Raw genomic sequence first — 144179 nt, 5'->3', positions numbered from 1 at the left:
CTGCGCTGCTGGTCCGCCTACGCTTCGGATGGTTTCCTGCTGGCTCCGCTGTGAACGGGACTCTCGCTGCTGTGTCTTGGATCCTCTTTGGACTGGACTCTCGCGACTGTGTTGTATCCATTGTGGATTGAACTTTCACAGTATCATGTTAGACCCGCTCGACATCCATTGCTTTCCTCCTCTCTAAGGTTCTCATAGTCATCATTGTCACCGACGTCCCACTGGGTCATCATTGTCACCGATGTCCCACTGGGTGTGAGTTTTCCTTGCCCTTATGTGGGCCTACCGAGGATGTCGTGGTGGTTTGTGCAGCCCTTTGAGACACTAGTGATTTAGGGCTATATAAGTAAACATTGATTGATTGATTGAAACTAAACATGTATTTAATATTCATACACTAAACGTGTATTTAATATTCATACACTAAACACGTATTTAATATTAATACAAACACATGTATTTAAGTTTAATAAACTAAACATTATTTAATATTAATACACTAAACATGTATTTAATATTTATACACTAAACATGTATTTAATATTAATACAAAAACGTGTATTTAATTTTAATAAACTAAACATATTTAATATTAATACACTAATAATGTATTTAATATTTATACACTAAACATGTATTTAACTTTTATACACTAAACATGTTTTTAATATTAATACACTAAACATGTATTTAATATTAATACACTAAACATGTATTTAATATTAATACAAAAACATGTATTTAATAATAATACAAAAACATGTATTTAATTTTAATAAACTAAACATATATTTATAATGAATACACTAAACATGTATTTAATATTCATACACTAAACATGTATTTAACATTAATACACTAAACATGTATTTAATATTAATACACTAAACATGTATTTAATATTAATACAAAAACATGTATTTAATTGTAATAAACTAAACATATATTTAATATTAATACACTAAACATGTATTTGATATATTAATACACTAAACATGTATTTAATATTCATACACTAAACATGTATTTAATATGTATACAATAAACATGTATTTAATATTCATACATGAAACATGTATTTAATATTTATACACTAAACATGCATTTAATATTCATACATTAAACATGTATTTAATATTCATACACTAAACATGTATTTAATATTTATACACTAAACATGTATTTAATATTCATACACTAAACATGTATTTAATATTTATACACTAAACATGTATTTAATATTCATACACTAAACATGTATTTAATATTCATACACTAAACATTGATTTAATATTAATACACTAAACATGTATTTAATATTAATACACTAAACATGTATTTAATATTAATACAAAAATATGTATTTAATTTTAATAAACTAAACATATATTTGATATTAATACACTAAACATGTATTAAATATTTATACACTAAACATGTATTTAATATTCATTCAATAAACATGTCGTTATTATTCTTACACTTAATATGTATTTAATGTTAATACAAAAACATGTATTTAATTTTAATAAACTAAACATATATTTAATATTAATACACTAAACATGTATTTAATGTTTTTAAACTAAACGTGTATTTAATATCATACAAAAACATGTATTTAATTTTAATAAACTAAATATATATTCAATATTCATACACTAAACGTGTATTTAATATTCATACACTAAACATATATTTAATATTCATAAACTAAACATGTATTTAATATTCATACACTAAACGTGTATTTAATATTCATGCACTAAACATGTATTTAATATTAATACAAAAACATGTATTTAATTTTAATAAACCAAACATATATTTAATATTAATACACTAAACATGTATTTAATATTCATACACTAAACATATATTTAACATTTATACACTAAACATGTTTTTAATATTAATACACTAAATATGTATTTAATATTAATACAAAAACATGTATTTAATTTTAATAAACTAAACATATATTTAATATTAATACACAAAACATGTATTTAATATTTATACACTAAACATGTATTTAACATTTATACACTAAACATGTTTTTAATATTTATACACTAAACATGTATTTAATATTAATACAAAAACATGTATTTAATTTTATTAAACTAAACATATTTAATATTAATACACTAACATTTATTTAATATTCATACACTAAACATGTATTCAACATTTATACACTAAACATGTATTTAATATTAATACACTAAACATGTATTTAATATTAATACAAAAACATGTATTTAATTTTAATAAACTAAACATATATTTAATATTAATACACTAAACATGTATTTAACATTTTTACACTAAACATGTATTTAATATTCATACACTAAACATGTATTTGATATTTACACACTAAACATGTATTTAATATTCACACACTAAACATTGATTTAATATTAATACACTAAACATGTATTTAATATTTATACACTAAACATGTATTTAATATTTATACACTAAACATGTATTTAATATTCATACACTAAACATGTATTTAATATTAATACACTGAACATGTATTTAATAATCATATACTAAACGTGTATGTAATTATATACTAATCATATATTTAATATTCATACAGTAAACATGTATTTATTATCCTCTAAATAAGGCACACTTGGAAATAATGAATTTCTTTTTATGTGCAGTTGCAGCAGAACTCCACAGGAGGGCGCACGTTCCCTCTTAATAAGTCCGGTCCTCTCCATCTCTCTCTCTCCCTCTTTTTCCTTTTTTTTGTTTCTTTTTTTTTTTTTTTTTACATAAGTTTGGTTTCTCATACACTTATATTTATACACTAAACATGTATTTAATATTAATACACTAAACATGTATGTAATATTAATACACTAAACATGTATTTAATATTAATACACTAAACATGTATTTAATATTTATACACTAAACATGTATTTAATATTAATACACTAAACATGTATTTAATATTTATACACTAAACATGTATTTAATATTCATACACTAAACATGTATTTAATATTAATACAAAAACATGTATTTAATTTTAATAAACTAAACATATTTAATATTAATACACTAAACATGTATCTAATATTTATACACTAAACATGTATTTAACATTTATACACTAAACATGTATTTAATATTAATACACTAAAAATGTATTTAATATCAATACAAAAACATGTATTTAATTTTAATAAACTAAACATATATTTAATATTAATACACTAAACATGTATTTAACATTTATACAATAAACATGTATTTAATATTAAGACAAAAACATGTATTTAATTTTAATAAACTAAACATATATTTAATATTAATACACTAAACACGTATTTAATGTGAATACACTAAACATGTATTTAATATTCATACACTAAACATGTAGTTATTATTTATACACCAAACATGTATTTAATATTAATACAAAAACATGTATTTAAGTTTAATAAACTAAACATATATTTAATATTAATACACTAAACATGTATTTAATATTTATACACTAAACATGTATTTAATATTTACACACTAAACATGTATTTAATATTCATGCACTAAACATGTATTTAAAATTAATACACTGAACATGTGTTTAATAATCATATACTAAAAGTATATGTAATTATACACTAATCATATATTTAATATTCATACACTAAACATGTATTTAATAATTATACACTAAACATGTATTTAATATTAATACACTAAACATGTATTTAATATTTATACACTAAACATGTATTTAATATTTTTACACTAAACTTGTATTTAATATTTATACACTAAACATGTATTTAATATTCATACACTAAACATGTATTTGATATTTATACACTAAACATGTATTTAATATTTATACACTAAACATTGATTTAATATTCATACACTAAACATGTATTTAATATTTATACACTAAACATGTATTTAATATTCATACACTAAATATGTATTTAATATTAATACACTGAACATATATTTAATAATCATATACTAAACGTATATGTAATTATACACTAAACATATATTTAATTTTCATACAGTAAACATGTATTTATTATCCTCTAAATAAGGCACACTTGGAAATAATGAATTTCTTTATGTGTGCAGTTGCGGCAGAACTCCACAGGAGGGCGCAGATTCCCACTTAAAATAAATCCGGTCCTCTCCGTCTCTCTCTTTTTCCCTTTTTTTTTGTTTCTTTTATTTTTTTTTTTACATAAGTTTGGTTTCTCATACATTTATATTTATACACTACACATGTATTTAATATTAATACACTAAACATGTATTTAATATTTATACACTAAACATGTATTTAATATTAATACAAAAACATCTATTCAATTTTAATAAACTAAACATATATTTAATATTAATACACTAAACACGTATTTAAAGTGAATACACTAAACATGTATTTAATATTCATACACTAAACATGTAGTTATTTATACACCAAACATGTATTTAATATTAATACAAAAACATGTATTTAAGTTTAATAAACTAAACATATATTTAATATTAATACACTGAACATGTATTTAATATTTATACACTAAACATGTATTTAATATTTACACAGTAAACATGTATTTAATATTCATGCACTAAACATGTATTTAGAATTAATACACTGAACATGTGTTTAATAATCATATACTAAAAGTATATGTAATTATACACTAATCATATATTTAATATTCATACACTAAACATGTATTTAATAATTATACACTAAACATGTATTTAATATTAATACACTAAACATGTATTTAATATTTATACACTAAACATGTATTTAATATTTTTACACTAAACTTGTATTTAATATTTATACACTAAACATGTATTTAATATTCATACACTAAACATGTATTTGATATTTATACACTAAACATGTATTTAATATTTATACACTAAACATTGATTTAATATTCATACACTAAACATGTATTTAATATTTATACACTAAACATGTATTTAATATTCATACACTAAATATGTATTTAATATTAATACACTGAACATGTATTTAATAATCATATACTAAACGTATATGTAATCATATACTAATCATATATTTAATATTCATTTAGGAAACATGTATTTATTATTCTCTAAATAAGGCACACTTGGAAATAATGAATTTCTTTATGTGTGCAGTTGCGGCAGAACTCCACAGGAGGGCGCAGATTCCCACTTAAAATAAATCCGGTCCTCTCCGTCTCTCTCTCTCTCTCTTTTTCCCTTTTTTTTTGTTTCTTTTATTTTTTTTTTACATAAGTTTGGTTTCTCATACATTTATATTTATACACTACACATGTATTTAATATTAATACACTAAACATGTATTTAATATTTATACACTAAACATGTATTTAATATTAATACAAAAACATCTATTCAATTTTAATAAACTAAACATATATTTAATATTTATACACTAAACATGTATTTAACATTTATACACTAAACACGTATTTAATATTAATACACTAATCATGTATTTAATATTAATACACTAATCATGTATTTAATATTCATACACTAAATATGTATTTAATATTTATACACTTAACATGTATTTAATATTCATACACAAAACATGTATTTAATATTCATACATTAAACATGTATTTAATATGTATACAGTAAACATGTATTTAATATTCATACACGAAACATGTATTTAATATTTATACACTAAACATGTATTTTATATTCATACATTAAACATGTATTTAATATTTATACACTAAACATGTATTTAATATTAATACACTAAACATGTATTTAATATTAATACACTAAACATGTATTTAATATTAATACAATAATATGTATTTAATTTTAATAAACTAAACATATATTTAATAGTAATACACTAAACATGTATTTAATATTCATTCAATAAACATGTAGTTATTATTCTTACACTTAATATGTATTTAATATTAATACAAAAACATGTATTTAATTTTAATAAACTAAACATATATTTAATATTTTTACACTAAACGTGTATGTAATATTTATACAGTAAAAGTGTATTTAATATTAATACACTAAACATGTATTTAATATTAATACACTAAACATGTATTTAATATGTATACACTAAACATGTATTTAATATTCATACACTAAACATTTATTTAATATTAATACACTAAACATGTATTTAATATTTATACACTAAACATGTATTTAATATTCATAAACTAAACATGTATTTAACATTTATACACTAAACTCGTATTTAATATTCATAAACTAAACATGTATTTAACATTTAGACACTAAACATGTATTTAATATTTATACAGTAAACAAGTATTTAATATTAATACAAAAACATGTATTTAATATTCATACACTAAACATGTATTTAATATTAATACACTAAACATGTATTTAATATTTATACACTAAACATGTATTTAATATTAATACAAAAACATATATTTAATTTTAATAAACTTAATATATATTTAATATTAATACACTAAAAATGTATTTAATATTCATAAACTAAACATGTATTTAACATTTATACACTAAACATGTATTTAATATTCATAAACTAAACATGTATTTAACATTTATACACTAAACATGTATTTAATATTAATACACTAAACCTGTATTTAATATTTATACACTAAACATGTATTTAATATTCATACACTAAACATGGATTTAATATTAATACACTAAATATGTATTTATTATTTATCCACTAAACATGTATTTAATATTCATAAACCAAACATGTATTTAATATTCATACACTAAACGTGTATTTAATATTCATACACTAAACATGTATTTAATATTTATACAAAAACATGTATTTAATTTTTAATAAACTAAACATATATTTAATATTAATACACTAAACATGTATTTAATATTCATACACGGAACATGTATTTAATATTCATACATTAAACATGTCTTTAATATTCATACACTAAACATGTATTTAATATTTATACACTAAACATGTATTTAATATTAATACAAAAACATGTATTTAAGTTTAATAAACTAAACATATATTTAATATTAATACACTAAACATGTATTTAATATAATACAAAAACATGTATTTAATTTTAATAAACAAAACATATATTTATTATTATACACTAAACATGTATTTAATATTCATACACTAAATATGTGGTTATTAATTATACACTAAACATGTATTTAATATTCATACACTAAACATGTATTTGATATTAATACACTAAACATTGATTTAATATTAATACACTAAACATGTATTTAATATTCATACACTAAACATTGATTTAATATTAATACACTAAACATGTATTTAATATTTATACACTAAACATGTATTTAATATTAATACACTAAATATGTATTTATTACTTATCCACTAAACATGTATTTAATATTCATAAACCAAACATGTATTTAATATTCATACACTAAACGTATATTTAATATTCATACACTAAACATGTATTTAATATTAATACAAACACATTTATTTAAGTTTAATAAACTAAACATATATTTAATATTAATACACTAAACATGTATTTAATATCTATACACTAAACATGTATTTAATATTAATACAAAAACATGTATTTAATTTCAATAAACTAAACATATTTAATATTAATACACTAAACATGTATTTAATATTTATACACTTAACATGTATTTAACATTTATACACTAAACATGTATTTAATATTAATACACTAAACATGTGTTTAATATTAATACACTAATCATGTATTTAATATTCATACACTATATATGTATTTAATGTTTATACACTTAACATGTATTTAATATTTATACACTAAACATGTATTTAATATTCATACATTAAACATGTATTTAATAATCATACACTAAACATGTATTTAATATTCATACATTAAACATGTATTTAATATTTATACACTAAACATGTATTTGATATTAATACACTAAACATGTATTTAATATTCATACACTAAACATGTATTTAATATTCATACACTAAACATGTATTTAATATTCATACACTAAACATGTATTTAATATTAATACACTAAACATGTATTTAATATTTATACACTAAACATGTATTTAATATTTATACACTAAACATGTATTTAATATTAATACAAAAACATGTATTTAATTTTAATAAACTAAATATATATTTAATATTAATACACTAAACATGTATTTAATATTAATACACTAAACCTGTATTTAATATTTATACACTAAACATGTATTTAATATTAATACACTAAACATGTATTTAATATTAATACACTAAATATGTATTTATTATTTATCCACTAAACATGTATTTAATATTCATAAACTAAACATGTATTTTATATTCATACAATAAACGTGTATTTAATATTCATACACTAAACATGTATTTAATATTAATACAAACACATGTATTTAAGTTTAATAAACTAAACATATATTTAATATTAATACACTAAACATGTATTTGATATATCAATACACTAAACATGTATTTAATATTCATACACTAAACATGTATTTAATATGTATACAATAAACATATTTAATATTCATACATGAAACATGTATTTAATATTTATACACTAAACATGCATTTAATATTCATACATTAAACATGTATTTAATATTCATACACTAAAGATGTATTTAATATTCATACACTAAACATGTATTTAATATTCATACACTAAACATGTATTTAATATTTATACACTAAACATGTATTTAATATTCATACACTAAACATGTATTTAATATTCATACACTAAACATTGATTTAATATTAATACACTAAACATGTATTTAATATTTATACACTAAACATGTATTTAATATTTATACACTAAACATGTATTCATGTATTTAATATTCATACACTAAACATGTATTTAATATTAATACACTGAACATGTATTTAATAATCATATACTAAACGTGTATGTAATTATATACTAATCATATATTTAATATTCATACAGTAAACATGTATTTATTATCCTCTAAATAAGGCACACTTGGAAATAATGAATTTCTTTATATGTGCAGTTGCGGCAGAACTCCACAGGAGGGCGCACGTTCCCTCTTAATAAGTCCGGTCCTCTCCGTCTCTCTCTCTCCCTCTTTTTCCTTTTTTTTGTTTCTTTTATTTTTTTTTTACATAAGTTTGGTTTCTCATACACTTATATTTATACACTAAACATGTATTTAATATTCATACACTAAACATGTATGTAATATTAATACGCTAAACATGTATTTAATATTAATACAAAAATATGTATTTAATTTTAATAAACTAAACATATCAATCAATCAATCAATGTTTACTTATATAGCCCTAAATCATATTTAATATTAATACACTAAACATGTATTAAATATTTATACACTAAACATGTATTTAATATTAATACACTAAACACGTATTTAATATTTATACACTAAACATGTATTTAATATTAATACAAAAACATGTATTTAATTTTAATAAACAAAATATATATTTAATATTCATACACTAAACGTGTATTTAATATTCATACACTAAACATGTATTTAATATTCATAAACTAAACATCTATTTAATATTCATACACTAAACGTGTATTTAATATTCATACACTAAACATGTATTTAATATTAATACAAACACATGTATTTAAGTTTAATAAACTAAACATATATGTAATATTTATACACTAAACATGTATTTAACATTTATACACTAAACATGTTTTTAATATTTATACACTAAACATGTATTTAATTTTAATACAAAAACATGTATTTAATTTTAATAAACTAAACATATTTAATATTAATACACTAAACATGTATTTAATATTTATACACTAAACATGTATTTAACATGTATACACTAAACATGTATTTAATATTAATACACTAAAGATGTATTTAATATTAATACAAAAACATGTTTATAATTTTAATAAACTAAACATATATTTAATATTAATACACTAAACATGTATTTAATATTTTTATAATAAACATGTATTTAATATTTATACACTAAACATTGATTTATTATTAATACACTAAACATGTATTCAATATTTATACACTAAACATGTATTTAATATTTATACACTAAACATGTATTTAATATTCATACACTAAACATGTATTTAATATTAATACACTGAACATGTATTTAATAATCATATACTAAACGTATATGTAATTATATACTAATCATATATTTAATATTCATACAGTAAACATGTATTTATTATCCTCTAAATAAGGCACACTTGGAAATAATGAATTTCTTTATGTGTGAAGTTGCGGCAGAACTCCACAGGAGGGCGCACGTTCCCTCTTTATAAGTCCGGTCCTCTCCGTCTCTCTCTCTCTCTTTTTCCTTTTTTTTTCTTTCTTTTTTTTTTTTTTACATAAGTTTGGTTTCTCATACACTTATATTTATACACTAAACATGTATTTAACATTTATACACTAAACATGTTTTTAATATTTATACACTAAACATGTATTTAATATTAATACAAAAACATGTATTTAATTTTAATAAACTAAACATATTTAATATTAATACACTAAACATGTATTTAATATTTATACACTAAACATGTATTTAACATGTATACACTAAACATGTATTTAATATTAATACACTAAAGATGTATTTAATATTAATACAAAAACATGTTTTTAATTTTAATAAACTAAACATATATTTAATATTAATACACTAAACATGTATTTAATATTTTTATAATAAACATGTATTTAATATTTATACACTAAACATTGATTTATTATTAATACACTAAACATGTATTCAATACTTATACACTAAACATGTATTTAATATTTATACACTAAACATGTATTTAATATTCATACACTAAACATGTATTTAATATTAATACACTGAACATGTATTTAATAATCATATACTAAACGTATATGTAATTATATACTAATCATATATTTAATATTCATACAGTAAACATGTATTTATTATCCTCTAAATAAGGCACACTTGGAAATAATGAATTTCTTTATGTGTGAAGTTGCGGCAGAACTCCACAGGAGGGCGCACGTTCCCTCTTTATAAGTCCGGTCCTCTCCGTCTCTCTCTCTCTCTTTTTCCTTTTTTTTTCTTTCTTTTATTTTTTTTTTACATAATTTTGGTTTCTCATACACTTATATTTATACACTAAACATGTATTTAATATTTATACACTAAACATGTATAAACAAGGGTGATCTCACCAGCTGCAACAACTACAGAGGAATAACCCTGCTTTCAGTCCCAGGAAAAATTCTCAACCGCATACTACTGGACAGGATGAGCAAAGCTGTGGACCCTTTCCTGAGAGACCAGCAAGCCGGATTCCGAAGCAACAGATCCTGCACAGACCAGATCTGCACTCTCCGCATCATTGTGGAACAATCTATTGAATGGAACTCTTCCCTATATGTAAATTTCGTAGACTATGAAAAAGCCTTCGACAGTGTGGACAGGGAGACACTGTGGAAACTACTGCGGCACTACGGGATTCCAGAGAAAATCATCAGCCTGATTCAGAAAACCTACCAAGGAATGACATGCAAGGTGCTACATGCAGGCCAAGTGTCTGATAGTTTTGAGGTCAGGACCGGAGTTCGGCAAGGATGCCTCCTATCACCCTTCATGTTCCTATTAGTTATTGACTGGATCATGAAGAACACAACATCAGGAAAGAAAAACTGTATTTAGTGGACCCTGTGGACGCAACTGGATGACTTAGACTTCGCAGACGACCTGGCGCTCCTCTCGCACAACCACAGGCAGATGCAGGAAAAGACCACCGAATTGGTCAAGACATCTCTAGGCGTAGGGCTAAGGATAAACAGGAAGAAGACCAACATAATGAAGTTTAATAACTTGACCAACAATCCAATAGTAATAGAAGAGGAAATTATCCAGGAAATAGACTCCTTCACCTACTTGGGCAGCATCGTGGATAAACAGGGTGGCACCGACAAAGATGTAACAGCAAGAATTGGAAAAGCAAGAGCAGCCTTCATCATCCTGAAGAGCATCTGGTCCTCCAAGGAGATATCTATGACAACCAAAGTCCGGATCTTCAATTCAAACATAAAATCCGTCCTTCTCTACGGCTCTGAAACGTGGAGGATGACAAAGAAGACCGTACAAAGGTTACAAACGTTTATTAACAGTTGTCTGAAGAGGATTTTCAGGATTTGGTGGCCAAACAAAATCAGCAACGAAGAACTCTGGAGGAAAGGGAATCAGGAGCCAGTGGAGAAACAAATACTAAGGAGAAAGTGGGGTTGGGTTGGGCACACCCTTAGGAAACCAGCAACTACCATCACACGGCAAGCCTTGACGTGGAACCCACAGGGAAAGAGGAAGAGGGGACGGCCTAAAAACACCTGGAGGCGGGACTCTGAGGCGGAGCTGAAGAGGTTGGGAACCAGCTGGGGTGAGGCGGAAAGGACAGCCCAAAACCGTGCTGCATGGAGAGGAGTCATTGATGGCCTATGCTCCATTGGGAGCGATGGGCCTAAGTAAGTAAGTAAGTAAACATGTATTTAATATTTATACACTAAACATGTATTTAATATTAATACAAAAACATGTATTTAATTTTAATAAACTAAACATATATTTAATATTTATACACTAAACATGTATTTAACATTCATACACTAAACATGTATTTAATATTCATACACTAAACATGTAGTTATTATTCATACACTAAACATGTATTTAATATTAATACACTAAACCTATATTTAATATGTATACACTAAACATGTATTTAATATTAATACAAAAACATTTATATAATTTTAATAAACTAAACACATATTTAATATTAATACACTAAATATGTATTTATTATTTATCCACTAAACATGTATTTGATATTCACACACTAAACATGTATTTATTATTAATACAAAAACATGTATTTAAGTTTAATAAACAAAACATGTATTTAATATTAATACACTGAACATGTATTTAATAATCATATACTAAACGCATATGTAATTATATACTAATCATATATTTAATATTCATACAGTAAACATGTATTTATTATCCCCTAAATAAGGCACACTTGGAAATAATGAATTCTTTTATGTGTGCAGTTGCGGCAGAAGTCCACAGGAGGGCGCACGTTCCCTCTTAATAAGTCTGGTCTTCTCCTTCTCTCTCTCTCTCTTTTTCCTTTTTTTTGGTTTCTGTTATTTTTTTTTTACATAAGTTTGGTTTCTCATACACTTATATTTATACACTAAACATGTATTTAATATTAATACACTAAACATGTATTTAATATTTATACACTAAACATGTATTTAATATTAATACACTAAACATGTATTTAATATTTATACACTAAACATGTATTTAATATTAATACACTGGACATGTATTTAATATTTATACACTAAACATGTATTTAATATTCATACACTAAACATGTATTTAATATTAATACAAAAACATGTATTTAATTTTAATAAACTAAACATATTTAATATTAATACACTAAACATGTATCTAATATTTATACACTAAACATGTATTTAACATTTAAACACTAAACATGTATTTAATATTAATACACTAAAAAAGTATTTAATATCAATACAAAAACATGTATTTAATTTTAATAAACTAAACATATATTTAATATTAATACACTAAACATGTATTTAACATTTATACACTAAACACGTATTTAATATGAATACACTAAACATGTATTTAATATTCATACACTAAACATGTAGTTATTATTTATACACTAAACATGTATTTAATATTCATACACTAAACATGTATTTAATATTAATACACTAAACATGTATTTTATATTAATACAAAAACATGTATTTAATTTTAATAAACTAAACATATATTTAATATTAATACACTAAACATGTATTTAATATTAATACACTAAACATGTATTTAATATTCATTGACTAAACATATATTTAATATTAATACAAAAACATGTATTTAAGTTTAATAAACTAAACATATATTTAATATTAATACACTAAACATGTATTTAATATTAATACACTAAACATGTATTTAATATTTACACACTAAACATGTATTTAATATTCATACACGAAACATGTATTTAATATTATACACTAAACATGTATTTAATATTAATACACTAAACATGTATTTAATATTAATACACTAAACATGTATTTAATATTAATACAAAAATATGTATTTAATTCAAAAAAACTAAACATATATTTAATATTAATACACTAAACATGTATTAAATGTTTATACACTAAACATGTATTTAATATTCATTCAATAAACATGTAGTTATTATTCTTACACTTAATATGTATTTAATATTAATAGAAAAACATGTATTTAATTTTAATAAACTAAACATATATTTAATATTTTTACACTAAACGTGTATTTAATATTTATACACTTAACATGTATTTAATATTCATACACTAAACATGTATTTAATATTCATACACGAAACATGTATTTCTTATTCATACACTAAACATGTATTTAATATTTATACACTAAACATGTATTTAATATTTATACACTAAACATGTATTTAATATTCATACACTAAACATATATTTGATATTTATACACTAAACATGTATTTAATATTTATACACTAAACATGTATTTAATATTCATACACTAAACATGTATTTAATATTAATACACTGAACATGTATTTAATAATCATATACTAAACGTATATGTAATCATACACTAATCATATATTTAATTTTCATACAGTAAACATGTATTTATTATCCTCTAAATAACGCACACTTGGAAATAATGAATTTCTTTATGTGTGCAGTTGCGGCAGAGCTCCACAGGAGGGCGCAGATTCCCTCTTAAAATAAATCCGGTCCTCTCCGTCTCCGTCTCTCTATCTCTCTTTTTCCCTTTTTTTTTGTTTCTTTTATTTTTTTTTACATAAGTTTGGTTTCTCATACATTTATATTTATACACTACACATGTATTTAATATTAATACACTAAACATGCATTTAATATTCATACACTAAACATGTATTTAATATTAATACACTAAACATGCATTTAATATTTATACACTAAACATGTATTTAATATTAATACAAAAACATGTATTCCATTTTAATAAACTAAACATATATTTAATATTTATACACTAAACATGTATTTAACATTTATACACTAAACATGTATTTAATATTAATACACTAAACATGTATTTAATATTTATACACTAAACATGTATTTAATATTAATACAAAAACATTAATTTAATTTTAATAAACTAAACATACATTTAATATTATTACACTAAACATGTATTTAATATTCATACACTAAACATGTATTTAATATTCATACACTAAACATGTAGTTTTTATTTATACACTAAACATGTATTTAATATTCATACACTAAACATGTATTTAATATTTATACACTAATCATGTATTTAATATTAATACACTAATCATGTATTTAATATTTATACACTAAATATGTATTTAATATTCATACACTTAACATGTATTTAATATTCATACACGAAAAATGTATTTAATATTTATACACTAAACATGTATTTAATATTCATACATTAAACATGTATTTAATATTCATACACTAAACATGTATTTAATATTCATACATTAAGCATGTATTTAATATGTATACAGTAAACATGTATTTAATATTCATACACGAAACATGTATTTAATATTATACACTAAACATGTATTTAATATTAATACACTAAACATGTATTTAATATTAATACACTAAACATGTATTTAATATTAATACAAAAATATGTATTTAATTCAAAAAAACTAAACATATATTTAATATTAATACACTAAACATGTATTAAATGTTTATACACTAAACATGTATTTAATATTCATTCAATAAACATGTAGTTATTATTCTTACACTTAATATGTATTTAATATTAATAGAAAAACATGTATTTAATTTTAATAAACTAAACATATATTTAATATTTTTACACTAAACGTGTATTCAATATTTATACACTTAACATGTATTTAATATTCATACACTAAACATGTATTTAATATTCATACACGAAACATGTATTTGTTATTCATACACTAAACATGTATTTAATATTTATACACTAAACATGTATTTAATATTTATACACTAAACATGTATTTAATATTTATACACTAAACATGTATTTAATATTCATACACTAAACATATATTTGATATTTATACACTAAACATGTATTTAATATTTATACACTAAACATTGATTTAATATTCATACACTAAACATGTATTTAATATTTATACACTAAACATGTATTTAATATTCATACACTAAACATGTATTTAATATTAATACACTGAACATATATTTAATAATCATATACTAAACGTATATGTAATCATACACTAATCATATATTTAATTTTCATACAGTAAACATGTATTTATTATCCTCTAAATAACGCACACTTGGAAATAATGAATTTCTTTATGTGTGCAGTTGCGGCAGAGCTCCACAGGAGGGCGCAGATTCCCTCTTAAAATAAATCCGGTCCTCTCCGTCTCCGTCTCTCTATCTCTCTTTTTCCCTTTTTTTTTTGTTTCTTTTATTTTTTTTTACATAAGTTTGGTTTCTCATACATTTATATTTATACACTACACATGTATTTAATATTAATACACTAAACATGCATTTAATATTTATACACTAAACATGTATTTAATATTAATACAAAAACATGTATTCAATTTTAATAAACTAAACATATATTTAATATTTATACACTAAACATGTATTTAACATTCATACACTAAACATGTATTTAATATTAATACACTAAACATGTATTTAATATTTATACACTAAACATGTATTTAATATTAATACAAAAACATTAATTTAATTTTAATAAACTAAACATACATTTAATATTATTACACTAAACATGTATTTAATATTCATACACTAAACATGTATTTAATATTCATACACTAAACATGTAGTTTTTATTTATACACTAAACATGTATTTAATATTCATACACTAAACATGTATTTAATATTTATACACTAATCATGTATTTAATATTAATACACTAATCATGTATTTAATATTTATACACTAAATATGTATTTAATATTCATACACTTAACATGTATTTAATATTCATACACGAAAAATGTATTTAATATTTATACACTAAACATGTATTTAATATTCATACATTAAACATGTATTTAATATTCATACACTAAACATGTATTTAATATTCATACATTAAGCATGTATTTAATATGTATACAGTAAACATGTATTTAATATTCATACACGAAACATGTATTTAATATTAGACACTAAACATGTATTTAATATTAATACACTAAACATGTATTTAATATTAATACACTAAACATGTATTTAATATTAATACAAAAATATGTATTTAATTCAAAAAAACTAAACATATATTTAATATTAATACACTAAACATGTATTAAATGTTTATACACTAAACATGTATTTAATATTCATTCAATAAACATGTAGTTATTATTCTTACACTTAATATGTATTTAATATTAATAGAAAAACATGTATTTAATTTTAATAAACTAAACATATATTTAATATTTTTACACTAAACGTGTATTTAATATTTATACACTAAAAGTGTATTTAATATTAATACACTAAGCATGTATTTAATATTAATACACTAAACATGTATTTAATATTTTTACACTAAACATGTATTTAATATTTATACACTAAAAGTGTATTTAATATTAATACACTAAACATGTATTTAATATTAATACACTAAACATGTATTTAATATTCATACACTAAACATGTATTTAATATTCATACACTAAACATGTATTTAATATTAATACACTAAACATGTATTTAATATTTATACACTAAACATGTATTTAATATTAATACAAAAACATGTATTTAATTTTAATAAACTTAATATATATTTAATATTGATACACTAAACATGTATTTAATATTCATAAACTAAACATGTATTTAACATTTATACACTAAACATGTATTTAATATTTATACACTAAACATGTATTTAATATTAATACACTAAATATGTATTTATTATTCATCCACTAAACATGTATTTAATATTCATAAACTAAACATGTATTTAATATTCATACACTAAACGTGTATTTAATATTCATACACTAAAGATGTATTTAATATTAATACAAACACATGTATTTAATATTTATACACTAAACCTGTATTTAATATTAATACACTAAACATGTATTTAATATTTGTACACTAAACATGTATTTAATATTAATACAAAAACATGTATTTAATTTTTAATAAACTAAACATATATTTAATATTAATACACTAAACATGTATTTAATATTCATACACGAAACATGTATTTAATATTTTTACACTAAACATGTATTTAATATTCATACATTAAACATGTATTTAATATTCATACACTAAACATGTATTTAATATTTATACACTAAACATGTATTTAATATTAATACAAAAACATGTATTTAAGTTTAATAAACTAAACATATATTTAATATTAATACACTAAACGTGTATTTAATATTAATACAAAAACATGTATTTAATTTTAATAAACTAAAAATATATTTAATATTATACACTAAACATGTATTTGATATATTAATACACTAAAAATTTATTTAATATTTATACACTAAATATGTAGTTATTAATTATACACTAAACATGTATTTAATATTAATACACTAAACATTGATTTAATATTAATACACTAAACTTGTATTTAATATTCATACACTAAACATTGATTTAATATTAATACACTAAACATGTATTTAATATTAATACACTAAATATGTATGTATTATTTATCCACTAAACATGTATTTAATATTCATAAACTAAACATGTATTTAATATTCATACACTAAACATGTATTTAATATTTATACACTAAACATGTATTTAATATTAATACAAAAACATGTATTTAATTTTAATAAACTAAACATGTATTTAATATTAATACACTAATCATGTATTTAATATTCATACACTAAATATGTATTTAATATTCATACACTTAACATGTATTTAATATTTATACACAAAACATGTATTTAATATTCATACACGAAACATGTATTTAATATTTTTACACTAAACATGTATTTAATATTCATACACTAAACATGTATTTAATATTTATACACTAAACATGTATTTAATATTAATACAAAAACATGTATTTAAGTTTAATAAACTAAACATATATTTAATATTAATACACTAAACATGTATTTAATATTAATACAAAAACATGTATTTAATTTTAATAAACTAAAAATATATTTAATATTATACACTAAACATGTATTTGATATATTAATACACTAAAAATGTATTTAATATTCATACACTAATTATGTAGTTATGAATTATACACTAAACATGTATTTAATATTAATACACTAAACATTGATTTAATATTAATACACTAAACTTGTATTTAATATTCATACACTAAACATTGATTTAATATTAATACACTAAACATGTATTTAATATGTATACACTAAACATGTATTTAATATTAATACACTAAATATGTATTTATTATTTATCCACTAAACATGTATTTAATATTCATAAACTAAACATGTATTTAATATTCATACACTAAACATGTATTTAATATTTATACACTAAACATGTATTTAATATTAATACAAAAACATGTATTTAATTTTAATAAACTAAACATATTTAATATTAATACACTAAACATGTATTTAATATTTATACACTAAACATGTATTTAACATTTATACACTAAACATGTATTTAATATTAATACACTAATCATGTATTTAATATTCATACACTAAATATGTATTTAATATTTATACACTTAACATGTATTTAATATTTATACACAAAACATGTATTTAATATTTATACACTAAACATGTATTTAATATTCATACACGAAACATGTATTTAATATTTATACACTAAACATGTATTTAATATTCATACATTAAACATTTATTTAATATTCATACACTAAACATGTATTTAATATTTATACACTAAACATGTATTTAACATTTATACACTAAACATGTATTTAATATTAATACACTAAACATGTATTTAATATTAATACACTAAACATGTATTTAATATTAATACAAAAATATGTATTTAATTTTATTAAACTAAACATATATTTAATATTAATACACTAAACATGTATTTGATATTAATACACTAAACATTGATTTAATATTAATACACTAAACATGTATTTAATATTCATACACGAAACATTGATTTAATATTAACACACTAAACATTTATTTAATATTTATACAGTAAACATGTATTTAATATTAATACACTAAACATGTATTTAATATTTATCCACTAAACATATATTTAATATTCATAAACTTAACATGTATTTAATATTCATACACTAAACATGTATTTAATATTAATACAAACACATTTATTTAAGTTTAATAAACTAAACATATATTTAATATTAATACACTAAACATGTATTTAATATTAATACACTAAACATGTATTTAATATTAATACACTAAACATGTATTTAATATTTTCACACTAAACGTGTATTTAATATTTATACACTAAAAGTGTACTTAATATTAATACACTAAACATGTATTTGATATTAATACACTAAACATGTATTTAATATTTATACACTAAACATGTATTTAATATTCATACACTAAACATGTATTTAATATTTATCCACTAAACATGTATTTAATATTCATAAACTAAACATGTATTTAATATTCATACACTAAACATGTATTTAATATTAATACAAACACATGTATTTAAGTTTAATAAACTAAACATATATTTAATATTAATACACTAAACATGTATTTAATATTTATACACTAAACATGTATTTAATATTAATAAAAAAACGTGTATTTAATTTTAATAAACTAAACATATTTAATATTAATACACTAATAATGTATTTAATATTTATACACTAAACATGTATTTAATTTTTATACACTAAACATGTATTTAATATTAATACACTAAACATGTATTTAATATTAATACAAAAACATGTATTTAATAATAATACAAAAACATGTATTTAATTTTAATAAACTAAACATATATTTAATATTAATACACTAAACATGTATTTATTATTAATATGAAAACATGTATTTAATTTTAATAAACTAAACATATATTTAATATTTATACACTAAACATGTAGTTATTATTTATACACTAAACATGTATTTAATATTCATACACTAAACATGTATTTAATATTTATACACTAATCATGTATTTAATATTAATACACTAATCATGTATTTAATATTTATACACTAAACATGTATTTAATATTTATACACTAATCATGTATTTAATATTAATACACTAATCATGTATTTAATATTTATACACTAAATATGTATTTAATATTTATACACTTAACATGTATTTAATATTCATACACGAAACATGTATTTAATATTCATACACTAAACATGTATTTAATATTCATACATTAAACATGTATTTAATATGTATACAGTAAACATGTATTTAATATTAATACACTAAATATGTATTTATTATATATCCACTAAACATGTATTTAACATTTATACACTAAACATGTATTTAATATTTATACACTAAACATGTATTTAATATTAATACACTAAACATTGATTTAATATTAATACACTAAACATGTATTTAATATTAATACACTGAACATGTATTTAATAATCATATACTAAACGTGTATGTAATTATATACTAATCATATATTTAATATTCATACAGTAAACATGTATTTATTATCCTCTAAATAAGGCACACTTGGAAATAATGAATTTCTTTATATGTGCAGTTGCGGCAGAAGTCCACAGGAGGGCGCACGTTCCCTCTTAATAAGTCCGGTCCTCTCCGTCTCTCTATCTCTATTTTTCCTTTTTTTTGTTTCTTTTATTTTTTTTTTACATAAGTTTGGTTCCTCATACACTTATATTTATACACTAAACATGTATTTAATATTAATACACTAAACATGTATGTAATATTCATACACTAAACATGTATTTAATATTAATACAAAAATATGTATTTAATTTTAATAAACTAAACATTTATTTAATATTAATACACTAAACATGTATTAAATAGTTATACACTAAACATGTATTTAATATTAATACACTAAACATGTGTTTAACATTTATACACTAAACATGTATTTAATATTAATACAAAAACATGTATTTAATTTTAATAAACTAAATATACATTTAATATTCATACACTAAACGTGTATTTAATATTCATACACTAAACATGTATTTAATATTCATAAACTAAACATCTATTTAATATTCATACACTAAACGTGTATTTAATATTCATACACTAAACATGTATTTAATATTAATACAAACACATGTATTTAAGTTCAATAAACTAAACATATATTTAATATTAATACACTAAACATGTATTTAATATTCATACACTAAACATGTATTTAATATTAATACAAAAACATGTATTTAATTTTAATAAACTAAACATATATTTAATATTAATACACTAAACATGTATTTAATATTCATACACTAAACATGTATTTAACATTTATACACTAAACATGTTTTTAATATTTATACACTAAACATGTATTTAATATTAATACAAAAACATGTATTTAATTTTAATAAACCAAACATATTTAATATTAATACACTAAACATGTATTTAATGTTCATACACTAAACATGTATTTAATATTTATACACTAAACATTTATTTAATATTCATACACTAAACATGTATTTAATATTAATACACTGAACATGTATTTAATAATCATATACTAAACGTATATGTAATTATATACTAATCATATATTTAATATTCATACAGTAAACATGTATTTATTATCCTCTAAATAAGGCACACTTGGAAATAATGAATTTCTTTATGTGTGAAGTTGCGGCAGAACTCCACAGGAGGGCGCACGTTCCCTCTTAATAAGTCCGGTCCTCTCCGTCTCTCTCTCTCTCTTTTTCCTTTTTTTTGTTTCTTTTATTTTTTTTTTACATAAGTTTGGTTTCTCATACACTTATATTTATACACTAAACATGTATTTAATATTTATACACTAAACATGTATTTAATATTTATACACTAAACATGTATTTAATATTAATACAAAAACATGTATTTAATTTTAATAAACTAAACATATATTTAATATTTATACACTAAACATGTATTTAACATTCATACACTAAACATGTAATTAATATTCATACACTAAACATGTAGTTATTATTCATACACTAAACATGTATTTAATATTAATACACTAAACCTATATTTAATATTTATACACTAAACATGTATTTAATATTAATACAAAAACATTTATATAATTTTAATAAACTAAACACATATTTAATATTAATACACTAAATATGTATTTATTATTTATCCACTAAACATGTATTTAATATTCATAAACTAAACATGTATTTATTATTAATACAAAAACATGTATTTAAGTTTAATAAACAAAACATGTATTTAAAATTAATACACTAAACATGTATTTAATATAATACAGAAACATGTATTTAATTTTAATAAACTAAACATGTATTTAATATAATACAGAAACATGTATTTAATTTTAATAAACTAAACATATATTTAATATTCATACACTAAACATGTATTTAACATTCATACACTAAACATGTATTTAATATTCATAAACTAAACATGTATTTAATATTCATACACTAAACGTGTATTTAATATTCATAAACTAAACATGTATTTAATATTAATACAAAAACATTTATATAATTTTAATAAACTAAACACATATTTAATATTAATACACTAAATATGTATTTATTATTTATCCACTAAACATGTATTTAATATTCATAAACTAAACACATATTTAATATTAATACACTAAATATGTATTTATTATTTATCCACTAAACATGTAGTTATTATTCATACACTAAACATGTATTTCATATTAATACACTAAACCTATATTTAACATTAATACACTAAACATGTATTTAATATTAATACACTAATCATATATTTAATATTCATACACGAAACATGTATTTAATATTTTTACACTAAACATGTATTTAATATTCATACATTAAACATGTATTTAATATTCATACACTAAACATGTATTTAATATTTATACACTAAACATGTATTTAATATTCATACTATAAACATGTATTTAATATTCATACACTAAACATGTATTTGATATTTATACACTAAACATGTATTTAATATTCATACACTAAACATTGATTTAATATTCATACATAAACATGTATTTAATATTTATACACTAAACATGTATTTAATATTCATACACTAAACATGTATTTAATATTGATACACTGAACATATATTTAATAATCATATACTAAAAGTATATGTAATCATACACTAATCATATATTTAATTTTCATACAGTAAACATGTATTTATTATCCTCTAAATAAGGCACACTTGGAAATAATGAATTTCTTTATGTGTGCAGTTGCGGCAGAAGTCCACAGGAGGGCGCACGTTCCCTCTTAATAAGTCCGGTCCTCTCCGCCTCTTTCTTTTTTTCCTTTTTTTTTGGTTTCTTTTATTTTTTTTTACATAAGTTTGGTTTCTCATACACTTATATTTATACACTAAACATGTATTTAATATTAATACACTAAACATGTATTTAATATTATACACTAAACATGTATTTAATGTAACAAACACGTTCAGGGTGTCCCTCCAGTGTTGCCGTAAGGCTGTGACGTAAGAGGTCTATATAAAGGCGGGTTGTTGAAGAAGGTGATAGATGGGTATGGAGATAGGTGTAAAGAAGGGAACAATAAAGTGGTGGAGACCGGACCTGCTCTCATGACTCCCTTTTATTATTTTATTTTATCAGTACCCAAATTATGCGAACCCAGGACACTCGGCTACATTAATATTAACACAAAAACATGTATTTAATTTTAATAAACTAAACATATATTTAATATTTATACACTAAACATGTATTTAACATTTATACACTAAACATGTATTTAATATTAATACACTAAACATGTATTTAATATTAATACAAAAACATGTATTTAATTTTAATAAACTAAACATGTATTTAATGTTAATACACTAAACATGTATTTAATATTTATACACTAAACATGTATTTAATATTAATACAAAAACATGTGTTTAAATTTAATAAACTAAACATATATTTAATATTTATACACTAAACATGTATTTAATATTCATACACTAAACATGTAGTTATTATTTATACACTAAACATGTATTTAACATTAATACAGTAAACATGTATTAAATATTTATACACTAAACATGTATTTAATATTCATTCAATAAACATGTAGTTATTATTCTTACACTTAATATGTATTTAATAATCATATACTAAACGTATATGTAATTATATACTAATCATATATTTAATATTAATACACTAAACATGTATTTAATATTAATACACTAAACATATATTTAATATTAATACACTAAACATGTATTTAATATTTATACACTAATCATGTATTTAATATTCATACACTAAATATGTATTTAATATTTATACACTAATCATGTATTTAATATTAATACACTAATCATGTATTTAATATTCATACACTAAATATGTATTTAATATTTATACACTTAACATGTATTTAATATTTATACACGAAACATGTATTTAATATTCATACATTAAACATGTGTTTAATATTTATACACTAAACCTGTATTTAATATTTATACAAAAACATGTATTTAATTTTTAATAAACTAAACAAATATTTAATATTAATACACTAAACATGTATTTAATACTTATACACTAAACATGTATTTAATATTCATACACTAAACATGTAGTTATTATTTATACACTAAACATGTATTTAATATTCATTCAATAAACATGTAGATATTATTCTTACACTTAATATGTATTCAATATTGATACAAAAACATGTATTTAATTTTAATAAACTAAACATATATTTAATATTAATACACTAAACATGTATTTAATATTCATACACTAAACATGTATTTAATATTCATACACTAAACATGTAGTTATTATTTAGACACTAAACATGTATTTAATATTAATACAAAAACATGTATTTAATTTTAATAAACTAAACATATATTTAATATTCATACACTAAACATGTATTTAATATTCATACACTAAACATGTATTTAATATTTATACACTAAAAATGTATTTAATATTAATACAAAAACATGTATTTAATATTCATACACTAAACATGTATTTAATATTTATACACTAAATATGTATTTAATATTCATACACTTAACATGTATTTAATACGTATACAATAAACATGTATTTAATATTCATACATGAAACATGTATTTAATATTCATACACTAAACATGTATTTAATATTCATACATTAAACATGCATTTAATATTCATACACTAAACATGTATTTAATATTTATACACTAAACATGTATTTAATATTCATACACTAAACATGTATTTAATATTCATACACTAAACATGTATTTAATATTTATACACTAAACATGTATTTAATATTAATACAAAAACATGTATTTAATTTTAATAAACTAAACATATATTGAATATTTATACACTAAACATGTATTTAACATTTATACACTAAACATGTATTTGATATTAATACACTAAACATGTATTTAATATTAATAAACTAAACATATTTAATATTAATACACTAAACATGTATTTAATATTCATACACTAAACATGTATTTAACATTTATACACTAAACATGTATTTAATATTAATACACTAAACATGTATTTAATATTAATAAAAAAACATGTATTTAATTTTAATAAACTAAACATATATTTAGTATTAATACACTAAACATGTATTTAATGTTTATACACCAAACATGTATTTAATATTCATACACTAAACATGTAGTTATTATTTATACACTAAACATGTATTTAATATTAATACACTAAACATGTATTTAATATTAATACACTAAAAATGTATTTAATATTCATACACTAAACATGTATTTAATATTCATACACTAAACATGTATTTAATATTAATACAAAAACATGTATTTAAGTTTAATAAACTAAACATTTAATATTAATACACTAAACATGTATTAAATATTAATACACTAAAAGTGTATTTAATATTTATACACTAAACATGTATTTAATATTTATACACTAAACATGTATTCAATATCTATACACTAAACATGCATTTAACATTTATACACTAAGCATGTATTTAATATTAATACACTAAACATGTATTTAATATTAATACAAAACATGTATCTAATTTTAATAAACAAAACATATATTTAACATTAATACACTAAACATGTATTTAATATTCATACACGAAACATGTATTTAATATTTTTACACTAAACATGTATTTAATATTCATACATTAAACATGTATTTAATATTCATACACTAAACATGTATTTAATATTCATACACCAAACATGTATTTAATATTCATACATTAAACATTGATTTAATATTAATACACTAAACAAATATTTAATTTTCATACAGTAAACATGTATTTAATATTTATTCACTAAACATGTATTTAATATTTATACACTAAACATGTATTTAATATTTATACACTAAACATGTATTTAATATTTATACACTAAACATGTATTTAATATTCATACACTAAACATGTATTTAATATTAATACACTGAACATGTATTTAATAATCATATACTAAACGTATATGTAATTATATACTAATCATATATTTAATATTCATACAGTAAACATGTATTTATTATCCTCTAAATAAGGCACACTTGGAAATAATGAATTTCTTTATATGTGCAGTTGCGGCAGAACTCCACAGGAGGGCGCACGTTCCCTCTTAATAAGTCCGGTCCTCTCCGTCTCTCTCTCTCTCTTTTTCCTTTTTTTTTTGGTTTCTTTTATTTTTTTTTACACAAGTTTGGTTTCTCATACACTTATATTCATACACTAAACATGTATTTAATATTAATACACTAAACATGTATTTAATATTTATACACTAAACATGTATTTAATATTAATACAAAAACATGTATTTAATTTTAATAAACTAAACATATATTTAATATTTATACACTAAACATGTATTTAACATTTATACACTAAACATGTATTTAATATTAATACAAAAACATGTATTTAATTTTAATAAACTAAACATGTATTTAATATTAATACAAACACATGTATTTAATTTTAATAAACTAAACATATATTTCATATTAATACACTAAACATGTATTTAATATTCATACACTAAACATGTATTTAATATTTATACAAAAAACATGTATTTAATATTTTTACACTAAACGTGTATTTAATATTCATACACTAAAAGTGTACTTAATATTTATACACTAAACATGTATTTAATATTAATACAAAAAATATGTATTTAATTTTAATAAACTAAATATATATTTAATATTAATACACTAAACATGTATTTAATATTCATACACTAAACATGTATTTAATATTCATACAAAAACATGTATTTAATTTTAATAAACTAAACATATATTTAATAATAATACACTAAACATGTATTTAATATTCATACACTAAACATGTATTTAATATTCATACACTAAACGTGTATTTAATATTAATACACTAAACATGTATTTAATATTAATACACTAAACATGTATTTAATATTCATACACTTAACATGTAGTTATTATTTATACAATTAACATGTATTTAATATTTATACACTAAACATGTATTTAACATTTATACAATAAACATGTATTTAATATTAATACACTAAACATGTATTTAATATTAATACACTAAACATGTATTTAATATTCATACACTAAACATGTATTTGATATTCATACACTAAACATGTATTTAATATTTATACACTAAACATGTATTTAACATTTATACACTAAACATGTATTTAATATTAATACACTAAATATCTATTTAATATTTATACACTAAACATGTATTTAATATTTATACACTAAACATGTATTTAATATTTATACACTAAACATGTATTTAATATTAATACACTAAATATGTATTTATTATTTATCCACTAAACATGTATTTAATATTCATAAACTAAACATGTATTTAATATTCATACACTAAACATGTATTTAATATTCATACACTAAACATGTATTTAATATTTATACACTAAACCAGTATTTAATATTAATACACTAAACATGTATTTGATATTTATACAAAAACATGTATTTAATGTTAATAAACTAAACATGTATTTAATGTTAATACACTAAACATGTATTTAATATTAATACACTAAACATGTATTTTATATTAACACACTAAACATGTATTTAATATTAATACAAAAACATGTATTTAATTTTAATACACTAAACATATATTTAATATTAATACACTAAACATGTATTTAATATTTATACAGTAAACAAGTATTTAATATTAATACAAAAACATGTATTTAATATTCATACACTAAACATGTATTTAATATTAATACACTAAACATGTATTTAATATTTATACACTAAACATGTATTTAATATGAATACAAAAACATGTATTTAATTTAAATAAACTTAATATATATTTAATATTAATACACTAAACATGTATTTAATATTCATAAACTAAACATGTATTTAACATTCATACACTAAACATGTATTTAATATTCATAAACTAAACATGTATTTAACATTTATACACTAAACATGTATTTAATATTAATACACTAAACCTGTATTTAATATTTATACACTAAACATGTATTTAATATTAATACACTAAATATGTATTTATTATTCATCCACTAAACATGTATTCAATATTCATAAACTAAACATGTATTTAATATTAATACACTAAACATGTATTTAATATTCATACACTAAACATGTATTTAATATTTATACACTAAACCAGTATTTAATATTAATACACTAAACATGTATTTGATATTTATACAAAAACATGTATTTAATGTTAATAAACTAAACATGTATTTAATGTTAATACACTAAACATGTATTTAATATTAATACACTAAACATGTATTTAATATTAACACACTAAACATGTATTTAATATTAATACAAAAACATGTATTTAATTTTAATACACTAAACATATATTTAATATTAATACACTAAACATGTATTTAATATTTATACAGTAAACAAGTATTTAATATTAATACAAAAACATGTATTTAATATTCATACACTAAACATGTATTTAATATTAATACACTAAACATGTATTTAATATTTATACACTAAACATGTATTTAATATGAATACAAAAACATGTATTTAATTTAAATAAACTTAATATATATTTAATATTAATACACTAAACATGTATTTAATATTCATAAACTAAACATGTATTTAACATTCATACACTAAACATGTATTTAATATTCATAAACTAAACATGTATTTAACATTTATACACTAAACATGTATTTAATATTAATACACTAAACCTGTATTTAATATTTATACACTAAACATGTATTTAATATTAATACACTAAATATGTATTTATTATTCATCCACTAAACATGTATTCAATATTCATAAACTAAACATGTATTTAATATTCATACACTAAACATGTATTTAATATTCATACACTAAATATGTATTTAATATTCATTGACTAAACATGTATTTAATATTCATAAACTAAACATGTATTTAATATTCATACACTAAACATGTATTTAATATTTATACACTAAACCAGTATTTAATATTAATACACTAAACATGTATTTAATATTTATACAAAAACATGTATTTAATTTTAATAAACTAAACATGTATTTAATGTTAATACACTAAACATGTATTTAATATTAATACACTAAACATGTATTTAATATTAACACACTAAACATGTATTTAATATTAACACAAAAACATGTATTTAATTTTAATAAACTAAACATATATTTAATATTAATACACTAAACATGTATTTAATATTAATACACTAAACATGTATTTAATATTAATACAAAAACATGTATTTAATTTTTAATAAACTAAACATATATTTAATATTAATACACGAAACATGTATTTAATATTTTTACACTAAACATGTATTTAATATTCATACATTAAACATGTATTTAATATTCATACAGTAAACATGTATTTAATATTTATACACTAAACATGTATTTAATATTCATACACTAAACATGTATTTGATATTTATACACTAAACATGTATTTAATATTCATACACTAAACATTGATTTAATATTAATACACTAAACATGTATTTAATATTTATACACTAAACATGTATTTAATATTTATACACTAAACATGTATTTAATATTTATACACTAAACATGTATTTAATATTCATACACTAAACATGTATTTAATATTAATACACTGAACATGTATTTAATAATCATATACTAAACGTATATGTAATTATACACCGAAACGTTGCATGGTTTTGTCATAGTTTTGTAAATAGTGCTTTTTTTTTCAATGTCTCTCTTTATTTTTGCCTTTATTGGATATATCGTCTTGAGTTTTTGCGGATGCAGCTGCTATTGTCAGCTCAAACAACAAAGAGCAGACACGCGGACGGTCGCCATTAATGCTAACCATTAGCCCGCATCAAGATGGGCATGGCTTTGATGCTGGGCCACGCACACTGGGCATGGCTTTGATGCTGGGCCACGCACACTGGGCATGGCTTTGATGCTGGGCCACGCACACTGGTTATGGCTTTGATGCTGGGCCACGCACACTGGGCATGGCTTTGATGCTGGGCCACGCACGCTGGGCATGGCTTTGATGCTGGGCCACGCACACTGGGCATGGCTTTGATGCTGGGCCACGCACACTGGGCATGGCTTTGATGCTGGGCCACGCACACTGGTTATGGCTTTGATGCTGGGCCACGCACACTGGGCATGGCTTTGATGCTGGGCCACGCACACTGGGCATGGCTTTGATTCTGGGCCACGCACACTGGTTATGGCTTTGATGCTGGGCCACGCACGCTGGGCATGGCTTTGATGCTGGGCCACGCACGCTGGGCATGGCTTTGATGCTGGGCCACGCACGCTGGGCATGGCTTTGATGCTGGGCCACGCACGCTGGGCATGGCTTTGATGCTGGGCCACGCACACTGGTTATGGCTTTGATGCTGGGCCACGCACGCTGGGCATGGCTTTGATGCTGGGCCACGCACGCTGGGCATGGCTTTGATGCTGGGCCACGCACGCTGGGCATGGCTTTGATGCTGGGCCACGCACGCTGGGCATGGCTTTGATGCTGGGCCACGCACGCTGGGCATGGCTTTGATGCTGGGCCACGCACGCTGGGCATGGCTTTGATGCTGGGCCACGCACGCTGGGCATGGCTTTGATGCTGGGCCACGCACACTGGTTATGGCTTTGATGCTGGGCCACGCACACTGGGCATGGCTTTGATGCTGGGCCACGCACACTGGTTATGGCTTTGATGCTGGGCCACGCACGCTGGGCATGGCTTTGATGCTGGGCCACGCACGCTGGGCATGGCTTTGATGCTGGGCCACGCACGCTGGGCATGGCTTTGATGCTGGGCCACGCACGCTGGGCATGGCTTTGATGCTGGGCCACGCACGCTGGGCATGGCTTTGATGCTGGGCCACGCACACTGGGCATGGCTTTGATGCTGAGCCACGCACACTGGGCATGGCTTTGATGCTGGGCCACGCACGCTGGGCATGGCTTTGATGCTGGGCCACGCACACTGGTTATGGCTTTGATGCTGGGCCACGCACACTGGGCATGGCTTTGATGCTGGGCCACGCACACTGGTTATGGCTTTGATGCTGGGCCACGCACGCTGGGCATGGCTTTGATGCTGGGCCACGCACGCTGGGCATGGCCTTGATGCTGGGCCACGCACGCTGGGCATGGCTTTGATGCTGGGCCACGCACGCTGGGCATGGCTTTGATGCTGGGCCACGCACGCTGGGCATGGCTTTGATGCTGGGCCACGCACACTGGGCATGGCTTTGATGCTGAGCCACGCACACTGGGCATGGCTTTGATGCTGGGCCACGCACACTGGCCACGCACACTGGGCATGGCTTTGATGCTGGGCCACGCACACTGGCCACGCACACTGGGCATGGCTTTGATGCTGGGCCACGCACACTGGGCATGGCTTTGATGCTGGGCCACGCACACTGGGCCACGCACACTGGGCCACGCACACTGGGCCACGCACACTGGGCCACAAAAGATGGGCATGGCTTTGATGCTGGGCCACACAAAAGCGACCATATAGGCTATTGAATACAAAACTGAGGTAGCCCCCGAGACAATCATTTCAGCCTCAAAATTAGATGTATGCAAAATATCAATTATGATACATCATCAAAAAATATTACTAAACATCATTGGCCACCAACTATTATGAGAATGGTAAACACACGGACTAACATGATCAGGCCTGCACACAACAATATGATCAGATTAATATGATCAGGCCTGCACACAACAATATGATCAGATTAATATGATCAGGCCTGCACACAACAATATGATCAGATTAATATGATCAGGCCTGCACACAACAATATGATCAGATTAATATGATCAGGCCTGCACACAACAATATGATCAGATTAATATGATCAGGCCTGCACACAACAATATGATCAGACTAACATGATCAGGCCTGCACACAACAATGCCAACACTCGGACTAACATGGTCAGGCCAACACACAACAATGCCGGCACACGGACTAACATGATCAGGCCAACACACAACAATGCCGGCACACGGACTAACATGATCAGGCCTGCACACAACAATATGATCAGATTAATATGATCAGGCCTGCACACAACAATATGATCAGATTAATATGATCAGGCCTGCACACAACAATATGATCAGATTAATATGATCAGGCCTGCACACAACAATATGATCAGACTAACATGATCAGGCCTGCACACAACAATGCCAACACTCGGACTAACATGATCAGGCCAACACACAACAATGCCGGCACACGGACTAACATGATCAGGCCAACACACAACAATGCCGGCACACGGACTAACATGATCAGGCCTGCACACAACAATATGATCAGATTAATATGATCAGGCCTGCACACAACAATATGATCAGATTAATATGATCAGGCCTGCACACAACAATATGATCAGATTAATATGATCAGGCCTGCACACAACAATATGATCAGACTAACATGATCAGGCCTGCACACAACAATATGATCAGATTAATATGATCAGGCCTGCACACAACAATATGATCAGACTAACATGATCAGGCCTGCACACAACAATATGATCAGATTAATATGATCAGGCCTGCACACAACAATATGATCAGACTAACATGATCAGGCCTGCACACAACAATGCCAACACTCGGACTAACATGATCAGGCCAACACACAACAATGCCGGCACACGGACTAACATGATCAGGCCAACACACAACAATGCCGGCACACGGACTAACATGATCAGGCCTGCACACAACAATATGATCAGATTAATATGATCAGGCCTGCACACAACAATATGATCAGATTAATATGATCAGGCCTGCACACAACAATATGATCAGATTAATATGATCAGGCCTGCACACAACAATATGATCAGATTAATATGATCAGGCCTGCACACAACAATATGATCAGATTAATATGATCAGGCCTGCACACAACAATATGATCAGACTAACATGATCAGGCCTGCACACAACAATATGATCAGATTAATATGATCAGGCCTGCACACAACAATATGATCAGATTAATATGATCAGGCCTGCACACAACAATATGATCAGACTAACATGATCAGGCCTGCACACAACAATGCCAACACTCGGACTAACATGGTCAGGCCAACACACAACAATGCCGGCACACGGACTAACATGATCAGGCCAACACACAACAATGCCGGCACACGGACTAACATGATCAGGCCTGCACACAACAATATGATCAGATTAATATGATCAGGCCTGCACACAACAATATGATCAGATTAATATGATCAGGCCTGCACACAACAATATGATCAGACTAACATGATCAGGCCTGCACACAACAATGCCAACACTCGGACTAACATGATCAGGCCAACACACAACAATGCCGGCACACGGACTAACATGATCAGGCCAACACACAACAATGCCGGCACACGGACTAACATGATCAGGCCTGCACACAACAATATGATCAGATTAATATGATCAGGCCTGCACACAACAATATGATCAGATTAATATGATCAGGCCTGCACACAACAATATGATCAGATTAATATGATCAGGCCTGCACACAACAATATGATCAGATTAACATGATCAGGCCTGCACACAACAATATGATCAGATTAATATGATCAGGCCTGCACACAACAATATGATCAGATTAATATGATCAGGCCTGCACACAACAATATGATCAGATTAATATGATCAGGCCTGCACACAACAATATGATCAGATTAATATGATCAGGCCTGCACACAACAATATGATCAGACTAACATGATCAGGCCTGCACACAACAATGCCAACACTCGGACTAACATGATCAGGCCAACACACAACAATGCCGGCACACGGACTAACATGATCAGGCCTGCACACAACAATATGATCAGATTAATATGATCAGGCCTGCACACAACAATATGATCAGATTAATATGATCAGGCCTGCACACAACAATATGATCAGACTAACATGATCAGGCCTGCACACAACAATGCCAACACTCGGACTAACATGGTCAGGCCAACACACAACAATGCCGGCACACGGACTAACATGATCAGGCCAACACACAACAATGCCGGCACACGGACTAACATGATCAGGCCTGCACACAACAATATGATCAGATTAATATGATCAGGCCTGCACACAACAATATGATCAGATTAATATGATCAGGCCTGCACACAACAATATGATCAGATTAATATGATCAGGCCTGCACACAACAATATGATCAGACTAACATGATCAGGCCTGCACACAACAATATGATCAGATTAATATGATCAGGCCTGCACACAACAATATGATCAGATTAATATGATCAGGCCTGCACACAACAATATGATCAGATTAATATGATCAGGCCTGCACACAACAATATGATCAGATTAATATGATCAGGCCTGCACACAACAATATGATCAGACTAACATGATCAGGCCTGCACACAACAATATGATCAGATTAATATGATCAGGCCTGCACACAACAATATGATCAGACTAACATGATCAGGCCTGCACACAACAATATGATCAGATTAATATGATCAGGCCTGCACACAACATTATGATCAGATTAATATGATCAGGCCTGCACACAACAATATGATCAGATTAATATGATCAGGCCTGCACACAACAATATGATCAGACTAACATGATCAGGCCTGCACACAACAATATGATCAGATTAATATGATCAGGCCTGCACACAACAATATGATCAGACTAACATGATCAGGCCTGCACACAACAATGCCAACACTCGGACTAACATGATCAGGCCAACACACAACAATGCCGGCACACGGACTAACATGATCAGGCCAACACACAACAATGCCGGCACACGGACTAACATGATCAGGCCTGCACACAACAATATGATCAGATTAATATGATCAGGCCTGCACACAACAATATGATCAGATTAATATGATCAGGCCTGCACACAACAATATGATCAGACTAACATGATCAGGCCTGCACACAACAATGCCAACACTCGGACTAACATGATCAGGCCAACACACAACAATGCCGGCACACGGACTAACATGATCAGGCCAACACACAACAATGCCGGCACACGGACTAACATGATCAGGCCTGCACACAACAATATGATCAGATTAATATGATCAGGCCTGCACACAACAATATGATCAGATTAATATGATCAGGCCTGCACACAACAATATGATCAGATTAATATGATCAGGCCTGCACACAACAATATGATCAGATTAATATGATCAGGCCTGCACACAACAATATGATCAGATTAATATGATCAGGCCTGCACACAACAATATGATCAGACTAACATGATCAGGCCTGCACACAACAATATGATCAGATTAATATGATCAGGCCTGCACACAACAATATGATCAGATTAATATGATCAGGCCTGCACACAACAATATGATCAGACTAACATGATCAGGCCTGCACACAACAATGCCAACACTCGGACTAACATGGTCAGGCCAACACACAACAATGCCGGCACACGGACTAACATGATCAGGCCAACACACAACAATGCCGGCACACGGACTAACATGATCAGGCCTGCACACAACAATATGATCAGATTAATATGATCAGGCCTGCACACAACAATATGATCAGATTAATATGATCAGGCCTGCACACAACAATATGATCAGACTAACATGATCAGGCCTGCACACAACAATGCCAACACTCGGACTAACATGATCAGGCCAACACACAACAATGCCGGCACACGGACTAACATGATCAGGCCAACACACAACAATGCCGGCACACGGACTAACATGATCAGGCCTGCACACAACAATATGATCAGATTAATATGATCAGGCCTGCACACAACAATATGATCAGATTAATATGATCAGGCCTGCACACAACAATATGATCAGATTAATATGATCAGGCCTGCACACAACAATATGATCAGATTAATATGATCAGGCCTGCACACAACAATATGATCAGATTATTATGATCAGGCCTGCACACAACAATATGATCAGACTAACATGATCAGGCCTGCACACAACAATATGATCAGATTAATATGATCAGGCCTGCACACAACAATATGATCAGATTATTATGATCAGGCCTGCACACAACAATATGATCAGACTAACATGATCAGGCCTGCACACAACAATATGATCAGATTAATATGATCAGGCCTGCACACAACAATATGATCAGATTAATATGATCAGGCCTGCACACAACAATATGATCAGACTAACATGATCAGGCCTGCACACAACAATGCCAACACTCGGACTAACATGATCAGGCCAACACACAACAATGCCGGCACACGGACTAACATGATCAGGCCTGCACACAACAATATGATCAGATTAATATGATCAGGCCTGCACACAACAATATGATCAGATTAATATGATCAGGCCTGCACACAACAATATGATCAGACTAACATGATCAGGCCTGCACACAACAATGCCAACACTCGGACTAACATGGTCAGGCCAACACACAAGAATGCCGGCACACGGACTAACATGATCAGGCCAACACACAACAATGCCGGCACACGGACTAACATGATCAGGCCTGCACACAACAATATGATCAGATTAATATGATCAGGCCTGCACACAACAATATGATCAGATTAATATGATCAGGCCTACACACAACAATATGATCAGATTAATATGATCAGGCCTGCACACAACAATATGATCAGATTAATATGATCAGGCCTGCACACAACAATATGATCAGACTAACATGATCAGGCCTGCACACAACAATATGATCAGACTAACATGATCAGGCCTGCACACAACAATATGATCAGACTAACATGATCAGGCCTGCACACAACAATATGATCAGATTAATATGATCAGGCCTGCACACAACAATATGATCAGACTAACATGATCAGGCCTGCACACAACAATGCCAACACTCGGACTAACATGATCAGGCCAACACACAACAATGCCGGCACACGGACTAACATGATCAGGCCAACACACAACAATGCCGGCACACGGACTAACATGATCAGGCCTGCACACAACAATATGATCAGATTAATATGATCAGGCCTGCACACAACAATATGATCAGATTAATATGATCAGGCCTGCACACAACAATATGATCAGACTAACATGATCAGGCCTGCACACAACAATGCCAACACTCGGACTAACATGATCAGGCCAACACACAACAATGCCGGCACACGGACTAACATGATCAGGCCAACACACAACAATGCCGGCACACGGACTAACATGATCAGGCCTGCACACAACAATATGATCAGATTAATATGATCAGGCCTGCACACAACAATATGATCAGATTAATATGATCAGGCCTGCACACAACAATATGATCAGATTAATATGATCAGGCCTGCACACAACAATATGATCAGATTAATATGATCAGGCCTGCACACAACAATATGATCAGATTAATATGATCAGGCCTGCACACAACAATATGATCAGACTAACATGATCAGGCCTGCACACAACAATATGATCAGATTAATATGATCAGGCCTGCACACAACAATATGATCAGATTAATATGATCAGGCCTGCACACAACAATATGATCAGACTAACATGATCAGGCCTGCACACAACAATGCCAACACTCGGACTAACATGGTCAGGCCAACACACAACAATGCCGGCACACGGACTAACATGATCAGGCCAACACACAACAATGCCGGCACACGGACTAACATGATCAGGCCTGCACACAACAATATGATCAGATTAATATGATCAGGCCTGCACACAACAATATGATCAGATTAATATGATCAGGCCTGCACACAACAATATGATCAGATTAATATGATCAGGCCTGCACACAACAATATGATCAGATTAATATGATCAGGCCTGCACACAACAATATGATCAGATTATTATGATCAGGCCTGCACACAACAATATGATCAGACTAACATGATCAGGCCTGCACACAACAATATGATCAGATTAATATGATCAGGCCTGCACACAACAATATGATCAGATTAATATGATCAGGCCTGCACACAACAATATGATCAGATTAATATGATCAGGCCTGCACACAACAATATGATCAGACTAACATGATCAGGCCTGCACACAACAATGCCAACACTCGGACTAACATGATCAGGCCAACACACAACAATGCCGGCACACGGACTAACATGATCAGGCCTGCACACAACAATATGATCAGATTAATATGATCAGGCCTGCACACAACAATATGATCAGATTAATATGATCAGGCCTGCACACAACAATATGATCAGACTAACATGATCAGGCCTGCACACAACAATGCCAACACTCGGACTAACATGGTCAGGCCAACACACAACAATGCCGGCACACGGACTAACATGATCAGGCCAACACACAACAATGCCGGCACACGGACTAACATGATCAGGCCTGCACACAACAATATGATCAGATTAATATGATCAGGCCTGCACACAACAATATGATCAGATTAATATGATCAGGCCTACACACAACAATATGATCAGATTAATATGATCAGGCCTGCACACAACAATATGATCAGATTAATATGATCAGGCCTGCACACAACAATATGATCAGACTAACATGATCAGGCCTGCACACAACAATATGATCAGATTAATATGATCAGGCCTGCACACAACAATATGATCAGATTAATATGATCAGGCCTGCACACAACAATATGATCAGATTAATATGATCAGGCCTGCACACAACAATATGATCAGATTAATATGATCAGGCCTGCACACAACAATATGATCAGACTAACATGATCAGGCCTGCACACAACAATATGATCAGATTAATATGATCAGGCCTGCACACAACAATATGATCAGACTAACATGATCAGGCCTGCACACAACAATATGATCAGATTAATATGATCAGGCCTGCACACAACATTATGATCAGATTAATATGATCAGGCCTGCACACAACAATATGATCAGATTAATATGATCAGGCCTGCACACAACAATATGATCAGACTAACATGATCAGGCCTGCACACAACAATATGATCAGACTAACATGATCAGGCCTGCACACAACAATATGATCAGATTAATATGATCAGGCCTGCACACAACATTATGATCAGATTAATATGATCAGGCCTGCACACAACATTATGATCAGATTAATATGATCAGGCCTGCACACAACAATATGATCAGACTAACATGATCAGGCCTGCACACAACAATATGATCAGACTAACATGATCAGGCCTGCACACAACAATATGATCAGATTAATATGATCAGGCCTGCACACAACAATATGATCAGACTAACATGATCAGGCCTGCACACAACAATATGATCAGATTAATATGATCAGGCCTGCACACAACAATATGATCAGACTAACATGATCAGGCCTGCACACAACAATATGATCAGATTAATATGATCAGGCCTGCACACAACATTATGATCAGATTAATATGATCAGGCCTGCACACAACAATATGATCAGATTAATATGATCAGGCCTGCACACAACAATATGATCAGACTAACATGATCAGGCCTGCACACAACAATATGATCAGATTAATATGATCAGGCCTGCACACAACAATATGATCAGACTAACATGATCAGGCCTGCACACAACAATATGATCAGATTAATATGATCAGGCCTGCACACAACATTATGATCAGATTAATATGATCAGGCCTGCACACAACATTATGATCAGATTAATATGATCAGGCCTGCACACAACAATATGATCAGACTAACATGATCAGGCCTGCACACAACAATATGATCAGATTAATATGATCAGGCCTGCACACAACAATATGATCAGATTAATATGATCAGGCCTGCACACAACAATATGATCAGATTAATATGATCAGGCCTGCACACAACAATATGATCAGATTAATATGATCAGGCCTGCACACAACAATATGATCAGATTAATATGATCAGGCCTGCACACAACAATATGATCAGATTAATATGATCAGGCCTGCACACAACAATATGATCAGATTAATATGATCAGGCCTGCACACAACAATATGATCAGATTAATATGATCAGGCCTGCACACAACAATATGATCAGACTAACATGATCAGGCCTGCACACAACAATATGATCAGATTAATATGATCAGGCCTGCACACAACAATATGATCAGATTAATATGATCAGGCCTGCACACAACAATATGATCAGACTAACATGATCAGGCCTGCACACAACAATGCCAACACTCGGACTAACATGATCAGGCCAACACACAACAATGCCGGCACACGGACTAACATGATCAGGCCTGCACACAACAATATGATCAGATTAATATGATCAGGCCTGCACACAACAATATGATCAGATTAATATGATCAGGCCTGCACACAACAATATGATCAGACTAACATGATCAGGCCTGCACACAACAATGCCAACACTCGGACTAACATGGTCAGGCCAACACACAACAATGCCGGCACACGGACTAACATGATCAGGCCAACACACAACAATGCCGGCACACGGACTAACATGATCAGGCCTGCACACAACAATATGATCAGATTAATATGATCAGGCCTGCACACAACAATATGATCAGATTAATATGATCAGGCCTGCACACAACAATATGATCAGATTAATATGATCAGGCCTGCACACAACAATATGATCAGACTAACATGATCAGGCCTGCACACAACAATATGATCAGATTAATATGATCAGGCCTGCACACAACAATATGATCAGATTAATATGATCAGGCCTGCACACAACAATATGATCAGATTAATATGATCAGGCCTGCACACAACAATATGATCAGATTAATATGATCAGGCCTGCACACAACAATATGATCAGACTAACATGATCAGGCCTGCACACAACAATATGATCAGATTAATATGATCAGGCCTGCACACAACATTATGATCAGATTAATATGATCAGGCCTGCACACAACAATATGATCAGATTAATATGATCAGGCCTGCACACAACAATATGATCAGATTAATATGATCAGGCCTGCACACAACAATATGATCAGACTAACATGATCAGGCCTGCACACAACAATATGATCAGATTAATATGATCAGGCCTGCACACAACAATATGATCAGATTAATATGATCAGGCCTGCACACAACATTATGATCAGATTAATATGATCAGGCCTGCACACAACATTATGATCAGATTAATATGATCAGGCCTGCACACAACAATATGATCAGACTAACATGATCAGGCCTGCACACAACAATATGATCAGACTAACATGATCAGGCCTGCACACAACAATATGATCAGATTAATATGATCAGGCCTGCACACAACAATATGATCAGACTAACATGATCAGGCCTGCACACAACAATATGATCAGACTAACATGATCAGGCCTGCACACAACAATATGATCAGATTAATATGATCAGGCCTGCACACAACAATATGATCAGACTAACATGATCAGGCCTGCACACAACAATATGATCAGATTAATATGATCAGGCCTGCACACAACAATATGATCAGATTAATATGATCAGGCCTGCACACAACATTATGATCAGATTAATATGATCAGGCCTGCACACAACAATATGATCAGATTAATATGATCAGGCCTGCACACAACAATATGATCAGACTAACATGATCAGGCCTGCACACAACAATATGATCAGATTAATATGATCAGGCCTGCACACAACATTATGATCAGATTAATATGATCAGGCCTGCACACAACAATATGATCAGATTAATATGATCAGGCCTGCACACAACAATATGATCAGACTAACATGATCAGGCCTGCACACAACAATATGATCAGATTAATATGATCAGGCCTGCACACAACAATATGATCAGACTAACATGATCAGGCCTGCACACAACAATATGATCAGATTAATATGATCAGGCCTGCACACAACAATATGATCAGACTAACATGATCAGGCCTGCACACAACAATATGATCAGACTAACATGATCAGGCCTGCACACAACAATATGATCAGACTAACATGATCAGGCCTGCACACAACAATATGATCAGATTAATATGATCAGGCCTGCACACAACAATATGATCAGACTAACATGATCAGGCCTGCACACAACAATATGATCAGATTAATATGATCAGGCCTGCACACAACAATATGATCAGATTAATATGATCAGGCCTGCACACAACAATATGATCAGATTAATATGATCAGGCCTGCACACAACAATATGATCAGATTAATATGATCAGGCCTGCACACAACAATATGATCAGATTAATATGATCAGGCCTGCACACAACAATATGATCAGATTAATATGATCAGGCCTGCACACAACAATATGATCAGATTAATATGATCAGGCCTGCACACAACAATATGATCAGATTAATATGATCAGGCCTGCACACAACAATATGATCAGATTAATATGATCAGGCCTGCACACAACAATATGATCAGATTAATATGATCAGGCCTGCACACAACAATATGATCAGATTAATATGATCAGGCCTGCACACAACAATATGATCAGATTAATATGATCAGGCCTGCACACAACAATATGATCAGATTAATATGATCAGGCCAACACACAACAATGCCGGCACGCAGGCCCAGATCTCAGTGAATGCAAAACATTGGGCTGACACAACAATTGGCATATTGAGGAATCATTACACAAATTCCTTAAAAATTGAGATGGACGAGCTGACTCCTTTAATTGACTCAAATTGGAGTTCACTTTTTTTGTCGCCTTTAACTGGGCCAAGAAAAAATTGGGCTCAAAATTGACTGGTAACACCCTACAAAAAGTGGAGACCCAAATCACTTGGCTGGTGTCACCTGACCCCCACATGGCTGCAACAACTGGAGACCAGGAAGGTGGAGGATGAGCAGCACCATCAGGACCGGCCAATGACGTCACACCGGCGACTCCCCCAGCTCCATCCCCAAAACCTCGGGCCCAGGCGGAGATCCATGGAGAGTTCCCTCCTACTACTTGCACGGCACCGGCTGTCCGCACAACTCCACAACGGTCCAGCATACATGTCCAGGCTAGCTACTCCGCTCCTGTGACGCAAGATGGCAGTAGAATGCGAGAATGCAGAAGTCCTGTGATTGACTGGAGACCATGGACCAGCGGACCCCAGGCCCCCCAGGTACGAAACAGGACTCATTGTGAACCCCCTCCCACCTGCAGGCGACTTGGGACGGAGGGGTCGAGACGTACGAGTGCTGAACGCACCCGGCCTCCTGACTACAGCTGGTTCATGCCCGCTCTCGAAGCAACAAGAGAGTCCAGCACCGCCCCCCCAGAGGTGCTGATACAGTGGCTCCGATGGTGGACTGGCCTACCTCACAAGGGGAGCCCTCATTTGGTATAACATGTCTGATTTGCCTCTTTCGGGGTCCTCTGGGTAGGGCGTGGCATCGCATTGGCGGATTGTGATTGACTGTGCAACCCCCCCCCCCCTCTCTCTCTTGCTCTCTCTCTCTCTCTCTCGCTCTTTTTAACCAGACCCTCTTAACCTAACTGCACGTAAGTGCAAAGCCAAACCCAGTTATCAACAGCACCGGGAAACGCCGTCAGTTTCGCTGGGCCCGAGCTCACCTAAGATGGACTGATGCAAAGTGGAAAAGTGTTCGGTGGTCTGACGAGTCCACAATTCAAATTATATTTGGAAACTGTGGACGTGGTGTCATCCGGACCAAAGCGGAAGCGAACCATCCTGACTATTATTGACACAAAGTGTAAAAGCCAGCATGTGTGATGGTATGGGGGTGTATTAGTACCCGAGGCATGGGTAACTTACACATCTGTGAAGGCACCATTAATACTGAATGGTCCATACAGGTTTTGGAGCAACTATGTTGTCATCCAAGCAGTGTTATCATGGACGCCCCTGCTTATTTCAGCAAGACAATGCCAAGCCAAGTCTTACAACAGCGTGGCTTCGTAGTAAAAGACTGCGGGTACTTTCCTGGCCCACCTGCAGTCCAGACCTTTCTCCCATGGAAAATGTGTGGCGCATTATGAAGCGTAAAATAGGACAGCGGAGACCCCGGACTGTTGAAGGACTGAAGCTCTACATAAAACAAGAATGGGAAAGAATTCCACTTTCAAAACTTCAAGAATTAGTTTCCTCAGTTCCCAAACGTTTATAGAGTGTTGTTAAAAGAAAAGGTGATGTAACGCAGTGGTGAACATGCCCTTTCCCAACTACTTTGGCACGTGTTGCAGCCATTAACTATGATTTGCAAAAAAATATAAAGTTTATCAGTTTGAACATCAAATATGTTGTCTTTGTAGTGCATTCAACTGAATATGGCTCGAAAAGGATTTGCAAATCATTGTATTCTGTTTATATTTACATCTAACACAATTTCCCAACTCATATGGAAACGGGGTTTGTAATATCGGAAATTATTGGCTTCAAAATCATTGTTTTTTTGATTTTGAAAAAGTAACATTTTTGACTTTTTAAAACGCCGCTGTGTACACGGGCGTAGGGAGAAGTACAGAGCGCTAATAAACCTTAAAGGCACTGCCACTGTGTGGCGGCCCAATCACATAATATCTACAACTTTCCACACACAAGTGAATGCAAAGCATACTTGGTCAACAGCCATACAGGTCACACTGAGTGTGGCCGTATAAACAACTTTAACACTGTTACAAATATGCGCCACACTGTGAACCCACACCAAACAAAATTTTGGGAGAACATCCACACCGTAACACAACATAAACACAACAGAACAAATATCCAGAACCCGTTGAAGCACTAACTCTTCCGGGAGCCACAATACACGCCCTCGCTACCCCCTACAACCCACCTCAACCTCCTCATTCTCTCTCAGGGAGAGCATATCCCAAATTCCAAACTGCTGTTTTGAGGCATGTTAAAATAAAATAAAAAATGCATTTTGTGACTTCAATAACAAATATGGCAGTGCCATGTTGGCATTTTTTTCCCAAAACTTGAGTTGATTTATTTTGAAAAACCTTGTTACATTGTTTCATGCATCAAACAGGGCATCACAACAAAATTAGGCATAATGTGTTCATTCCACCACTGCATACATCGGTTGATATCGGTATCGGTAATTAAGAGTTGGACAATATCGGAATATCGGCAAAAAAGCCATTATCAGACATCTCTATCCTTGGATGTATTTTAGAGCAAAGGACATTAAAACACATCAGGTGATTCAAACCTGAACTATTTTCTAAATAAAAGGGAATTAATACGTACCTTCATTTGAAAATTAAGCATGTCCCATCTTTACAAAATAAAACAAATGTATGAAAATGTTTACGTTTAAGTCCACACAAGATATATTTTCATCATGAGCTGAGGTTGTACAAACAGGAAATATCTGATATTGTGTATAAATATGTTTTATTTCTCTCTTTTTTTTTTTTTAATGGGAAATCTCCTCATGGGGATGTTTAGAACGGAAAAAAGCATTTTAGGCCCACTCTGATTTTGTAGCAGCACTCAAGAATGTTTTCATACGTCGCCAGTTGGGAGTCAGGAGCAGCTTCTTCCTCCTTCTAGAAGGCCTCACTGCTTCACCACCTCAACCACTTCCACCAGCAACCTCTGCACTTTTACAAGCTTGGGCAGCTTTAGAAGCTTCAGCAGGTTGAGCAACTTCAGCGGTTTCATCAGCTTCCAAAGATGCAGCCGTTTTAGCAGCTTCAGCAATTTTTGCAACTTCAGCGGTTTCAGCAACTTCTACAGATGCAGCTGTTTTAGCAACTTCAGCAATTTTAGCAACTTCAGCAATTTTAGCAGCTTCGGCAGTTATAGAAGCTTCAGCAGTTTCAGCAACTTCTACAGATGCAGCCTTTTTAGCAGCTACAGCAATTTTTGCAACTTCAGCGGTTTCAGCAACTCCTACAGATGCAGCTGTTTTAGTAGCTTCAGCAATTTTAGCAACTTCAGCGGTTTCAGCAACTCCTACAGATGCAGCTGTTTTAGTAGCTTCAGCAATTTTAGCAACTTCAGCGGTTTCGGCAACTCCTACAGATGCAGCTGTTTTAGTAGCTTCAGCAATTTTAGCAACTTCAGCGGTTTCAGCAACTCCTACAGATGCAGCTGTTTTAGTAGCTTCAGCAATTTTAGCAACTTCAGCGGTTTCGGCAGTTTTAGAAGCTTCAGCGGTTTCAGCAACTTCAACAGGTGTAGCCGTTTTAGCAGCTTCAGCAATTTTTGCAACTTCAGCGGTTTCAGCAACTTTTACAGATGCAGCCTTTTTAGCAGCTTCAGCAATTTTAGCAACTTCAGCAATTTTAGCAACTTCAGCAGTTTTGGAAGTTTTAGCAACTTCAGTAGTTTCAGCAGCTTCTCCAGATGCAGCCGTTTTAGCAGCTTCAGCCTTTTTAAGAGCCTCAGCTTCTTCTATACTTAGAGCGGATTCAGCAGTTTTGGCCGTTTCAGCTATTTGAGAAGCTTGTGCTGATTTAGCAGCTTTGACATCTTGTGCAGTTTTAGCGCCTTGAGCCGATTCACCGATTGCGGCAGTTTCAAACAACTTAGAAGATTCAGCAACTTCCGCTGATTCAGCAACTTCCGCTGATTCAGCAACTTCAGCAACTTTAAAAACCCCAGCAGATTTTGCCGATTCAGCAGGTTCAGCGGCTTTGGAATCTCCAGCATCTTTAGCTGATTCAGCACTTTTAGCAGTTTCACCAACTTCTTGACCTTGAGCTGAGTCAGCAGTTTTAACTGATTCAGCCGTTTCGGCAGATTTAGCAGTTTCAGCAATTTTAGCTGATTTATCAGTTTCAGCAGATTGATCAGTTTCAGAAATTTTAGCAGTTTCAGCAGATTTAGCTGATTTAGTAGTTTCAGCAGATTTAGCAGTTTCAACAATTTTAGCAGTTTCAGCAGATTTAGCAGTTTCCGCAACTTTAGCTGATTTAGTAGTTTCAGCAGATTTAGCAGTTTCAACAATTTTAGCAGTTTCAGCAGATTTAGCAGTTTCCGCAACTTTAGCTGATTTAGTAGTTTCAGCAGATTTAGCAGTTTCCGCAACTTTAGCTGATTTAGTAGTTTCAGCAGATTTAGCAGTTTCCGCAACTTTAGCTGATTTAGTAGTTTCAGCAGATTTAGCAGTTTCAACAATTTTAGCAGTTTCAGCAGATTTAGCAGTTTCCGCAACTTTAGCTGATTTAGTAGTTTCAGCAGATTTAGCAGTTTCAACAATTTTAGCAGTTTCAGCAGATTCAGCAGTTTCAGCAATTCTAGCTGATTCAGCAGTTTCAGCAATTTTAGCTGATTCAGCAGTTTCAGCAATTCTAGCTGATTCAGCAGTTTCAGCAATTTTAGCTAATTCAGCAGTTTCAGCAATTCTAGCTGATTCAGCAGTTTCAGCATGAGTGTGGATGAGACAGGTGGTCATTTCAGTGTGAACTTGAGGTGTGGGACTCTTCAAGGCATTTACCTCCACCAGGTTTTGGGACTTAGGAGCGGCCTGGTCTAAGGTCTGGCTGTGTTGAGCGTGGAGTCGTGCGTCTTTGTGCGTCTCCTGTCTTCCATCCTCATCTTTTGGGTTGGAGCCAACATCCGCTGTGGACATTTCCACCGCTGGCCGTGTCGGACTGGGACTGGAAGCGTGGGTGTCCTCCTGTGAGGTCATGTGATCTCCGTCACCGGGTGCCTTGGGGGCCACGTCCCCGTCTTGGTGTTTGGGGATGTCGGATGAAACGGTAGGCCGCCCCTCGCTGGTGCGCGTGGAAATGAAGTCTCGGTCAGGACTTTGTGGTGCAGAGAGGGAGAGTGAGGCCAGGCTGGAGCGGCTGGAATGTCCAAGCAGGTCTGGGGTGTCCTTGCACAAGTTGTACCTCTGCAGGCTGGCTGCTTCTGACACCACTGCAAGACAAATGTACTTTCACTCTGGGACTGCCTCTGACACCACTGCAAGACAAATGTACTTTCACTCTGGGACTGCCTCTGACACCACTGCAAGACAAATGTACTTTCACTCTGGGACTGCCTCTGACACCACTGCAAGACAAATGTACTTTCACTCTGGGACTGCCTCTGACACCACTGCAAGACAAATGTACTTTCACTCTGGGACTGCCTCTGACACCACTGCAAGACAAATGTACTTTCACTCTGGGACTGCTTCTGACACCACTGCAAGACAAATGTACTTTCACTCTGGGACTGCCTCTGACACCACTGCAAGAGAAATGTACTTTCACTCTGGGACTGCCTCTGACACCACTGCAAGACAAATGTACTTTCACTCTGGGACTGCCTCTGACACCACTGCAAGACAAATGTACTTTCACTCTGGGACTGCTTCTGACACCACTGCAAGACAAATGTACTTTCACTCTGGGACTGCCTCTGACACCACTGCAAGAGAAATGTACTTTCACTCTGGGACTGCCTCTGACACCACTGCAAGACAAATGTACTTTCACTCTGGGACTGCTTCTGACACCACTGCAAGACAAATGTACTTTCACTCTGGGACTGCCTCTGACACCACTGCAAGACAAATGTACTTTCACTCTGGGACTGCCTCTGACACCACTGCAAGACAAATGTACTTTCACTCTGGGACTGCCTCTGACACCACTGCAAGACAAATGTACTTTCACTCTGGGACTGCCTCTGACACCACTGCAAGACAAATGTACTTTCACTCTGGGGCTGCCTCTGACACCACTGCAAGACAAATGTACTTTCACTCTGGGACTGCCTCTGACACCACTGCAAGACAAATGTACTTTCACTCTGGGACTGCCTCTGACACCACTGCAAGACAAATGTACTTTCACTCTGGGACTGCCTCTGACACCACTGCAAGACAAATGTACTTTCACTCTGGGACTGCCTCTGACACCACTGCAAGACAAATGTACTTTCACTCTGGGACTGCCTCTGACACCACTGCAAGACAAATGTACTTTCACTCTGGGACTGCTTCTGACACCACTGCAAGACAAATGTACTTTCACTCTGGGGCTGCCTCTGACACCACTGCAAGACAAATGTACTTTCACTCTGGGGCTGCCTCTGACACCACTGCAAGACAAATGTACTTTCACTCTGGGGCTGCCTCTGACACCACTGCAAGACAAATGTACTTTCACTCTGGGACTGCCTCTGACACCACTGCAAGACAAATGTACTTTCACTCTGGGACTGCCTCTGACACCACTGCAAGACAAATGTACTTTCACTCTGGGACTGCCTCTGACACCACTGCAAGACAAATGTACTTTCACTCTGGGACTGCCTCTGACACCACTGCAAGACAAATGTACTTTCACTCTGGGACTGCCTCTGACACCACTGCAAGACAAATGTACTTTCACTCTGGGACTGCCTCTGACACCACTGCAAGACAAATGTACTTTCACTCTGGGACTGCCTCTGACACCACTGCAAGACAAATGTACTTTCACTCTGGGACTGCCTCTGACACCACTGCAAGACAAATGTACTTTCACTCTGGGACTGCCTCTGACACCACTGCAAGACAAATGTACTTTCACTCTGGGACTGCTTCTGACACCACTGCAAGACAAATGTACTTTCACTCTGGGACTGCCTCTGACACCACTGCAAGACAAATGTACTTTCACTCTGGGACTGCCTCTGACACCACTGCAAGACAAATGTACTTTCACTCTGGGACTGCCTCTGACACCACTGCAAGACAAATGTACTTTCACTCTGGGACTGCCTCTGACACCACTGCAAGACAAATGTACTTTCACTCTTGGGCTGCGTCTGACACCACTGCAAGACAAATGTACTTTCACTCTGGGGCTGCCTCTGACACCACTGCAAGACAAATGTACTTTCACTCTGGGGCTGCCTCTGACACCACTGCAAGACAAATGTACTTTCACTCTGGGACTGCCTCTGACACCACTGCAAGACAAATGTACTTTCACTCTGGGACTGCCTCTGACACCACTGCAAGACAAATGTACTTTCACTCTGGGACTGCCTCTGACACCACTGCAAGACAAATGTACTTTCACTCTGGGACTGCCTCTGACACCACTGCAAGACAAATGTACTTTCACTCTGGGACTGCCTCTGACACCACTGCAAGACAAATGTACTTTCACTCTGGGACTGCCTCTGACACCACTGCAAGACAAATGTACTTTCACTCTGGGACTGCCTCTGACACCACTGCAAGACAAATGTACTTTCACTCTGGGACTGCCTCTGACACCACTGCAAGACAAATGTACTTTCACTCTGGGACTGCCTCTGACACCACTGCAAGACAAATGTACTTTCACTCTGGGACTGCCTCTGACACCACTGCAAGACAAATGTACTTTCACTCTGGGACTGCCTCAGACACCACTGCAAGACAAATGTACTTTCACTCTGGGACTGCCTCTGACACCACTGCAAGACAAATGTACTTTCACTCTGGGACTGCCTCTGACACCACTGCAAGACAAATGTACTTTCACTCTGGGACTGCCTCTGACACCACTGCAAGACAAATGTACTTTCACTCTGGGACTGCTTCTGACACCACTGCAAGACAAATGTACTTTCACTCTGGGACTGCCTCTGACACCACTGCAAGACAAATGTAATTTCACTCTGGGACTGCCTCTGACACCACTGCAAGACAAATGTACTTTCACTCTGGGACTGCCTCTGACACCACTGCAAGACAAATGTACTTTCACTCTGGGACTGCCTCTGACACCACTGCAAGACAAATGTACTTTCACTCTTGGGCTGCGTCTGACACCACTGCAAGACAAATGTACTTTCACTCTGGGGCTGCCTCTGACACCACTGCAAGACAAATGTACTTTCACTCTGGGGCTGCCTCTGACACCACTGCAAGACAAATGTACTTTCACTCTGGGACTGCCTCTGACACCACTGCAAGAGAAATGTACTTTCACTCTGGGGCTGCCTGACACCACTGCAAGACAAATGTACTTTCACTCTGGGGCTGCCTCTGACACCACTGCAAGACAAATGTACTTTCACTCTGGGACTGCCTCTGACACCACTGCAAGACAAATGTACTTTCACTCTGGGACTGCCTCTGACACCACTGCAAGACAAATGTACTTTCACTCTGGGACTGCCTCTGACACCACTGCAAGACAAATGTACTTTCACTCTGGGACTGCCTCTGACACCACTGCAAGACAAATGTACTTTCACTCTGGGGCTGCGTCTGACACCACTGCAAGACAAATGTACTTTCCCTCTGGGGCTGCCTCTGACACCACTGCAAGACAAATGTACTTTCACTCTGGGGCTGCCTTTGACACCACTGCAAGACAAATGTACTTTCACTCTGGGACTGCCTCTGACACCACTGCAAGACAAATGTACTTTCACTCTGGGACTGCCTCTGACACCACTGCAAGACAAATGTACTTTCACTCTGGGACTGCTTCTGACACCACTGCAAGACAAATGTACTTTCACTCTGGGACTGCCTCTGACACCACTGCAAGACAAATGTACTTTCACTCTGGGACTGCCTCTGACACCACTGCAAGACAAATGTACTTTCACTCTGGGACTGCCTCAGACACCACTGCAAGACAAATGTACTTTCACTCTGGGACTGCCTCTGACACCACTGCAAGACAAATGTACTTTCACTCTGGGACTGCTTCTGACACCACTGCAAGACAAATGTACTTTCACTCTGGGACTGCCTCTGACACCACTGCAAGACAAATGTACTTTCACTCTGGGACTGCTTCTGACACCACTGCAAGACAAATGTACTTTCACTCTGGGGCTGCCTCTGACACCACTGCAAGACAAATGTACTTTCACTCTGGGGCTGCCTCTGACACCACTGCAAGACAAATATACTTTCACTTTGGGGCTGCCTCTGACACCACTGCAAGACAAATGTACTTTCATTCTGGGACTGCCTCTGACACCACTGCAAGACAAATGTACTTTCACTCTGGGACTGCCTCTGACACCACTGCAAGACAAATGTACTTTCACTCTGGGACTGCCTCTGACACCACTGCAAGACAAATATACTTTCACTTTGGGGCTGCCTCTGACACCACTGCAAGACAAATGTACTTTCATTCTGGGACTGCCTCTGACACCACTGCAAGACAAATGTACTTTCACTCTGGGACTGCCTCTGACACCACTGCAAGACAAATGTACTTTCACTCTGGGACTGCCTCTGACACCACTGCAAGACAAATGTACTTTCACTCTGGGGCTGCCTCTGACACCACTGCAAGACAAATGTACTTTCACTCTGGGACTGCCTCTGACACCACTGCAAGACAAATGTACTTTCATTCTGGGACTGCCTCTGACACCACTGCAAGACAAATGTACTTTCACTCTGGGACTGCCTCTGACACCACTGCAAGACAAATGTACTTTCACTCTGGGGCTGCCTCTGACACCACTGCAAGACAAATGTACTTTCATTCTGGGACTGCCTCTGACACCACTGCAAGACAAATGTACTTTCACTCTGGGACTGCCTCTGACACCACTGCAAGACAAATGTACTTTCACTCTGGGACTGCCTCTGACACCACTGCAAGACAAATGTACTTTCACTCTGGGACTGCCTCTGACACCACTGCAAGACAAATGTACTTTCACTCTGGGACTGCCTCAGACACCACTGCAAGACAAATGTACTTTCACTCTGGGACTGCCTCTGACACCACTGCAAGACAAATGTACTTTCACTCTGGGACTGCTTCTGACACCACTGCAAGACAAATGTACTTTCACTCTGGGACTGCCTCTGACACCACTGCAAGACAAATGTACTTTCACTCTGGGACTGCTTCTGACACCACTGCAAGACAAATGTACTTTCACTCTGGGGCTGCCTCTGACACCACTGCAAGACAAATGTACTTTCACTCTGGGGCTGCCTCTGACACCACTGCAAGACAAATATACTTTCACTTTGGGGCTGCCTCTGACACCACTGCAAGACAAATGTACTTTCATTCTGGGACTGCCTCTGACACCACTGCAAGACAAATGTACTTTCACTCTGGGACTGCCTCTGACACCACTGCAAGACAAATGTACTTTCACTCTGGGACTGCCTCTGACACCACTGCAAGACAAATATACTTTCACTTTGGGGCTGCCTCTGACACCACTGCAAGACAAATGTACTTTCATTCTGGGACTGCCTCTGACACCACTGCAAGACAAATGTACTTTCACTCTGGGACTGCCTCTGACACCACTGCAAGACAAATGTACTTTCACTCTGGGACTGCCTCTGACACCACTGCAAGACAAATGTACTTTCACTCTGGGGCTGCCTCTGACACCACTGCAAGACAAATGTACTTTCACTCTGGGACTGCGTCTCCAAACATTGTGGGCGTGTGTAAATCAACATGTTTACCTTCTTCTTGCCATTTCAACTTAAACCAACCTTTGGATCGCCAAAATTACAAACCTGCTGGCTTTTTCCTACGTCTTCACTATAGAAACACTAGGAACTGATTTTTCCAGCTTGGAATGAGGCGGTGTTGACGGCCTACCTTTAGGTTTGTAGTCCCGCCCCTTACGCCACGTAGCCAAGATGGCCACTATTGACAATGTTGAGTGTCCGTCATTGCACACTCAACACTTGGGGAGTGACAGTGTACTGCATTTTGTTGTATAGTGATCAGTGTGAAGTATGCACCTGAAAGACTAAGTATACAAGTGTAACACACCTAAAGTATTGAGGGTAAGTACGTAAACAAGTGTGAACGCACTTAGTAGACTAAGTGTGTCACACCTAAAATATTGAGGATAAGTACATATACATGTGTGAACACACTTATGCACTTGAAAGACTAAGTGTAAGTATACAAGTGTAACACCTAAAATATTGAGGGCAAGTTAATCCACTAGTGTGAACACACTTGGAAGACTAAGTGCAAGTATACAAGTGCAACACACCTAAAGTATTGAGGGTAAGTACACATACAAGTGTAAACACACTTATGAACTTTGAAGACTGAGTGTAAGTATACAATTTAACACCTAAAATATTGCGTCTTAGTATAACGTATACTGTACAAGTGTGAACGTACTTTTGCACTTGAATTACTAAGCGTGCAAGTGTAACACACTGGAGAGATTGAGGGTAAGTATACACGTGTGAACACACTTATGCACTTATGCACTGGAAAGACTCAGTGTGCAAATGTACCACACTTGAAAGATGAATGCAAGTATGCATGAGTGAATGCACTTATTCACTTGAAAGACTGTCTGATTTACTAAATGTGAACTGAAAAGACTAATAAGTATGCAAGTGTAACACACTTGAAAGATGAATGCAAGTATGCATGAGTGAATGCACTTATTCACTTGAAAGACTAAGTGTCCGATTTACTAAATGTGCACTGAAAAGACTAAGTATGCAAGTGTAATGGACTTGAAAGATGAATGCAAGTATGCATGAGTGAATGCACTTATGCACTTGGGAGACTAAGTGTCTGATTTGCTAAAAGTCTTTGTGTGCTGAAAGGCGTGCCAACTTGATTGCACACGCAAAGCTGATCTACTCCAGGTGTGCAAAGTGTACTGCATGGGTAAAGTGAGCAGAATAAGGCGTGTGTCTTCATTATTGTTGCTAAATATACAAAAGGTCCACAAGACTGGGAGAAAAAGATGCAAATGTAGCTGTTAAGCACATGCAATGTGATTTATCAACACTCATCACCGTTTTGCGAGCACTATTTAGAGTTTTCTTTAGCGGCCCTGAAAAGTAGGTCCGTACTGAGAGAGAGAGAGAGAGAGAGAGAGACACACACACACACACACACACACACACACACACACACACACACACACACACACACACACACACACACACACACACACACACACACACACACACACACACACACACACACACACACACACACACACACACACACACACACACACACACACACACACACACACACACACACACACACACACACACACACACACACACACGAACCATCCTGACTATTATTGACACAAAGTGTAAAAGCCAGCATGTGTGATGGTATGGGGGTGTATTAGTACCCGAGGCATGGGTAACTTACACATCTGTGAAGGCACCATTAATACTGAATGGTCCATACAGGTTTTGGAGCAACTATGTTGTCATCCAAGCAGTGTTATCATGGACGCCCCTGCTTATTTCAGCAAGACAATGCCAAGCCAAGTCTTACAACAGCGTGGCTTCGTAGTAAAAGACTGCGGGTACTTTCCTGGCCCACCTGCAGTCCAGACCTTTCTCCCATGGAAAATGTGTGGCGCATTATGAAGCGTAAAATAGGACAGCGGAGACCCCGGACTGTTGAAGGACTGAAGCTCTACATAAAACAAGAATGGGAAAGAATTCCACTTTCAAAACTTCAAGAATTAGTTTCCTCAGTTCCCAAACGTTTATAGAGTGTTGTTAAAAGAAAAGGTGATGTAACGCAGTGGTGAACATGCCCTTTCCCAACTACTTTGGCACGTGTTGCAGCCATTAACTATGATTTGCAAAAAAATATAAAGTTTATCAGTTTGAACATCAAATATGTTGTCTTTGTAGTGCATTCAACTGAATATGGCTCGAAAAGGATTTGCAAATCATTGTATTCTGTTTATATTTACATCTAACACAATTTCCCAACTCATATGGAAACGGGGTTTGTAATATCGGAAATTATTGGCTTCAAAATCATTGTTTTTTTGATTTTGAAAAAGTAACATTTTTGACTTTTTAAAACGCCGCTGTGTACACGGGCGTAGGGAGAAGTACAGAGCGCTAATAAACCTTAAAGGCACTGCCACTGTGTGGCGGCCCAATCACATAATATCTACAACTTTCCACACACAAGTGAATGCAAAGCATACTTGGTCAACAGCCATACAGGTCACACTGAGTGTGGCCGTATAAACAACTTTAACACTGTTACAAATATGCGCCACACTGTGAACCCACACCAAACAAAATTTTGGGAGAACATCCACACCGTAACACAACATAAACACAACAGAACAAATATCCAGAACCCGTTGAAGCACTAACTCTTCCGGGAGCCACAATACACGCCCTCGCTACCCCCTACAACCCACCTCAACCTCCTCATTCTCTCTCAGGGAGAGCATATCCCAAATTCCAAACTGCTGTTTTGAGGCATGTTAAAATAAAATAAAAAATGCATTTTGTGACTTCAATAACAAATATGGCAGTGCCATGTTGGCATTTTTTTCCCAAAACTTGAGTTGATTTATTTTGAAAAACCTTGTTACATTGTTTCATGCATCAAACAGGGCATCACAACAAAATTAGGCATAATGTGTTCATTCCACCACTGCATACATCGGTTGATATCGGTATCGGTAATTAAGAGTTGGACAATATCGGAATATCGGCAAAAAAGCCATTATCAGACATCTCTATCCTTGGATGTATTTTAGAGCAAAGGACATTAAAACACATCAGGTGATTCAAACCTGAACTATTTTCTAAATAAAAGGGAATTAATACGTACCTTCATTTGAAAATTAAGCATGTCCCATCTTTACAAAATAAAACAAATGTATGAAAATGTTTACGTTTAAGTCCACACAAGATATATTTTCATCATGAGCTGAGGTTGTACAAACAGGAAATATCTGATATTGTGTATAAATATGTTTTATTTCTCTCTTTTTTTTTTTTTAATGGGAAATCTCCTCATGGGGATGTTTAGAACGGAAAAAAGCATTTTAGGCCCACTCTGATTTTGTAGCAGCACTCAAGAATGTTTTCATACGTCGCCAGTTGGGAGTCAGGAGCAGCTTCTTCCTCCTTCTAGAAGGCCTCACTGCTTCACCACCTCAACCACTTCCACCAGCAACCTCTGCACTTTTACAAGCTTGGGCAGCTTTAGAAGCTTCAGCAGGTTGAGCAACTTCAGCGGTTTCATCAGCTTCCAAAGATGCAGCCGTTTTAGCAGCTTCAGCAATTTTTGCAACTTCAGCGGTTTCAGCAACTTCTACAGATGCAGCTGTTTTAGCAACTTCAGCAATTTTAGCAACTTCAGCAATTTTAGCAGCTTCGGCAGTTATAGAAGCTTCAGCAGTTTCAGCAACTTCTACAGATGCAGCCTTTTTAGCAGCTACAGCAATTTTTGCAACTTCAGCGGTTTCAGCAACTCCTACAGATGCAGCTGTTTTAGTAGAAATGTACTTTCACTCTGGGACTGCCTCTGACACCACTGCAAGACAAATGTACTTTCACTCTGGGACTGCTTCTGACACCACTGCAAGACAAATGTACTTTCACTCTGGGACTGCCTCTGACACCACTGCAAGACAAATGTACTTTCACTCTGGGACTGCCTCTGACACCACTGCAAGACAAATGTACTTTCACTCTGGGACTGCCTCTGACACCACTGCAAGACAAATGTACTTTCACTCTGGGACTGCCTCTGACACCACTGCAAGACAAATGTACTTTCACTCTGGGGCTGCCTCTGACACCACTGCAAGACAAATGTACTTTCACTCTGGGACTGCCTCTGACACCACTGCAAGACAAATGTACTTTCACTCTGGGACTGCCTCTGACACCACTGCAAGACAAATGTACTTTCACTCTGGGACTGCCTCTGACACCACTGCAAGACAAATGTACTTTCACTCTGGGACTGCCTCTGACACCACTGCAAGACAAATGTACTTTCACTCTGGGACTGCCTCTGACACCACTGCAAGACAAATGTACTTTCACTCTGGGACTGCTTCTGACACCACTGCAAGACAAATGTACTTTCACTCTGGGGCTGCCTCTGACACCACTGCAAGACAAATGTACTTTCACTCTGGGGCTGCCTCTGACACCACTGCAAGACAAATGTACTTTCACTCTGGGGCTGCCTCTGACACCACTGCAAGACAAATGTACTTTCACTCTGGGACTGCCTCTGACACCACTGCAAGACAAATGTACTTTCACTCTGGGACTGCCTCTGACACCACTGCAAGACAAATGTACTTTCACTCTGGGACTGCCTCTGACACCACTGCAAGACAAATGTACTTTCACTCTGGGACTGCCTCTGACACCACTGCAAGACAAATGTACTTTCACTCTGGGACTGCCTCTGACACCACTGCAAGACAAATGTACTTTCACTCTGGGACTGCCTCTGACACCACTGCAAGACAAATGTACTTTCACTCTGGGACTGCCTCTGACACCACTGCAAGACAAATGTACTTTCACTCTGGGACTGCCTCTGACACCACTGCAAGACAAATGTACTTTCACTCTGGGACTGCCTCTGACACCACTGCAAGACAAATGTACTTTCACTCTGGGACTGCTTCTGACACCACTGCAAGACAAATGTACTTTCACTCTGGGACTGCCTCTGACACCACTGCAAGACAAATGTACTTTCACTCTGGGACTGCCTCTGACACCACTGCAAGACAAATGTACTTTCACTCTGGGACTGCCTCTGACACCACTGCAAGACAAATGTACTTTCACTCTGGGACTGCCTCTGACACCACTGCAAGACAAATGTACTTTCACTCTTGGGCTGCGTCTGACACCACTGCAAGACAAATGTACTTTCACTCTGGGGCTGCCTCTGACACCACTGCAAGACAAATGTACTTTCACTCTGGGGCTGCCTCTGACACCACTGCAAGACAAATGTACTTTCACTCTGGGACTGCCTCTGACACCACTGCAAGACAAATGTACTTTCACTCTGGGACTGCCTCTGACACCACTGCAAGACAAATGTACTTTCACTCTGGGACTGCCTCTGACACCACTGCAAGACAAATGTACTTTCACTCTGGGACTGCCTCTGACACCACTGCAAGACAAATGTACTTTCACTCTGGGACTGCCTCTGACACCACTGCAAGACAAATGTACTTTCACTCTGGGACTGCCTCTGACACCACTGCAAGACAAATGTACTTTCACTCTGGGACTGCCTCTGACACCACTGCAAGACAAATGTACTTTCACTCTGGGACTGCCTCTGACACCACTGCAAGACAAATGTACTTTCACTCTGGGACTGCCTCTGACACCACTGCAAGACAAATGTACTTTCACTCTGGGACTGCCTCTGACACCACTGCAAGACAAATGTACTTTCACTCTGGGACTGCCTCAGACACCACTGCAAGACAAATGTACTTTCACTCTGGGACTGCCTCTGACACCACTGCAAGACAAATGTACTTTCACTCTGGGACTGCCTCTGACACCACTGCAAGACAAATGTACTTTCACTCTGGGACTGCCTCTGACACCACTGCAAGACAAATGTACTTTCACTCTGGGACTGCTTCTGACACCACTGCAAGACAAATGTACTTTCACTCTGGGACTGCCTCTGACACCACTGCAAGACAAATGTACTTTCACTCTGGGACTGCCTCTGACACCACTGCAAGACAAATGTACTTTCACTCTGGGACTGCCTCTGACACCACTGCAAGACAAATGTACTTTCACTCTGGGACTGCCTCTGACACCACTGCAAGACAAATGTACTTTCACTCTTGGGCTGCGTCTGACACCACTGCAAGACAAATGTACTTTCACTCTGGGGCTGCCTCTGACACCACTGCAAGACAAATGTACTTTCACTCTGGGGCTGCCTCTGACACCACTGCAAGACAAATGTACTTTCACTCTGGGACTGCCTCTGACACCACTGCAAGAGAAATGTACTTTCACTCTGGGGCTGCCTGACACCACTGCAAGACAAATGTACTTTCACTCTGGGGCTGCCTCTGACACCACTGCAAGACAAATGTACTTTCACTCTGGGACTGCCTCTGACACCACTGCAAGACAAATGTACTTTCACTCTGGGACTGCCTCTGACACCACTGCAAGACAAATGTACTTTCACTCTGGGACTGCCTCTGACACCACTGCAAGACAAATGTACTTTCACTCTGGGACTGCCTCTGACACCACTGCAAGACAAATGTACTTTCACTCTGGGGCTGCGTCTGACACCACTGCAAGACAAATGTACTTTCCCTCTGGGGCTGCCTCTGACACCACTGCAAGACAAATGTACTTTCACTCTGGGGCTGCCTTTGACACCACTGCAAGACAAATGTACTTTCACTCTGGGACTGCCTCTGACACCACTGCAAGACAAATGTACTTTCACTCTGGGACTGCCTCTGACACCACTGCAAGACAAATGTACTTTCACTCTGGGACTGCTTCTGACACCACTGCAAGACAAATGTACTTTCACTCTGGGACTGCCTCAGACACCACTGCAAGACAAATGTACTTTCACTCTGGGACTGCCTCTGACACCACTGCAAGACAAATGTACTTTCACTCTGGGACTGCTTCTGACACCACTGCAAGACAAATGTACTTTCACTCTGGGACTGCCTCTGACACCACTGCAAGACAAATGTACTTTCACTCTGGGACTGCTTCTGACACCACTGCAAGACAAATGTACTTTCACTCTGGGGCTGCCTCTGACACCACTGCAAGACAAATGTACTTTCACTCTGGGGCTGCCTCTGACACCACTGCAAGACAAATATACTTTCACTTTGGGGCTGCCTCTGACACCACTGCAAGACAAATGTACTTTCATTCTGGGACTGCCTCTGACACCACTGCAAGACAAATGTACTTTCACTCTGGGACTGCCTCTGACACCACTGCAAGACAAATGTACTTTCACTCTGGGACTGCCTCTGACACCACTGCAAGACAAATATACTTTCACTTTGGGGCTGCCTCTGACACCACTGCAAGACAAATGTACTTTCATTCTGGGACTGCCTCTGACACCACTGCAAGACAAATGTACTTTCACTCTGGGACTGCCTCTGACACCACTGCAAGACAAATGTACTTTCACTCTGGGACTGCCTCTGACACCACTGCAAGACAAATGTACTTTCACTCTGGGGCTGCCTCTGACACCACTGCAAGACAAATGTACTTTCACTCTGGGACTGCCTCTGACACCACTGCAAGACAAATGTACTTTCATTCTGGGACTGCCTCTGACACCACTGCAAGACAAATGTACTTTCACTCTGGGACTGCCTCTGACACCACTGCAAGACAAATGTACTTTCACTCTGGGGCTGCCTCTGACACCACTGCAAGACAAATGTACTTTCATTCTGGGACTGCCTCTGACACCACTGCAAGACAAATGTACTTTCACTCTGGGACTGCCTCTGACACCACTGCAAGACAAATGTACTTTCACTCTGGGACTGCCTCTGACACCACTGCAAGACAAATGTACTTTCACTCTGGGACTGCCTCTGACACCACTGCAAGACAAATGTACTTTCACTCTGGGACTGCCTCAGACACCACTGCAAGACAAATGTACTTTCACTCTGGGACTGCCTCTGACACCACTGCAAGACAAATGTACTTTCACTCTGGGACTGCTTCTGACACCACTGCAAGACAAATGTACTTTCACTCTGGGACTGCCTCTGACACCACTGCAAGACAAATGTACTTTCACTCTGGGACTGCTTCTGACACCACTGCAAGACAAATGTACTTTCACTCTGGGGCTGCCTCTGACACCACTGCAAGACAAATGTACTTTCACTCTGGGGCTGCCTCTGACACCACTGCAAGACAAATATACTTTCACTTTGGGGCTGCCTCTGACACCACTGCAAGACAAATGTACTTTCATTCTGGGACTGCCTCTGACACCACTGCAAGACAAATGTACTTTCACTCTGGGACTGCCTCTGACACCACTGCAAGACAAATGTACTTTCACTCTGGGACTGCCTCTGACACCACTGCAAGACAAATATACTTTCACTTTGGGGCTGCCTCTGACACCACTGCAAGACAAATGTACTTTCATTCTGGGACTGCCTCTGACACCACTGCAAGACAAATGTACTTTCACTCTGGGACTGCCTCTGACACCACTGCAAGACAAATGTACTTTCACTCTGGGACTGCCTCTGACACCACTGCAAGACAAATGTACTTTCACTCTGGGGCTGCCTCTGACACCACTGCAAGACAAATGTACTTTCACTCTGGGACTGCGTCTCCAAACATTGTGGGCGTGTGTAAATCAACATGTTTACCTTCTTCTTGCCATTTCAACTTAAACCAACCTTTGGATCGCCAAAATTACAAACCTGCTGGCTTTTTCCTACGTCTTCACTATAGAAACACTAGGAACTGATTTTTCCAGCTTGGAATGAGGCGGTGTTGACGGCCTACCTTTAGGTTTGTAGTCCCGCCCCTTACGCCACGTAGCCAAGATGGCCACTATTGACAATGTTGAGTGTCCGTCATTGCACACTCAACACTTGGGGAGTGACAGTGTACTGCATTTTGTTGTATAGTGATCAGTGTGAAGTATGCACCTGAAAGACTAAGTATACAAGTGTAACACACCTAAAGTATTGAGGGTAAGTACGTAAACAAGTGTGAACGCACTTAGTAGACTAAGTGTGTCACACCTAAAATATTGAGGATAAGTACATATACATGTGTGAACACACTTATGCACTTGAAAGACTAAGTGTAAGTATACAAGTGTAACACCTAAAATATTGAGGGCAAGTTAATCCACTAGTGTGAACACACTTGGAAGACTAAGTGCAAGTATACAAGTGCAACACACCTAAAGTATTGAGGGTAAGTACACATACAAGTGTAAACACACTTATGAACTTTGAAGACTGAGTGTAAGTATACAATTTAACACCTAAAATATTGCGTCTTAGTATAACGTATACTGTACAAGTGTGAACGTACTTTTGCACTTGAATTACTAAGCGTGCAAGTGTAACACACTGGAGAGATTGAGGGTAAGTATACACGTGTGAACACACTTATGCACTTATGCACTGGAAAGACTCAGTGTGCAAATGTACCACACTTGAAAGATGAATGCAAGTATGCATGAGTGAATGCACTTATTCACTTGAAAGACTGTCTGATTTACTAAATGTGAACTGAAAAGACTAATAAGTATGCAAGTGTAACACACTTGAAAGATGAATGCAAGTATGCATGAGTGAATGCACTTATTCACTTGAAAGACTAAGTGTCCGATTTACTAAATGTGCACTGAAAAGACTAAGTATGCAAGTGTAATGGACTTGAAAGATGAATGCAAGTATGCATGAGTGAATGCACTTATGCACTTGGGAGACTAAGTGTCTGATTTGCTAAAAGTCTTTGTGTGCTGAAAGGCGTGCCAACTTGATTGCACACGCAAAGCTGATCTACTCCAGGTGTGCAAAGTGTACTGCATGGGTAAAGTGAGCAGAATAAGGCGTGTGTCTTCATTATTGTTGCTAAATATACAAAAGGTCCACAAGACTGGGAGAAAAAGATGCAAATGTAGCTGTTAAGCACATGCAATGTGATTTATCAACACTCATCACCGTTTTGCGAGCACTATTTAGAGTTTTCTTTAGCGGCCCTGAAAAGTAGGTCCGTACTGAGAGAGAGAGAGAGAGAGAGAGAGAGAGAGACACACACACACACACACACACACACACACACACACACACACACACACACACACACACACACACACACACACACACACACACACACACACACACACACACACACACACACACACACACACACACACACACACACACACACACACACACACACACACACACACACACACACACACACACACACACACACACACACACACACACACACACACACACACACACACACACACACACACACACACACACACACACACACACACACACACACACACACACACACACACACACACACACACACACTCGATGCTGGTGCTGCAAAGAGAATCCTCAGTCAGACGTGTGTGACAAGATGTTTGCATGCTCTGTCAGGAATGGTATCGGCACTTTAGTAAATCAGGCCCTGAATATGCAAGACGGCGTTTGATTTTGTACCTTTGGTGACTTCCTTGTCCAGCATTTGGAGGAGGACGTCCTCATAAATGTTGTCCACGTGGATGAAGTTGGAGTAGTCCGTGTCCACAGAAGTTTTAAGGACCTCAAGTTCCTACATTAACAAAGTGGTTTTAGTTAAGACTTTGGTCTTTAGTTTGTATTTATTCCTTACATTTTGAAAAAACAATTGAAATAATAGTGAATCTTATGCAAACATTTACATTTAATCAACTCAAGTTGACAGTCAAACACAAATACAAATAGATGCAATAGAAATTGAAAAAATAAATGAAACCTAATTTCTAGTAATAGAATAATTATGTCTTTATTATCACACTAACTTTGTTATGCTTAAAGTCCGTCGCTTTAGTTATTAGCCTTTGTGCTCAAGTTAGAGTTTTTCTAATCTATGCAAGGACAAAACTTCTTCAAGGACCTCAACGAAGAAAAGATAACACGCAGACAAAGCGGGGACAAGGCGAAATCACAAGGCCCCCAGCCCATTCTGTCACATACTGTGTCTCCTGGACCCGCTTTGCGTAATATATGAGAACACTCCTTTAAGAGGCGGCTTAAGTGATGTTGACTATGGAACTCTGAATAAAAAGAGGGACGGGTTAGGGCGAGACAGTGACTAAGTGTTCAGCTCCATGCGTTCTCCTCATAGGCTACATTGAACTCTGTCTCTACATGATTCCTTGCTTCTTGTCTGATTAATAGATGTCATCAGTGTTTGAACCTGACACTAGGTCTAATGATTGATGATAAATTGAACTGGAAATCTCATGTAAAAATATACAACAGAGTAGCAAGAAACACGTCAATAATGAATAAAGCAAAACATGTTCTAGACCAAAAATCACTTCATATTCTCTACTGCTCACTAGTGTTACATATGAGTTATTGTGTAGAAATATGGGGAAATAACTACAAAAGTACACGTCATTCACTAACAGTGTTACAAAAAAGATGAGTTAGAATAATACATAATGTTGGATATAGAACAGGGGTGTCAAACTCAAACACAGAGTGGGCCAAAATTTTCAACGGAACAAAGGTTGAACAAATGAACCTTTTAATAGGGACCCAAACAAGTTTTGCATTAAATATTGAACAAGCAAGGCTTATATAACTTTAGTGACATGCAAAATCCAGTTTCAAATAATAATTAAAAAAATATCAATGGCATATCAAATACAATTTAAATAAAAATTGTATGCCTTTTTTTCTATTTGCAATCTTCTGAGGTAAATACATTTTTTCCACAGGCTAATAATAAATTTGAAAAAAAAAAAAACAATAATGAATGAACCAAACATTCAAGCCTTGAAGTAGCAATAGAAAATGCATGAATAAAACGTTAATTATTGGTCAGTTTGCTGGAAGTTTCCCGGAAGAGTTAGTGCTGCAAGGGGTTCTGGGTATTTGTTCTGTTGTGTTACGGTGCGGATGTTCACCCGAAATATGTTTGTCATTCTTGTTTGGTGTGGGTTAACAGTGTGGCGCATATTTGTAACAGGGCTAAAGTTGTTTATACGGCCACCCTCAGTGTGACCTGTATGGCTGTTGACCAAGTATGCTGTGCATTCACTTGTGTGTGTGTGTGTGTGTGTGTGTGTGTGTGTGTGTGTGTGTGTGTTTAAAGGCCACAAATATGTGACACGCTGTTAGTATGGAGGAAAAGCGGACGTGACGACAGGTTGTAGAGAACGCTAAAGGCAGTGCCTTAAATGCACGCCTCCAATATAGTTGTCCGGGTGGAAATCAGTAGAAATTCGGGAGAATGGTTGCCCCGGGAGATTTTCGGGAGGGGCACTGAACTTCGGGAGTCTGCCGGGAAAATTAGGAGGGTTGGCAAGTATGAGTATTAGCGGTGAATGCGGTGTTGCAGCAGCACAGACGCTGTATAACAGCGGCGGGCCAGCTGGAATGCTAAATTGATATTGCCTCAAGGGCCAAATTAAATTACACGGCGGGTCAGAGTTTGACACCCATGATATAGAACATACAAACCCTTTATTCATTGAATCAAAAATACTGAAATTCCACGACAGTGAATTTGCAAACAGCTGAAATAATACACAAAGCAAACTATAACCTGCTACCCAAGAATATACAACAATTCTTCTCAAAAAAAAGAGGAATATAATCTTGGAGAAAAATTTAATTTAAAACATTTGTATGCACATACAACACTTAAGACCTTCAGTATATCAGGATGTGGAATTAAATGATGGAATGTATTAAGCAAAGCAATCAAACAATGTACTAATAGGATCCACTTCAGAAACTCTTCAAACTTAAAGTGTTTATAAAGTACAAAGAAGATGAACCATGATAAACATTCTGAATTTATTTCATCCATTTATTCTCAAAATAATCCTACTCATCTCATCATATAAAATAACTTACTTCACCAATTATTATTTATCTATTTATTTTTATTGTGATTACTTATGGAGTATATTGTGAATAATATGAGAACAGGAAGTGAACAAAAGTTTTAGCAACAGTTATGTAAAAGAAAAAGGGGTAGGATTAAATAAGATCAGCTTCTTCTTACTCCTGGAAATTGTGACGTGTCATATTTTATGCTTGCATGTTCCAACTAAACTCAAACTCCACTTTAAACTCAAGTAGTCTTACATCAGGGTGTCGAAACTTTTTTATGAAAGTCGACTTACATAAATATGAATTGATGAGGGACACGTTGATACATTTTGTACCGTTACAGATGCTCAAAACAATCCAATTAATTTGACTTAGTCATTATTTTGACTTAGTAAATATTGACTTACTGTAAATATTGACTTACTAAGATAAAATAATGACTAAGTCAAATTAATGACTTACTGTAAATAAGCGTTTGAAAAAAAAAGTTAAAAGTGGGGCCACGTGTTGACATATGTTCAACACATCATGCTTAATTCATTACAACATTTGGGAAGCCTGCAGTTGATTTTTATTATGTATGAATACCATACCATGAATTGATTAACGTGGACCCCGACTTAAACAAGTTGAAAAACTTATTCGGGTGTTACCATTTAGTGGTCAATTGTACGGAATATGTATACTAAGTATGTCATTATTTTGACTTAGTAAATATTGACTTACTAAGACAAAATAATGACATACTTAGTATCTCAGGTAACTAGGAATGTTTTGGGTTTACTTTACGGAGAAAAAAAAAATATATATATATATATATATATATATATATATATATATATATACATATTAGGGGTGTGGGAAAAAATCGATTCGAATACGAATCAAATACGTTGTGCAATTCAGAATCGATTCTCATTTTTAAAAAATCTATTTTTTTTTTTATTTTATTTTATTAATCCAACAAAACAATACACAGCAATATCATAACAATGCAATCCAATTCCAAAAGCAAAGCTGAGCCAGCAACACTCAGAACTGCAATAAACAGAACAATTGAGAGGAGACACAAACACCACACAGAACAAAACAAAAGTAGTGAAACAAAAATGATTAACAGTATCAATATTAGTTATCATTTCAGCATAGCAGTGATTAAAAATCCCTCATTGACATTATCATTAGACATTTATAAAAATAAAAAAAAAGAACAAAAGTGTCACAGTGGCTTACACTTGCATGGCATCTCATAAGCTGGACAACACACTGTGTCCAATGTTTTCGCAAAGATAAAATAAGTCATATTTTTGCTTCCTTTAATAGTTACATTTACATTATTGCAATCAGTTGATAAAACATTGTCTTTACAATTATAAAAGCTTCTTTTTTTTAAATCTACTACTCTGCTTGCATGTCAGCAGACTGGGGTAGATCCTGCTGAAATCTATGTATTGAATGATTACACAATCCTTTTAAATCGGAAAAATATTGTTTTTGAATCGAATCGAAAAACATCGATATATTATCGAATCGTGACCCCAAGAATCGATATTGAATCGAATCGTGGGACACCCAAAGATCCGCAGCCCTAATATATAATATATATATATATATATATATATATATATATATATATATATATACACACATACATATACATATATAGTATATTGCCCCCACCTTAACTAACAAATATGCTGGAGGAAACACTGACTTGTATAGCTCTTTTCTCCCTTCAAGGTACTCAAAGCGCTTTGACACCATTTCCACATTCACATAATAACCAGCATAATGTGCTAGTATCACTAGCATCATCACATTACTTTTGTCGTTACGATGTATTGCCTATAGTTCTCTTTTCCCTCCCCCATCGCTTAACCCCCTGATCCTATTTTCTCCCACTATCTAGCCACAGTCACTCTTGCTTAAGCCACCCGGTCCAGACAGACAGCCGCCCCACAGTCTGGGTTCGTCCCTCGAGGGAGTTTTTCCTTGCCTCCATCGCAAAGTGCTTGCTTAAGTAATGTTCAGTCAGTTCTCTTAAATGTATTAGGATTGTGCTGCTCCACATAAAGTATGTTGAAATGTGTGTGTGTGCCTTGCTCACAGGTTTGCAGGTGTCGGCCAGCATCTTCTTGACGACGGGCAGCGTGAAGGACACCAAAGCTTGTTGGAAGGTTTTCTTCCTGACGGTGCTGCTGTCATAGTCATATTGCTGCAAGCACAATGGAACCTTCAACGTGCAGCTCAGACCACCTTACTAGTTGACATTCAAATAAGAGTCATAATTGTCTAAATACCTGAAAAGATGTTTCATAAATATATGTTGTCATCTACAGCTCTACAACCTCTACTTCATCATAACAACCAACTCTCCACCATTTTCATAATCTTCATTTACAATATTAATTTATATTTAAGGCAAGATGTGTTTGTTTCCACAAGTGATACAAATATTACAGTTTACAAGGTGTAGAAGCCTGAAGGCTATTTAAGTTCCTTTACATTTTATGGAAGGTGCTTTGTTTATTCAGCCAAAAGGGGACTGTTTACTTTATTTAAATAATACAAAAATATATAAATTGCATGTTTAGAATAAATATAACGTACACTTTTTGTAATTATCACAACTATTTTTGACTGTACTCTTACTTTGTACTGTAACACACATGCTTTATTTTGCCATTCATTTTCTCCCACATCGTTATTGTTTGAGGTTTTGAATGATGAAGTTCACAAGTATATCATACAAAACGAAGAGGAGCGTCTGGAGTTTTGTTTGTTGTTGCCGCAGCAAGCAGAGCAGGAGAAAGTAGAGGGACATCAAGCTAAGGCTTCATTAGGAAACTACACATGGTTATCAGCATTTTATCAATATTGTTTCTTATGACATTGCCAAAAACTATCAAGATCTGCTCATTTTGTCCATAATGTATGCAACCAAAGTACTGTAATAACAAGTCATGATGACACGTTGGTAAGACATTACACACTGCACTCAAACAGCTGTCGGCGAGAGAGAAAGGAGTGTCCCTTATTTATTAAACATAAGGCTCTGATCACGAAATATTGAATTTTGTTAGGGTAAAATATTTGGTGATAAGCCAGAAAGTGCACAAAAACTGGAGTAAGACAGTAATACGTTTGTTAATGGTAATATTACAGTGCTGTAATATTATAATACATTAATGCGCGTGGGCATTGACTAAAGTGCTTGAAAAATGAATAAGACAAGCTAACATGAAACCTTTTCAATAATCATTACAACAAGAAACATGTAGAGTGTATGTACTGTATATACAGTATGTATAAAACATCGCAGCTTTTGTATGACCTTGAGAACTCGGTGTTTGGCCTTTTCTATCAGAGAGAGTGCTTCTTCACTGTCATCCTGGAGGTTCTTGCAGACCAGCTGATTAAACGTAAACGTTGAATTTTCAACCAGCTGAAGAAAGCATGACAACATAAATAAGTACAACAACATGGCATACAACAAACATGTCATAACACAAATAAGAACATGGAATACAAAATGGCATACAGAATAAATATGAAATACTACATGAAATAAAACAAACATGACATCCAACATGAACAACAACAAATAAAACATGATATGCAACTAGAACAACATGAAATGAAATAAACGACATAACACAAATAAGAAACACATGGAATACAACATGAAATACAACACAAATAAGAACTACACAGAATACAACATGACAAAACACACGACATCCAAAAAATAAACGTGAAAACAAACAAAATAGGACATGAAATAGAACATAAATATCACCTAGAACATGGAATACTGTACAACATGAAATACAACAAAAAAAACAAAAGACAAACATGACATAACAAATAACATACAACTGGAACAATAAGAAATAAAACACGACATACAACATGAATGACATACAACACAAATAAACACATGGAATACAACATGAAATACAACATAAACAAAATACAACACAAATAAGAACTACACTGTATACAAAATGACAAAACACACAACATCCAAAAAATAAGGTGAAACGAAACAAACACGCCACAACATGAAATAAAAAAAACATGACATAACACACAAATATCACCTCGAACATGGAATTCTGTACAACATGAAATACAACAAACAACATGACATATAACAAATAACATACAACTAGAACAACATGAAATAAAACAAACACGTCATACAACATAAATGCAAGGTTTCCCGCAGCGCTTTGTTGTTAAGGCAACAAAGAGCCACTGCCTCAACAAAAGTCTTAACATTTTTTCTGTTCTATAAATGAAGCATGATGAGTTGAGCAAATGTCAGCATGTGGCCCCCACTTTTAACTCTTCTTCAAACGCTTATTTACAGTAAGTCATTCATTTGACTTAGTCATTATTTTGTCTTAGTAAGTCAATATTTACTAAGTCAAAATAATGACATACATAGTATATCGCAGCTAATTAGGACTGTTTTTTACTTTTAATTTACGGCAACAATATCGAGATATATATCGTATATTGCTACTCAGCATACGGAGTGGAAAACACAACCCAAAATTGTAGGCTTCTTCAAGCGACGAAGCCGGCCTACTTCACCACAGTCTGTAGTCTATTGCCCTCCAGGCTGTGGTGAAATGGAGTCGTGATGGTGGCGACAGGCCAAATTACACTGATCCTTACACCCACCAAGCCCCTTCCCCCCTTCCCCGTCTGTCCCGGGTGGCACCCCCTTCCCCCGGGAGAGACACCATTTTAACTCACATTTTCTGGGGGAAACACTGGAATGACATACAACACAAATAAGAAACTCATGGAATACAACATGAAATACAACACATAAGAACTACACTGAATACAACATGACAAAACACACAAGACATCCAAAAAATAAGGTGAAACAAAACAAACATGACACAACATGAAATAAAGCAAACATGACATTACGTAAACAACATGACATAAAAACACAAATATCACCAAGAACATGGAATACTGTACAACATGAAATACAACTAAAACAACATGAAAAAACAAACATGACATAATGTAAACAACATGACATAAAACACAAATATCCCCTAGAACATGGAAGACTGTAAAACATGAAATACAACATGACAAAACACACAACATCTAAAAAATAATGCGAAACAAAAACAAGAACAACATGACAAGATGTAAAGATGACGACAACAAATAAGAACATGGAATACTGCACAACATGAAATACAACATGACAAAAAACAAGAACAACATGAAATAAAACAAACACGACATAATGTAAAGATGACGACAACAAGAACATGGAATACTGCACAGCATGAAATACAACATGACAAAAAACAAGAACATGAAATAAAACAAACAACATAATGTAAAGATGACGACAACAAATAAAAACATGGAATACTGCACAACATGAAATACAACATGACAAAAAACAAGAACAACATGAAATAAAACAAACACAACATAATGTAAAGATGACGACAACAAGAACATGGAATACTGCACAGCATGAAATACAACATGACAAAAAACAAGAACATGAAATAAAACAAACAACATAATGTAAAGATGACGACAACAAATAAAAACATGGAATACTGCACAACATGAAATACAACATGACAAAAAACAAGAACAACATGAAATAAAACAAACACAACATAATGTAAAGATGACGACAACAAATAAGAACATGGAATACTGCACAACATGAAATACAACATGACAAAAAACAAGAACAACATGAAGTAAAACAAACAACATAATGTAAAGATGACGACAACAAATAAGAACATGGAATACTGCACAACATGAAATACAACATGACAAAAAACAAGAACAACATGAAATAAAACAAACAACATAATGTAAAGATGACGACAACAAATAAGAACATGGAATACTGCACAACATGAAATACAACATGACAAAAAACAAGAACAACATGAAATAAAACAAACAACATAATGTAAAGATGACGACAACAAATAAGAACATGGAATACTGCACAGCATGAAATACAACATGACAAAAAACAAGAACATGAAATAAAACTAACACGACATAATGTAAAGATGACGACAACAAATAAGAACATGGAATACTGCACAACATGAAATACAACATGACAAAAAACAAGAACAACATGAAATAAAACAAACACGACATAATGTAAAGATGATGACAACAAATAAGAACATGGAATACTGCACAACATGAAATACAACATGACAAAAAACAAGAACAACATGAAATAAAACAAACAACATAATGTAAAGATGATGACAACAAATAAGAACATGGAATACTGCACAACATGAAATACAACATGACAAAAAACAAGAACAACATGAAATAAAACAAACACGACATAATGTAAAGATGATGACAACAAATAAGAACATGGAATACTGCACAACATGAAATACAACATGACAAAAAACAAGAACAACATGAAATAAAACAAACACGACATAATGTAAAGATGACGACAACAAATAAGAACATGGAATACTGCACAACATGAAATACAACATGACAAAAAACAAGAACAACATGAAATAAAACAAACAACATAATGTAAAGATGATGACAACAAATAAAAACATGGAATACTGCACAACATGAAATACAACATGACAAAAAACAAGAACAACATGAAATAAAACAAACACAACATAATGTAAAGATGACGACAACAAATAAGAACATGGAATACTGCACAACATGAAATACAACATGACAAAAAACAAGAACAACATGAAGTAAAACAAACAACATAATGTAAAGATGACGACAACAAATAAGAACATGGAATACTGCACAACATGAAATACAACATGACAAAAAACAAGAACAACATGAAATAAAACAAACAACATAATGTAAAGATGACGACAACAAATAAGAACATGGAATACTGCACAACATGAAATACAACATGACAAAAAACAAGAACAACATGAAATAAAACAAACAACATAATGTAAAGATGACGACAACAAATAAGAACATGGAATACTGCACAGCATGAAATACAACATGACAAAAAACAAGAACATGAAATAAAACTAACACGACATAATGTAAAGATGACGACAACAAATAAGAACATGGAATACTGCACAACATGAAATACAACATGACAAAAAACAAGAACAACATGAAATAAAACAAACACGACATAATGTAAAGATGATGACAACAAATAAGAACATGGAATACTGCACAACATGAAATACAACATGACAAAAAACAAGAACAACATGAAATAAAACAAACAACATAATGTAAAGATGATGACAACAAATAAGAACATGGAATACTGCACAACATGAAATACAACATGACAAAAAACAAGAACAACATGAAATAAAACAAACATGACATAATGTAAAGATGATGACAACAAATAAGAACATGGAATACTGCACAACATGAAATACAACATGACAAAAAACAAGAACAACATGAAATAAAACAAACACGACATAATGTAAAGATGACGACAACAAATAAGAACATGGAATACTGCACAACATGAAATACAACATGACAAAAAACAAGAACAACATGAAATAAAACAAACACGACATAATGTAAAGATGATGACAACAAATAAGAACATGGAATACTGCACAACATGAAATACAACATGACAAAAAACAAGAACAACATGAAATAAAACAAACACGACATAATGTAAAGATGACGACAACAAATAAGAACATGGAATACTGCACAACATGAAATACAACATGACAAAAAACAAGAACAACATGAAATAAAACAAACACGACATAATGTAAAGATGGCGACACAACAAATAAGAACATGGAATACTGCACAACATGAAATACAACATGACAAAAAACAAGAACAACATGAAATAAAACAAACATGACATAATGTAAAGATGATGACAACAAATAAGAACATGGAATACTGCACAACATGAAATACAACATGACAAAAAACAAGAACAACATGAAATAAAACAAACACGACATAATGTAAAGATGACGACAACAAATAAGAACATGGAATACTGCACAACATGAAATACAACATGACAAAAAACAAGAACAACATGAAATAAAACAAACACGACATAATGTAAAGATGATGACAACAAATAAGAACATGGAATACTGCACAACATGAAATACAACATGACAAAAAACAAGAACAACATGAAATAAAACAAACACGACATAATGTAAAGATGACGACAACAAATAAGAACATGGAATACTGCACAACATGAAATACAACATGACAAAAAACAAGAACAACATGAAATAAAACAAACACGACATAATGTAAAGATGGCGACACAACAAATAAGAACATGGAATACTGCACAACATGAAATACAACTTGACAAAAAACAAGAACAACATGAAATAAAACAAACACGACATAATGTAAAGATGGCGACACAACAAATAAGAACATGGAATACTGCACAGCATGAAATACAACATGACAAAAAACAAGAACAACATGAAATAAAACAAACACGACATAATGTAAAGATGATGACAACAAATAAGAACATGGAATACTGCACAACATGAAATACAACATGACAAAAAACAAGAACAACATGAAATAAAACAAACACGACATAATGTAAAGATGGCGACACAACAAATAAGAACATGGAATACTGCACAACATGAAATACAACATGACAAAAAACAAGAACAACATGAAATAAAACAAACACGACATAATGTAAAGATGATGACAACAAATAAGAACATGGAATACTGCACAACATGAAATACAACATGACAAAAAACAAGAACAACATGAAATAAAACAAACACGACATAATGTAAAGATGACGACAACAAATAAGAACATGGAATACTGCACAACATGAAATACAACATGACAAAAAACAAGAACAACATGAAATAAAACAAACACGACATAATGTAAAGATGGCGACACAACAAATAAGAACATGGAATACTGCACAACATGAAATACAACATGACAAAAAACAAGAACAACATGAAATAAAACAAACACGACATAATGTAAAGATGGCGACACAACAAATAAGAACATGGAATACTGCACAGCATGAAATACAACATGACAAAAAACAAGAACAACATGAAATAAAACAAACACGACATAATGTAAAGATGATGACAACAAATAAGAACATGGAATACTGCACAACATGAAATACAACATGACAAAAAACAAGAACAACATGAAATAAAACAAACACGACATAATGTAAAGATGACGACAACAAATAAGAACATGGAATACTGCACAACATGAAATACAACATGACAAAAAACAAGAACAACATGAAATAAAACAAACACGACATAATGTAAAGATGATGACAACAAATAAGAACATGGAATACTGCACAACATGAAATACAACATGACAAAAAACAAGAACAACATGAAATAAAACAAACAACATAATGTAAAGATGATGACAACAAATAAGAACATGGAATACTGCACAACATGAAATACAACATGACAAAAAACAAGAACATGAAATACAACAAACACGACATAATGTAAAGATGACGACACAACAAATAAGAACATGGAATACTGCACAACATGAAATACAACATGACAAAAAACAAGAACAACATGAAATAAAACAAACACGACATAATGTAAAGATGATGACAACAAATAAGAACATGGAATACTGCACAACATGAAATACAACATGACAAAAAACAAGAAAAACATGAAATAAAACAAACACGACATAATGTAAAGATGATGACAACAAATAAGAACATGGAATACTGCACAACATGAAATACAATATGACAAAAAACAAGAACAACATGAAATAAAACAAACACGACATAATGTAAAGATGATGACAACAAATAAGAACATGGAATACTGCACAACATGAAATACAACATGACAAAAAACAAGAACAACATGAAATAAAACAAACACGACATAATGTAAAGATGACGACAACAAATAAGAACATGGAATACTGCACAACATGAAATACAACATGACAAAAAACAAGAACAACATGAAATAAAACAAACACGACATAATGTAAAGATGGCGACACAACAAATAAGAACATGGAATACTGCACAACATGAAATACAACATGACAAAAAACAAGAACAACATGAAATAAAACAAACACGACATAATGTAAAGATGGCGACACAACAAATAAGAACATGGAATACTGCACAGCATGAAATACAACATGACAAAAAACAAGAACAACATGAAATAAAACAAACAACATAATGTAAAGATGATGACAACAAATAAGAACATGGAATACTGCACAACATGAAATACAACATGACAAAAAACAAGAACAACATGAAATAAAACAACATAATGTAAAGATGACGACAACAAATAAGAACATGGAATACTGCACAACATGAAATACAACATGACAAAAAACAAGAACAACATGAAATAAAACAAACACGACATAATGTAAAGATGGCGACACAACAAATAAGAACATGGAATACTGCACAACATGAAATACAACATGACAAAAAACAAGAACAACATGAAATAAAACAAACACGACATAATGTAAAGATGGCGACACAACAAATAAGAACATGGAATACTGCACAGCATGAAATACAACATGACAAAAAACAAGAACAACATGAAATAAAACAAACACGACATAATGTAAAGATGATGACAACAAATAAGAACATGGAATACTGCACAACATGAAATACAACATGACAAAAAACAAGAACAACATGAAATAAAACAAACACGACATAATGTAAAGATGGCGACACAACAAATAAGAACATGGAATACTGCACAACATGAAATACAACATGACAAAAAACAAGAACAACATGAAATAAAACAAACAACATAATGTAAAGATGACAACAAATAAGAACATGGAATACTGCACAACATGAAATACAACATGACAAAAAACAAGAACAACATGAAATAAAACAAAAAACATAATGTAAAGATGACAACAAATAAGAACATGGAATACTGCACAACATGAAATACAACATGACAAAAAACAAGAACAACATGAAATAAAACAAACACGACATAATGTAAAGATGATGACAACAAATAAGAACATGGAATACTGCACAACATGAAATACAACATGACAAAAAACAAGAACAACATGAAATAAAACAACATAATGTAAAGATGACGACAACAAATAAGAACATGGAATACTGCACAACATGAAATACAACATGACAAAAAACAAGAACAACATGAAATAAAACAAACACGACATAATGTAAAGATGGCGACACAACAAATAAGAACATGGAATACTGCACAGCATGAAATACAACATGACAAAAAACAAGAACAACATGAAATAAAACAAACACGACATAATGTAAAGATGATGACAACAAATAAGAACATGGAATACTGCACAACATGAAATACAACATGACAAAAAACAAGAACAACATGAAATAAAACAAACACGACATAATGTAAAGATGACGACAACAAATAAGAACATGGAATACTGCACAACATGAAATACAACATGACAAAAAACAAGAACAACATGAAATAAAACAAACAACATAATGTAAAGATGATGACAACAAATAAGAACATGGAATACTGCACAACATGAAATACAACATGACAAAAAACAAGAACATGAAATACAACAAACACGACATAATGTAAAGATGACGACACAACAAATAAGAACATGGAATACTGCACAACATGAAATACAACATGACAAAAAACAACAACAACATGAAATAAAACAAACACGACATAATGTAAAGATGATGACAACAAATAAGAACATGGAATACTGCACAACATGAAATACAACATGACAAAAAACAAGAAAAACATGAAATAAAACAAACACGACATAATGTAAAGATGATGACAACAAATAAGAACATGGAATACTGCACAACATGAAATACAATATGACAAAAAACAAGAACAACATGAAATAAAACAAACACGACATAATGTAAAGATGATGACAACAAATAAGAACATGGAATACTGCACAACATGAAATACAACATGACAAAAAACAAGAACAACATGAAATAAAACAAACACGACATAATGTAAAGATGACGACAACAAATAAGAATATGGAATACTGCACAACATGAAATACAACATGACAAAAAACAAGAACAACATGAAATAAAACAAACACGACATAATGTAAAGATGGCGACACAACAAATAAGAACATGGAATACTGCACAACATGAAATACAACATGACAAAAAACAAGAACAACATGAAATAAAACAACATAATGTAAAGATGACGACAACAAATAAGAACATGGAATACTGCACAACATGAAATACAACATGACAAAAAACAAGAACAACATGAAATAAAACAAACAACATAATGTAAAGATGACAACAAATAAGAACATGGAATACTGCACAACATGAAATACAACATGACAAAAAACAAGAACAACATGAAATAAAACAAAAAACATAATGTAAAGATGATGACAACAAATAAGAACATGGAATACTGCACAACATGAAATACAACATGACAAAAAACAAGAACAACATGAAATAAAACATAATGTAAAGATGACGACAACAAATAAGAACATGGAATACTGCACAACATGAAATACAACATGACAAAAAACAACAACAACATGAAATACAACAAACACGACATAATGTAAAGATGACGACACAACAAATAAGAACATGGAATACTGCACAGCATGAAATACAACATGACAAAAAACAAGAACAACATGAAATAAAACAAACATGACATACAAGACATAAAAACTACAACATGACATGCAACAAGAAGAAGATGATATAAACAATGTAATACAACAGAGAATCACTAGAACTTAAATCATCCAAATGAATGTGATCCTAATAAGATAATAGTAGAATAGAAAGTGGACAAAAGACGTGATGTGATATATTATTATTATTAATAATGAAACATGTACCTGCTGCAGGTGGATCTGAGTACTATGAATGAGTCCTTTGATGTTTGAGAAGGCAAACAGATTCCTTCCCTGCAGGGAGTCAATCCTTTGGTAGCAACTTTGTAGTTCAGGTCTTGCCATGGCAGCCCGAGTCTGAAGGACAGGATTGGGAAAAGGCCAATAAAGATGTTATTTGTAGAGCAGAACTGCATTTAAACCTGCAAACAGGCCCACAGACAGGAAGTACTACAAAGCCAACGATACTCATTTGCCTTTTTTGTCATTGAAATGAATGAGACCAGATCACCTCCAACCAGGCACCAAGCGTACGAATGTCTGACCTGTTTGAGTTCCTGGATGTCTTTGCCTTGCTGAACTTCATGGAACAACTTGTCCATCAGGCTCTCGCTGAGCTGACGTCCTTCCAGAAAAGCAGAGCTGATTGGCTCCATGAGTTCCTCCAGGACGGCTCCGAGGTGTGGCTGGATGCTCTCAGCAAACTCCTTCTCCGCTTCCGCCCATACTTTAGCTGGAGGAACCAAACTTTTCCGTGACTGAGGACACTTGACAAGGATCCAAAATTAAAAGTACTTAAAATTCCTAAACGGAGCTAAAGCAGGGAAGAGCAAAATCCTTCACCTCTGACTTTTTCCTGCAGCTGCTGCCGGGAGTTGAGGATGTGGTCCATGTCCGAGTGGACCACCACCTCTTCTTTCTCCACACGCTTCCGACATTCCTCCTTCAAGGCTGCGAAGCCAACCAGCAGATGTTCCAGGACCAAAATGTAGGCTGCCTCCACCGTCTGGTTGGCAAAGTGCATCTCAATGGATTCCAGTTGAGCACACGACATGACACTAATATTTACACCACAAAAACTCAAATCTAAGTAAGATGAAATACCTCAAATAAGGCTGATATTTGCATATTTTCTGTCAGATGAAATAATTCTTCTCACTAAGCAGATTTTATGTTAGTCTTTTACGGGTTTTGCTCCTAAATGATCTCAGTAAAATATTACAGCTTGTTGCAGACATTTTATGACCTGCATTGAGTACTCCGTGGCCTAGTGGGTAGAGTGTGGGGCGGCATGGTGTAGTGGGTAGAGTGTGGGGCGGCATGGTGTAGTGGGTAGAGTGTGGGGCGGCATGGTGTAGTGGGTAGAGTGTGGGGCGGCATGGTGTAGTGGGTAGAGTGTGGGGCGGCATGGTGTAGTGGGTAGAGTGTGGGGCGGCATGGTGTAGTGGGTAGAGTGTGGGGCGGCATGGTGTAGTGGGTAGAGTGTGGGGCGGCATGGTGTAGTGGGTAGAGTGTGGGGCGGCATGGTGTAGTGGGTAGAGTGTGGGGCGGCATGGTGTAGTGGGTAGAGTGTGGGGCGGCATGGTGTAGTGGGTAGAATGTGGGGCGGCATGGTGTAGTGGGTAGAGTGTGGGGCGGCATGGTGTAGTGGGTAGAATGTGGGGCGGCATGGTGTAGTGGGTAGAGTGTGGGGCGGCATGGTGTAGTGGGTAGAGTGTGGGGCGGCATGGTGTAGTGGGTAGAGTGTGGGGGGGCATGGTGTAGTGGGTAGAGTGTGGGGCGGCATGGTGTAGTGGGTAGAGTGTGGGGCGGCATGGTGTAGTGGGTAGAGTGTGGGGCGGCATGGTGTAGTGGGTAGAGTGTGGGGCGGCATGGTGTAGTGGGTAGAGTGTGGGGCGGCATGGTGTAGTGGGTAGAGTATGGGGCGGCATGGTGTAGTGGGTAGAGTGTAGGGCGGCATGGTGTAGTGGTTAGCGTGTGGGGCGGCATGGTGTAGTGGGTAGAGTGTGGGGCGGCATGGTGTAGTGGTTAGCGTGTGGGGCGGCATGGTGTAGTGGGTAGAGTGTGGGGCGGCATGGTGTAGTGGGTAGAGTGTGGGGCGGCATGGTGTAGTGGGTAGAGTGTGGGGCAGCATGGTGTAGTGGGTAGAATGTGGGGCGGCATGGTGTAGTGGGTAGAGTGTGGGGCGGCATGGTGTAGTGGTTAGCGTGTGGGGCGGCATGGTGTAGTGGGTAGAGTGTGGGGCTGCATGGTGTAGTGGGTAGAGTGTGGGGCGGCATGGTGTAGTGGGTAGAGTGTGGGGCGGCATGGTGTAGTGGGTAGAGTGTGGGGCGGCATGGTGTAGTGGGTAGAGTGTGGGGCTGCATGGTGTAGTGGGTAGAGTGTGGGGCGGCATGGTGTAGTGGGTAGAGTGTGGGGCTGCATGGTGTAGTGGGTAGAGTGTGGGGCGGCATGGTGTAGTGGGTAGAGTGTGGGGCGGCATGGTGTAGTGGGTAGAGTGTGGGGCGGCATGGTGTAGTGGGTAGAGTGTGGGGCGGCATGGTGTAGTGGGTAGAGTGTGGGGCGGCATGGTGTAGTGGGTAGAGTGTGGGGCAGCATGGTGTAGTGGGTAGAATGTGGGGCGGCATGGTGTAGTGGGTAGAGTGTGGGGCGGCATGGTGTAGTGGGTAGAGTGTGGGGCGGCATGGTGTAGTGGGTAGAGTGTGGGGCGGCATGGTGTAGTGGGTAGAGTGTGGGGCGGCATGGTGTAGTGGGTAGAGTGTGGGGCGGCATGGTGTAGTGGGTAGAGTGTGGGGCTGCATGGTGTAGTGGGTAGAGTGTGGGGCGGCATGGTGTAGTGGGTAGAGTGTGGGGCGGCATGGTGTAGTGGGTAGAGTGTGGGGCGGCATGGTGTAGTGGGTAGAGTGTGGGGCGGCATGGTGTAGTGGGTAGAGTGTGGGGCTGCATGGTGTAGTGGGTAGAGTGTGGGGCGGCATGGTGTAGTGGGTAGAGTGTGGGGCGGCATGGTGTAGTGGGTAGAGTGTGGGGCGGCATGGTGTAGTGGGTAGAGTGTGGGGCGGCATGGTGTAGTGGTTAGCGTGTGGGGCGGCATGGTGTAGTGGGTAGAGTGTGGGGCGGCATGGTGTAGTGGGTAGAGTGTGGGGCGGCATGGTGTAGTGGGTAGTGTGGGGCGGCATGGTGTAGTGGTTAGAGTGTGGGGCGGCATGGTGTAGTGGGTAGAGTGTGGGGCGGCATGGTGTAGTGGGTAGGGTGTGGGGCGGCTTGGCGTAGTGGGTAGAGCGGCCGTGCCACCAACCTGAAGGTTGCAGGTTCGCTTCCCACATATTGACATCCAAATCGTTGCCGTTGTATCCTTGGGCAGGACACTTCACCCTTGCCCCTGGTGCCGCTCACACTGGTGAATGAATGATAGGTGGTGGTCGGAGGGCAGCCACGCTCCCGTCAGTTTACCCCAGGGCAGCTGTGGCTACAGATGTAGCTTACCACCACCAGGTGTGAATGAATGATGGCTTCCCACTTCTCTGTGAGTGATTTGAGTATCTAGTAATAGAAAAGCACGATATAAATCTAATCCATAATTATTATTATTAGAGTGTCTGCCCTGAGATGGGTAGGTTGTGAGTTCAAACCCCGGCCGAGTCATACCAAACTCTATAAAAATGGGAGCCATGACCTCCCTGCTTGGCAGTCAACATCAAGGCTTGGAATTGGGGGTTAAAATCACCAAAAATGATTCCTGGGCGCGGCCACCACTGCTGCTCACTGCTCCCCTCACCTCCCAGGGGGTGAACAAGGTGATGGGTCAAATGCAGAGGACACATTTCACCACACCTAGTGTGTGTGTGACAATCATTGCTACTTTAACTTTAAAACATGCTTGAAACTAGTTTTGTCCACACCCAGCAATGGTGCACAGGAAGGCGGGGAAGAGGTGGCCAAAATGTTCCAAAGTCCCATTGTGTCCAAAATACCTCTCACGAGTCCCGCCGCATAAGTCCTGGGATACAAAAAATGTCCAAAACGCACCCAGCAAAGCCCCATGGGAAGTGAGGGAGAAAAGTGACAAAAGTCAGCAAAAGTCCCCAAAAATGTTCAAAATACCTATCCAGTAGAGATGCGCGGATAGGCAATTATATCATCCGCAACCGCATCACCAAAGTCGTCATCCACCCGCCGTCCACCCGAACCAACATTTTATCAGGACCGTAGCCGCCCGCTGAAATAGGTTGGCCGCCTTTACCACTCACAGAGCTATTTAAACCCGTTTCACAGATGAATGAAGACAATGGGAAACGCTAACATTCTCGCGAATATCCAATAGCGTTCATCCTGATGACAAGAATATGGGCGTGCTGTGAAGCCATTGCCTTTGACACCTTCAACAACACGTACAAACTGATTGTTAGTCCAGCAACATGTGTGCAGCTTCCGCAATCACACGTACAAGATTGAAAGGCATACTGGGTGATACAGAGTACACCGATGGTTGTGATATAAACAACTTTAACACTTACTAATATGCGCCACGCTGTGAAGCCACACCAAACAAGATTGACAAACACATTTCGGGAGAACATCCTCCCAGTAACACAACATACACGCAACACAACAAATACCCAGAATCCTTTGTGTCCGTGAGACATCCTGAATATATTTGACACCCCCGCGCCCCAACCCCGCCCACCTTACTGACGCACGGAGGGTGGCGGGGTTTGCTGCTAGCGGGTGTATAAAATAGTCAGGAATTGTCATGGATACAAAGGAGTCTGGGTATTTGTTGTGTTGCGTTGCGTTTATGTTGTGTTACTTGGAGGATGTTCTCCCGAAATGTGTTTGTTAATCTTGTTTGGTGTGGCTTCACAGCGTGGCGCATATTAGTAAGAGTGTTAAAATTGTTTATATCACAACCACTAGTGTACTGTGTGTCACCCAGTATGCCTTGCAGTTGTGTGCGTGTTGCCGCGGAAACCACACACAACATGATGCTGGACTGACAAGCAGATCGCACAAGTTGTAGAAGGCGACAAAGCCAATGACTTCATAGCACGCCCTAATACTTATTAACTGGGTGACTGCCGGCAGTCATTCTAGAGAATATTAGCGACTCCTATTGTCTTCTTCGCTTTGTCACACGGGTCTTAAGTGGCTCTTTGAATGGTAAAGGATACTGATTCCAGAACCATGTATATCAAATATTTCTGGATGGTTCAACCGCCACCCGCCCGAATCTAATCAAAATCTATTTTTTCGTCATGTCACCCGCCCGACCCGGGGTTTATCCGCAGATGAGACCGCAAACCGTGCATCTCTACTACCCAGGTTCAACTTCCACATGGAAAAAATCCCACCCGGTTGTCACAAGTCTTAAATTTTGAGTCCCACATCAAGTTTTGAGTCCCACATGAAGTGCCACAAGCCGGGTGGGATTTTTGAACATTTACCGACTTTTCTCACTTTTCACCTCGCCTTCCTGTGGGACTTTGCTGGGCGCGTTTTGGACATTTTGGGCATCCCGGCCGGCGGCGGGACTTGCGTTTTTGGTCCTAAATGATGCCAGTGAGATATTACAGCTTGTTGCTGAGATGTGATGACCTATATTGAGTAGAACATGCTTGAAAGTAGAATATCAAGTGTTGCAAAGCCCTGTCATCAACACTCACAAGTATAAAACTACTTTTTTAAAGTAATCATTTTTTATTTCAAGCATGTGATCATTTTTTATTTCAAGCATGTGAAGAAAAACAAATCATGATTGACACAATTGTGTTTCATATTAAAACAGATGACAGCCAAATGGACTTTGCTCTTTTATATTCAATGAAACAAGAGAAAAGTACAGTTGTTGTTAGTGAGAATATACTTATTTTAAGGTCTTTTTGGGTTCACTGAAGTTAGCTAATTTGACTTGTTTTGGAAAGTCTTGACAAGCCAAGTTTTCTTGTTCTATTGGCAGATGATTTTGCTTAGTTCAAGTAAAATACCCCTATTTTTTTTTCTTGTTTTTAAACACTGCCTTTTTGCAGAGTACTTCAACAGCAACGCAACTCACCGCAAACCAAACTCTCTTCTTCTCTGTCTTCTTGGCTTTGAGGTATGGGAGCATTTCTTTTTCCAAAGACGGCAGCAGCTTCTCCATCACGAGGTTGGCCAACACCTGACGGATTAGCAAGGTAAAAAAAAAAATCCTCACCCGGTATTTATTTTAGAATAGAATTACACACAACCTTTCATACTTGATTGGCTCAGCATCCTGTAGCATTTTTATTATGTGACCAAAAGTTGTCACAAGATTGTTGTGTTCGTTTAATTTGTGTACTGGTTGTCCTCAGAACATTTGCATTTTGCCACTACTTTAATCAATTTAAAATGTTCAAATATCCACTTCAGGCAGTGCATTTGGAAAATATTCACACTGCAAAAACTGAAATGTAAGTAAGATTAAATACCTCAAATAAGGGGGATATTTTTTTATTTTCTGTCTGATAAGATATTTCTGCTTACTAAGCAGATTTTATGTTAGTGTTTTACTTGTTTTAGTCCTAAATAATGTCAGTAAGGTATTACAGCTTGTTGCTGAGATATTATGACCTATATTGAGTAAAACATTCTTGAAACTAGAATATCAAGTGTTGCAAAGCTGTGTCATCAACACTCAAGTATAAAACTGCTTTTTTAAAGTAATAATGTCTTACTTCGAGCATGAAAAAAAAATCATGATGCCGAGCGCATGTTATGTCAAGATAATGGCACTTTACTTCATTTAAGAATATTTTTCAACACATTGAGCAAAAAGGTCTTTTTTTTTCAACCAAGAAAAGTGCACTTGTTATTAATGAGAGTATACGTATTTTAAGGTATTTTGGGGTTCATTGAGGTTTGCTAATTTTACTTGTTTTGGAAAGTCTTGACAAGCCAATTTTTTTGGTTCTATTGGCAGATAATTGTGCTTAGTTTAGGTAAAATACAAATGTTTTTTTTCTTTCTTATTTTGGAAGGTTTGACAAGCCAAATTTTCTTGTTCAATTGGCAGATAATTTTGCTTAGTTAAAGTAAAATACCCCTAATTTTTGTATTTTTTTTCGAGTATTTTAACACTGACTTTTTGCAGTGTACAGCCTTTTTCAAAAATTGAATTAATTTAATTTAGTCCTCAACATTCTAGATGTAATACCCCAAAATGGAAATAGGAAAAGTTTACATTTTCACAAATGTATTTAAAATAAACATTTTTTTAAAAATCACATGCATAAGTATTGGCAGCCTCTGCTCAATGGAGCAATGGCAGCAATTACAGCCTTGATTTATAAATGTGATGGCACAAGCTTGGCACACCTATCTTTGCCCATTCCTCTTTGCAGCATCTATATGCTTTATCAGCTTGGACGGGAAGCTTTGGTCAAAAAAAAGGCATTAAAAAATTTTTTTTCATATACCATTTTTTCTTCTTCATTCAACACTTTTATCTCCAGATCAACTTCAGGTCTGTCTGCTGATATAAAGTTTTTTTTATGCCGTTTTTGTCAAAAACCCTTTTTTTAATGGCAGAAAACATGAAATATGCAAATTTTCCCCCCACAAGAAAATTCAATGTGTGAAGTAATTGGAGCATTTTAAATAAGTAATTAACAATATTGATTTTAATTCATTGTCATTTTTTGAGCAATTATATACATTTATTTTGAAGTTTTAAGTATTTGGGATCCAAAAAGGGCCTTACTCATCAAAGTATTAAAAATGAGTCATACATTTTCTCTAGATCAACTTCATATCTATCCCTCAATAGGTTATTTTTTTCATGGTTAATGATTCCCGGGCGCAGCCACTGCTGCTGCTCACTGCTCTCTCACCTCCCAGGGGGTGATCAAGGGTGATGGATCAAATGCAGAGAATAATTTAGCCACACCTAGTGTGTGTGTGTGTGGTATTTTAACTTTAACGTGGGTTTTTTTGTTCTTCAAAGAAAACTTCATATTTTTTTTCCAAAAAGTATTGCAAAGTGAAATTTTTTGATGTGAGGTAAGTGAAACATTGAATAGGTCAATAATTCATAACGTTGATTTAGATTCATTATTATTTTTTGAGCAATCACAGCTCAAAAAATAAAAAATAAAACAGCCTGCATGGCATCTTTGTGTTATTAGAGTCAACACTGCAACTTTTTCTCTTTACATTTCACCCAATTGCTCTTTTATTTCATATTTTTATGTTTATTTTTTATTGTATATTTACAATAAATATTTATGTGGGCCACACTTATGACACCCCTGCTTTAAATGGTGCAAAACCACATTTGTAAACATAATTGTCCATGACTTTTGGGCGCCTTTATGTGATCACTTTGTTGCATGTTTACACGACTTTGTTGCAGGACAAAAGAAGGTGGATCCACTTTCAAAGTAAACTCTCATGAAACATGACACGGTCGTCCTCTTGGTGGAAAACATGAACATCGTCTTGATGTTGTAATCATCAATACTGAGGAGGACAAGTTGTTTTTAACCCCAGTTAAAAGCCTACTGAAATGAGATGTTCTTATTTAAACGGGGATAGCAGCTCCATTCTATGTGTCATACTTCATCATTTCGCCATATTGCCATATTTTTGCTGAAAAGGATTTAGTAGAGAACATCCACGATAAAGTAGGCAACTTTTGGTGCTAACAGAAAAGCCTCGCCTCTACCGGAAGTCGCAGACGATGACGTCACATGTTAATGACTCCTCACATATTCACATTGCTTTTAATGGGAGCCTCCAACAAAAAGTGCTATTCGGACCGAGAAAACAACAATTTCCCCATTAATTTGAGCGAGGATGAAAGATTCGTGTTTGAGGATATTGATAGCGACGGACTAGAAAAAATAAATAAAATAAAATAAAAAATGCGATTGCACTGGGACAGATTTAGATGTTTTTAGACACATTTAGTAGGATAATTCTGGGGAATCCCTTATCTTTCTATTGTGTTGCTAGTGTTTTAGTGAGTTTAATAGTACCTGATAGTCGGAGGGGTGTGTCCACGGGTGTGTTGACGCCAGTGTCTCAGGGGATTCAACAGCAGCTTTATGGACGGCACAAGCTCAGCTGATCTCCGTTAAGAAGCGACTTTTTATCACAATTTTCTCACCAGAACCTGCTGGTTGACACTTGGTCGGGATCCATGTTGGCTTGACCGCGCTCTGATCCATAGTAAAGTTTCAGCTCCGGGAATTTTAAACAAGGAATCACCGTGTGTTTGTGTGGCTAAAGGCTAAAGCTTCCCAACTCCATCTTTCTACTGTGACTTCTCCAATATTAATTGAACAAATTGCAAAAGATTCAGTAACACAAATCTCCAAAATACTGTGTAATTATGCCGTTAAAGCAGACGACATTTAGCTGTGCGTAGCGCTCATACTTCCTAAAAACCTGTGACGTCACGCGTACACGTCATCATTACGCGACGTTTTCAAGAAAAAAGTCCCGGGAAATTTAAAATTGTAATTTAGTAAAGTAAAGCGGCCGTATTGGCATGTGTTGCAACGTTAATATTTCATCATTGATATATAAACTATCAGACTAGTAGTGGCTTTCAGTAGGACTTTAATTCTGCAGTGTGTGTTTTCTTTTTTGTAAAAATGTGTTTCTTACATGAATTCTTTGATTTGATTCTGCTGTCAAGTTTGTCAAGGAGTCTACATGGTCTATGCTCATTTTCGTTTCTATATGGTCTTATTTTGTTTGTCCACTGATTGAAAATCTTTAAAAAAAAAAAAAAAGTTCCATCCAGTAGTGCCCTTTTTTCCCCCGCACTTTCGGGATCTTTTATCTTAATGATACACTTTTACAGAGTAAAAAGCTACAGCTACTAATGCTTGATAACATTTAATCAGCGGCTCATTAAAAGGTAATCACCTCCTTTTCACATGACTTTTACTACTGAGTGATGTTAGTGGACAAGGTTTTTCGTTATCTAGAAAAATAATGCAGTTGAACTTCTTCATTTGTTGTTTAAGTTTCTTGCTTCAACTGCAGTGTTCAATAAACCATCAGAGCTGTAGAGTTGCCACATGTCCTCATCAACAACACCCGGTTGGTGTTATTACTAGAAATGTCCGATAATGGCTTTTTTTTGCCTATATCCGATGTTTTCCAACTCTTAATTACCGATTCCGATATCAACTGATACCGATAAATACAGTCGTAGAATGAACACATTAATATGCCTCATTTTGTTGTGATGCCCCGCTGGATGCATTAAACAATGTAACAAAGTTGTCCAAAACAAATCAACTCAAGTTATGGAAAAATAAATGCCAACATGGCACTGCCATATTTATTATAGAAGTCACAAAGTGCAACATTTTTTTTTAACATGCCTCAAAACATCAGCTTGGAATTTGGGACATGCTCTCCCTGAGAGAGCATGAGGAGGTTGAGGTGGGCAAGGGGGTGTATATTGTAGCGTCCCAGAAGAGTTAGTGCTGCAAGGGATTCTGGGTATTTGTTCTGTTGTGTTTATGTTGTGTTACGGTGCAGATGTTGTCCCGAAATGTGTTTGTCATTCTTGTGTGGTGTGGATTCACAGTGTGGCGCATATTTGTAACAGTGTTAAAGTTGTTTATACGGCCACCCTCAGTGTGACCTGTATGGCTTTTGTCCAAGTATGCCTTGCTTTCACTTGTGTGTGTGAAAAGCCGTAGATATTATGTGATTGGGCCGGCACGCAAATGCGGTGACTTTAAGGCACGCCCCCAATATTGTTGTCTGGGTGGAAATCGGGAGAATGGTTGCCCCGGCAAATTGTCGGGAGGGACACTGAAATTTGGGAGTGTCCAGGGAAAATCAGGAGGATTCGGCAAGTATGACTGGGAGACACAACTGCTTGGTACTTCTCCCTACGTCTGTACAGCAGCATTTTAAAAAGTCGTAAATTTTACTTTTTGAAACAGATACCGATCATTTCCGATATTAAATTTTAAACCATTTATCGGCCAATAATATCGGCAGTCCGATATAAGACATCTCTAGTTATTACCAGTGCCAAATGCAGGGTTGCTAGGTACAGTTGTGATCAAAATTATTCAACCCCCACACAATTTTGGTGTTTTAGCAAGTTGGACATTTATTCTGTATTTTGTTTATAGTCATATCAAATAAAGATGCATTAAATAGACAAATGCAACTTGAATTACAACATTATATTTTGTAACTTACCAAACAGTGTCATTTCTCTTAATATATCATTGACAAAATTATTCTACCCCTTGAAGATCATAACTCTTAAGAACAGAATTTGAATAAGGTCTTTTCAATCAGGTGTTGAAAACACCTGTAGATGTGATTAGAACCATAACGAGCAACAATTAAACTGATTGAAAAAGACTGTGACGCTCAGCTTCTTGTAGATGGTCAATGGTGTATTTGCAACATGGTGAAGTCCAGGGAGTGGTCAAAGAAGTCAAGAGAGGAGGTAATTTCTCTTCATAAGAAAGGATATGGATATAAGAAAATAGCAAAGACATTACACATTCCAAGAGACACAGTTGGGAGCATAATTTGCAAGTTTAAAGCTAAAGGCACAGTGGAAACACTACCTGGGCGTGGTAGAAAGAGGATGCTGTGTGCAACTGCTGTCCGGTATTTGAAGCATACAGTGGTGAAAAACCCCCGGGTAACAGCTGAAGAACTACAACAGGACATTGCAGAGGGGGGAACGCAGGTTTCGTCCCAGACAATAAGGTGCGCACTACGAGATGAAGGCCTCCATGCCAGAACTCCCAGGCCCACCCCACTTCTGACTACCAGGCACAAGGAAAATAGACTCCAGTATGCCAAAAATCATCTGGACAAACCCCAAAGGTTTTGGGAAACTGTTCTATGGAGTGATGAGACAAAAGTGGAACTCTTTGGGCCTATGAATCAACGTTACGTCTGGAGGAGAAAAAATGAAGCTTACAAAGAGAAAAACACCTTTCCTACTTTTAAGCATGGTGGGGGGTCAATCATGCTCTGGGGCTGTTTCTCTGCCTCAGGTACCGGGAATCTCCAGCACGTTCAAGGCATTATGAATTCTATTTCCTAGCAGGATATATTAGCTGCAAATGTCATGAAGTCAGTGAGGAAGCTGAGGCTTGGGAGACGTTGGACCTTCCAACAGGACAAGGATCCCAAGCATAAATCAGAGTGGTTGCAGAAGAAGGGCTGGAAGACTCTGGAGTGGCCAGACCTAAATCCTCTAGAAAAGCTGTGGTGGGACTTGAAGAAGGCAGTTGCAGCACACAAGCCCAAGAATATGAATGAACTGGAGGCCTTTGCCCAAGAGGAATGGGCTAAAATACTGTAGATGCTTGCAAGAAGCTTGTGTATCACCTTTGAAGGATGTCATTACTGTTCTACTAAGTACTAAAGATGCATGGAACTAGGGGGTGGAATCATTTTGTCAATGAGATATTAAGAAAAATGTCCTTTTTAGCTATTTTGTCAAATACAGTGTTACAATTGAAGTTGCATTTGTCTATTTGACACATCTTTATTTGATATGACTATAAACTAAATATGGAATAAATGTCCAACTTGCTAAAACACCAAAATTGTGTGGGGGTTGAATCATTTTAATCACAACTGTAAGTTATTGGTAACGACACTCCAGCAGAGTGCAGTCGGGCTTCCATTCGTGTCATCGCTGACGACGCCAACAGCAAGGTTGCCAGGTGTCTCACTGTTAATGACACCTCAACAAGGTTGCCAGGTGTCTCAGTGTTAATGACACCTCAACAAGGTTGCCAGGTGTCTCACTGTTAATGACACCTCAACAAGGTTGCCAGGTGTCTCACTGTTAATGACACCTCAACAAGGTTGCCAGGTGTCTCACTGTTAATGACACCTCAACAAGGTTGCCAGGTGTGCTTATCATCACTACCACCTGCAGCGGGCTTGCCAGGTTTGCTATGTGTGTCACCATTACAAATACCAGTAATGTACATCTGGCAGAGTTGCCAGATGTACTATTATTACTAATGACTGTCAGAATGATTGTTTCCAAATCATCACAAAACTTTTTGTGTTTCAATGAGTTCCCGACCAGAAGACAAAAGCTGTCGTCTTTGATCTTACCAATCAAAAGGCTTGTAAAACTCCACTGTGTAGGATGGAAAGCGACATGAAGGTGTCGGTTTCTTTGAAGTATTGTAATCCACAGGAGGATTTTGTCTTGACCAGAGATCTACAAAGCGGAGAGGAAGCAGGACCTGACCCCCCTCAAGGCACCTTTTCTTTGAACTGTTTTGTAACTAAAGCTGTTTACGATCCCCCTTCTTTTAGAAACAGCTGTTGTCATGTCATCAGGGACAGTCCAAATCAAAGAGCAGGCGTACAATCTTTCATCAGTGTGGAATGACACTGTACAAGGGTACAGATCTACACGTTTCTCCTCATTGAGCTAAATTGAATCCTGTCTCTGTTTAATTCCTTGCTTCTTGTCTGTTTAATAGATGTCATCAGTGTTTGAACCTGACAACGACGGCAGCAGGTGTGTCTATGTTAACGACAACGGTAGCAGGGTGGCTAGGAAGGTGTGTCATCGTTAACGACAACGACAGCAGGGTGGCTAGGAAGGTGTGTGATCGTTAACGACAACGACAGCAGGGTGGCTAGGAAGGTGTGTGACTGTTAATGACATCTGCAGTAGGGTTGCAAGATGATCATCATTAATGCAGGTGTGTCTTTGTTAACGACACCGGCAGCAGGATTTCTAGGTGTGTCCTGCTAGTCTAGTACTTAGAGACTAGTGTGTTTATTACTAACGGCGGTACAGGGTTGCCAGAATTTTGGTCGTTACAGACTACGGCAGCAGGGTTTCTTGGTGCCTCATGATTAAGGACACTGCAGTGGGGTTGCCAAGTGATTGTTAATGACGCCGGCAGCAAGCTTCCAAGGTGTGTCATGCTAGTTTACACCTTTGAGACCAGTTTGTTTGAACCAAGACGAGCATGGCAAGTAGTCAAATGATTTGTATGCCTGAATAGAACATGAATGAACGCGTACTGAGGTAGAAGGACAATTTGTGGTTTACCCTGACATCGCTGCCAATCAGCATTTCCCAAGCTTCATATTTGCCCTTGTCCTGTCTGTAGAGCTGGATGGCTTTGAGGAAGGCCTGGACCTCACACGTCTTCTTTTTTAGGAAATCTGAAAGAGTTAGATGGGTCAATTATTACCTCGCCGTACATTACATATTCAAACATTCAAAAGAGCCAGCAGGTAACGACTTTCTAATTATTTTTATTCACAAGACAAGGAGCGGTTACCATGACAACAAAACAAACATGCTATGCATAAATGACGTGAGAACTAGTCTTGGGACTAACTGTAACGCCGTTATTTTCGGCGGCAACTAGTAGTCTAACGCATTATTTTTTATAATCAGTAACTCAGTTACCATTACTACATGATGCATTACTGCGGTTTTTACGTTACTTTTTATGTACCGTATTTTTCGGAGTATAAGTCGGTCTGGAGTATAAGTCGCACATGCCGGAAATGCATAATAAAGAATAAAAAAACAAGTCGCATTTTTGGGGGAAATAAAACCCAACAGCAAGAATAGACATTTGAAAGGCAATTTAAAATACATAAAGAACAGTGAACAACAGGCTGAATTTATTTTTACGTTATCCATCCATCCATTTTCTGCCGCGTATTCCCTTTGGAGTCGCAGGTGCCTAAATAAGCAACTGAGAAGGTGCCTGCTGTGTTAACCTAACATATTATGGTAAGAGTCATTCAAATAACTATAACATATAGAACATGCTATACCTTTACCAAACTATCTCTCACTCCTAATCCATGAATCCCATGAAATCTTATACATCTAGTCTCTTATGTGAATGAGATAAATAATATTGTTTGATATTTTACGATAGTGTTAATAATTTCACACATAAGTCGCTCCTGAGTATAAGTCGCACCCCCGACCAAACTATGAAAAAAAACGGGGACTTATAGTCCGAAAAATACGTCAGTATCGGTTAGAAACAGAAAGATCTCAGTGTGTTTTATTGGAGCGCTGCGGTTTCACAAGGAAAAGAAAAGGCGTTCTCTGTGTGGATGGGGGCGGGTGTCTGTGTTTGAAAACAAAACATGGCGGAGCCAGAAGCCGAGTTTCTTAACATGGAGATATTCTCACAGCTTTTCTTTTGTCGAGCACAAAGTAAAGAACATTTGAGTTAAATGTAAGTTGTGCATTAGATCAAAGAACCTATCTCCTGCCCAAAACAGCAATTCAAATCTGCTGAAACAGCTAGAAAAGCAACATGCTTCGACGAAGCAAGTAAAGATAGACACACGTCACCTCCAACAGAGGCAGGATTTTAACGGGGGAACTGCTAGCCAGGACAACATTGATAGAGACATTGCAGCGTATGTGCTGGAAGACATGCAGGCTATTTCTACAGTGGAGTCACCCGCTTTCAGGCAGCTGGACACAGTGGACAGTGAGAACATAAGCAAGCTAAAGAAGACACTCCAAACTAGGCCTCTGCTCATCATTCAGCACTGAAGATACACACACTCTGTCAATTCTCATATATACTCTTTCATTCTAGACTTCTAGAGTGTTTGATTATCACATCACTCCAAATGTATAGACCAGGGGTCGGCACCCCAAAATGTTGGACCAAAAATACAAAAACAAATATGTCTGGAGCCGCAAAACAAATTTAAAAGCCATATTACATACAGATAGTGTGTCGTGAGATTTAAATTGAATTAAGAGGACTTAAAGGAAACTAAATGAGCTCAAATATAGCTACAAATGAGGCATAATGATGCAATGTGTACATATAGCTAGCCTAAATAGCATGTTAGCATCGATTAGCTTGCGGTCATGCAGGGACCAAATATGCCCGATTAGCACTCCGCACAAGTCAATAACATCAACAAAAATCACCTTTGTGCATTCATGTACAACGTTAAAGGTTTGGTTGACAAAATGAGACAGAAAAAGAAGTGGCATAAAACATGTCCTAGAAAGTGGGAGAAAGTTGTACATGACCTCCAAAATGAGTAGGACAAAACGGCGCTGGAATCAGTGAAGCGTGTTTAATGCAAACAGTGTGCTTCATAACAATTAGGGAGGTTAGTGTCATGTTTATCCTACAGAAACCATATTAAAAACAAAAAATATATTTTTTTCCCTTCATCTTTTTCCATTTTTCATACATTTTTGAAAAAGCTTCAGAGAGCCACTAGGGCGGCGCTTAAGAGCCGCATGCGGGTTGCAGACAGACTATAAAGTTCCCAAACATAAAGAGGGATCCTAGTGGGCCAGGCCAATCTTTCCTTATCTCTAAACTAAAACTGGGGAAATGCGTAGAGTGTTCTGGGCTTCAGTACAGTGTTGATCTCCTAAAGACATGATTTTATTTCACAATTCCTTGAGAGAAAAAATTGCCTGGTTAGGCTTTGTGTGTGTCATGTGTGCCTTCCATGGTGAAGCCAGGTTTAAAAGTATATTCTTATTATGCTGTTTCTTACTTATGTATTTTATGTTGCAGCTATTTCAAATACTTTTGTCAATTTGTTCTTCCCTGAAATAAATTGTCCCTTTGAAACTTATCTTTGTATATGTGTTGTATGTAGACCACATGGCTTAGCAAAGTTCAGTGATGCAAATGCATGTCAAGTTGATCAATACATTGTATTATTCTCCACTGCAATAACAGGACTGAAATGAAGGCTAAAAGGTCATTAATGGGAGCATTAAAAAAAAAGTAGTAACTAAATAGTTACTTTTCGCAGCAACACATTTTTTTGGGGGTGTAAGTAACTGAGTTAGTCTTGAAATAAATAATATAGTTACTGGTTTTCAGTAACTAACCCAACACTGGTAAGAACACATGCTCTCCTAAATATTACTCAATTTACACGACAAAAGTCTGCAAAAAAGTTGTTTGATTGAATGTGAGCGTTTGTCGCCATATTGACGATTTTTCTTGTGAAATGTTTAGTATTTCAATCTACTGTTGCCAAGTCCTACCTTGGTTCTGGTGTCTGATGCATTCAGACAGGATGCTTATGAACTGAAGTTGTTTGTCCTGCTGGTTGAAGCAGAAATAAGAATCTCTCCTGTACGGCAGGCGGAGGTAGACGGGAAACGGTCCAGGCATCCCAGACAGAGGAGGACAAAACTCTTCCTTCAAATCTAAACCAAAGAAAAAAAGATTGTGTGATTAGAAACATTTTCATTGATCAGAATCAGAAATACTTGATTAATCCCCAGAGGGGGAATTCTGATTTTCAGCACAATCCCATTCAACAGAACTGACAGATGTCAAATAAAAGGATGGTTTGGTAACGTCGAGAATATGGAGAGTTTAAAAGTTGACCCACGGTGAATATTCTACCTTCCCAAAATGTGGGTATTTAATTTAGTAGGTGAACAGCTGCTAAATTCCAAGTTGAGGTTGTTAACCAGTTGCTTCCAATACAAAGTACATTAATATACACATGAAGTGCAAAAACATGTATGAAGCATGTTAAAACCAACTATACAAACTGCTATGAACTGAAATTGGTGTTAAAACTAGTATTGGGGACGGTGTGGTGCAGTTGGGAGAATGGCTGTGCCAGCAACCTGAGGGTTCCTGGTTCAATCCCCACCTTCTAACAACCTCGTCACGTCCGTTGTGTCCTTGGGCAAGACACTTCACCCTTGCTCCTGATGGGTGCTGGTTAGCGCCTTGCATGGCAGCTCCCACCATCAGTGTGTGAATGTGGAAGTAGTGTCAAAGCGCTTTGAGTACCTTGAAGGTAGAAAAGCGCTACACAAGTACAACCCATTTACCATTTACCAAACCTTGCAGTAAAAAAGTTGAAACTTGTCGCTCGCTTGATGCTAACATACAATGAACGATCCCATTGACAGGCTAATGAAAATTAGCATCCCAATCATTTTGAAAATATTACAAATGTTTACCCAATAAGATTAAGGTAACTTAGACATATCAAGGTTTCCTCTATTCCCCTACATGGCATTGACCGTGCGCCCGCCACGGCAAAATAAAAGCCACACCTTAAAAATTTGTTTTTTATGCAAAAACAAATTTAAGTAATGTGTTGTATGGATGGATACATCAGATAGTTTATTATTTCCACACTATTGGCAGACTTTGAAAACATCTCAAGTAACATATATAAATGCTCCATCTAAACGTTGATCTTATGGAGTTGGCACTCAGCAAAAGTAAGGACAGAAGAAAGGCAGTCCTTGTTTGAGCCTGTGAAAACTATCCCAATTTTGGCCATTATTATTGACAGCAAAGTCTAACTTTACACCGTGTGCGTCTTCTAAATCTCTGTTTGGACATCTCTGTGTGTGGACTTTGCATTTTCTCCTCGTGTGTTTGCGTTCTCTGCGGGTACTCCGGTTTCCACCCACATTCCAAAAATGTGCATGTTAGGTTCATTGGAGAGTCTAAATAGTCTACAGCAGGGCTCTCAGACACGCGGCCTGTGAGACGTTATTTTGGGACCACCAACTTAATATGAAAGTTTAATGTTAGTGCGAAGCCGAAGTTTTATATGAAGGCCGCTTGACAGCGGTGTGTTATTTGGGTCCAAAATGGCTCTTTCAACATTCTGGGTTGCCTACCCCCGCGTTAGTGGAAAAGCGGCAAATGAGTGAAAGCGACAGAGACGTTGCCATGGGGACAAGGGTTTTCGTACATGCTTGGCTGCAGTCACACCGCGACACCTGTCCGTCAGTAATAACAGTCCCTGATAATCTGGACCAATTGAAACCGTTATTTGTTTATTTTTATTGTTTAATTTGCATTGCCTCACACGATGAACACTACATATATTTCTATATGACGCCGGATAACACTTTTTTGCCCGCCGACCGCCGTGTTGCTGTAGTGAGGAATTGCAGAACAACACACATTGCGGACATAACATTATTCTCCGTAAACACAAATATATTCCACAAGCCCAAACATGCATTTTCAAAGCCTGCATTGAAGAGAAAGGTTAGTGATGAGCAAAGACAACTCCAGGAAAAGTGGGAGATGCAACATTTCTTTGTTGAGCACAGGAGCACCATGACGTGTCTTATTTGCACAGAGAAAGTTGCGCTGCACAAGGAATACAATTTGAAACATGCTGAGAAGTATGCAAAACATTTTTTTTTAAATCCTTTCTTGCGGCCCAGCCTCACCCAGACTCTGCGGCCATGAATGTACGTGTGAATGGTTTCTTAGCTATAAGTGACCTGTGATTGGCTGGCTTATTTTGCTACTTGAAGCTGTATTACCAGTAAAGTCATCATTGGGGCAGCAGTTGTCCACGACAGCCATGTACTTTTTCTCATTGGTTAGTACATTTCCTCCTATTGGTAGCAGTGTGTGATATGGAGGACTTCCTTTGAGAAAAGTCTGACGAAACCAAAACAGAAAAACAAGGTTTTGGGACAACAAAAAGGAAGTTAGTTGAGTGATTTGAAATGTCCACGTTGTTGAAATGTGATTGCAGGTACTGCAAGTGTAACTTACCTCGATGCTTTCATAACACTCCAAGCAGTAGTTGGCCCTCACTACTATGTACCTCTCCTTCCATTTTCTGCTCTCGTCAAAAAAATGTAACTGTTTTTCATACAGCACCTCACTTCCTGCAGGAGACTCCTGGTAAGCACACAGGTACCATATTATGCACACCTTTCATCAGTTTGCTCATATTTCACATACTGTACGTAGAGTGAAAAGTAAGTATTTGATCCTCTGCTGATTTAGTAAGTTTAGCCTTACAGAAGATATTTGCAGTAGGGATGGGCACCAATTGAATCCTGCCGGTCACAGATTTGCGTCAAATGGTTCCGTGTGACATTACGCCCGGTTGCCGACTCAGCCAGGACTCCAGACAATCACTCCAGCAGCACTGAGAGCGGACTCAGCAAAACTACCTCTCGGTATTGTTGGAATTTTCAATGCCAACAAAGAAATTGTTGAGAAAAAAAACACTCCAACGTAAGTAAAGCAAGGTGTTAATGTTCCAAAAATTCCCTACCTTGACGCTAATTGGCTTTCCTATCGATGTGCTACTGATTAGCATTAACGACTTCAACACCTACAAATTTGTTAAAAGGAAAACTACATATTAAAGTGTGTGTGTGTGTGTGTGTGTGTTAAAGTTAAAGTACCAATGATTGTCACACACGCAGTGTGGCGAAATGATTCCCTGCATTTGACCCATCACCCTTGATCACCCACTGGGGGGTGAGGGGAGCAGTGGGCAGCAGCGGTGGCCGCACCCGGCAATCATTTTTGGTGATTTAACCCCCAATTCCAACAGCTGATGCTGAAACCAATAAGATGAACGTCACAAACAGCTTGTGCGTAATAGGTAAGATACAGTATAAGCCCTTTGTGGGGCGTAACAAAAAATTAGACAATCAAGACTGAAACGACTAGCCAAAACACCTTAAACTGTACACTACTGTCACTAAGGTCTTGGACTTGGAACTGTAATTGAGACTCAAAAATGTGATGATGAAACAAGATATAATAATTGGACAGTAGTTATCATAATCAGCTCATTTTTAAATGTTGCAATTTAAAATTAGATTGTATCATTAAAAACAATTGATATCTATCAACAACCACAACTTTGCCAAAAATTGGTACCATTGGGTACCAGTATCGACTCCCAGGTACCGGCAATTGGTACTGCAACGTTTCATATGTGATCGGTACTAGAGATGTCCGATATTATCGGACTGCCAATATTATCGGCCGATAAATGCTTTAAAATGTAAAATCGGAAATTATCGACATCGGTTTCAACAAGTAAAATTTATGACTCATTGAAACGTCGCTGTACAGAGTGGTACACGGACGTAGCGAGAAGTACAGAGCACCACAATAAACCTTAAAGGCACTGCCAATCACATAAGATCTACGGCTTTTCACACACACACACACAAGTGAATGCAAGGCATACTTGGTCAACAGCCATACAGGTCACACTGTGGGTGGCCGTATAAACAACTTTAACACTTTTACAAATATGCGCCACACTATGAACCCACACCAAACAAGAATGACAAACACATTTTGAGAGAACATCTGCACCGTAACACAACATAAACACAACAGAACAAATACCCAGAACCCCTTGCAGCAGTAACTATTTCAGGACGCTACAATATACACCCCCCGCTACCCTCTACCAACCCCACCTTAACCTCCTCATGCTCTCTCAGGGAGAGCATGTCCCAAATTCCAAGCTGCTGTTTTGAGGCATGTAAAAAAAAAAAATAACGCACTTTGTGACTTCAATAATAAATATGGCAGTGCCATGTGGGCATTTTTTTCCATAACTTGAGTTGATTTATTTTGGAAAACCTTGTTACATTGTTTAATGCATCCAGCGAGGCATCACAACAAAACTAGGCATAATAATGTGTAAATTTCACGACTGTGTGTGTGTGTGTATATATATATATATATATATATATATATATATATATATATATATATATATATATATATATGTATATATATATATATATATGTATGTATATATGTATATATGTATATATATATATATATATATATATATATATATATATATATATATATATATATATATCAGGTATCGGCAAAACAGCCATTATCGGGCATCTCTAATCAGTACCCATCCTTAATGAAAATTACATCTTTTTAATATTACATTTATTATATCTTAGACACAATGTGAAAAAATAACTTTATATAAAGGTTATAAATATTATTCAAGACTGGCTGTTGGAGGCGCTAATCTGCTTCCTGATGATGTGTTGTCTTGTGTTTTGTACTTTCCTTTACTTATGTTTCCTGCCTTCAGATTTCCTTATTTTCATGTTTTTGAAGACCAGCAGCCAATTAGTTGTGCTTATTAGAAAAGGAGATGCAGCAGGAAGACATCGGATTATACTTCACTTCTGACTTCTTCTGCTTTCTGAGCTGGTTTCCTTTCCAGTCCGCCTGCAGTATTTTCTTTTTTGCCTCCATGTTTTTGTACTTGCTATCATGTTTTATCTACACCGATTCCCTGCTCACCTTGTTGCTTAGCCTCACCTGTCAGTTTTGGAACTGTTCATTGATCTTGTGTTTCATCTAAAAAATGGAGTAATCGAATTAAACACCCTTTATAGACTCATAGTTTAAATAAAGTACGATGTTTTTCTGTTAGAAATGCACATCATAAATGTTGAAATTGCACTTTAACATGAGCGCATCAATATACAAGTAAATACAAAAAATCAGTTAAAAGTTTAAACTCTAGCTTTAAACCAGTTATCACATAATAAAGAACCAAACTAAAAAGAAAGGTTCTATAATTAAGAACTAGAACAACAGTTGTTTTTTTAATAAAAAGTCAATAATTGAGTACAAAAACCTCAACATGTGAAGATGTTCTGAACTCCAAACCTGCCCATGGTGTTCGTTGTGAAGTATGTTTTAACAGCTCATTTCATTTGAAGAGCAATGCTATATTATTATTCATCAATGTTCATTTGTACTTATCTGTCGATACGACTGTCGATGGCCAATTTAAAAGTGTTCATTCTTTAGGCCAAATGACCTCAATTTCCCATGATCCTTAGGGAACGGAAGCAGGAAGTTTGCGTGACAAAAAATAAAAGCCCTAATATTGTTCCTGATACACAGGAACCGGACATATTTGGAATATAAAGAACTTGTCTCCTCACAAAAAGTGGGATCAAGTGTAGAAATACAACATCAAAATAGACCTGCTTTCTAGTGACGTGCAGCAGAAATAATGTAGTGCTATTGTGAAACGCCAGCATTTGTCTTTTTCAGTTTGCAATGATCTCTTTTGGCGTTTTCTTTGGGCCCTTTGCTCTCTTTCACCCTTGTTTTTCATTGAGCCATCTGTCTCCATAGCCACTCGGCCGCCCCCGTCAAACACACGCAGGCTAAGTAGTCGTGCAGAAATAATGACCGCGGATTTATGTTGTCAATGCAGACTGGATTTTATTCATCTTTTTTAATCAAATCAAACAAATCTAAGAAAAAATAACCATGTATGCTCTATTGTCATTGAATTATTTGATTATTTTTTTGGCCTCTGTTTTTGTTGAAGTCCAGCTGTTGATCCACAATTTGGTTTGGAATGGCTGTTTTGGTGTACTTTGTATGTTTCTCATAATGAGCAATCAAAGAAGGCCCACTTTTTGTCAAGCTCCTTCGTAACAAAACTATCATAATGTCATTTTCAGAGTTTCTACCCGTTGTTGCAGCAGATGCACCATCTCTTCCTTCTGCTGTTGCAGCTCATACTGCAGCTGAGAAAACCACTCCACTGAGAACTGCTTCCTGTAGTACGGACTGAACTCCTTCAGCTCAGCCTTGGCCTGCTCTGTGGGAGATACAAACATTAGGATTAAATACTGATGAAAATGTGCAAGAAGTCATAATACTTGGAGATACAAACAATAAGGATTAATTACTGATGAAAATGTGCAAGAAGTCATAATACTTGGAGATACAAACAATGGGATTAATTACTGATGAACATGTGCAAGAAGTCATAATACTTGGAGATACAAACAATATGATTAATTACTGATGAACATGTGCAAGAAGTCATAATACTTGGAGATACAAACATTAGGATTAAATACTGATGAAAATGTGCAAGAAGTCATAATACTTGGAGATACAAACAATAGGATTAATTACTGATGAACATGTGCAAGAAGTCATAATACTTGGAGATACAAACAATAGGATTAATTACTGATGAAAATGTGCAAGAAGTCATAATACTTGGAGATACAAACAATAGGATTAATTACTGATGAAAATGTGCAAGAAGTCATTATACTTGGAGATACAAACAATAGGATTAATTACTGATGAAAATGTGCAAGAAGTTATAATACTTGGAGATACAAACAATAGGATTAATTACTGATGAAAATGTGCAAGAAGTCATAATACTTGGAGATACAAACAATAGGATTAAATACTGATGAAAATGTGCAAGAAGTCATTATACTTGGAGATACAAACAATAGGATTAATTACTGATGAAAATGTGCAAGAAGTCATAATACTTGGAGATACAAACAATAGGATTAATTACTGATGAAAATGTGCAAGAAGTCATAATACTTGGAGATACAAACATTAGGATTAAATACTAATGAAAATGTGCAAGAAGTCATAATACTTGGAAATACAAACAATAGGATTAATTACTGATGAAAATGTGCAAGAAGTCATAATACTTGGAGATACAAACAATAGGATTAATTACTGATGAAAATGTGCAAGAAGTCATAATACTTGGAGATACAAACAGTAGGATTAATTACTGATGAAAATGTGCAAGAAGTCATAATACTTGGAGATACAAACATTAGGATTAAATACTGATGAAAATGTGCAAGAAGTCATAATACTTGGAGATACAAACATTAGGATTAAATACTGATGAAAATGTGCAAGAAGTCATAATACTTGGAGATACAAACATTAGGATTAAATACTGATGAAAATGTGCAAGAAGTCATAATACTTGGAGATACAAACATTAGGATTAAATACTGATGAAAATGTGCAAGAAGTCATAATACTTGGAGATACAAACAATAGGATTAATTACTGATGAAAATGTGCAAGAAGTCATAATACTTGGAGATACAAACAATAGGATTAATTACTGATGAACATGTGCAAGAAGTCATAATACTTGGAGATACAAACAATAGGATTAATTACTGATGAAAATGTGCAAGAAGTCATAATACTTGGAGATACAAACAATAGGATTAATTACTGATGAAAATGTGCAAGAAGTCATAATACTTGGAGATACAAACAATAGGATTAATTACTGATGAACATGTGCAAGAAGTCATAATACTTGGAGATACAAACAATAGGATTAATTACTGATGAAAATGTGCAAGAAGTCATAATACTTGGAGATACAAACAATAGGATTAAATACTGATGAAAATGTGCAAGAAGTCATAATACTTGATGGATGCTCTGTGGGGAAAAATGTGTAAGCGTCTGAACTAGAACTGAGATTTAATGCAGTTTGAAGGGAGCCTATCAAGCAGCCGTTCAAGAGTGTCTGGTTATAATGGATAGTTTTATTAACTGTTTATATATACTGAGAAATGCGCACAACACACACACACACACGTCAGCGTTAGAGATGTCCGATAAAGGCTTTTCTGCCGATATCCGATGTTCCGATATTGTCCAACTCTTAATGACCCATACCGATATCAACCGATACCGATATATAGAGTGGTGGAATGAACACATTATTATGCCTAATTTTGTTGTGATGCCCCGCTGGATGCATTCAACAATGTAACAAGGTTTTCCAAAATAAATCAACTTGTTATGGAAGAAAATGCCAACATGGCACTGCCATATTTATTATTGAAGTCACAAAGTGCATTATTTTTTTTAACATGCCTCAAAACAGCAGCTTGGAATTTAAAGGGGGGTGGGAGGGGGGGTGTATATTGTAGCTTCCCGAAGGGTTAGTGCTGCAAGGGGTCTGAGTTTTTGTTTTGTTGTGTTACGGTGCAGATGTTCTACCAAAATGTGTTTGTCATTCTTTTTTGGTATGGGTTCACAGTGTAGCGCATATTTGTAACAGTGTTAAAGGTGTTTATACGGCCACCCTCAGTGTGACCTGTATGGCTGTTGACCAAGTATGCTTGCATTCATTTGTGTGCGTGAAAAGCCGTACATATTATGTGACTGGGCCGCCGCACAAAGGCAGTGTCTTTAAGGTCTAATGGCGCCCTGTACTTCTCCCTACGTCCGTGTACACAACGGAGTTTTAGAAAGTCATAAATGTTACTTTTTTGAAAAACTGATACCGATAATTTTGAAACCATCCATCTATCCATTTTCTACTGGTTGTCCTGTTTTGGGGAGCCTATCTCAGCTACAATCAGGTGGAAGGCGGGTCACCCTGGACAAGTCGCCACCTCATAGCAGGGCCAACACAGATAGGCAACATTCACAGGTTCATGTCTTTGGAGGTGGGAGGGGCCTATCCCCAGGTGCATGTCTTTGGAAGTGGGAGGGGCCTATCCCCAGGTGCATGTCTTTGGAGGTGGGAGGGGCCTATCCCCAGGTGCATGTCTTTGGAGGTGGGAAGAAGCCGGAGTACCCAAAGGGAACACACACATTCACGGGGAGAACATGCAAACTCCACACAAAGATCCCGAGCCTGGGATTGAGCCCAGGACTACTCAGGACCTTCGTATTGTGAGGATCATGCACTACCGATAATTTCGATGTTACATTTTAAAGCATTTATCGGCTGATAATATCAGCAGGGTGATATCATCGGACATGTCTATTCAGCATTAAAGGAAACTTGCTGGTCCAGTTGCTAGTCGGGTTGCACGCACAGGCAGAGTGGGTAAAAAATTTGCATGCACAAAAAAAAAAAAAAAAAAAAAAAAATTCCCTAACCAACATCTTGAAACTGTGGATCAGTTGTCTCTGTTCACTTACAAGAGCTGTTCAAAAGACTTGGATCTATCCCGTCCAAAAGTTGCATCAATGTGGAATTTTCCCTTTATTTGTTGATGTCACCTAAATGGCAGTTTTTCCCCAGCGACGGTCTTAACAACACTGCAGACCCGGCCGTTGCTATGCGGGCTGTGAGAAAGGGGAAGGTGCCGCCCAGAATTCCAAGGGAGGAGTCGCTCTAGTCACACTTTGCTGTGATGGATTGCACAAGAAGACAAGTACTCTCTGACGTTTGACAACACCTGAATGACTCACAAGTGGTCTAGTGTCTAACAGGGAGGACAAAACATTCTTGGCTACAAGTACAGGTGGACCTCATCGAGGGCTTGATACACAGCAGTCATGAAGTGCAGAATCCTGCATGGTCTCAGTTCTTCTTCTAGCAAGACAGACGACATACGAGTGAGTCAGCCGAAGGAGTGGCTCAAGAAGAAGCACATTACAATCCTGCAGTGGCCTAACCTGTTACTGGACCTTGATCTACTTACAAATCTGTGGAGGGAGCTCAAACCTAAAGTTGCCAAGCGTCTGACTCAGTTATCATTCCGACTAGGCCTTGTGTAGGATATCTCCTCCGATGGTCTTTCTGCCGCCATTGCAAGTCTGTCTTTCATCTCGTGCAACAAACTATGCTAAACACACAAATATAATACACTTGCCCACAGGGTTGGGACTGCAAATATCTACCAGTAAAATGAATCATTCCAGTGATGACTAACTTGGGGCAAGTTGTGTCGGGACAAGCTGCCTCATTAGCTGCACTGTACTTAGCGGCCTAGTAGTATTTTGTCCATTGAAAAATAATAACAATATAAGAGACAATACAACTATGTGCATCTTTGTGCACACTGCTGCCACTTTTAAAATGAATGATTAAAAATATCATTCTACACATATCTTTTCAAAAGACTGTATACTTTAGAGACACTGCAAGGCAATACTACAGAGTAAGACATAATAGTACAATACTACAGTGTAAGACATAATAGTACAATACTACAGTGTAAGATATAATAGTACAATACTACAGAGTAAGACATAATAGTACAATACTACAGTGTAAGACATAATAGTACAATACTACAGTGTAAGACATAATAGTACAATACTACAGTGTAAGACATAATAGTACAATATATGAAACAACTGGAGCTATAACAGATAACAGTATAATGATAAATCGCGGTAAAATTCTAACGGTTAGTATAAATGTTTCAAACTTTAATCATGAGATAATTTATAGTCATAATTAGGAATCTAATCATGACTCACTATTATGTTAGATCCACTATGGACTGGATTCTCACTATTATGTTAGATCCACTATGGACTGGACTTTCACAACATTATGTTGGATCCACTATGGACTGGACTCTCACTATTATGTTAGATCCACTATGGACTGGACTCTCACTATTATGTTAGATCCACTATGGACTGGAATCTCACACTATTATGTTAGATCCACTATGGACTGGGCTCTCCCTATTATGTTAGATCCACTATGGACTGGACTCTCTCACTATTATGTTAGATCCACTATGGACTGGACTCTCACACTATTATGTTGGATCCACTATGGACTGGAATCTCACACTATTATGTTAGATCCACTATGGACTGGACTCTCACTATTATGTTAGATCCACTATGGACTGGACTCTCACTATTATGTTAGATCCACTATGGACTGGAATCTCCCAATATTATGTTAGATCCACTATGGACTGGACTCTCACTATTATGTTAGATCCACTATGGACTGGACTCTCACTATTGTGTTAGATCCACTATGGACTGAACTCTCACTATTATGTTAGATCCACTATGGACTGGACTCTCTCACTATTATGTTAGATCCACTATGGACTGGACTCTCACACTATTATGTTAGATCCACTATGGACTGGACTTTCACAATATTGTCAGACCCTCTCAACATCCATTGCATTCTGGACTCCCTCACTATTATGTTAGATCCACTATGGACTGGACTCTCACTATTATGTTAGATCCACTATGGACTGGACTCTCACTATTATGTTGAATCCACTATGGACTGGACTCTCACTATTATGTTAGACCCACTATGGACTGGACTCTCACTATTATGTTAGACCCACTATGGACTGGACTCTCAAACAATTATGTTAGAATAGAATAGAATAGAGTTTTATTGTCATTATTGCAATGAACATGTTCAAAGAACAACGAAATTAGAGCAGATCCTCTTAATGTGCATATACAATATGGTAGTATAAATTAAAAAAATAAATAAATAAATAAATAAATAAAAAATAAATTAAAAAAAAAAAAAGATAGAGATGACAGATGTATCTATGTATACATACATAAAACATTATTTCACATTGTAGTCCAAAAAAATAGAAAAACATTTAAACATTACACATGAGGACATGATGGACATATGGACACTCAGTGCCTGTTTAGTGCTACTATGGCTCTTGGGTAAAAGCTATTTTTTAGTCTATTGGTGCTCGCTTTTAGCACCCTGTAGCGTCTGCCTGAGGGTAGCAGTTCCAGGTGGCTGTGCCCGGGGTGGAATGGGTCTTTCAGGATGCTCTGTGCTTTCCTGAGACAGCGGGAGCTGTACAGGTCAGCCAGGGGGGGGAGGGGGCATCCGATTAACTTCTGGGCGGTCTTTATGACTCTCTGGAGCGCCGTTCTCTCTGCGGCCGTGCAGCTGCTGAACCACACGCAGATGCAGTAGGTCAGGATGCTCTCAATGGAGCACCGGTAGAAGGACACCAGCAGTTCCTGTGAGAGGTGGTTGTTCCTGAGTATTCTCAGGAAGCGCAGTCTCTGGTGTGCCTTCTTGATGGTAGCCGTGGTGTTGGTGCTCCAGGATAGGTCGTTGGCCAGGTGGACTCCCAGGGAGCGGAAGTCGGAGACCCTCTCCACACAGTCACCACTGATGATCAGGGGCAGGATGTCCGTTTTTTTCCTCCTGAAGTCTATGACTAGCTCCTTGGTCTTGGAGGTGTTCAGGGCCAGGTTGTTGACTTTGCACCAATCCGACAGCTTCTCCACCTCATCCCGATATGCAGCCTCGTCTCCCTCCGAGATGAGCCCCACTACGGTGGTGTCATCCGCAAATTTGATGATGGAGTTGCTGGAGTGGGCAGGTGTGCAGTCGTATGTGTAGATGGAGTAGAGAAGGGGGCTCAGCACGCAGCCTTGTGGAGAGCCAGTACTGAGGTGCAGGCTTGATGACATGTGGCGACCCAACTGCACCCTCTGGGGGCGCTTGGATAAGAAGTCCTTAATCCACATGCAGATGGAGTTCGAGAGACCCAGGTCTGACAGTTTGGACACCAGTCTATCAGGAATAATGGTGTTAAATGCCGAGCTATAATCCACAAAAAGCAGCCGCACGTAGCTCCCCCCCTTCTCCAGGTGACCCAGGGAGGAGTGTAGGGCTGTGGCGATGGCGTCCTCTGTGGACCTGTTGGCTCTGTAGGCAAACTGGTGTGGGTCGAGCTCGGGAGGGAGGACTGAGGTGATATGGGTCCGTACCAGCTTCTCGAAGCACTTCATAGCTATAGGTGTAAGTGCAACTGGACGGTAGTCATTCAGACATCTGACAGAGTTCTTCTTCGGCACCGGGATTATTGTGGAGGTCTTCAGGCATGATGGGATGACGGCCTGGGAGAGGGACTGCGTGAAGATCTTCGTAAATACTCCGGCCAGCTGGTCTGCACAGTCTCTTAGTACCTGTCCCAGGACTCCATCTGGGCCCGTAGCCTTCCTCGGGTTCACTGCCTTCAGCGTGCGTCTCACCTCATGCTCCTCCAGTATAAGGGTGCAGCTGCTGTGGGTGTTGGGTGGAACTGTTGTGACGGCTGCAGGTGTTTTTCTCTCAAATCGGGCGAAGAAGCCGTTTAACTCCCCCGCTCGAGAGGCGTCGCCGTCAGCCGAAGGGTTACTGGGTCTGAAGTTGGTCATGTTAGATCCTATATGGACTGGACTGTCATACTATTATGTTAGATCCACTATAGACTGGAATCTCACACTATTATGTTAGATCCACTATGGACTGGACTCTCACTATTATGTTAGATCCACTATGGACTGGACTCTCACTATTATGTTAGATCCACTATGGACTGGAATCTCCCACTATTATGTTAGATCCACTATGGACTGGACTCTCTCACTATTATGTTAGATCCACTATGGACTGGACTCTCTCACTATTATGTTAGATCCACTATGGACTGGACTCTCACACTATTATGTTAGATCCACTATGGACTGGACTTTCACAATATTGTCAGACCCTCTCAACATCCATTGCATTCTGGACTCTCTCACTATTATGTTAGCTCCACTATGGACTGGACTCTCACTATTATGTTAGATCCACTATAGACTGGACTCTCACACTATTATGTTAGATCCACTATGGACTGGACTTTCACAATATTGTCAGACCCTCTCAACATCCATTGCATTCTGGACTCCCTCACTATTATGTTAGATCCACTATGGACTGGACTCTCACTAAAATGTTAGATCCACTATGGACTGGACTCTCACTTTTATGTTAGATCCACTATGGACTGGACTCTCACTTTTATGTTGAATCCACTATGGACTGGACTCTCACTATTATGTTAGATCCACTATGGACTGGACTCTCACACTATTATGTTAGATCCACTATGGACTGGACTCTCACACTATTATGTTAGATCCACTATGGACTGGACTCTCACACTGTTATGTTAGATCCACTATGGACTGGACTCTCACACTGTTATGTTAGATCCACTATGGACTGGACTTTCACTATTATGTTAGATCCACTATGGACTGGACTCTCACACTATTATGTTAGATCCACTATGGACTGGACTCTCACTATTATGTTAGATCCACTATGGACTGGACTCTCACACTATTATGTTAGATCCACTATGGACTGGACTCTCACACTATTATGTTAGATCCACTATGGACTGGACTCTCACACTATTATGTTAGATCCACTATGGACTGGACTCTCACTATTATGTTAGATCCACTATGGACTGGACTTTCACAATATTGTCAGACCCTCAACATCCATTGCATTCAGTCTGGCGTAGAGGGAGGGGTTACCCACATTTGTGGTCCTCTCCAATGTTTCTCAGTCATTCTCATCAATGTCCCACTAGGTTGTGAGTTTTTCCTTGCCCTAACGTGGGTGTTGAACCGCGGATGTCGTTGTGGCTTGTGCGGCCCTTTGAGAAACTTAGCATTTAGGGCTATATAAATAAACATTGATTGATAGATTGAATGATCGTAAAACCAGGATTGGTTACCAAGCGTTGGACCACTTAGTGATTTTACTCCTTTCCACAGGAAGCAGCAAATGCATTATTCACTAGCGAGCTTAAATGCTAACAAGAATACAAGACACATTGATGCTAACAAGAATACAAGGCACATTGATGCTAACAAGAATACAAGACACATTGATGCTCACAAGAATACAAGACACATTGATGCTCACAAGAATACAAGACACATTGATGCTCACAAGAATACAAGACACATTGATGCTCACAAGAATACAAGACACATTGATGCTAACAAGAATACAAGACACATTGATGCTAACAAGAATACAAGACACATTGATGCTAACAAGAATACAAGGCACATTGATGCTAACAAGAATACAAGGCACATTGATGCTCACAAGAATACAAGGCACATTGATGCTCACAAGAATACAAGACACATTGATGCTCACAAGAATACAAGACACATTGATGCTCACAAGAATACAAGACACATTGATGCTCACAAGAATACAAGACACATTGATGCTCACAAGAATACAAGACACATTGATGCTCACAAGAATACAAGACACATTGATGCTCACAAGAATACAAGACACATTGATGCTCACAAGAATACAAGACACATTGATGCTCACAAGAATACAAGACACATTGATGCTCACAAGAATACAAGACACATTGATGCTAACAAGAATACAAGACACATTGATGCTAACAAGAATACAAGACACATTGATGCTAACAAGAATACACATTGATGCTCACAAGAATACACATTGATGCTCACAAGAATACAAGACACATTGATGCTCACAAGAATACAAGACACATTGATGCTAACAAGAATACAAGACACATTGATGCTAACAAGAATACAAGACACATTGATGCTAACAAGAATACAAGACACATTGATGCTCACAAGAATACAAGACACATTGATGCTCACAAGAATACAAGACACATTGATGCTCACAAGAATACAAGACACATTGATGCTAACAAGAATACAAGACACATTGATGCTCACAAGAATACAAGACACATTGATGCTCACAAGAATACAAGACACATTGATGCTCACAAGAATACAAGACACATTGATGCTAACAAGAATACAAGACACATTGATGCTAACAAGAATACAAGACACATTGATGCTAACAAGAATACAAGACACATTGATGCTCACAAGAATACAAGACACATTGATGCTCACAAGAATACAAGACACATTGATGCTAACAAGAATACAAGACACATTGATGCTAACAAGAATACAAGACACATTGATGCTAACAAGAATACAAGACACATTGATGCTCACAAGAATACAAGACACATTGATGCTCACAAGAATACAAGACACATTGATGCTCACAAGAATACAAGACACATTGATGCTAACAAGAATACAAGACACATTGATGCTAACAAGTATACAAGACACATTGATGCTAACAAGAATACAAGACACATTGATGCTGAACAATATTTCAGTGTACTTTTTGAGCACATTCAAAAAATACTGTGATAAAGATGATGGTGATTATTGGTGTTACAATATCTGAGTTATGCTGTAGAAATAAGTACAAAAGTACATGTCATTCGCTAACTGTGTTGCAAAAAAAATCAGTAAGATGCATCCATCCATCCATTTCCTACCGCTTGTCCCTTAAAAAAAAAAAAACAAATACACCTATATGTTTTATTTATTGAATACACAATATTGAAATTCAATGATTTGGTGCGCTAAAATTCTGCATAAAGCAAACTATAACCTAGTCAAGAATGTACAATTCTTCTTAACAAGAGAAAACACACAAAACCTTAGCGATAAATCCAACTTAAAACATTTGTATGTATGCAAACAACATTTAGCATTTCAGTATGATGAATTAATCAAGAATGGATTAAGCAAATAAGTCAAAGTACTAATGTGATCCAGTTTAAGAAACTGTTCAAACTCAATGAATTTACAAAATACAAAGAAGAATTCTGCTAAATGTCTTGAATTTTATTGAAAATGAGATATTATTCATCTCATTATGTGAATCATAACTGGCTTAGCTCTTTATTTACCAGAACTGTTGTATTTACAAATTACAAAATGAGAAAAGGAAGTCAACATGTGTCAGAAATTGATATTAATTGTGTGGATTAAATGAGCTTTGCTTCTTCCTACTCCCTTTTGGACATGTAGAGAAATTAAATGTGTCAAATGTATCATTTTGTTACTGTATACTCAGAATAAACTTAACTGTAAAATGAAATTGTCATACAGTGCAATACAAGACATTAAGTTAGTCCAATATGAGAGAAGACTTTCTACTTGTGTTAACCTGGAGACTACAGTGACGTCATCACGGGGACACTGCCGGCAGGACAACAATTACAAAGTCCAAAATAGTTTACTGTCATTCAAAATTAAGATAATACGCTTATGAAAACACACACAAAAGGTGCAATGCAAGTAGTCCAATATAAGAGAAGACATACTTGTGTTAACCTTGAGTCACAACAGTGACGTCATCACGGACACAGCCGGCAGGACAACAATTAGAAAGACAACAAATATTTTGCTGTCATTCAATATTGTTCAGATAATAAACTTAAGGAAACATGCAAACATGTCCAAAATGGACCAGACGTCGCTGTTTAAGAAGAGTGACAGAAAAGTGGTTGAACAGGTTTAACGACAGCAACAACAGAAAAAGACGAACACAACTTTGAACAAAGAGCAACTAAAGACGACATTTTTAGCCAAGCTGTCACTCAAACAACATGAACTGAAACCAGATTCATTGTGAACAGAGCATCAAATAAAGTGGAACAAGTTGTGTTCTTAACGGTAATATAAACACTCGGAAGTGGAACATCTTACCGGTAATATAAACACTCGGAAGTGGAACATCTTACCGGTAATATAAACACTCGGAAGTGGAACATCTTACCGGTAATATAAACACTCGTAAGTGGAACATCTTAGCGGTAATATAAACACTCGTAAGTGGAACATCTTAGCGGTAATATAAACACTCGTAAGTGGAACATCTTAGCGGTAATATAAACACTCGGAAGTGGAACATCTTAGCGGTAATATAAACACTCGTAAGTGGAACATCTTAGCGGTAATATAAACACTCGTAAGTGGAACATCTTAGCGGTAATATAAACACTCGTAAGTGGAACATCTTAGCGGTAATATAAACACTCGTAAGTGGAACATCTTAGCGGTAATATAAACACTCGTAAGTGGAACATCTTAGCGGTAATATAAACACTCGTAAGTGGAACATCTTAGCGGTAATATAAACACTCGTAAGTGGAACATCTTAGCGGTAATATAAACACTCGTAAGTGGAACATCTTAGCGGTAATATAAACACTCGTAAGTGGAACATCTTAGCGGTAATATAAACACTCGTAAGTGGAACATCTTACCGGTAATATAAACACTCGTGGCCTCATCCACCAGACTGGATTTACTGGCGCCCATCCTTGCAAAAAGAACACTCCTCAGTCCTCAAGTGTCGTCCACGCCACAGGTGAGTCGGCCGTGGAATCAGTGGCCAGAATGCAGTGCGAGGTCCTCAGGTGTCGTCCACGCCACAGGTGAGTCGGCCGTGGAATCAGTGGCCAGCATGCAGTGGGAGGAGCCACGACGTCCTCTTGTCTTCCTCTACTACGTCATGGTCGACGTCATCCAAAGACGCCATTTTTGTTTTATTCCCTCCAAAAGTACATCAGCTTTAAACAAGTATTTTTTATTATTTTTGGACCAAGTCATTTATGAGCACAGCTTGAACACTTTTATTTGTTGTTTTCCTAAAAGTGTGAATGTGTATTCTGTGAAGTAATCATGAATTGATTTAATTTTCTTCAATAGCTTTAACACAAAGCTAAGCTGTGGATGTTTTGTTCAGATAGTTTAGCATTTATTGACCTACATCACAGGTGTCCAACTCAAGGCCCGGGGGCCACATCTGGCCCGTGACATAGGGCTGGGCAATATGGCCTTTTTTTAATATCTCAATATTTTTAGGCCATATCATAATACGCAATATATATATCAATATTTTGCCTCAGCCTTGAATGAACACTTGATGCATATAATGACAGCAGTATGATGATTCTATGTGTCTACATTCAAACATTCTTCTTCATACTGCATTCATATATGCTACTTTTAAACTTTAATGCAGAGAAGGAAATCACAACTAAGTCAATTGACCAAAACTCTATTTATGAAACAGTTATTAGCAGGTGACTTTTCAAATGATGCTATATATTAGCAGTAATGCTACTTCTGGTAGCAACTCTTGTGCCCCACAATTGACAAATTAAACTTATCTATTCGACATATTCCCGCTTGAAGCAAAACCACCGCCAGACGATGGACCCCCCGCTGTGTTTCATGGGAATTAGCTCTTCCTTCATTTGTTACCAGATTTGCATCTTCTTTCTCTTGTATTACCACTCGCACAACTCTGCTAGCATCACAGCTAACGTTACCCACGCTGCTACCTCTCTGCTGGGTGAGGGCGTATACGTATGTGACCTATGAGGTGACACTATGTGACCTATGAGGTGACAGTATGTGACGTATGAGGTGACAGTATGTGACGTATGAGGTGACAGTATGTGACGTGTGAGGTGACAGTATGTGACGTGTGAGGTGACAGTATGTGACGTGTGAGGTGACAGTATGTGAGGTATGAGGTGACACTATGTGACCTATGAGGTGACAGTATGTGACGTATGAGGTGACAGTATGTGACGTATGAGGTGACAGTATTGACATATGAGGTGACACTATGTGACCTATGAAGTGACAGTATGTGACGTATGAGGTGACAGTATGTGACGTATGAGGTGACAGTATGTGACGTATGAGGTGACAGTATGTGACCTATGAGGTGACAGTATGTGACGTATGAGGTGACAGTATGACGTATGAGGTGACAGTATGTGACGTGTGAGGTGACAGTATGTGACCTGTGAGGTGACACTATGTGACCTATGAGGTGACAGTATGTGACGTACGAGGTGACAGTATGTGACGTATGAGGTGACAGTATTGACATATGAGGTGACACTATGTGACCTATGAAGTGACAGTATGTGACGTATGAGGTGACAGTATGTGACGTATGAGGTGACAGTATGTGACGTATGAGGTGACAGTATGTGACCTATGAGGTGACAGTATGTGACGTATGAGGTGACAGTATGTGACGTATGAGGTGACAGTATGTGACGTGTGAGGTGACAGTATGTGACGTGTGAGGTGACAGTATGTGACGTGTGAGGTGACAGTATGTGACGTGTGAGGTGACAGTATGTGACGTGTGAGGTGACAGTATGTGACGTGTGAGGTGACAGTATGTGACCTGTGAGGTGACAGTATGTGACGTGTGAGGTGACAGTATGTGACGTGTGAGGTGACAGTATGTGACGTGTGAGGTGACAGTATGTGACGTGTGAGGTGACAGTATGTGACGTGTGAGGTGACAGTATGTGACGTGTGAGGTGACGGTATGTGACGTGTGAGGTGACGGTATGTGACGTGTGAGGTGACGGTATGTGAGGTGTGAGGTGACGGTATGTGACGTGTGAGGTGACAGTATGTGACGTGTGAGGTGACAGTATGTGACGTGTGAGGTGACAGTATGTGACGTGTGAGGTGACAGTATGTGACGTGTGAGGTGAAGGTATGTGAGGTGTGAGGTGACAGTATGTGACGTGTGAGTTGACAGTATGTGACGTGTGAGGTGACGGTATGTGAGGTGTGAGGTAACACTATGTGACGTGTGAGGTGACAGTATGTGACGTGTGAGGCGACAGTATGTGACGTGTGAGGTGACAGTATGTGACGTGTGAGGTGACAGTATGTGAGGTGTGATGGTACAGTATGTGAGGTGTGAGGTGACAGTATGTGACGTGTGAGGTGACAGTATGTGACGTGTGAGGTGACAGTATCTGAGGTATGAGGTGACAGTATCTGAGGTATGTGGTGACAGTATGTGAAGTATGAGGTGACAGTATGTGAGGTGACAGTATGTGAGGTATGAGGTGACAGTATGTGACGTGTGAGGTGACAGTATGTGAGGTGTGAGGTGACAGTATGTGACGCGTGAGGTGACAGTATGTGACGTGTGAGGTGACAGTATGTGACGTGTGAGGTGACAGTATGTGACGTGTGAGGTGACAGTATGTGACGTGTGAGGTGACAGTATGTGAGGTGACAGTATGTGAGGTATGAGGTGACAGTATGTGACGTGTGAGGTGACAGTATGTGAGGTGTGAGGTGACAGTATGTGAGGTGTGAGGTGACAGTATGTGACGCGTGAGGTGACAGTATGTGACGCGTGAGGTGACAGTATGTGACGTGTGAGGTGACAGTATGTGACGTGTGAGGTGACAGAATGTGACGTGTGAGGTGACAGTATGTGACGTGTGAGGTGACAGTATGTGACGTGTGAGGTGACAGTATGTGACGTGTGAGGTGACAGTATGTGACGTGTGAGGTGACAGTATGTGACGTGTGAGGTGACAGTATGTGACGTGTGAGGTGACAGTATGTGAGGTGTGAGGTGACAGTATGTGACGTGTGAGGTGACAGTATGTGACGTGTGAGGTGACAGTATGTGAGGTGTGATGGTACAGTATGTGAGGTGTGAGGTGACAGTATGTGACGTGTGAGGTGACAGTATCTGAGGTATGAGGTGACAGTATCTGAGGTATGTGGTGACAGTATGTGAGGTATGAGCTGACAGTATGTGAGGTGTGAGGTGACAGTATGTGACGTGTGAGGTGACAGTGTGTGACGTGTGAGGTGACAGTATGTGACGTATGAGGTGACAGTATGTGACCTATGAGGTGACAGTATGTGACGTATGAGGTGACAGTATGACGTATGAGGTGACAGTATGTGACGTGTGAGGTGACAGTATGTGACGTATGAGGTGACAGTATGTGACGTATGAGGTGACAGTATGTGACCTATGAGGTGACAGTATGTGACGTATGAGGTGACAGTATGTGACGTATGAGGTGACAGTATGTGACGTGTGAGGTGACAGTATGTGACGTGTGAGGTGACAGTATGTGACGTGTGAGGTGACAGTATGTGACGTGTGAGGTGACAGTATGTGACGTGTGAGGTGACAGTATGTGACCTGTGAGGTGACAGTATGTGACGTGTGAGGTGACAGTATGTGACGTGTGAGGTGACAGTATGTGACGTGTGAGGTGACAGTATGTGACGTGTGAGGTGACAGTATGTGACGTGTGAGGTGACAGTATGTGACGTGTGAGGTGACAGTATGTGACGTGTGAGGTGACGGTATGTGACGTGTGAGGTGACGGTATGTGACGTGTGAGGTGACGGTATGTGACGTGTGAGGTGACAGTATGTGACGTGTGAGGTGACAGTATGTGACGTGTGAGGTGACAGTATGTGACGTGTGAGGTGACAGTATGTGACGTGTGAGGTGACAGTATGTGACGTGTGAGGTGAAGGTATGTGAGGTGTGAGGTGACAGTATGTGACGTGTGAGTTGACAGTATGTGACGTGTGAGGTGACGGTATGTGAGGTGTGAGGTGACACTATGTGACGTGTGAGGTGACAGTATGTGACGTGTGAGGTGACAGTATGTGACGTGTGAGGTGACAGTATGTGACGTGTGAGGTGACAGTATGTGAGGTGTGATGGTACAGTATGTGAGGTGTGAGGTGACAGTATGTGACGTGTGAGGTGACAGTATGTGACGTGTGAGGTGACAGTATCTGAGGTATGAGGTGACAGTATCTGAGGTATGTGGTGACAGTATGTGAAGTATGAGGTGACAGTATGTGAGGTGACAGTATGTGAGGTATGAGGTGACAGTATGTGACGTGTGAGGTGACAGTATGTGAGGTGTGAGGTGACAGTATGTGAGGTGTGAGGTGACAGTATGTGACGCGTGAGGTGACAGTATGTGACGCGTGAGGTGACAGTATGTGACGTGTGAGGTGACAGTATGTGACGTGTGAGGTGACAGTATGTGACGTGTGAGGTGACAGTATGTGACGTGTGAGGTGACAGTATGTGACGTGTGAGGTGACAGTATGTGACGTGTGAGGTGACAGTATGTGAGGTGTGAGGTGACAGTATGTGACGTGTGAGGTGACAGTATGTGACGTGTGAGGTGACAGTATGTGAGGTGTGATGGTACAGTATGTGAGGTGTGAGGTGACAGTATGTGACGTGTGAGGTGACAGTATCTGAGGTATGAGGTGACAGTATCTGAGGTATGTGGTGACAGTATGTGAGGTATGAGCTGACAGTATGTGAGGTGTGAGGTGACAGTATGTGACGTGTGAGGTGACAGTATGTGACGTGTGAGGTGACAGCATGTGAGGTGTGAGGTGACAGTATGTGACGTGACAGTATGTGAGGTGTGAGGTGACAGTATGTGACGTGTGAGGTGACAGTATCTGAGGTATGAGGTGACAGTATCTGAGGTATGTGGTGACAGTATGTGAGGTATGAGGTGACAGTATGTGAGGTGTGCGGTGACAGTATGTGAGGTATGAGGTGACAGTATGTGAGGTGTGAGGTGACAGTATGTGAGGTGTGAGGTGACAGTATGTGACGTGTGAGGTGACAGTATGTGAGGTGTGAGGTGACAGTATGTGCGGCTTGAGGTGACAGTATGTGAGGTATGAGGTGACAGTATGTGAGGTGTGAGGTGACAGTATGTGAGGTGTGAGGTGACGAGGTGTGAGGTGACAGTATGTGAGGTGTGAGGTGACGAGGTGTGAGGTGACAGTATGTGAGGTATGAGGTGACAGTATGTGAGGTGTGAGGTGACAGTATGTGAGGTGTGAGGTGACGAGGTGTGAGGTGACAGTATGTGAGGTATGAGGTGACAGTATGTGAGGTGTGAGGTGACAGTATGTGAGGTATGAGGTGACAGTATGTGAGGTGTGAGGTGACAGTATGTGAGGTATGAGGTGACAGTATGTGAGGTGTGAGGTGACAGTATGTGAGGTATGTAAGAAGATGCACTTGCTGTCTGAGAAGGAGAGACAAGAAAGAGTGAGAAGAGCCTGCAGTGTAATGCCAGCAGCTAAAAGCAACTGCGTGAGAATGTATACTGGAATATCACCATGTATATAAATAAAGTACTATCTAATCTAATCTAATACGGTAGTCATTTTCTATATCGCACAGAGACAAACCCACGATATATGGAGCGTATCGATATATCACCCAGCCCTACCGTGACATCCTTTTATTTGGCCCTCAAACACCTGGAGATGATGTATCAATGAAGTACTTAATATTTTCTCACTAAATGTAATTTATTTTTTTCATTTTCACAGAAATTGCATACCCTTTAAACTTTAATAGTATCAAATATTGCAACACATATTACAGTATAATCATACTTTTCAAACATCCATCCATCCATCATCTTCCGCTTATCTGAGGTCGGGTCGCGGGGGCAACAGCCTAAGCAGGGAAGCCCAGACTTCCCTCTCCCCAGCCACTTGGTCTAGCTCTTCCCGGGGGATCCCGGGGCGTTCCCAGGCCAGCCGGGAGACATAGTCTTCCCAACGTGTCCTGGGTCTTCCCCGGGGCCTCCTACCGGTTGGACGTGCCCTAAACACCTCCCTAGGGAGGCGTTCAGGTGGCATCCTGACCAGATGCCCGAACCACCTCATCTGGCTCCTCTCCATGTGGAGGAGCAGCGGCTTTACTTTGAGTTCCTCCCGGATGGCAGAGCTTCTCACCCTATCTCTAAGGCAGAGACCCGCCACCCGGCGGAGGAAACTCATTTGGGCCGCTTGTACCCGTGATCTTATCCTTTCGGTCATGACCCAAAGCTCATGACCGTAGGTGAGGATGGGAACGTAGATCGACTGGTAAATTGAGAGCTTTGCCTTCCGGCTCAGCTCCTTCTTCACCACAAACATGTTTTGTCTAAATAAAAATACTTAACTTTACAGCAAACTAACCATCAAATTATTTAAAATGACAATAAACGTTGTGCTTTACAGCATCCATCCATCCATTCATTTTCTACCGCTTGTCCCTTTTGGGGTCACTGAAACCTATCTTAGCTGCATTCGAGCAGTAGAATGGATGTACGTGCTTTACAGCTGATTACTGTAAATTGAAAAAAACTACTACTGTTTTTGGTCAAAATTCTGTTGACTGAGCTGCCGGTTTTTGACTGTAAAATCTAGAGTGGCTTTTTAGCGGTGTATTACTGTAAATGGAAAGACGCTACATTCGTTTTTAACGGTAGAAAAACTGTCAGGAAAGTTGCCAGAATAAAAAAAAAAAAGTACTGTTTTGTCATTAACAATGTAATGTTTTAAAACCCATCCATCCATTTCCTACCTCCTGTCCCTTTCAGAATCACGGGGGTCGCTGGAGCCTATCTCAGCTGCATTTGGGTGGAAGGCTGGGTACACACTGGACAAGTCGCCACCTTATCGAAACCAATTTAAAATTCTGGCAACTAAGCTGCCAGCTTTTTCTGTTTACACCCCCCCTCCAAAAAACAAAAACCAAAAAAAAACAACAGTGATACTTTTTTTCCATTTACCGTTAAATATTAAAAAAAAAAGAAAAAAACCACCATATTTTACAGTAAAATATAAATGTTAATTTTTTTACTGTAAAATCCATTTAAAACAATCAATATAACTAATAATGCAATTCAGACGCATCCATACATCCATTTTTTTACCGCTTGTCCCTTTTGGGGCGGGTTGGGGTCGCTGGAGCCTACCTCAGCTGCATTGGGGCGGAAGGTTGGGTACACGCTGGACAAGTCGCCACCTCATCGAAACCAAATATAACACAATTTAAAATTCTGGCAACAAAGCTGCCAGCTTTTTCTGTAAATGTCAAGTTTTTACTGTAAAATGGACAGTCTACTTAAAACAATTGATATAATTAATAATGAAATCCAGATGCATATTCATAGATTATTCACGGTTACAAACGGCCCTCTGATGTGGCCCTCAATGAAAACCAGTTTGACATCCCTGACCTACATTGATCCTTCATGTAAAAAAACCAAAATGTTATCCCTTTTTAGTTAGCAGACATTGGAGTGTTGTTAACAGTTTTAGCAGTAGGGCTTATTCAGGCTGTAGAGCTACATGTATTCAGAACTAGATCACACTCTTGGACCCGAGTACGCAGTCATTATCTGATGTCGCCGGAGAAACCTGTCAGGTGCTGCTGAGTTCAAACAAACTAAAAGGTTTTGCACAACCATTTTATTATCATGAAGCAAAAATATGTTATGACATAACAAAATACAAAACTATTTTTTAAACAGGAACATGAATCAATTAGGTGAGCTTATGTCTGAATATTGTCATTCATCCACATTAGCCATTGAATGGATGTCAACTTGTCTTCGACGTTTTAATTCAAACAGGCTTCATCAGTTTACGCTCACAGAATCGGGATTGAACTAGCTTACAGTTCCCAAGCAAAATCATTCTTTTCGGGGAAAGTTGCTCCTGTCGAGGATAAATACTTGGGATCAAGCGCCCAGACGCCATCCGTCCAATCTAAGTCTGTGAGCATGAACCGATAAAGCCTGCTGGGATCAGAGGCGAAACGTTTTCCAGGACAATCCGAACATTCCAGTTGCCATCAACTCAATGCTCTGAGAGTCAGTGCTTGCCAGGGACGCAAAAAACCAAACACGTTTAGGACTTTAGTACTGATCGTACGTCAATGGCTTTTCTTCAAATGTGCTAACGTGCTAAAAAATCTAAAGTAAAAATCTATGAGTCGTTCACATTGTGGAGTTTTAGCTGACACTCGCCTGAGCGGCACAAACCTGGCTGGGACACGAGGGAATGCTGTACTTGCTCAGGACGGACTTAAACTCCTCCAGCGTGGCATCTGTTCGAACCCCAGTTGGGTCGAAGTGAGTGCGACTCACCCTGAAACCAGCTTCTCTCAGGTACTGGAGGAACTTATTTAACCTGTGGATGAGAAGGCCACCAGAATATCAACATAATATTCACACCCTCGACAAAACAACACTTTAAGTCCATTTAGTAAAATTGTATATCTATATAGATATATATATATCTATATATATATATGGGCTTCACGGTGGAAGAGGGGTTAGTGCGTCTGCCTCACAATACGAAGGTCCTGCAGTCCTGGGTTCAAATCCAGCCTCGGGATCTTTCTGTGTGGAGTTTGCATGTTCTCCCCGTGAATGCGTGGGTTCCCTCCGGGTACTCCGGCTTCCTCCCACCTCCAAAGACATGCACCTGGGGATAGGTTGATTGGCAACACTAAATGGTCCCTAGTGTGTGAATGTTGTCTGTCTATCTGTGTTGGCCCTGCGATGAGGTGGCGACTTGTCCAGGGTGTACCCCGCCTTCCGCCCGATTGTAGCTGAGATAGGCGCTAGCGCCCCCCGCGACCCCGAAAGGGAAGAAGCGGTAGAAAATGGATGGATGGATAACATATATATATATATATATATATATATACACATTTCTTTCGATTTTCCTTCAGGAAAATTAATATATATATATATATATATATATATATATATATATATATATACAGTGTTGTACATTTAAGTGCAGTCAAGAAGGAACATAATATGCATTATGACAGGCTTATATCTGAATAATAAACTACAAAAGCATTTGTTCCAGAACCTATTTTGGAGATTTTTTGAAATTGTCATCAAAATCTGTCCTACCTATGTTACTGACTACCGGATTACGTTACTAGTTGCATTTTTTTTTAATGAAGCAGCACATTTTTTTAGGACACTGGCCCATCTGGTACCTACTTTGTATCTTCACCTTGGCCAGCAGCAGAGTGCAGGAAATTGTTCAAATCCATGCACTCAAGTATTAATAAAATCCATTGGAAAGTTTAGTTCCGATGCCTGTGCTTCACAAATGTATGTCCATGTGCAAATGTGTGTAGGAAGACCAAAATAACTCACTTGGGCATGTTCATGCCACGCATGCTGTGGCGATGGATGCTGTAGTAAAATGGCGGATGTTCCAGGGACGCGTCAGGCTTGAGCTTCTTTACAGCGTTGCTTGACTCCTCGCCCGCTTTCCTCTTTCCTGCAGCCCACAAACAACAGACCGCAATGAAGTGGAAGCTGCGCTAAGCGGTTGGTGGGTCAAACGGTGAAAGCGACTGACCGGACGAGTCAGCAGGACACGCCTCCTCCTCACTCTGCAAGGTCCTAATGATGACGCCACACTCGACTGCCAGGTCACACCCACACAGGTGAATCAGGATGTCAATGGGTGAGAGGATGTTGGTTTTTTTACCCTGGTTGATGAGCGCAGGCGCTCCGTGGATCACTGGCTTCAGGGTGGTGCACTCGGACTCACAAATCAGAGTTTTGACCAGCGTCTGGATGTTGTCCATGTTGTGCTGCGTGGCCGCCAACAGCATCTTCCTCAGGAAGCCCGTGTTGAACAGAGCGCCGGACCTGTACACGAGCACGGGGGTAAGTCACTCTTTGTGATTGTCTGTGATGCAGAGACCTTTGCTTTTCAAGAGGAACAAGCAGTAGACGACAATGCATGTACTCTACTTCCATCTACTGTTACTACACCGCAAAAAGTGAAATCTCAGTAAGATGAAATGTCTCAAATTAGGCTGAGATTTGCTTATTTTCTGTCTGATAAGATCATTCTTCTCACTAAGCAGATTTTATGTTAGAGTGTTTACTTGTGGCCCTGCGATAGGGTGGCGACTTGTCCAGGGTGTACATCGCCTTCCGCCCAATTGCAGCTGAGATAGGCACCAGCACCCCCCGCAACCCCACAAGGGAATAAGCGGTAGGAAATGGATGGATGGATGAATGGTGATCTTTCTGTTTCTAACCGATACTGCCGTATTTTTCGGACTATAAGTCAGTTTTTTTCATAGTTTGGCCGGGGGTGCGACTTATAATCAGGAGCGACTTATGTGTGAAATTATTAACACATTACCGTAAAATATCAAATAATATTATTTATTTCATTCACGTAAGAGACAAGATGTATAAGATTTCATGGGATTTATGGATTAGGAGTGAGGGATAGTTTGGTAAAGGTATAGCATGTTCTATATGTTATAGTTATTTGAATGACTCTTACCATAATATGTTAGGTTAACAAGATCTCAGTTGCTTATTTATGCCTCATATAACCTACACTTATTCAGCCTGTTCTTCACTATTCTTTATTTATTTTAAATTGCCTTTCAAATGTCTATTCTTGCTGTTGGGTTTTATCAAATGAATTTCCACCAAAAATGCAACTTATACTCCAGTGCGACTTATATATGTTTGTTTCCTTCTTTATTATGCATTTTCGGCAGGTGCGACTTATACTCCGAAAAATACGGTACTTGTTATAAGGGTTTTGGTCCTAAATGATGTCAGTAAGATATTACAGCTTGTTGCTAAGATGTGAGGACCTATATTGAGTAGAACATGCTTGAAACTAGAATATCAAGTGTTGCAAAGCTGTGTCATCAACACTCAAAAGTATAAAACTACCTTTTTAAAGTAATCATTTCCTATTTCAAGCATGAAAATAAAAATCATGACTTTGACACAATTGTGTCTCATAATTAAAACAGATGACAGCCAAATGGACTTTGCCGTACTATTTTCAATGAAACAATAGAAAATATGTACCGTATTTTTCGGAGTATTAGTCGCACCTGCTGAAAATGCATAATAAAGAAGGGAAAAAACATATAAGTCGCACTGGAGTATAAGTCGCATTTTTGTATTTGATAAAAGCCAACACCAAGAATAAACATTTGAAAGGCAATTTAAAATAAATAAAGAATAGTGAAGAATAGGCTGAATAAGTGTAGGTTATATGAGGCATAAATAAGCAACTGCTATGTTAACCTAACATATTATGGTAAGAGTCATTCAAATAACTAGAACATATAGAACATGCTATACCTTTACCAAACTATCTCTCACTCCTAATCCATAAATTCCATGAAATCGTATACATCTTGTCTCTTACGTGACTGAGATAAATAATATTATTTGATATTTTATGGTAATGTGTTAATAATTTCACACATAAGTCACTCCTGAGTATAAGTCGCACCCCCGGCCAAACTATGAAAAAAACTGCGACTCATAGTCCGAAAAATACGGTACTCTTATAATAGTAGAGTTGGCACAGTACAGGAAACTGACAGTTAATATTTTAACAATTGACATGTGACATTTCATACAATTTTGAACAGAAATAGTTCATGCACATTCAGATAAATTCTTCAAAATTACAATAAACATTTTTTGGGCCAGGGGCCGGGCTGTATACATGCACACTAATTGAATGACAGAGCACGCACTTGGCGCGATGATGTCATGTTATGGATGGGAAAATGCATTTTGAGACAATATGATTTGCCTGAGCGGCTAGTAAACCCCGAGAGTTGCCTTGTTGCCTTTCCATTAAGAACAATAAAGGAGTTTTTAGTATAAGTTTGCTGGTTTCAAGAGATGTAATGCCGAGCGCATATCATGATGTCAAGATAATCGCACTAGCATTTACTTCATTTAAGAATAGTTTTCAACATATTCACCAAAGAGGTCTATTTTTTTTTCCTATCAAGAAAAGTGCACTTGTTATTAGTGAGAATATACTTATTTTAAAGTATTTTGGGATTCATTGAGGTTAGCTAATTTTAGTTGTTTTGGAAAGTCTTGACGAGCTCGTTCTATTGGCAGATCATTTTGCTTAGTTCAAATAAAATACCCCTCATTTTTGTATTTTTTGTTCTTGTTTTTGACCACCGACTTTTTGCAGTGTACTTCAATGTACTGTTACTACACTGCAAAAACTGAAATCTAAGTAAGATGAAATGTCTCAAATAAGTGTGATATTTGCTTATTTTCTGTCTGATAAGATCATTCTTCTCACTAAGCAGATTTGATGTTAGAGTGTTTGACTTCTTTTAAGTGTTTTGGTCCTTAATGATCTCAGTAAGATATTACAGATTGTTGTTGAGATTTGATGAGCTATATTGAGGTTGAGTTTATTTGAAACATGCAAGCATACAACATGATACATCACAATTTCCAGTTTCTCTTTTCAACGTGTTCGATAAGGAGTAGGAAGAAGCCGAGCTTATTTATTAATCTTACGTCTTTTCTTTTACATAACAGTTGCTCAAACTTTTGTCCACTTCCTTTTCTCAATGTATTCACAATATACTTCATCAGTAATCGCAATAAAAATAAATAAATAATGATTGGTGAAGTAAGTCATATTTCATATGGTGAGATAAGTAAGATTATTTGGAGAATGAAAGAATGGATGGATGAATACATTCAGAATGTTTCTCATGGTTCTTCTTCTTTGTACTTTGTAAACACTAAGTTTGAAGAGTTTCTTGAAGTGGATCATAATAGTGGTAGTAATAATTACCGGGAATCAATACCGGTACTCAGAAAAAATATTATTGGTACTGTTTTGTGTGTTCATGTGGCAATTTTGTTTTTATCTGCTTGTCCAGGGTGTACACCGCCTTCTGCCCGATTGTAGCTGAGATAGGCACCAGCGCCCCCCGCGACCCCAAAAGGGAATAAGCGGTAGAAAATGGATGGATGGATGGATGTGGCAATTTTTTTTTTAATCTGCTTGTCCAGGGTGTACACCGCCTTCCGCCCGATTATAGCTGAGATAGGCACCAGCGCCCCCCGCGACCCCAAAGGGAATAAGCGGTAGGAAATGGATGGATGGATGGGATTTAACAGTGAGCTGATAACTGTGCTTGCTATATCTTGTTTTCTTACACTTCTGAGTCTCATTTGCAAGTACGAGTCTTTGCCATTAAGTTGCGTTTTGTTGAGTCCTACAAAGTCTTTATACTCTAAGAATTGTACTTATTACAAGCTGTTTGATTGTAACGTGCATCTTAGTTGTAGTTTTGACTACCAAATGTGAAGGCGTACAAATCGGCATGTAAAATCGCTAATGCTAATCGATAGCATGTATATGGCACAACCCGCGTAATTTAGCAAAGAGCTTGCGCGTTTTGAAAATTGGGGGCTCAGTTTTGAGCGCTTTTTTTTTATCAGTCGTGCTTGCTTGGTTTGCATGGAAAATTGCAACATTACTTAAAGGCAGTCCGGCTGAGTCCCCCTGTATGCACGCAAAGTGCAATAAATGGTATCAAAAAATGATGGTTCAGTTTCATTTTACGTGAATCTGTACTCGGCAGTATCGATAGAATACGGTCGGTACCTACAAAAGTATTGAATTCCATACGGATCCTTTGGCTTTTTTTGTCTCAATCTTTTTTTTTTACAATAGTGTTGGAATTGGGGGTTAAACCACCAAAAAGATTCCCAGGCGCAGCACCGCTGCTGCTCACTGCTCCCCTCACCTCCCAGGGGGTGATCATGGGGATGGGTCAAATGCAGAGGACAAATTTCACCACACCTAGTGTGTGTGTGACAATCATTGCTATTTTAACTTTAATATTTTACATCGATTCTCATTTTAGTACTTATGGGGTCATATCTGGGACGTACGATACCACATTCTATGACATCTCATGTAAATAATGTCAATAAAGTTGCCTGAATTGTGATATTGCAAACTTCCCTATACTTCTATATACTGTATATCTAATACATCCCGCTGAAGAACAATATTTTCCACTCCTGAAATTAGAGATGTCCGATAATATCGGACTGCCGATATCATCGGCCGATAAATGCTTGAAAATGTAATATCGTAAATTATCGGTATCGGTTTCAAAAAGTAAAATGTATGACTTTTTAAAACGCCGCTGTGTACACGGACTTAGGGAGAAGTACAGAGCGCCAATAAACCTTAAAGGCACTGCCTTTGCGTGCCGGCCCAATCACATATCTACGGCTTTTCACACACACAAGTGAATGCAAGGCATACTTGGTCAACAGCCATACAGGTCACACTGCGGGTGGCCGTATAAACAGCTTTGATGCTGTTACAAATATGTGTGAACCCACACCAAACAAAAATGTCAAACACATTTCGGGAGAACATCCGCACCGTAACACAACAGAACAAATACCCAGAAATCTTTGCAGCACTAACTCTTCCGGGACACCACAATATACATCCCCGGCTACCTCCTACCCCCCAACCCCGCCCACCTCAACCTCCTCATGCTCTCTCAGGGAGAGCATGTCCAAATTCTAAGCTGCTGTTTTGAGGCATTTAAAAAAAAAATGCTGCACTTTGTGACTTCAATAATAAATATGGCAGTGCCATGTTGGCATTTCTTTCCATAACTTGAGTTGATTTATTTAGTAAAACCTTGTTACATTGTTTAATGCATCCAGCGAGGCATCACAGCAAAATTAGGCATAATAATGTGTTCATTCCACCACTCTATATATCGGTATTGGTTGATATCGGAATCGGTAATTAAGAGTTGAACAATATCCAAATATCGGATATGGGCAAAAAAGCCTGAAGGACAACAATGAGTCCGCATTCCCAAGAGTCCCAAACATGCGTTACCAGTCATCCATATTCATTTGAAAGATCAACAGCACCAAGTGACTACAATTCTATGGCTTTACCATAACGGTCCCAGCTGCACGGCCGTCTTTCCAGGCAGGCTTCCATGACACTTGCATGGCAACGTTCCTGAAAGAAACCAACACATTTTCTCTTTCATGCATGAGGAGCAGTCCCATTTCATTTCAACCGTTTGTTCCGAAGGAATCATTCATCTTATAACTAGCATTTTATATGTACTTAAGACACACTCATATCACTAATTTAGAGCGTCATGATTTCTTTAAACCATTGTATTTCCAGGGTGGAAGGATTATGCAGCATAACTTTTTGAATGCTTTTGAATACAAGAATTTGGTGCACAAGTTTGAAGGTACTTTTTTGAATCCACACAGTGTGGAAATCATACACATAGACTCCAATCTGATCATTACCCTAAATTAGAGCTGGGTGATATGGCCTTTTATTAATAACTCAATATTTCTGGGCCATGTCCCGATACACCATACAGTATATATCTGGATATTTTGCCTTAGCCTTGAATCAACACTTGATGCATATAATCACAGCAGTATGATGATTCTATGTGTCTACATTCAAACATTCTTCTTCATACTGTATTAATATTTTTAAGTTTCATGCAGAGAGGGAAATCCCAACTAAGTCAATTGAGCAAAAGTGTATTTATGAAACAGTTATTAAGCAGTGGCACGAACATTCATGTCATTTCTAAACAGAAAGTGCAAGATTGTCAGAGACATTTTAAAACAAGCTATTAGTGCACTTTTGTGCATGATGTCACTAAGATGACATATCAAAACAACACTAAATTAAAGTGCACTTTTTGTACAGAACGCCACTACAATAGTTTAAAACAAATAAAGTGCACTTTTGTGCATGATGTCACCGAGATAACATATCAAAACAACACTAAATTAAAGTGCACTTTTTGTACAGAAGGCCACTACTATAGTTAAAAACAAATAAACTTTTTGTCTTGCCTCTGGTGGAGGCCGTTGCAATTTTCTCTGCTCCCTCCTTCCCTGCTTGCTCTCTGTGTCTTGTCTTTGTCTGAACTTTTCTAAAGCCTCTTTCTTTGCGCTGTCCTCTGATCTAAACATCAAATATGAATTTGACCAGCTGGACTCTCGACGCAATTGACAGTCTTTTGGAGAAGGAAAAGAGGTTTGGAGGGAGCCTGGCTGCCCTGATGGAACCATCGCTGCGGGGTACGTGAGAGACTCCTGGGATAGATGGAGGATTATGTGCCTCTCAGTCCTTTCCATTGAGGACGTGGAAGACATCTACCTATTTGGAGCTGTGATCGCGGGGCACTTGCTGATTGGGCTGGGCATTACTCTGGTGTATCGACAACTTCGGAAGACGATGGCAGCCACTCAAGGGGCCCAACGGCTGTTGGGTCGGGCTGTGGGAACACAGACTGGGGCGATTTCTGAGTTGAATCGCAAAATGGATCTCATCTTGGAAAAGCTTGCGGAGAATGAATAATTAAATTGGAATTGAAGAAATCCAGCATGGACAAACAGCGGAGATAAGTCACTATTTTGTCTTCTGGAAGAAAAACAACTTCTTAATCTATGATTTGACTCCTTCAAATGGCCTTGACACAATCAGGAACAGGCTGTTCTGAAGAAACTCTCCCGAGGACTCCTCAAAGATGGACGCTTTTGACCTTCCTTTTTGTCAACAACACCTGTGGTCGAACTTCGAGATCGGCCTCAATCCATATAATAACATTTCATCATCTCTCCCAAGTTAATTGGGTATATATGCACACACGACCCTCACCCTCGAATCAACACCTTCACCACCGCTTAATTCCTCTGGGGCTGTAGATGGCTGAGCAGCGCTAAATAGCGGCAGCGGTGTCTCCTCAAACCCACCCCTCCCTCTGTTGCAAGTTGGTGTGATATACCTACCATGTTTAATGTGTGCAATGCTATGGACTTTGGACGGGACTCTCGCTACTACATTGGATCCACTTTGGTCTGGATTCTCACGGCTATGTTAGAACCACTATGGATTGGACTTTCACAATATCATGTTGGATCTGCTCGACATCCATTGCTTTCGGTCCCCTGGGGTCGCGGGTTGGGTACCCACATATGGAGTCCTCTCCCAGGTTTTTCATAGTCATCATTGTCGACGTCCCACTGGGGTGAGTTTTTCCTTGCCCTTATGTGGGCTCTACCGAGGATGTCGTTGTAGTCTGTGCAGCCCTTTGAGACACTTGTTATTTAGGGCTATATAAATAAACATTGATTGATTGAACGATATATTCATTTTCTATATCGCACAGAGACAAACCCGGGATATATCCAGAATATCGTTATATTGCCCAGACCTACCCTAAATCTTTGTAAGTTAAATGATGCAGACAAGTTTGATACTATGTACCTTCCAATATGCTTCTGCCTTGTAGACTTTGTATGTGTTAGTAATATGGAACTATAATTATTTGATACTTACTTGCTTATATTGACAAATGTGCTGTTTTAGACTGCAATATTGTTCAATTAAGGAAGCCTGCTCTGGAAAGAGGTTCCGCAGTTGAAACTCTCAAATCTACAAATCAACTTCTGATTTATCAGTCAATTATAAGTTTTTATTATTTTTTGAGCAATGAGCGCTTTAATGTAAAAAACTGCCTACATGGAAACTTTGTGTTATTAGTGTACCGTAATATTGTAACCTTTTCTCATTGCATTACACCTGTTTGCTCTTTTAGTCCACTTTTCAATGTATTTTTTGTAATATTTTAAAATGTGCCACGGGCCTTAAAAATATTAGATGCAGGCTGCAAATTGCCCATGAGCCGCACTTTGTATGTATATACCTATTTTGTCATGTCAATGACTAAATGAAAATAATAAGAGCAGAGTGGAAAAGCATTATTACTAGTTTTTAAGGTGAACTACAATTCAGCAAAAGTGGAAATTCCTATGTTGAATCGGCTTTGTGAACTGACCGTCCACCAGGTTGCCTTGTTTGAGGAAGATTCGTTCCTCACACCACTGACAGTGGACTAGTTTCTTCAGCTTCTTTGCCGACTCATCAGCTTGCGTGGGACCTCGGAGGACTCGAACCACCACCAAGACGAAATGCTCCAGTGCCACCGCCAGCAGCACATCGATGCCTTTGTTACAGCGGGCAGCTGCTCTGCAGGGTAAAACCGCACGGCAAGAAATCAAGATGACGTTTTTGCGTCAACGACGTCCCTCATCTTACCGAGCCACTGTGGCGAGAACGATGCGTGCAGCCAGCTCTTTGAAGTACTCCGTGCGCACGATGTGAGTACTGTAGTGTCGGAGGGTGACATTGGGCGACTTAGCGTACAGCGACCCGGTGTCGGTGGACGTCACCGAGACGATGCCCATGTTTCGGACATTTCTGAAAGCAGCGTCCAAGTAATTGACGGCAGTGCCGAAGGGATCCAAGTGACTGAAAGAATACAAACAATGTATTATTTATTAAGAAACACAACTCGTGAAGCATTTGTGCACTTCTTTACTAGCCGAATCACGATTTTATTCACCCACATTCTATATCGATTTCTATTTTCCAAAAATCGATAAAAAAAATTGTTTTGATGTATTTTTTTTATAAGAATCTGTTAACAACTAAAGGCCATCGCCTAAACTAAAGTATTAAATTTTTTTTTTTTTTAAAGTTGTTTGTGTTTTGTTTTATCCAGCTTCTCAGGCAAATCATATAGTTGATGTCGATGCTCATATCGGCTGTACACATTTACTTTACAAAAGACAAGTGTAGGATACTTCTCTTGTTGCCTTATTTGTGTTTGACTTTATTAAATGTATTTATATTATCATTTGGTGCTAAACTAAAGTTTTAACAAGCTGCTAAGCTTCGTACTGCCTCTGCCTCTGTCAGTAGGTCTCTGCAGCAGCCAGCATTGTCCCACCCACACAAGCATCTGATTGGTTACACGCAGAGCGGTAACAGCCAATCAGTAGTTGGCTGTTAGCGCTTCCCAAATGCTGTAATAAATGAAGCATGATGATTTGAGCATATGTCAGCATGTGGCCCTACTTTTAACCCTTTATTTCAAACGCTTATTTACAGTAAGTCAATAATTTAACTTAGTCGTTATTTTGTCTTAGTAAGTCAATATTTACAAAGTCAAAATAATTGCATACTTAGTATCTCAGGCAACTAGGACTGTTTTGTTTTTACTTTAGGGAAAAAAATCCCTTGCGTTCGCGACGCCTCCCCTTCCCCCTGGAGAGACACCACCTTAACTAACAAATATTCTGGGGGAGACTAACTCAAATTATTATGCTGACCACTGAAATGCGTCCATGCATCGCACATTTACGTCCTTTCTTCCTTGTTTACTGCGGGTCACTCACGTGCACGCTCAGCAGTTTTCTGCGTGTAACCGCGGGCAAACCATATGCGGTCCACAATTGACAATCCATCAATCACGGAGGATCTTTCAAACAGCTGACGACTTACATGTAGTCAAAGGCCCGCAAGTGCATCATGACATTGGCGTCCATCTTGACCACTTCCACCGCCGTGACGCCTTCTCCTTCAACTTCACCCGGAGCCTCCTCACAACAATCTGGTCCTTCCGAACTTCTGTCCACCTGGATTTGATTGAGTTGGCAGTTTTCTTTGATCATTTTCACACAGGTCTCACTGATATCCGTAATGGTCACTTTCACTGCGTTGTGAAGATGCTTGGCCCACTGCAAGCCTGCGATACCTGACACACACGCACAAACACACAAAAAGGCTGTATGTTAGTATTTAGTGCTGACAAACAATTGTAATGACCTGAGACCCTGATGACAACAATGTAAATATAATTAGTAACAATAAGCATGTTAACCCTTTACAAAGATATAAACAAGAAAGCATTTTTTACAGCGGACTAATTCAAACAAAGAAACAGAATGTAGACAAAGTATGTAAATAAAGTATACATTTGTTTTAGATTGTAGTACAAGCGGTAGTATACTTGTAGTTTCAATACATGTGGAAGACAGTGTACTTGTAGTACTTGCGGTAGTATACTTGTAGTTTCAATACATGTGGTAGACAATGTACTTGAAGTACTTGCAGTAGTGTACTTGTAGTTTCATACATGTGGAAGACAGTGTACTTGTAGTACTTGCGGTAGTGTACTTGTAGTTTCAATACATGTGGAAGACAGTGTATTTGTAGTACTTGCGGTAGTGTACTTGTAGTTTCAATACATGTGGAAGACAGTGTACTTGTAGTACTTGCGGTAGTGTACTTGTAGTTTCAATACATGTGGAAGACATTGTACTTGTAGTACTTGCAGTAGTGTACTTGTAGTTTCAATACATGTGGAAGACAGTGTACTTGTAGTACTTGCAGTAGTGTACTTGTAGTTTCAATACATGTGGAAGACAGTGTACTTGTAGTACTTGCGGTAGTGTACTTGTAGTTTCAATACATGTGGAAGACAGTGTACTTGTAGTACTTGCGGTAGTGTACTTGTAGTTTCAATACATGTGGAAGACAGTGTATTTGTAGTACTTGCGGTAGTGTACTTGTAGTTTCAATACATGTGGAAGACAGTGTACTTGTAGTACTTGCGGCAGTGTACTTGTAGTTTCAATACATGTGGAAGACATTGTACTTGTAGTACTTGCGGTAGTGTACTTGTAGTTTCAATACATGTGGAAGACAGTGTACTTGTGGTAATGTACTTGTAGTTTCAATACATGCGGAAGACATTGTACTTGTAGTACTTGCGGTAGTGTACTTGTAGTTTCAATACATGTGGAAGACATTGTACTTGTAGTACTTGCGGCAGTGTACTTGTAGTTTCAATACATGTGGAAGACAGTGTACTTGTAGTACTTGCAGTAGTGCACTTATAGTTTCAATACATGTGGAAGACAGTGTACTTGTAGTACTTGCAGTAGTGCACTTATAGTTTCAATACATGCGGAAGACATTGTACTTGTAGTACTTGCGGTAGTGTACTTGTAGTTTCAATACATGTGGAAGACAGTGTACTTGTAGTACTTGCGGTAGTGTACTTGTAGTTTCAATACATGTGGAAGACAGTGTACTTGTAGTACTTGCGGTAGTGTACTTGTAGTTTCAATACATGTGGAAGACAGTGTACTTGTAGTACTTGCTGTAGTGTACTTGTAGTTTCAATACATGTGGAAGACAGTGTACTTGTAGTACTTGCGGTAGTGTATTTGTAGTTTCAATACATGTGGAAGACAGTGTACTTGTAGTACTTGCGGTAGTGTACTTGTAGTTTCAATACATGTGGAAGACAGTGTACTTGTAGTACTTGCGGTAGTGTACTTGTAGTTTCAATACATGTGGAAGACAGTGTACTTGTAGTACTTGCGGTAGTATACTTGTAGTTTCAATACATGTGGTAGACAATGTACTTGAAGTACTTGCAGTAGTGTACTTGTAGTTTCATACATGTGGAAGACAGTGTACTTGTAGTACTTGCGGTAGTGTACTTGTAGTTTCAATACATGTGGAAGACAGTGTACTTGTAGTACTTGCAGTAGTGTACTTGTAGTTTCAATACATGTGGAAGACAGTGTACTTGTAGTACTTGCGGTAGTGCACTTGTAGTTTCAATACATGTGGAAGACAGTGTACTTGTAGTACTTGCGGTAGTGTACTTGTAGTTTCAATACATGTGGAAGACAGTGTATTTGTAGTACTTGCGGTAGTGTACTTGTAGTTTCAATACATGTGGAAGACAGTGTACTTGTAGTACTTGCGGCAGTGTACTTGTAGTTTCAATACATGTGGAAGACATTGTACTTGTAGTACTTGCGGTAGTGTACTTGTAGTTTCAATACATGTGGAAGACAGTGTACTTGTGGTAATGTACTTGTAGTTTCAATACATGCGGAAGACATTGTACTTGTAGTACTTGCGGTAGTGTACTTGTAGTTTCAATACATGTGGAAGACATTGTACTTGTAGTACTTGCGGCAGTGTACTTGTAGTTTCAATACATGTGGAAGACAGTGTACTTGTAGTACTTGCAGTAGTGCACTTATAGTTTCAATACATGTGGAAGACAGTGTACTTGTAGTACTTGCAGTAGTGCACTTATAGTTTCAATACATGCGGAAGACATTGTACTTGTAGTACTTGCGGTAGTGTACTTGTAGTTTCAATACATGTGGAAGACAGTGTACTTGTAGTACTTGCGGTAGTGTACTTGTAGTTTCAATACATGTGGAAGACAGTGTACTTGTAGTACTTGCGGTAGTGTACTTGTAGTTTCAATACATGTGGAAGACAGTGTACTTGTAGTACTTGCTGTAGTGTACTTGTAGTTTCAATACATGTGGAAGACAGTGTACTTGTAGTACTTGCGGTAGTGTATTTGTAGTTTCAATACATGTGGAAGACAGTGTACTTGTAGTACTTGCGGTAGTGTACTTGTAGTTTCAATACATGTGGAAGACAGTGTACTTGTAGTACTTGCGGTAGTATACTTGTAGTTTCAATACATGTGGTAGACAATGTACTTGAAGTACTTGCAGTAGTGTACTTGTAGTTTCATACATGTGGAAGACAGTGTACTTGTAGTACTTGCGGTAGTGTACTTGTAGTTTCAATACATGTGGAAGACAGTGTATTTGTAGTACTTGCGGTAGTGTACTTGTAGTTTCAATACATGTGGAAGACAGTGTACTTGTAGTACTTGCGGTAGTGTACTTGTAGTTTCAATACATGTGGAAGACAGTGTACTTGTAGTACTTGCAGTAGTGTACTTGTAGTTTCAATACATGTGGAAGACAGTGTACTTGTAGTACTTGCGGTAGTGTACTTGTAGTTTCAATACATGTGGAAGACAGTGTATTTGTAGTACTTGCGGTAGTGTACTTGTAGTTTCAATACATGTGGAAGACAGTGTACTTGTAGTACTTGCGGCAGTGTACTTGTAGTTTCAATACATGTGGAAGACATTGTACTTGTAGTACTTGCGGTAGTGTACTTGTAGTTTCAATACATGTGGAAGACAGTGTACTTGTGGTAATGTACTTGTAGTTTCAATACATGCGGAAGACATTGTACTTGTAGTACTTGCGGTAGTGTACTTGTAGTTTCAATACATGTGGAAGACATTGTACTTGTAGTACTTGCGGCAGTGTACTTGTAGTTTCAATACATGTGGAAGACAGTGTACTTGTAGTACTTGCAGTAGTGCACTTATAGTTTCAATACATGTGGAAGACAGTGTACTTGTAGTACTTGCAGTAGTGCACTTAGTTTCAATACATGCGGAAGACATTGTACTTGTAGTACTTGCGGTAGTGTACTTGTAGTTTCAATACATGTGGAAGACAGTGTACTTGTAGTACTTGCGGTAGTGTACTTGTAGTTTCAATACATGTGGAAGACAGTGTACTTGTAGTACTTGCGGTAGTGTACTTGTAGTTTCAATACATGTGGAAGACAGTGTACTTGTAGTACTTGCTGTAGTGTACTTGTAGTTTCAATACATGTGGAAGACAGTGTACTTGTAGTACTTGCGGTAGTGTATTTGTAGTTTCAATACATGTGGAAGACAGTGTACTTGTAGTACTTGCGGTAGTGTACTTGTAGTTTCAATACATGTGGAAGACAGTGTACTTGTAGTACTTGCGGTAGTGTACTTGTAGTTTCAATACATGTGGAAGACATTGTAGTTACATGGCAGTTCCCTGTACTTGTAGTCGTTTATTGTCGTTCATCATAGTTGCTCAGCAGGTAACAAACATGTCAGTGTGTATTTTAGTGAGCGAAATTCTCAAAATGAGAAAGTTTGCGCATCCATGTTTGACAGCAGAGATGTTGTGGTTGATTCATATTTAATATTTCTCCACAAACAAACATGTTCAGTCCACTTGATGACAAACATCTGTTTTACTGTCATGTGACCACATCACTCACATTCTGTGAATTACTGTAATAAATCGATCATAATGAAGACCCTAAAACCCTAAAATGTACAATTGTGTGAAAAAGATTGCAAATGTAATACAAAGATATTGAAGGTCTCACCTGTGGCTCCGAAAGCGTCTAAACACTCCAGATGGTTCCTCTCTTTAGCCAGAGCTGCCAGCGAGCAGAACACCAGCTGTCTACAGAACATGCATATAACATGAAGAAAGCTGTTTGGTACACGTGAGGAACGTCATAAATGTTTCCAACACACCTGTTGCTCTTCATCTTGCGGTTGAAGTACGTGTCACTTTTCTGAGGAGTGTTGTACATTGGAAGCAGCTGCACATTTGTGTCCAGTTCTTTCATGATTTCATACACCTGACCAGATGATGCTGTCAATAAAATCACACAATGTACTATTCATTCATAGATTTACTGAATACCTTATGTTTATATTATGATGTACAGTCAACTATTTACATGTATTATTTGCACTGAGAAACTGATTTTTTTCTGTCTTGGGTATGAAAATATGTTTTGTCCATAGGCCTGGAAGTCGCAACATCAACATCCCAGGTGTCTTAGATGAAGGGGGGAGGGATTTCAAAACCTCTTTTGCTGTAATGGTCTCACTGGGGTGTTTACTGAGAGGCGTAGCCAAAGCCAAGGCGGAGGGAGGCGAATTATAGATAAGGATTGTTTTGGTTAAGACAAATTCCAATGATTTGTGTGCTGTAGTTGTCCATTTTGACTCTCAAATTGATCATAATTTCGCCTTGCAGAGCGGAAATCTTCTCCGATGTTATACAATCTGCGATTCAATGCATAAATTGCCAAAGTAGCAGCTTCTGTGGTCCTTAAACGCCCGCCGGTCATCTTCTGAACTATCAATGCAATCAGCAGATGACCTGTTATCATAGTTCCAAATAGACATCTGCCATGTCTATTCAACAGACGTTAAACGGAGAGTATAAAACAGATTATTCCAGGTCATTTTTGACTCCCGCCACACCTGTAACATTATTTTCCTTCTACTCATTGGTGAGCTTTTGACGTGAACAACGGGAGGACCAACGTGTACAGGACTCGATGTGACACTTCCTGCTAACGACACTGTTAATGTCGGTGGCTCTCTTCGCTGCGATTTTCAAGTTGTACCAGCTTTTAGCGGTAAACCCACACCCGGTTTCGGCACAATGAAGCCCAGTTTTAACAGAGAGGAATTACCAAGGACATAAAGTATGTCCACGTAGTAACCGTGCTAAAATAACATTTGCGATGACCATTTGCTTGTTAGGAACTCTAGGTTACTTTATTGGGTGAAACTAGTTTAAAAAGTGAGTATATGGGCTGTAGGGGTGCTCTAATAATGTTAAAAACTTATTTAGAAGGTTGTAAACTATGAAAATGTTTGAAATACTAATAGTACCCAAAATTCCAGACTATAAGCTGCCACTTTTTTCCTACACTCTGAACCCTGCGGCTTCTTCGCTGACGACCATAATACAAATAATTAAAAAAAACAAGCAAATACACTAAAAGGGTGGTTTTTTTTGTTTGTTCTATGCGGCCAACTTGTGGACGAATTTGCCCACAGCAGGTGCTGCGGCGTCCTTCCATTTCATGCTTTCAACCGGAAGTAGAAGTGTCGTTCAGTTTTCTAGCCATCCATAGCGTTTTTACTCTCATGGATTCTTCATCTATCACTTCAAGCAATGTTTGTAAGTTTTATAATATAATTAAAACTGTTTATACCTACTACATCCTCCCAAGTGTGATGTATGTAGGAGTGTTTTCATGCATATTTGTATGTGCTATCGGAATGTAATTAGCTAGCATCGTTAGCTTTAGCTGATATGTCGAGTGTCTGTGTTAGTATTGTTAACATACCATAATATTATTTTTGTATTGTTTCAGTTTCACAAATTCTTCAGTAAATCCGCCAAAACGTCACTGTGGCGTCTCATCGTGTCTGTTTAGCTGATTGGAAAGCTAGCTTCCGCAGCTCGTGGGTCCATGACCATGACTTCTGTTTTGTTTCATCAGCCTAACGGTGTTAGGGACGCTGTTTTGAAACAATTAAGGTATGTATATAGGTATGTATATAAACATTTACAAAATATTTTTGTGTAAATTATAAATTTTTTCAACGTATATATTTGCGGCTTAAAGATAATATAAATAATGTATTTATTTTTTCCCTAAAATGTAGTGGGTACGGTTTATATACCGGTGCGCGCTATAGTCCGGACAATACGGTAATCCTACTTTCCAAACATAAATTGACCACAGTCAGGCCTGGAAACATTCATCCATCCATCTTCTTTGAGCTCCTCCCGGATGGCAGAGCTTCTCACCCCATCTCTAAGGGAGAGACCCGCCACCCGGCGGAGGAAACTCATTTGGGCCGCTTGTTCCCGTGATCTTGTCCTTTCAGTCATAACCCAAAGCTCATGACCATAGGTGAGGATGGGAACGTAGATCGACCGGTAAATTGAGAGTATCATGTTGGACCCGCTCGACATCCATTGCTTTCGGTCCCCTAGAGGGGGGGGGTTGCCCACATCTGAGGTCCTCTCCAAGGTTTCTCATAGTCAGCATTGTCACTTGCGTCCCACTGGATGTGAATTCTCTCTGCCCACTGGGTGTGAGTTTTCCTTGCCCTTTTGTGGGTTCTTCTGAGGATGTTGTAGTCGTAATGATTTGTGCAGTCCTTTGAGACATTTGTGATTTGGGGCTATATAAATAAACATTGATTGATTGATTGAGCTTTGCCTTCCGGCTCAGCTCCTTCTTCACCACAATGGATCGATTCGATACAGCGTCTGCATTACTGGAGACGCCGCACCGATCCGCCTGTCGATCTCTCCATCCACTCTTCCCTCACATGTGAACAAGACTCCTAGGTACTTAAAATCCTCCACTCCTCCCCAACCTGGAGATGGCACTCCACCCTTTTCCGGGAGAGAACAATGGACTCGATTAGACCCAATAAAAGGGATTCTCATACATTTCCTGTCACGCCCTCCCTAGGGGGAAATAATATTTTTCACACCCCACCTGATGTTAATGTTTATTTCTTTATTAGTACATGTCAAGATAATTCTTTACTAACACTAAAGAGGCTAATAGGTTATTGCCTCTCAGGCTCCCCTTCCCCTGACTCCTTAAGCAATGCATTAAAGGGGCTGTTTGGAACTTGCTCACAGTACCATTTTTCTAGGGCACAGAACTTGTGGATGTTAATTTATTTATCT

At 36.4% G+C, this 144179-nt stretch overlaps 2 protein-coding genes across 12 annotated transcripts in view; both read right to left on the bottom strand.

Moving 5' to 3' along the window:
- Nucleotides 1–47373: 47373 nt before the first annotated feature.
- On the bottom strand, nt 47374–117094 carry LOC133546571 (protein Niban 1-like). 5 transcript variants are annotated; one of them, XM_061892341.1, is made up of 14 exons: nt 116874–117093; nt 104826–104956; nt 101089–101217; nt 100851–100971; nt 98577–98741; nt 95613–95728; nt 87612–87716; nt 82406–82568; nt 82108–82295; nt 81788–81919; nt 72096–72206; nt 70869–70976; nt 66371–66482; nt 47374–50293 (listed from the first exon to the last, which is right to left on the bottom strand). In XM_061892341.1, the coding sequence occupies exons 1-14, from the start codon at nt 116926–116928 to the stop codon at nt 47997–47999; spliced, it is 3933 nt and encodes a 1310-aa protein (XP_061748325.1). In that variant the 5' UTR covers nt 116929–117093; the 3' UTR covers nt 47374–47996. The 5 variants fall into 5 exon arrangements, with proteins under 5 accessions (XP_061748325.1, XP_061748327.1, XP_061748328.1 ...); XM_061892343.1 differs by lacking the exon at nt 116874–117093 and adding an exon at nt 116314–116347; XM_061892344.1 differs by lacking the exon at nt 116874–117093 and adding an exon at nt 108097–108222.
- Nucleotides 117095–124295: 7201 nt separating this feature from the next.
- Nucleotides 124296–144179, bottom strand: part of LOC133546562 (TRMT1-like protein) — a 34987-nt gene continuing 15103 nt past the window's right edge. For 3 of the 7 annotated variants that reach the window (XM_061892329.1, XM_061892328.1, XM_061892332.1), the window contains exons 7-16: nt 141194–141314; nt 141040–141119; nt 136480–136732; nt 135232–135444; nt 134972–135162; nt 132045–132111; nt 126772–126935; nt 126640–126705; nt 126432–126558; nt 124296–125439 (exon numbers count right to left, since the gene is read on the bottom strand). In XM_061892329.1, coding sequence (XP_061748313.1) covers nt 125262–125439; nt 126432–126558; nt 126640–126705; nt 126772–126935; nt 132045–132111; nt 134972–135162; nt 135232–135444; nt 136480–136732; nt 141040–141119; nt 141194–141314 — 1460 coding nt within the window. In that variant the 3' untranslated portion in view covers nt 124296–125261. The other 4 variants (XM_061892325.1, XM_061892327.1, XM_061892326.1 and 1 more) reach the window with 2 other exon arrangements.

Source organism: Nerophis ophidion, unplaced genomic scaffold (genome assembly GCF_033978795.1).
Source record: "Nerophis ophidion isolate RoL-2023_Sa unplaced genomic scaffold, RoL_Noph_v1.0 HiC_scaffold_32, whole genome shotgun sequence".
Lineage (NCBI taxonomy): Eukaryota > Metazoa > Chordata > Actinopteri > Syngnathiformes > Syngnathidae > Nerophis > Nerophis ophidion.
Note: the sequence above shows the minus strand (reverse complement) of the source record. Positions and strands in the feature narration are given on the sequence as shown.

Coding starts and splice junctions, on each gene's coding strand:
- LOC133546571 (XM_061892341.1), bottom strand. CDS start 116,928: ATGGGCGCCAGTAAATCCAGTCTGGTGGATGAGGCCACGAGTGTTTAT. Junction 95,729..98,576: donor CATCAGACACCAGAACCAAG/GTAGGACTTGGC, acceptor TAACTCTTTCAG/ATTTCCTAAAAAAGAAGACG. Junction 66,483..70,868: donor TGGCCGACACCTGCAAACCT/GTGAGCAAGGCA, acceptor TTGTTAATGTAG/GAACTTGAGGTCCTTAAAAC.